Source organism: Marmota monax, unplaced genomic scaffold, assembly GCF_021218885.2.
Source record: "Marmota monax isolate L192 unplaced genomic scaffold, Marmota_monax_Labrador192_F-V1.1 WCK01_AAM20220418_F8-fsc00014, whole genome shotgun sequence".
Taxonomy (NCBI): Eukaryota; Metazoa; Chordata; class Mammalia; order Rodentia; family Sciuridae; genus Marmota; species Marmota monax.
Window position 1 is genome coordinate 31123082 of NW_026695222.1, and position 141774 is coordinate 31264855.

General features: G+C 50.4%; 5 protein-coding genes across 8 annotated transcripts in view; 3 read left to right on the forward strand and 2 right to left on the reverse strand.

The window, feature by feature from the left end:
• The window catches only part of Kcng1 (potassium voltage-gated channel modifier subfamily G member 1), an 18757-nt gene extending 16551 nt beyond the window's left edge, over positions 1–2206 (forward strand). Inside the window, exon 3 of the mRNA XM_046433567.2 lies at positions 1–2206. This exon is cut by the window's left edge and continues 1417 nt beyond it. The gene's annotated coding sequence lies outside the window, so the exon portion shown is untranslated.
• A 29550-nt stretch (positions 2207–31756) lies between these two features.
• Positions 31757–33905, reverse strand: Mocs3 (molybdenum cofactor synthesis 3). The gene has a single exon (XM_046433410.2). The coding sequence runs from the start codon at positions 33593–33595 to the stop codon at positions 32213–32215; it is 1383 nt and encodes a 460-aa protein (XP_046289366.1). The 5' UTR covers positions 33596–33905; the 3' UTR covers positions 31757–32212.
• On the forward strand, positions 33885–51609 carry Dpm1 (dolichyl-phosphate mannosyltransferase subunit 1, catalytic). Its single transcript, XM_046433411.2, has 9 exons — positions 33885–34062; positions 36629–36728; positions 39932–39965; positions 41731–41807; positions 41892–41917; positions 44121–44216; positions 47110–47178; positions 50437–50551; positions 51321–51609. Exons 1-9 carry the CDS (start codon positions 33902–33904, stop codon positions 51423–51425), a joined length of 783 nt encoding a protein of 260 aa, XP_046289367.1. The 5' UTR covers positions 33885–33901; the 3' UTR covers positions 51426–51609.
• Positions 51610–55219: 3610 nt separating this feature from the next.
• On the forward strand, positions 55220–84635 carry Adnp (activity dependent neuroprotector homeobox). 4 transcript variants are annotated; one of them, XM_058575635.1, is made up of 5 exons: positions 55220–55305; positions 57291–57465; positions 76375–76487; positions 78252–78344; positions 80457–84635. In XM_058575635.1, exons 3-5 carry the CDS (start codon positions 76380–76382, stop codon positions 83565–83567), a joined length of 3312 nt encoding a protein of 1103 aa, XP_058431618.1. In that variant the 5' UTR covers positions 55220–55305; positions 57291–57465; positions 76375–76379; the 3' UTR covers positions 83568–84635. The 4 variants fall into 4 exon arrangements, with proteins under 4 accessions (XP_058431618.1, XP_046289413.1, XP_046289414.1 ...); XM_046433457.1 differs by lacking the exon at positions 57291–57465 and having other exon boundaries at positions 55226–55305; XM_046433456.2 differs by lacking the exon at positions 55220–55305 and having other exon boundaries at positions 55729–57465.
• A 5243-nt stretch (positions 84636–89878) lies between these two features.
• The window catches only part of Bcas4 (breast carcinoma amplified sequence 4), a 51914-nt gene continuing 18 nt past the window's right edge, over positions 89879–141774 (reverse strand). Inside the window, 5 exon segments of the mRNA XM_046433459.2 lie at positions 89879–92179; positions 112457–112591; positions 119913–120014; positions 127120–127191; positions 141643–141774. The exon segment at positions 141643–141774 is cut by the window's right edge and continues 18 nt beyond it. Of these exon segments, the coding sequence (XP_046289415.1) occupies positions 92075–92179; positions 112457–112591; positions 119913–120014; positions 127120–127191; positions 141643–141732 (504 nt within the window). The 5' untranslated portion in view covers positions 141733–141774 and the 3' untranslated portion in view covers positions 89879–92074.

Consider the following 141774-nt stretch of genomic DNA (forward strand, 5'->3'; position numbering starts at 1 on the left):
CTGACCCCAGAGGGGAAGTGGCTTCATTCCCTCTCTAACCCGTAGTGTGGTCTTTTCACTCCTCGTGTGTGTTAGTATCATGAAAAATAAATGCCTGATGCCACCTGGATCCTCACAAACATGAGGCGGGTGGGTGTTTTGGGCTGGTGGCCCACGGCTCTGGGCAGCCTGAGAAGCACACTGAAGCCCCCAAAGGCCCTCGTGTGGCCCCAGAGCCCTCCAGAGCACCCGCCTGAACCAGACGGCTCCCTGAGCTCAGGTTGTGTAGATGACGCACACAGAGAGGGCACGAGGCCCGCCTAGAAGGTTCCCTGCAGCTCCAGGACCCGAGCCGTGGCGCCTCATGGGCATCTGGAAGGAGCTTCACACCCACGTCACACTCCCAAACTGCCCCCTCGCGGGTACAGCAGCATCACCTTCTTCTCCATCCTACACGCCAGAGGCCCTGCCACCGTCCCCACCCCAGCCCAGCAGCAGGAAGCACACTCGGGAAACGAGCCTGGTGGTGAGGCCGCCCTGCCCACGCCCCGGGCGACTGTCCATTGCACAAGGATAAAGCCAGCGCCCTGGGCCCCTGGCCCTGTCCTCTCGGGATCCTCCCCGACCTCCTCCTGCGTGGCTCTTTCCACCGGCCTCTCGGGTCTGCTCTTCAGACACACCCAGCCGTCCCCTCGGCCCTCAACCTGCAGGCCCCGCTGACAGGAGCGCCCTTCCTGCCACCTCCCAGGGAGGCTTCCCTGACCCGACTGTCCCCAGAACCCAGGCCAGCGCCCCCCACTCCCCTGGTCCTGCTACTTAGCCATGGTCTGGCTCGGCACGAGCTGGTCACTGCCAACGGGCAGGGACTCGGCAACATGGCTCGGCCTGGTCCTGGCGCCTCTGCAGGCGGGGGCTGACCGGGGCTCGTACCCATTTGTCGTAACAGTGAAGGGAACAGAGGAGAGGCCCAAAGCCCGGAGAGGCACTTGGTTCCAGCACTTGTTTTTAATGTTGGAGGTTGCTCCTCGGAGCGTCTCTCTCCATGCCTTTCCCAGTGTCTCCTCTGCTCCCTCTCTCTCTCCCTCCCTCCCTCCCTCTCTCCCACCCCCCAGAGCCCCACTATCTCAGCACGGTGCCCCCGTGGTGAGGCAGAGTGGAAATACCATCCGAGTCACGAGAGCCTCGTTAATGGCTCTCCTGACACCTGCTTCCAGTGACTCATGTCGCAAAGTAAGTTTTTTAACTAATTAGCTCTACCTTCCCAGGCCCGGGGGATGTCACCATGATCAGCCGCTGCCATCCCCAGGATAGCACCTCAGATTTATGGGATGACCTTTTTTCCCCCTTGAATGTACCAGTGAGGTACAGAGGCCATTGGAAATGCCAAGCAGATGGTATCAGAGGGAGCCCTGCGCCAGCAGCCAGGAGGACACGCGCATGGGTGCAGGAGGGAGCCCTAAAGGGAGCAATGCTGGGAGGGAGGGCTCATGTCCCCCAAGAGCCCAGAGCTGGGGGTTTGGAGAAGAGACTGGGGTCACAGTGGTCAGGATTTCTGACCTCATCTTGTAGATTCTGCTCTGTCCTCATGACCAAGGCCAAGGTGTGGATCAGCCGCCATTCCAGACCTCAGCTCGAGCAGACGGGCTCTCAGCCCCAACCCTCCCGTGAAGTGGGCTCCTGGGCCCTGGACCCTAATTAGGAGAAAGCGAACTCAGGAAGCCTAGCCCGCTGCTTCGGGTTCAGTTGAGAAGCTTCAAGCTTTCCTGCCATTTTCTAGCAGGGGACCATGTTTCCTGGAGAAGCTGTGCACAGCCCCGTTGTAGGTCAGTCTGAAGCAGAGAAGGGCGGGGTTCGGGGTTCCCTCCCCTCTCCCGGGGCCTCCCCGTGACCGGGGCTCAGACAAGGAACGCTCTGGGCTCCGCGTAGAGATCTCTGCTCTGGGCAGAGCGGCACCCCAGGTGCCATTTTCTGGGTCACGTGGTCATCTCTGATCTGTGACCTAGCTGGGCCTTCTCTAGACCCGTGCTGGGCCACCGGGAAGGCTGGTGACAGTGCAGATTCCCAGGCTCCCTCTGAGCAGGACCAGGACCAGGGTGGGGCCAGCCGGGCACTTGCCTCTGGCACAGAATTTAAGGGGCAGCCAGAAAACTCAGCCATCAGGATGAGCGGTATTTTAATGCACTATTCCCAAGGATTCAAACAGTGCCCCGGATCACAATGAATAAAGTACGAGATTCTAAATGAAAACAGGGTCTGTCTGCGTCTTTCCTGCCTCGGCCTCACCTGCCTCACTCCGTCCAGTTCCCCCCCCCCAACCATCGTGCGTCCTAGCAAGACGGCCCTGCTCGAGGAGGACAGGTCTCCAAGGAAGCGTGGGTGCCGCTGACCACCTAACCCCGCGGCCACTGCAGGCCCATGGCCACCCCACCAAGGGCATCGGCATGGGCCCAGCACCCCTCCTGCTGCAGCGAGCCTCTGGGGCCAGGCCCCTGTCTGCGGGGACCAAACAGTGATGGGGAGAGAGAGAGAGAGAGAGAGAGAGAGAAAGAGAGAGAGAGCACGTGGTTGAAGAGAACAATCTGTGATGGGCACTCGGGTGACCTGGCGGAGAGTGACCAGGGCCACAGGAGGTGGAGGAGAGCCTCCTGAGCCGGTGGGGTCAGGGAAGGACTTGCCCAGAGGTGACATTTAACGGGGACCTGGAGGAGGGGGAGGGGTGCAATGCAGCAGCGGGGACAGCAGAGCCAAGAGCCGCATCCCACCAGCACTGGAGGGGGCCAGGGCCAGAGAATCGTCCCCTGCTGGGACCCCTACCGGGGATGGAGCCAGGCCCTGAGGTCGCAGCAGGGGCAAAGCAAACAACCCAAAAGCAGAGCTGGCCTCGCCACTGCCCTACAGCTGCTGGCAATTTGTGAAAAAAGGAATAAAATGTTCCCACACGGGCAGGTGACAGGGGACGCAGAGATCATTTTTACTCACTTTACCGTTTGCTGAAATGGCCTCACGTCTGTTTTCCTCCTGAGAAGAGACACAGTCTTCCTCCCGACAGGGTCACCTTGCCTCGCTGGCCTCCCTCCCCTCTCCCCGACCGGCCTCGTTGGTGGGATGTGACTGTGGCTGGCCCTCAGGTCTGCCCGTCCTCTCCCTCGGGTCATGGCAGGAGGTCCTCCCCAGCACTGCCCCGCCACCCCCCGCCCCCGCAGCCTGTTCACCCCGCCGCCCGCCGAGGGACCAGTCTCCAGAACAGCAACGGTCTGTGTCCACTCTATTCTGAAGCCTGGAGAGGTGGACCTTGGTGACCCTGCAGGGACTGTCCTCCCAGGGCACAGGAAACGACTCACCTGGAGTGTGCCTGTCACATGCCAACCCCCCATCCAGAGCCACATCCCACCACCTCCTGTATCACCCATGAAGCCCTGGTCATCCCAGAGCCAGGTACCAAGAAGCTAGAGACCATCCCTGTGCCCAGGCCCCCGAGATTGTCCAGGCCAGCGGGTCCTCGGCCTGGTGGCCCCCTTGCCACGCCCTCCACAGTGAAGGCTCCTAGCCGGGTCCCCAGCCCCTCCCCTCTGCTAACTGACCCTGGTGTCTCCCTGTGTGTCCCCTCCCTCTTGGGAACTCGGTGGCTAGCTGCCCGCTCCCTGGAGCTCGTCTCCTGACCTGCTGGGCTTGCCATCCTTGAAGAGCAGCTCAACCTGTCTTCACCCTTCTCTGAAACCCCTGCTGCCCAGTGACACATGATCTCTGTCCCCACTCAGGGTCAGCTTCATGTGGGCAGGGACCCTCCCAGCAGTGCCCCACCACAGTGCCAGCGTGGCACCATGCACATAGTAGATGCTCAGTGAAAATCTGCTGGACAAATGGGTCAGTGAGTCCCTCACTTCTGTACCAAGCCCTGCAACACACACTCACACTCACACACACACATTCACACACACACTCACACACTCACATTCACACTCACACACACACATTCACACACACTCACTCACACACACACTCACACACACTCACACTCACACACTCACATTCACACTCACACACACACACTCACACACACACACACTCACACACACACTCACACACTCACACACACACACTCACACACACACTCACACACTCACATTCACACACACTCACACTCACACACACACTCACATTCACACACACTCACATTCACACACACACTCACACTCACACACACACTCACACACACACTCACACTCACACACACACCATATTGACACCACAGTCGTGCTGCGCAGCCAGCCCCCACCAAGTCACCCAATAATTTCTGCTTGGAAACAACCTCCATCGTGAGCGGTTGGCCTCGTCCACAGCTTGCCATTCCAAGTTGAAGGGCTGGAAGGGTGCTGTGGAGCGGCGCTTGCAGCCGTAAAACAGCCCGAAGCTTTGGGTTTGGGTCTTTTTTTCCATTTTCTTTTCAGAAAAGTACAGACTGTTTACCCAGATGACCTGTAAACACCAGCTCACTTTGCTGAAATAGATTTAAGCCACCGACTCTCCTTGCTTTAAAAAGAAAAAAATGACAGGACTATGCTCTGGGCCTAGGCTCCGTCACGATAGGTCCCTGGGATCCAAAAAGGAAGTACTCAGACTCATTCTTAAAAATGAGTCCTTCTAACAGGTGACCAGACGGCTGCTGCAGGGACAGCTGTGCACTGTCCCAGAAGAGGATTAGAAGTTCAAGGGTCTATTGCAATTGGCATGACAACTGAGCTGCAGGGACAGTCCCCCAAGGCACCTGGGGACTGGGGACGGTCACGGGGACGAGGGGGCTCTGCTTGGGAGCCGCCCCCAGCAGCCCCACCCCCGCTGCACTGAATCCTGTCCCACTGGGTTGCTGGGGGGTGTTTTGCTCTCTTCAGGGGACGGATTGGGAGCCCCCACTGAAAGGAGATGAGCAAAGATCTGTGGCCAGGAGTGACAGGGGTGTGCCCCTCAGTCCCCTGCTACCCGAGGCCTGGGCAGCATTGTCCAGAACCACAGGCAGGGCTGGGGCAGTGGGGGCTCCCGAGCAGGGCCAGTGTCCCCTCACAGAGCTCCAAGGCACTGCTGCACACGCCTGGTGCTTGGGGACGGAGAGGCTGGTTGCCAGATGAAGGCTGCTCCTCTTCGTCCCCACCCACAGGGTCCCTGCTGGCCCAGGTTTCAAGGTGCCCGGTCTCAGGGTTGGCACCAACGGCGGTAACCCAATGCCCTTTGCCAGGGAGCCCTGGGGAGGGCGCACGACCCTGTCCAGGCCGGTGAGCTCCCTGGGGGGCTGGGGACCCCTGGAGGAGGAGCCCTTCCCCTGATGGCCCTGCAGGCACCGAGGGAGGACGCGGGCAGAGGGTGCTGTGGCGTCCTGCCTGGTGGCCCTGCCCAGCCACCTCGTCCTCACAGCAGCGGAGGTGCCTGAGGTGACATGGTGACAGGGTGACACGGTGGCCCACAGCTGGCTGGTGGGGAGAGGCCTGAGCAGGCCGCTCCACTCGGGTTTCTGCTGAGCACGTCCTCAGCAAATAGCCCACCTGAGCCCACGTCAGCCACGGCCCCGGGGGCCAGGCTGCGAAGAGGGGCCCTGGAGCCCGGGGGACGCATAGTGACCCAGGATGGATGGCGGATCTGAAAGACGCAAGGCCTGCCGTGCTGCTGAGCCCACCAGGGGCTGTCCCCTGCAGACGGCAGCCATCTCTGAGTTCAGTCACTGCTTTTAGGGTGACCTCCACCCGCCCGCCCAGCACGGGAGGGCTCCCGGGGGTCTCCAGGTAGCATCCAGCGCTAAGCTAAGCCATGCCCGGAAAACCAGGAAGAGGTGGCCACGCTGCCCCGAGCCGGTCTCCTCTGCTCACAGCCAGACCTTGCTGGGGCTGGGCTTCCCACCCCCAGGTCACGGGTGGGGAAACTGAGGCACAAGAGGCAGCTGGGGTGTGCAGCCACAGCTTTCAGCCTCCAATCCGAGCACTGTTTGCAAGACCCATGTCACAGAGGAGGAGCCACCTGGCCACCCGGGCACAACACCAACGCCCTAGGCTTCCCAGCTCCAGGATCCGTGCTGGCCCACGGGGACAGAAATCCAGGGGCCCACCAACCACCCACCTTACCCACGCCTCAGCTTTGTCCAGGCCCTGAACACAGACTGATTTCTCAGCCTCCTATGCAGCAAGATGCAACAAGATGAGTACATTTTGACCAGAAAGATGTAAGCAAAGCCTTGTAGGGGATTTCGAGAAGGCTCCTTTAAAAGGGAGAAAATGACCCATCTCTTCTTGTTGTTACTGGAACCTAGATGTGATTGCTGGATCTCTAACATCCCTATTGGACCATGAGGTGACCATAAGGACAAAAGCCAAGGGCTGAGGGTAGTAGAACAGGAACAGAGAGGCCCAAGTCTTAGAGCTGCCACATCCCTGGATTCCTTCCTTGGAATGCATGCTGGGATTTTTATAGAACCAATCAGCAAAATCACCCTTCCTCTCTCTCAGGATATAAATTCAAGTGGTGTGGAGATGGGAGTCTGAAAATAGAGCTAACATGGAGGAAACACTCAAGGGACAGAGAGAGAAAAGCCAGGTTATAATGAAAAAAGCACCTAGATCCAGCATTGCCTGAAATCGTCCCCTTCCCTGGACTTCTCATTCATGTGATCAAAAAAAAATCATCTTTTCACTTAAATGAGTAGGGGCTGAGTTTCTGCTATTTTTGCTGACTGATGCACACTTGTGCCTGAACTAGAAGTCCAGGAAGGGCCCTGTGAACTTCAGCGTCTGTCTTTTGGCCTATCAGAAGCCCTTAACGATATTTATCTTTAGAAGGGTCGATCCTCAATCCCTTCTCGCACCACACTGAACAGGCACGCGCTGTCGTGAGCAACACAACCTGGAGAAGGCGCAGAGAGTGTTGCACGTTCCAGGACAAACAGGAGGCACCTGGGCTTTGGAGCCAGAGAATCTGCGGTTTGATTCCCCGACAACTCACTGCCCTGGCAGCAAGTCACTGAGCCTCCCTGAACTTCGGGCTCTTCCTCTGTAGGAAAGGAACACTGATGCCCACCCCACCAGGTGCCAGGAAGGTGAAAAGCAATGAGAGGATGAACACAAAGACAGACTCCGGTCTCTAGTAGGTGCTCAATAAAGGGCACTGCGGTTACCCTGGCTAATTATTCCACAGGACTCAGCAGCAACCACGGAAGGGGTTGGACCAAGTAACAGCATACACAGAAGAATGGGGCCCGCTTCAGCCTTGTTTTTCTTGCACTTCAAGGGACCTTCACACGGTCCTCGCCGCCTGCCTGGCTGCTGCTAATTACAAATGCATTTTCGCACTTGGTCACAACAGACTTGGCAGGACTGCGGCTGGAGATCTGTTCATTAGCAGTTAGATAATGAACACGGGGACGGCGTCACTGTACGACTGCTTGGCCTCCCCCACGGTGCAGCCAGACCCTGAGGCCCAGGGGCACTGCCCACTGAGATGCACAGCCCTGGCCACTGGAGAAGGTGGACGACGGGCTTCCACTCTGCTGCAGGTCAGGCGGGGAGGTGTGAAGGGCTGGAGCTCGGGCCAGGGTGCCCCCTCCACCACTCACTAGCTGGGTGGCCTCGGGCTGGTTACTTGACTTCTCTGAGCACTGTTCTTCTCAGCTGGAAAATGGAGCTAATGAGGGCACTTGCCTCCAAGGGCTGTTGGGGATGGAATGGGGACCAAATGAGGCAAAGCAGTCAAAGCCTGGAAAAGAAGTATGTTCTTCCTTAAGCCATTGCATTAGGTAGAACCACTGTGTTCCCAGATCAGAAAACCCAACTCAAACTGACTTGTGGGGAAAGAACACTGTGGTGAGGGAGATGGTTGGGAGACAGGATATTTAGAGGTTCTCAGGCTGAAAGGCCAAGGTCATGCCAGCGTCAGCTGCAGGTGTTGGGGAGGGTCAGTGCCTCTGTCTCTCACAAGTTCCACTCTGTCATCTCCAGGTTTGTGTTCCCTGTGGCAAATCCTAGCAGCTCAAGACTCTCTCCTCAGGGTGACAACATGGCTGCAGCAGCCCCAGCTCTCATCTTTTAAAGTTCAAATTCACAGGAAAGATGATAATAACTTTTGCACAGCTTCTACCTAGTCCTGAGATTTGCTCTGACATGAGCAGTTTAGACCATGTGCCTGTCCCTGAGCCAACCAGTGAGGCCATGAGGAGGAAGTGCTCTCTGATTGGCCAGACCCTGCAGATATGGTCTGAAAGTGGGTGAGAAGCAGAGGGCCAGCCGTGTCCCTCCACTGTCCCTGCGTAGAAGGCACGACATTCTGCTCACCATAAAGGAAAGACGCTTAAAGGAACTCTCCGTCATTGCAGAGGAGATGCTGAAGGGTGACTGTGAATCTGAGAGGCAACAGATTAGTAAGTCCAGGGGATCGGCCTGCCAGGAGCCACAGTCAGGGAGACCCTCCCGCCTGCAGCCCAGAGCCGGAGGGAGAGATGATAAATCCCCCGATATCCATCTTTGGCCGGTACCTCCCTTTGCACACCCAATCAGAAGCCAGAAGGCAATCTCTCAGGGAAGAGGGTGGGTCCGGGGGACACACAGGGGACACCTGTGCTGTGGCTGGTGTGGTGTGTCTCCCAAGGTTCACATGTTGGAGGCTTGGTCCTCAGTGTGGCCTTGGGGAGCTGGTGGAACCTTGCCCAGTGGCAGATGGTAGTGGTAGGAGTCTGCCCTCTGAAGTGGGTAAGGGGATCTCCTGAGCCCCAGTCAGTTACCATGAGAGGGACTTGTTACCGAGAATGAGCCCGGCCCCTCCCCCCTCTGGTTTCACGTCTCAATGTGAAGCCCCTCTCCCTCTTACGTGTGCTCCCACCAAGATACCCTCTGCCATGGTGTGCTGTAGCCAAGAGGGCCCTCACCAGAGCCCAGCAGATGTTTGGTTTTTTTGTTTTGGGGTCATTTTTGGTTTTGGTTTTTTTTGCTGTGCTCTTGAACCTCCAAAATTGTGAGCTAAATAAATTTGTTTTCTTTATAAAATATCCAGCCTCAGGGACTTTGTTATAGCATCGGAAATAGACTAACGCACCCAGCTCTGCAGGTGGAGTCATCCTCCCTAGTTTACAGAGGACTCCCAGAGCAGTGAGTAATTTGCCGATGCTTCCCATAGCCCAGGCCCACGGTGCCGCGCTGCCCAGTCCCATGTGATCCTACTAAAGCAGCAACAAAAGGGAGCAGAGACGAGGGGTTCTAGAACAGACGCCTGCTCCCCAGAAAGTCATTCCTAGAAGCTCCGATGCCAATGTTGTCACTTCCAGAAACTTCGACAAGCTTGCCTCTACTTGCCGGGAGAGGGCGGGAAGGGGATCTTCATTTCAGTCTTTTTTCCTGCAGATCTCCAGCAAGCGCTCTCATCCTCCCAGACGGTCTCTCATTTACACACCGACCCGGCTGCTGGGAGGCGGGAAGCAGGGGAGATAAAAGGAGACGCCAGAAAATGCAAACGCACCCCCGCTGCGCCCCAGCAGGAGGGACCAAATAATCCAAAAGCAAACTGGATACACAGTGCCCAGGAGGAGGGCTGTCTGCAGGCGGGTGTGGGGGTCCCAACAAAAATGCAGTCAGGGGCCAGCTTCCACAGCGAGCCCAAGGCCCCAGTCGTGTTCGCCCTGGGAAACGCGGTGGGTGCTGTGGGTGGCCACGGCTCCTCTCCCCCCGATCGGGGCCAGAGGTGGCTGGTTTGCAGTGAGCCTGAGGAACTCCCAGGCACCACGGCTCCAAGTGTGGCTCTGGACCAGTGACCCCGGCCCACCAGGAAGCTTGTTGGAAATGCCGACCCTCCATGCCCAACCCAGACCCAGGGGGCCAGAGTCTGACTTCAGTAAGAGTCCCGGAGGTCAGCTGCACAGGGGGTCAGCTGCACAGGGGACTCTGGGAAGCGTTGGGAGAGGCAGGAGCAGGCGGGTCAGGGTGAGGGGCTTACTTCTAGGAGGGTGACCGACCCTCCTGGTTTGCCAAGGTCCCTCCTAGGTGCAGCCCTCAAAGTCCAGTGCAAACAAGGACCGTCGATCAGCCCAGCTCCTGCCACCTCTGCCAGCTTCTGGGTCTGGCTGCTAAAGTCCCAGAGAGAGGCCCCTGCCTGCCCCGTGTCCTGGGCATCCTCCGTGGCCTGGCCCCTCCGGGCCTCCCCTTCTGGTTCCTCCGTCCTCCTCAGAAGCCCTGAGCATGCAGGGGGTCCTGCCACGCTCAGCCTGCCTCGGGCCAGCCAGGGACAGTGGCACTTCCTATCATTTAGAGGAGGGTGGCCCCACGGCTGGCAGAGGCCGGCATTCCTTCTACATTCACTGTGTCCTGTGGCAAGCACCAGGGACACATCAGGGACTAAAACAGGCAAAAGTCCTGACCTGGTGGAGCTTTGCCTTTCATCCAGGGAAGTCAGACAACAGACAGAACAAACATGGTACCTATGATGTTAGTGATAAGCACCAGAGAGAGAAATAAATTATGGGAGGGGGGGCGTGTGCACACTTCGGGAAGCGGGATCTGGGGAGTCCTCCCTATTAAACACAGAACTGCACAAGGAGAGAGCTTTGGCCTCCTCCCTCCCTCCCTTCCTGTTTTGGATGCTGTCCTGAGAGGACATGATGCCTGGAGATGCAGCAGCCATCTTGTGACTCTGAGGCACAAACCAAGGGTGAGAGCCAACACACCAAGAAATGGAGAAAGAAAGCACCTGGGTCCTGGGCGATAGCCATGAACTACAGAGCAGCCCTGGACCCTCTGCCCACAGCTTCCTGTAAGTCACAGACCACCCACTGATGGAGGGCTCCCCGCTGACTGATAACTCAGCAATCGCACCCCAGTCTGTTCACACAACTGCTCCTTCCTGTCGCCACCTTCTGATTGGTTACTGCGGAATCCGTTACAAAAAGTGCAGCTTTTCCTCTCGCGCCCGGCAGGTTTCCGTCTCAACTGAGCCCCGAGAGGACACTCCGTGGCCTCAGAGGTCATACTGCATAAAAAGCTCACATCTCTTCTTAATGCTCAGATTATACAGTCTGTAACGAGAATTCAGTGAACAAACCAGAGCTCACGTCTCTGAAGGCAGAAGCACAGTCGACAGGAGGAGATGTGACCACCCCAGGCCCAGGAGCCTGCCCTATGCCTCCCCCACCCACCCCAGCTGTCCAGTTGACTCAAGGAGCTACACGTGTCCACGTGACTATTGAGGAGGCCTAGAACGTGGGCCACCGTCCAGAGTACTTAGTGTCTCTGTGCCGCAGTTCCCTCGTCCTTGATCCCCTGCATGCCCAAAGTGTGGCCCCAGGACCTGCAGCCGCGGCATCTCCCGGGAGCAGACCTCGGGCTCCAGACCTGCGGCCTCAGAGCTCTTTCCATCAGACCCAGTGATGTGCACCAGCAAACCTGGAGCCACTGCCGACACCAGACGACGGCATGGGGTAAAATGGGCCCCGTCTGTGGAGACCCTAGGACACAGCCAGGCACGAAGCTGTGTCCCCACAGGAGAGCCGAGGGAGCGGGCTCCCGAGTCTGATCTACCCTCATGCCCAAGGGCTTCCTTTTTTTGAACTCAAGTATGCCTCACACGAGGTTCACCTTAGCGACTTTAGAGCTCAGCGGGTCTGTGCGACCGTTGGTGCCAGGCTCTAGGACCTTGTCATCGCCCCAGGCAGGAGCCCTGACCCATCACCACCCTGTCCCCACTTCCCCCTCCCCTGCCCCTGGAAACCACTAATCTGCTCTCCGCCTTTCCTGATTTGCTTCCTCTTGCTGTTTCTCAACCTGGTTCATCCGTGTTGTGCCGTCACCGCTGTCCACTGTGGACAGAACACATTCGGCGTATTCGTTCATCAGGTGAGGGATGTTTGGGTTGCCTTCATCTTTTGGTCACTGTGAAGAGGGCCGAAGCTTCCCAACTCCTGGTCATTGGCTTCTGAAGGAAGCATGTGGTCTAGCCTCAGCTCCTACTTTGCTCTTATTAGTTGAGCAACTCCAGGGAAGCCCCTTGACCCTGAGAACCCAGACTCCCCAGAATGGCTGGTCACATGGTGGGCAATGGGCAGATAAGGTACAGTCTCCTCCCAGGCGCCACGCCACACACTCTGGGGACTTGAGTGCAATCCAGGCGACATGGATAACTCTTCCCAGCGATGGAAAACTGGCATCAGGGAGACTTGCATCCAGTCCCTCAAAGCACCACAGACTGTATTGTGAGCACCACATTTTAAAACCTGGAGTTTTTATATGAAAATCTGGATTTCTGATCTCTTGACAGCTCCAAGTGGCCACTGGTGCAGGTGCATTATTAGCGCACTGAGCCTGTCACTTCCTGCCATCCATCCAGGGTCTGCTGCAGCAGCTTCTCAGGGCTGCAGTCTTTCTTGGAGTAGAGAAATACTCCTTTGAATTCTCAGCCTGAAGCGCAATGAATGGTCCTAATCATGTTGCCTGTTCCTTGTCCTTCACCCCCACCTACTGGTAGTTTTGAGAATTACAACCTGGGACCAAGGTAAAGCTCTCCCTCTAACGTTGCTGGTAAATAAATTCTCAGGATTGTACATTTGCAAAAGAAGTAGGAAGATTGCCCAACCTATGGACCTGGAAGAAGTTCTCTGCAAGGCCCTCCTAAATTTCCTGTGTTATTTTGGGCCCTCCCACATAGGCAAGAGCAAGCCATTCTGTCCCATGAACCTTTCAATGTCTTCTTCGAGCTCTTGGTGGATTTTCTTCATAATTGCTTCATGGCTCCAACTTCAAGGCAAAAGTCAACCCCAACCTAGGATGACGTAAGTATGAGAAGAGTGGGATCTTCTCCCAGATCTGCACATGCCTGGCTAGTCCTCGGTCTTTAGTGCTTTACTGAATGCCACCTCCTCTGTCTTGGGACGTTGGCCACCTATACAAGAAGGCAACAGCCCTACTCACCCCCTTCCCACCTGTCAGTCTCCAGGAAGGACTTCCTGTACACCCAAAGTGTTTATTGCTTACGTGTTTTCTACCTGTTTACCATCCATTGACCCCCAACAGAAAGTAAGCACCCTTCTGTTTTGGTCTAACCTGATCCTCACTGCCATTCTTCAGGACTATATTATCTTTACAAATATCCTTTTCTAATAAGACAAGTTTTCTTATAGCAGAAAATTGAGAACTACATTATATTATTACTATTGTTGTTGTTGTTGTTATTTGGTACTGGGGATTGAATCTGGGGCACTTTACCACTGAACTGCATCCCTGCCCTTCTTATATTTTGTTTTGAAACAGGGCCTCACTAAGTTGCTGAGACTGGCCTCAAACTTGGTGATCCTCCTGCCTCAGCCTCCAATAGCTGGAATTACAGGCACGTACCACCACACCTAGCATGAAAAATTTTTTATATATTTTTTAGTTGAAGATGAACACAATACTTTTATTTTGTTTTTATTTTTATGTGGTACTGGTGATGGAAACCCAGTGCCTTACACACGCTAGGCAAGTGCTCTACCACTGAGCCACAACCCAAGCCCATGAAAATATTTTTAAGAGGAAATGCAAAATAACCTGTAATCTCACCACCAAGACATCACACTTATCCATGGGGAGGCTTTGAAACTGATAAAACATTACTTTCTATTTTTAATTTTGGAGGAAGTGCTGTTTTCCACAGCAGTTGGACCATTTTACTTTTCCCCAGCAATCTCAGGGCTCTCGCGCCCTACGGGACTCTCTTTATCATCTGGTTTTTTATAATAACCATCTCAGTGGGTTGATCCTGTCTACCTTTGACAGATCAGGATGTCCTACATCTCAGAGCCCGAGGCAGCCAACATAGATGAATCTGGAGACGGTATCAATAATCCAGACTCCCCTGAGAGAAGGGAGTCTCTTGTGAGGATGATTCCAAAATAACGTCAAAGTTGGGAAAGAACTTGAAGGCCTCGGAGCCAAGCCCTTCGTTCTACAGATGCGGAAACTGAGGCCAGCGAGGAGGGACGTTTAGCTGAGAACAGAGCGGAGCTCACAGCTCAGGTTCAAGGTGAATCTGCCTGGTCACAGGAGCAGGGTGGCTCTTCTTCTGACCCAAGGCGCAGTAAGACGCAGCTGACCCTCCGGTTGGGCGCCGCAGCCTTTCCGGGGGGGTTTCCTCCCCTCCCTGGTGACACTCAAGGCTGGGCTCTTGCTCACCCGGGTCTCTGGCTGGCGAGGTCGTGGAGGGAAAGCCGGCGGTACACTCAGAGCCCTGATAAGGACCGATTCCCGAGCACCTCCCGGCCGGCGCGCTGCAGGGGAGCGGACCCGACACCACCCCTCCCCGCTGCAGGGGGAGGCACCGGGCGCATCTAAGAATCCGGCTCCTCTCCGCACCCCCAGCCCTGGCTCCAAGCTCTACACGTGACAGCACCTGAGAGACGTCAGGCGCACACCTGGGAGTCACGTGCACACCTGGGAGTCACAAAACCCACTCTGCTTCTCCAGCTTCCTGGAGGCAGCAGAGCTCCAATTCCACCTCCAACGGCTGCCCCAGCGCCACCCGGGCCAAGCTGCTCACCTCCGCCGGGTCCCTTCATCCATGCCCAGGGCCTAGCCCTGCGCTCCCAGGGCCGGGGTGCGGAGCCGGGATGTCTAAAGCGCTTCCAAAGCGTTGCTGTCGTCGCCATGGTTGTGATGTGTTTATTTTAATATATTAGGGGGAATTCATGCAGAAGTTATACGAACTCATAGACATTGTTGCTAAAATGAGACTCAAGTATGTTTTTGACTTTTTTTTTTTTTAAGCTGATTTAAAGAACCACCGTCTGGAAGGGCCCGGTGCGCCCACCGCACAGCTTTTGACGCCACCTCGCGCCCCCTGCTGGCCGCGCCGCAGCTGCCCGGTGAGGCTCGGTCCCGAAGCCGACCCCAAGTCTCAGGCCGACGTCGTGGGCGCCGGGCTCAGTTCTCCCCGCAGGAAGCGCGCGGTTGCCCCACGTCAGGACGAGGTGCTCCGAATGGCGCGTCCTGAGAATGCGGCGCCGTGGGGTTGAAGGGGCTCCCCGGCGATCGGTGATAAGAGCTGCAGATCCTGGGGCACCCTCCAGGCTCCCGCTGTGGTGCCCAGCGTGGCCCTGCCCTGGGACACCCCGGCTTCTCCTGTGGACGTCCTCTGCAGGAGGAAGCTCCAGGGACCAGCCCACGGGGGAGGCCTTGCTGCCCCGCCGGGCCCCTGCTGGGGCCTCCTGCCCAGGCGGGGAGGAAGAGCGCCTTCCCGCAGGTCTCTCCTCTGGGCCACTGTCCTGTATTTATCCTTCATGACGACCTCGGTACGGCAGTCCTGGCCTTTACTTACGTCTGTCCCCGTTTATCATCTATGTTCCCACCACCTGTGAGCGACAAGGGAAGAGGTGCCTCACGTGGCCGGCTCCACACCTCTGGCCCCTGTGAAGCCTTCCCTAAGCCTCTTCGGAATGGAGTCCCTAGTCCCCAGCTCTGCCCACAAGCAAGCTCAGAGAGTGCCCGACTTGCCTAAGTCCACACAGTTAGAAGTGTCCTAAATGTCACACCTTCTGGGCTATGCCACACTGCCCTGGGTCAGGCATGCCACATTGAAGTCACTTTTCCCTTTGGGGTTGGGGGTTGCCCCTGGTCCATGAATCCTTCCACATCCCTGCCTCTGGTGACATTGTGGGGGGAGACTGAGTCATCTGGTCTGCTCATGTGGGCCAGCCCCATGCGGCAATCCCTTGGCCCGTGACTCATTCCCAATGACATTTCCAAAGAGAATGTATCAATGGAGCTTTTCACTCACAGGGAAGAGCCAGGGGTTACTCATCCCTTCAGCCTCCAAACTGGCCAGAGAAATTTCACTGCCTTTGAGACCTGTGGACAAAGGGGAGACCTATTCTAGATGTGCAGCTAGGCGTAGACGCCCAAACCCAGTCTCATCAGGCAGATGTTTTAGAAGAGTCATCGAATAGTCTGAATCCTTATTCGTATGGTTGCCATAGTGACAAAATCAATCAGTCACTCCACAAATAAACAAGGATATGACCTTCCTAGGTCAGAGGACAAAAACCCTGAGGATCAAAACAGCAAATCCCGAGAGAAAGTGTGGTTGGTCATTGTGTGGTTGGTTGTAAATTTCTTAAATTAAGTACTAAGGGAAGGCCTCCTTGGGAAGTGACATTCAGGCAAAGCAGAAGGAACAGCAAAGGCCCCGGGGGGAACATGGGGTCTGAGGCAGAGCACTGAGGCTGTGGTGCTGGGCAGAACCAGGGGCCCATCAGAGTTCTCCTGGCCACCAGGCTTTCACTGTGGGTGAGACGGGCGCAGTCATGGCAAGTCTCCCCTGGGTGTGAAGAGTTCCCCCCGGCTGCTGTGGAGAATAAACTGGAGAAATGGGAGCAGGCAGCACCCCGGGAGGAGGTGACTGTGCACTGAGGGACCAGGGAGGGAGCAGAAGCCGGCAGACTCCGTTGTACTTTGAAGGTGGAGCCGTGGGGTTTGATGGCAGGTGGAATGTGCACTTAAAAGAGAGAGAGAGTTCCAGAAGGAATCCAGGAGGTGGCCTCCACCCCTGGAAGGACAGCTGTGTGCTGTCAGAGAGGGGACAGCTGTAGGAGGAGCAAAGTTGGGAAGGACCTCAGGGGAAGACCCACACATCAAACCAAACTTCTTTGGATGCATAAAGACCTAGGTGACCCCAAAATGATCACTCACAAAAATCCAAACATGGGGCAGATGCCAGGGTAACACGGGGGGCCTGCAGGCTATAAGCAGCAGGGCAACATAAGGCAGGGGCAGAGCCTTGTCCCTGCTAGAGGACACAGGCTGGGGCCCGGGACATGCTCGTCCACTGCAGGAAAGCACGACAAGTCCGCTCAGAACCAGGAGCCAGGCGCGAACCCCCTGACAGGCCCTCCCACCGACACCCCCACCTCAAAGCCACACGGAGAGCTGCCTCATCTGCAGAGCTGCACTCCTGGCTCCCTGGGGAAGGAGCTCCATAAACAGGAATAGAGGAACAAAAAGGGCCGAGTCCCCGAGACACCAGCGTGGCTCAAAGCCCGACAGTCTTCTAGGCAGAAATTGTCCACGGCAGCTGCCCTGAATGAGCGTCTCTCACGGCCAATGCGGCGCTCCAGGGTGACTAGCGTCCTGTTAACGCCTGGAGACAAACTTTTCATGTTGTTCAGATCACCTCCTGCTCCCAGCAACAGCAGGCCCCGTTTCTGGACAGTTTTAAATAAAGCGAGAGGGCCTGGTGCCAGGGGAAGTGACAACCAGTCACCCTCCACTGCCAGCTCTTGCTGACAGTGATGTGCAATGAATGGCGGTGGCAGATGCTGCCCCTCAGACCCTGCGACCCGAGCAGAGAAGCCCCGAGGAGACCCAGATATTTTGTCAGTGTGCGACTCACCAGGAGGCAGGTGGGTCCCTGTCACAAGCCATGCATGGGCTGTGTGAGTGAGCTATGCTCATTTGAGCGTGTGAGGGGACTGGCCTGAGGTTGCCTGATTGGGCTGGGCGACGTCCCTGTGCCTTTCCTCTTGCTCTGCCTGTGATCCCACACAGCACCTGAGATGGGTGTGGCTTCCCAAGATGTCAGTCAATCTGCTGACCACAAGACACCACCAAGCAAGACTCCACCCTTCGAAACCCAATCCCTTGCCTTATTATTTGGGTGGAACTTTCTCGAATGTCTTTTCCCCAATAAATAGAAGATTTCGGGTGTGCTCACCCTCTCTTGCTCCTTCCAACGCTGGAGCTGACCCTTGGGGTCACCGAGCTGAGCTGTCCCATGTTAGAAACTTATGTTCACGGGCTGCAGGGTTTCTTCGCCGTTTTCTTGGTTATTAATACAGCCAGCTCCTTTGAACCCAGCTCACATTGCCAGCCCAGCCAGCTGGAGATAGGCCCCCCAAGTCTCAGGAAGATGGGCCTTCTGTGAGCAGGGGAGCGGGTAAAATCTGGTGATGTAAATGGGGTCCTGATTTGGGTCAGGAGTTGCTGGGATTCATTTCTGTAGGGGGTAGCTTTGATTTCTGCCTTCTCAGCACGTGTCTCATTTTCATTTGTAAAACTGTGCTCATTGTGTCTTTTTATTACGTATTTTTGATGCTCGGGCATCTTGGGACCTCGCTGACCCTGGAGGGCCTACTCCCCATGCCCAGGGTCAGCCAGTTTCTAGGAACTGAAACCAAGTCACCTGGAGCCCCACTTTCATGTGCCAACCAACCACCCAGAGCCCACAGTCCAACTCCCTCCTTTATGGGGCTCCCACTATCCACCCGCCCTAAGGCCACTAGTGGTTGAGAAGGCAAGTGTCCCCCAAGGCTTAGAGAGCTAGGCCACTCGGGAGAGAGAGACTATTACAGTAAGACAATCAAAATTATTATTGGGTGACTTTCAAAGAGACGGTTCCCCAGGGCAGGCGTGACAACATTTTGTGATCGCTGCTCTACAGGTAGATCCAGCAAAGACAGGACAAATGACACTGGAACCTCAGGCCGAGGCCAAGCCTGGCTCAGTGCTGGCCAAACAGATGAGAATCCCCCAGGGGAGAGAGACAAAGTCAAGAAGGAAAGTGGGGAACACGCATCCTCAGGGGTGCTCTCTGCAGACCCAGGATGCGCTGAGTTCATGCATCTCACAGGAGAGACCTCACAAAGACAGGAGCTAAAACAATGTGAATGACAGGTAGGGTCAGAAGGCAGAGGGAGAGTAAGCAAGCCACCAGCAAGACCAGCAAGCAGCACTGGCCTGCTGCATGACAGGAAGGGAACAAGCCAGCCCAAGGGACAACATCACAGAGGGAGGCCGCAACACTGCAGTCCAGGGCCAAATTAGCACCAGAGCTGATTTTGGTATGGCCTGCAAACTGAGAATCATTTTTACATTTTTAACTGGGTGGGAAAAAAATAAAAAGGAGAAGAATATTTCATGTTGTGTAAAAATGGTTTTAAAAAAAAAAAAGATGGAAATTCAAATCCCAGCATCCACTGCTAAAGCATTATGAGGATGCAGACACAGACTCAGTTCTGTTGAAGGCCGCAGAGGTGAGCCCATGGCACCAAGACAGCTCGCCTGCAAAGCCTGAGGTGCTGGCTGTCTGGAACCTCACAGGGGGCTTGTTGATCCCGGTGCTAGATCACTAAATGCCAGCCGGCCTTCCCCAGAAGAAACCAGAAGAGAAACGTGAAATGAATTCCTAGTCCTTCACATAGGTCCAGAGACTTCCAGAAGTGTCTACAGATATCTATGAACTTGGACGGAGAGGAAAAATACATCTTTATTTTCACTTATAATATACACTGTGCATTTTGGCATCAGCATATTAGTAGTCCCTATGATTTGGTCACCAATAAAAATCGGATATTTTAATAATTCATTAGAGTCGTTGCAAGTATCTCAAAATTCTGTTTGTGCTCGAATACACGGTTGTCGACCTGCCTTCCAGGCCCGTTACTCAAGGGATCAATAACACAATAACTGGGAGCTGGGGTGGTGACTCAGTGGTAGAGCACTTGCCTAGCATGTGTGAGGCCCTGGATTCGCGTCTTAGCACAAACTGCATGGATTCAGAACCTGTCTCCACCACTTTCCAGCAGTGTAGACTCAGGCGAGCTGCGTAACAACCCTGGGCCTCCGTTTCCTTATGGGAAGTAATGGGAGCATCTGCCTACTAAGTTCTCCTGCAAGTCAGAGCGACTGAGTATTGAGTACTCAGGACAGTTCAGCACGCAGTCCACAGAGGGGGACCTGAATGTGCAGTGATTCTTATTCTGAGTAGGAAGGAAAGGACCTCAAATAAACCCTCACAGGTCCACACGGACAGAGGATAGGAACAGCCGAGATGCTGCTCCCGGGGAAGGAGACGTGCACACCACTGGCTTTTTTCCTGAGCCGCTGGGAATGTCTCATGCTAAATGCAACCTCTTGGTGGCAGGTTTCTCCAGCTGGGGTCAGCTACTCACAGCCCACCTCCACCTTTCCTGAAAAGAAAGTTTTACTGGTGCCTGGTCCTGCCTGATTGTCTAAGGATTAGCAAGGGGACTGTTGGGTAGCTGTGATAGAGACTCTGTGGCTCACAAAGCCCAAATATTTACTTTCTGGACCTTTAAAGAAGTTTGCTGCCTCTGTTCCACCTGGATTTACATCTCGAGTTGGGCACAGGTGACCCTGCCCAGGCAGCCTGCTGGAGCTGGGCCAGGTTGTTCTCCACTGTTGTCTTTAACAGTAATGATGTGGGCCTGGAGCCCACAGGCAGGGGTCCAGGGAGCATCCCTTGCTTGGGGGCTGCTTGGCTGGCTTCCTTAGAAAATGGAGGGCGTGGGGCTGGCCCAGCTGCCTCCTTGACACGTGGCCACTCAAAAGAGGAGGGCCCAGGGGGATCATTCCTCCTCTGAGCTCCCAAGGGAGCTGCCCTTGTTCAAGGAGCAGCCAGGATGCAGTGGCTAAAGGATGTCCCTCCTCCAGCCAGTGCCATGGCACCTCTCCTGGCGAAGCCTGAGCAGAGTAAGAAACTGGAGATGAACTTGGACTCTGATTGCTTTTTTCTTCCAAGAGGACTCGGGTTCAGCCTCTAATTCCTTGGAACTTGAATTTTCTTGCACTTTTGGTGACAAGGAATCTTGGGACCTTAATTTATCCCAAGGAATGTCATAAAGAATTCATATTCAAATGCGAATGTTCCACTGGCTTCTATTATAGGAGTGTATTTAATCTCACAAGCAAAGCTCTGATGAGCCACCCCGGAAAACAAAGCTGGACAGAAAGTGAGGTGACAGAAGCACTGGAGAATTCCTTTTCACTGAGCACTGAGTAGCCTTCATCTTGACTCACTGAGCGTGCTCCTCCCTGGCAGATGCGGGATTCGAGAAGGCAGGGACAGCCCAGAGGTTCAGGAGGTCGAGCAGGAGGACCCCACGTTTCAGGCCAGCCTCAGCAATTTGAGGTGGCCCTCAGCAACTTTGAGACAGGGTCTCAAAATATTTTCAAAGTTTTTCAAGAGCTGGGGAGGTAGCTCAGCAGTAAAGGACCCCTGGGTTCAACTCCCAGTACCCAAAAATAAAAAAGCCAGGACTAGTTGAAGACAGCTCGAGAGGAGGGAGATTTAAAAATATACCTGCCTGACCTGCGGCTCTGGCTCACTGGGCTGGAAGCGCCTGGCACAGCTTTGTTAAGCCCCAGGCTCTCTTCCTGGCAGCCAAGGTGGAGAAGGCTGCCCTGGGACACCCCGCCACCGTCTGGTGTCCCTCCAGGCAGCACGGCTGACGACTGACCTCGGCAGCCTGCCGCCCCCTCCCTCTTTCTGCCCTGGTCCTGCGGGAGGGGAGGTGTTCTGGAGCAGCAGGGCAGCTTTGTCCCTCTGGTGGGCTTGCAGCCCAGGACAGGCGTGGGGAAGCAGGGGACAGCATGTCTGCAAGATGGGCCAGACCTGAGCATGACCCCAAATAACGCTTGGGTGGAATTTTCATCCTGGTCGACCTAACTCAAGAGTCTCTTTCTCACTTGGTTTCAAACCTCAGAAAAGAATAGAAGGATGTTAAGGATCGGTCCCCTAAGACCCCTTGTCTGCACCTCCCTCGCTGGGCTGATGCACATGCTTTGCTCCTGTCCCTGTTCTCTTCTCCAAGAAGCCTTCTCCAGATGAAGACAAGTCCCCTGGCTGTGTGCCTGCATAAGACCCTCTCAACAACTCCCCACCTTTTTTTTGGGGGGGGGGACCAGGTATTGAATACAGGGGCACTTAACCACTGAGCCACATCCCCAGCTCTTTTTTTTTTTAAAGGGGCTCTGCCTAGGGGCTCGCTACATTGCTGAGGCTGGCTTTGAACTCACGATCCTCCTGCCTCAGCCTCCGGAGCCGCTGGGATTACAGGTCCCCCTTTCTTATATCAAAAAAACTGAAATTAACAGAATTCCTCATCCTCAGCTGGCATGCGGGGGCCAGATCTTTCTTTGTAGCTGAGCCATCCTGGGCACCGAGGGCTGTTTGCCAGCATCCCTGGCCTCCGTCCACTAGATGCCAGCAGACCTTCCCCTCTCCCAGTTGTGACAAAGCATTTGCAGACATTGCCCAATGTCCAGGCCAGCTTCACAAGCGTGCAACCCCCCCGCAGTCACAGGGCCTCGGCGCAGAAGGGCCTGTGCTGGGTTGGACGCTCTGCTGAAGCTGTCGTGAGGCTCTTCTTCCCATGGGTGCAACCTCACGGTGAGCAGCACAGCGTATCCCCTTCCGTTCTGCAGCGAGTCATTAGCTGGTGATGGAAATGCTGAGTAGCCTTTGAACATGGGCCCTGCAGATTATGTTGCTGGAATTAATTGTGTTCCTCCATTTTCAAGCCTTCTGTCCTCCAACAATGGGAGCTCTGGGACTACGGGACACGACCTGCCTCTGTCACTCCTGTGTCCCCAGTGTTGGCAAACAAAGTGTTCAAAAATACTTGAGGAGGCCGAGCACATGGGAGAAGCTGGATCTGGGCCCTGTGGCCACCCTCCCTGCCCCCGGCTGAGGGGCTGGAGGGAGGAATGTCCTCAGCCCCCACCCCCACCCCGTGTCAGGGGTGAGTGGCTCTGGTCATCAGCCGTGCTGCCCCCTCCCCACGGCTGGGGGAACATTCTTCCAAACTCCTCATGCGTATGGAACGGCAAGGGTGGCTTTGCGGTCTCGGGGCCTCTCCTGCAGCCCTCCATATGCTGTGGCAGCTGGACGGGCGGCGGTGCCCAGATGTCCTAAGATGAGGCTGGCCCCGCGGGGTGAGGGACTGCTGCATTTCTGAGCCCGGCGGCTGGACCCAGACCTTCCCCTGGCGTTACTTCCGGCCAGTTCAGCTGCCCTCCCGTGGGACCCTGGCAGGGGGCCAGCTGTGGCTCTCAGCGTCTGGCCAGCCAGCAGCTCAGGAAGCCCGTGAGCACCCGGAAAAGGTCACTGGGACAAAAGCACTTGAAGTGGGACCCAAATTTCAGAGAGACCGGGAACTGGGGCTTCATCTTAGAAAATGAAAGTCAAACTGATAAGGATGAGCTTATTTCTTCCCCCATCACGGCCGGTGGCGCCCCTTCCCAGTGGAGGGCAGCTCCTGGGCTCCCTCACATTGTGCCGCTTGGTCTGGATGGGAGCTGGTGACAGGGTGGGTCCCGTTGGTGGAACCCACCAGGCGGTGCAGCCAGGACTGGTGCGCGTCTCTGTGGAATCTCTAGAATCCCTAATTTCAGGAACCATGAATCGTCCCACAGGTCGCTGTCGGCAGCCCTGAGCTTACTAGGGGCTTCAGCGCGAGGAGCGGTGTCCCCACTGCTGGGCTGGTTGGCCCCGGGAGGAGGGTCCGTGATCCTCCAGAGAGGACAGGCATGGCACGTCACAGGCGGTGCTTCCCCTGGGACGTGGTTTTATCAGCAACATGAAGCACGTGGAAGGGCAAGGACACGGCGCATGGTCCAGGTGCCCAAACCAAAGCTCGAGCTGCCCGCGCTGCCGCCCCTCCCGGGCCATCCAGAGCCCCCTCCGAGACTCAGCTCCCCTCAGTCTGCTTCTGTCCTCCTAGCACCCCACCCGAGCAGCCCCCAAGGACAACCTGTCCAAACCTCCAGAGCTTTGGACACAGTCCCCTACCTGGCAAAGGGGACCCTGCAGGTGTGGTTAACCATCTTGAGGTGGGAAGGGTGTACCCCAGGAGAGGAGGGAGGAGGGTCAGAGAGACGATGGGGGAGGAGGGGAAAGAAGAGCCGGAGGGGCTGGCACGGAGGGAACCTGGGTCACCCAGCCCCTGAAATTGTTAGGCGGTTGGTGGTGGTGACGAAGCGGCAGCCAAGAGCAAGGAATGCAGGCCACTTCCAGACGCAGGGAAAGACGGAGATGGACCGTCCCTGAGCCTCCAGGGAAAACACAGCCTTGATGACCGTGACTTTGAGACCTCTGACTCCCGGGACTGAAAGAGCTTATGGTTGTCGTAGGCGCTGCATTGGTTACAGCAACGATCGATCGGAAACAGCAGCCAGAGGACATTTCCTCTCCCCCGTGGGCCTGAAGGGCCCGCCTGGCTGGCTTGCCCCACAGTCCTCCACAGAGAAGCCAGAGGCGGTGCGTGAAGAACCACCGGGGTCAGCGCTCCTTCCTTCTGCAGCCCTCCCCAGCCCTTCAGATATGGTCTGTCTCCTGAGGGCTTATGTGGGAAGCTGGGTCCCCAGGCTGGTGATGTTAGGTGGTGACAGGATCCTCTCTAGTCCCACCAAGTGATCTCTCCTTCTCAAAAGCAATGCTGCCATTATGATGCCACCCACTGTGAGGTCCTCACCGGAACTAAGAGCTAAGGAAGCCTTTTTTTTAAAAAATAAAGTATTAAGCCTAAGGTATTTTGTTATAATAAAGACTAATGCAGACTAATAGACCTTCTCATGGTTTTCCGTTGCCTTGGACTAAGATCCGGACTCCTCATCAAGGCTCATGACGCTTTGCCTGACCTGGCCTGGCCTTCCTCTCTTCTCTGCTCCTGCCCAACTTGGCTCCCCTTGCATGTTCCAACTCAGGATGTTCTCTCCAGCCTCAGGGCCTTTGCACTTGCTGTCCCCACTGCCTAGGATGCTCTTTTCCCAACTCATCTCATGGCTCTCTTCCTCAGAGATCCTGTGGCTACCACCCCAGCCATAATTCCTTTTTGAATATTGGGTATAGAACACGTTCTCATTGCTAGTCCTGCATGAGCTACAGTCTACCACTCAACAAAAGTCAGGACTTTAGCAATCGTGGGCTCCTCACCCCATGGTCCTCTTCCCTGTCCCGTCCCTCCTCTCTTCCAAGGGAACTGTGTTCTGGGTGCTCTACTCAACCCTCCCTTACTTTCCTTTTATGTAGTTTTATCACACATGGGGGTGTAGGTTCTGTGACCAAAACTTCAAAATCGTCTCGCACCTGGGAAGGTATGAATCGCTTCGGTCACTCATTACCCCAGAAATTCAACCAAGACCACCAGCCCCCATCACGTGCTTGCTTTTAAACCTAGAAACTCAAGTGTGACACCACGCCTCAAATCCTTGTCTGTGTGTGTGCACGTGATCATGAGTACACAGAAAACCTCAAAACACTCATGGGGAATTCACAATGTGTGCCAGAAACATCCACAGCTAGTTAACGACTTGGTTATTCTGTACCTGACTCCTCCATGTATTCAAAAAAGACCAAAAACCCTGCACTGAAGTGGTTGAGACCTCATTAGGAGACCGTGGGCACTGCACAGGCCGACACTAGCCTTGTTCTGGGGTAGCTGATTGGCTCACAATATCCCACCATGCTCCAAAAGGTGGGGAGGGTCTGAGGATGATTAGGTGCATAAAATACTTGGGAACAGCCGGAAAAAGCACCCAGAACACAAAGGAATGTCTCCTAAAATGCCCTGGAGGCACAAGAGAGCCTACACTCCTTAGCGGCAGGATCCACTTTGAGGAGAGACCCCCTGCCAGCTCGGTTATTTCAGGGGAATCTATTGTCGGCAAGGACACATCAGGGGACCTGTGAACAGGAGATGGCTCCTGGCATCTCACTCAGTTTTCAAAAGATTAAATGAAATCACCTAGGTGGGGAAGGACTTCCTGAGTGCCACAAAGCCAAAAGTGAGCTGTGAACACCGGAAGGCAGCCAGCCCCCAATGTCACGTTTGCTCGGAACCCAATCAGCACTCAGCACGAAGCAGTCTTTCAATAAATGTCTAAAGCCCCTTGCCTAAGTGGTCTTAGTCATATGTAACATACATTCATACACATGTCCATATATACGAACATACGACAGTGGATCATACACATATGTACATATAATATATATATATACATACATGATCAAGGACATACAACTTGGGGGAAATACTACCAAGAACAAGTAGTATTTTTTAATGAAAAGGCTTTAAATGTGTGAAAAGCCGCTTAAGCTTGATCACAATAAACATACAAATTAACCATCAGATTGGCAACGCCTAAAGTCTGAATGACTGTGTTGGCGAGGCGCAGGAAACAGCCCTGTCTAGTGTTGTAGACATTAATACTTTCTCTTCAGAAGGGGGTTTTGCGCTGCCAAAATCAATTCAAAATCAGAACCAGGCATGCTCTCGCAGAGTAAGCACTTTATCGCTTGTTAAATGCATTTGTACACAGACATAAAAATTAAGATATATAATTTAATTTAATTTAGTTGATATTGGGGATTGGACACAGAGGTGCTCTACTTTTGAGCTACACCACCAGTCCTTTTTGTATTTTTTTTATTTCATTGAGACAGGGTCTCACTAATTTGCTGAAGCTGATCTCAAACTTGCAATCCTCCTGCCTCAGTCTCCCAAATCACTGGGATTAGAGGCATGTGCCCACTGCACCCAGCAACTTGAAGATATTATTTCAGGGCTCGGGTTGTGGCTCAGTGGTTGAGCACTTGCCTCACATGCGTGAGGCACTGGGTTTGATGCTCAGCACCACATAAAAAAACTAATAAATAAAATATATTGTGTCCATCTACTTTTTAAAAAGATATTATTTAAATGATATAAGAAAAAATGTTCAACATCTCTAGCAACTAGGGAAATGCAAATAAAAATCACATTGAAATTTCATCTCTAGTCATAATGGCAATTATCAATATAAACAATAAAAAGTATTTGGTGAGGATGTGGGGAAAAGGGTACACTCATACGTTGTTGGTGGGACTGCAAATTGGTGCAACCACTCTGGAAGGCAGTATGGAGATTCCTCAGAAAACTAGGAATGGAACCACCTTATGACCCAGCTATTCCACTCCTTGCTATATATCCCTAAGATCTAAAATTAGAATACTGTAGGAATGCAGTCACATCAATGTTTATATCAGCACAATTCACAATAACCAGACTATGGAACCTATCTAGGTGCCCTTCAACAGATGGATAAAGAAAAATGTGATACATATACACAATGGAGTATTACTCTATGAAAAAGAATGAAATTATGTCGTTTCAGCAAATGGTAAATGGAAGGAACTGGAGACTAGACTACTAAGTAAAATAAGTCAGATTCAGAAAGTCAAGGGTTGAATGTTTTCTCTGATATGCAGAAGCTAATGTAAAGTTGGAGGGAAGAGAGAAAATAAAAGGGGGGCAATGTCATAAGAGAAAGATCAGAGGAATAGAAAAAGGGGATTGATGGGGAAAGAAGAGGGACGGGATAAGGGGAAACATGGAATGAGTCTGACCTAACTTTCCCATGTACATATATGAATATACGACAGTGAATCCCACCACTTTTTAAATCCACAGACATCAATTCTTAAAAAAAAAAAAAGGTAAGTAAATAGATCAGCAGAGGAAAGGCAACAGGGAAGGAGGAGGGGATGGGTAAATACTGGGAACTTAATTGGAGCAAACTATACTGCATGCATTTATGATTATGTCAAAATAAATCTGCCGCAGTCTGGCTGGGCACACAATCACGAGCCACCACACAGCTTGTAGATTCAAACAGCAACTCTTTATTCCCGAACTCACACCAGCCGTCTACAATCACGTTCTGGGGAAATCCACGTTCTCTGCCCAAATCCACGTTCTCTGCCCAAATCCACCTCCACTGGGCTTCTATCTCCAAAATATACAGTCTGAATCCCGTGAGAACTCAAGGGGAACTCAGGCAGCAGGATATGCCCTATTCCCAGCAGGAATAATCTTAAACCTTAAACCTGGAACCTAAACTGGAAACGCCCTAAACACGATTATCTTAAAACCGGGAACACCCTAATCTGCCTTGGTCCTTGAGCAAGGTCACCTACATTCAATGTCACTGCAACATGTCAGCAACATGGGGTACGCTGGCAAGGAAATTGTCATACCTACTTGGCTAATGGCTCCCAGCATAAATCCTAATGTATAACTTATGAACCAATTTTTAAAAAATTTTTTTAAAATGTTATTTGAAGCATTGCTACTAATAGCAGAAATACTAAGTATTCAAAGTGTCCATTAATGAGGATCTGATTAAAGAAATTGTAGAGCATGTATTCTTGGCATTAAAAAGGAGGTTGGTCTACAGGAACTAAGAACAATTGGAACCAAAAAGTGAGCCTCGGGAACAACGTGAACAGAATGTTACTATTTGCATTTTAAATAGAACATGTAGGACAGGCAGCAATCTGGGAAAGCTGAGGCAGGAAGATCACAAGTTCTAGGCCAGCCTGAGAAAATTAGTTAGAGCTTGTCTCAAAAAATAAAGATGGGGGCACTGGGGTAGTTGCTCAGTGGTTAGGGCGCTTGTCTAGCACGTGTGAGGCACTGGGTTCGATCCTCAGCACCACATAAAAATAAATAAAATAAAGGTATTGGTCTAACTACAACTAAAATATATAATATATGTAAAGATGGGGAATGTAGCAGTAGGCCCTGGATCCATTCCAGCAATGCAAAAATAAACATTAATAAATGGTATATGTCACTGGACTTGGGCATAAAAGCCTGTACATCCAACTACTCAGAGCTTGAAGCTGGGGACCACCTGAGTCAGGAATCACTGCCATCTAGGCAATGTAGCATGACCCTGTCTCAAGAACATAAAAAGGCGTATGTGCAAATATGCTTGTATACGAACTTATTAAGACTGATTACAGGGATTGTCTGAAGAAGGACCTTGAAAGACTAAGGGTTATGAGAGAGAAGACTTCCACATTTTGTATATATTATTTTTCACTTTAAAACTTCTTATTTTGAAATAATTTTGAGTTTCCAAGATAAAGTTCCCATATACCCTTGACCCAGTTTAACATCTTGTAAATCCATGATAACGTCTGTAAGAACCAAGAAATGAACACTGGTACAATATTATAAATGAAACTACAGACTTGACTCAGTTGAGGGATGTTCCTATGGATCTTGTGCCCCAGGATATAGCCTGGATGTCTCAGAGCACTTACTGAACATACTTTCCAACTGCTTAAATTTTATCCTGAGCATGAAAATCTAATCATTTTTCCTGAGCATGAGTTACTTTTAAAAGCCTAAACATTTTTTAAAAACTAAATGTGCATGGGTGCACTGGAGGATCCCTGTAAGCCCAGCAGCTCAGGAGGCTGAGGCATAAAGATCATATGCTGAGAGCCATAGCCACGAGTCCGAATGATGCATGGCATTTTTGCCAGAACGGAGTGGTTGAGAGGTGACGCCAGCAAGCCATTGAGATGATAATGGTTATGTTAAGCTGTGTATATTAGACCCCTGCTGTCCGCCTAGGCCGCTACTTTGGAGTTCTCCCGAGGATTCCCGGAGAGTTCCCATTGGTTGGGGAAGGGCCCGGAGAGGGATTTCCGGTTGGTGTGTGGGGGTGTCCCGAGAGAAGGCCTCGTGGGTGGTGTTTGCAGGAGTGTGGAGAATAAAGGAGTTCCTGTTTTGAACCTACAAGGCTGTGTGGCACCTTGGTTATTTTGTGCCCAGCCAGACTGTGGCAGTCATAAGTTATTTTGACATAGAGTCTAAGTTGCTGAGGGTCTTGCTGTTGAGCTGACCTTGAACTTGTGATCCTCCTGCCTCAACCCCCCAATTCAATGGAATTGTAGATGTGTGCCATTGCACCTGGTTCATATCTCCTAGTTTTTAAAGGCCAAAAACAAATGAAACAGCCATAGGCTGGAAGAAACACTTAGGCTTAAATAGAAAAACAAACAAACATAAGGCAAAATGAAACCACCACAAACTATGATTTAGGTCTTTTTTATTTGGGTGGCCCTGGAGCGTCAGGGGGAGGTCTAAAGCTGCTTCAACAATTTAACACGTGCATCTTGTGTTTTCCATTTTTAATTAATCTATATATTTTTTGCCTTTCGTAGTATTTTGATGAATTGGTGATTACATGTAATTTCTTGGAGTGTACCTTCATGATAATCAGAATGAAGATGGGAGTGGGTAAAAGAAACAAGCTTACAAATGGTTACTTTTGGAAATTTGTACCTGTAGTGTTTCAGGCTGAATTAAACCCATAAATTAACCCTTAACAACAGCGGGGGTAGGAGGGAGTGGATTAAATTTAAAAAAAAATACTAAAAGATGACTCATGGACCAGAATTGTGGCTCAGTGGTAGAGCGCTTGCCTAGCATGCATGAGGCAGCAGGTTCGATCCCTGGAACCACATAAAAATACAGAAATAAAATGAAAGTATCATAAGTATCGTGTCCATCTACAACTAAATATATATATTCATGATTATCTTTAAAAATAATTTTATCCTTTTAAACATTTATTTCTAACAAAATGTTGTCAAAGTATCCATATTATATGAACATTATGATCATACAAATGGGCTTTTGTTTTGTACCATGAGCTGAACCCGGGGGGTGTCTTACCACTGAGCCACATTTCCAACTCTTTCTTAAATATTGAGACAGGGTCTCACTAGGTTGCTTAGGGCATCACTGTTGCTGAGGCTGAACCTGAACTTGTGATCCTCCTGCCTCAGCCTCCTGAGTGGCAGGGATTATAGGTGCGCCTCTGCACCCTGCTTGTCCCAGTCTTCACAGAGCATCTGTTTGAAAAGCCTCCCACTCTTTGGGAAAACGGCACATCAGGAGCTCTGCCCTCCCCACTGTAGACATCGGGGCTCAACCCAGCTGGGATTAGGAATGTGACTTGGCTCTGCTGACCAGGTAAACACGGAGCAACTCTCATCGAAAAGGTCTGTGGCAGAAAGATGCTGAGTCTTCTAAGAGAGGAGGGGCTGGTTCAAGGAAGATTAACGATGGCATGGACGCAGTTTCCTCTAGTGCTCGATGGGGCAGTGCAGTTTGTTCTTCTGGGCCCAGTTCTACACATGGTTTTGGATCATCATTCCTGGAAGTACAGCTTCAAGTCTGTTCCCAAAAGTCTCAAGAGCACCTCCCAACACTTTTAAAAACCCTTTCCCCACTTAATTAGCTTAACAGTCAGCTTCTGTTGCCTGGGCCCACTGACAATCAGGTTTGCAGGAACAGCCACAACAGACAGGAGTTAGGACAGGAATCTGTTTCCAGATCTGCATTAGTCGGCTTCCCCTGAACAACAGGTAAGAGGCAAAAGCTGGCCACCTTTGTGCTCCACTCTAGGTCTCAGGCACTCAGTGAGGCCTCCAGAGGAGCAGTCAAAAGTGACCTGTTCCATGGGCTGGGGATATGGCTCAAGCGGTAGCGTGCATGCGTGCGGCCCAGGTTCCATCCTCAGCACCACATACAAATATTAAAATTCTCTTTAAAAAAAAAAAAAAAGTGACCTGTTCCAACCTCTTGACAAAGACTATACCTGTTCAAAGAATGAGTTACAATGTTCCACGGTTAAAGTGATGACTATTCTAATTCTGAATGTGATTCTTAAACAATATCACCCTTTCATAATAACAAGACTCTGTACCAGCAGTTGCAAATTGGTGTATAAACCTGGCCTGTGTTAAGTGTGTAAGACTTTTGCCCTGCAACAATGTTTTTAAACTTTTTTTTAAAAAAGTATATTTATTGCCAGACACAGAGAGTTCACATTACATCTGTGATTTCTGCTCTTAAAACAAACAAAAAAATCTGATTATGGCCTGCCTTCAACAAGCAGATGGAGGGTTGAAGCCCCCCTTTGACAGGCCATGTGTTCTTCAGCTGGCCACTGATATACAAGAGTATACCAAATTTTTACTTTTAATTTTGTTGTATACATTGTAAGCTGGGTATGATCTGCCTTTCATTAAAAATAATTTTAATAAGTAAACAAACATAAAACACCTACATTGTACACTGTTACAAAATACTAGAATAAATCAAAACAGAAAAGGCAGATAGAGGAGGAGGGGTGAAAAGAGGGCCTGGATTAGAAGATTTCAAAGCAAACCAAACAATAATACAGTTTTATTAAACATTTATTTCTGTAGGATATATTCTATTATTTGAAGTAGAAATAAGACCCAAATAATATCTTATTAACAATAAACCGACACCAAATATATCATCTGTGATCAACTCAGTAAGACTAAGTATACATCTTAATTCTAGATGTATGATTTAGAGTTTTGATTTAAAGAGGTGGAAAAATGCAAGTGAGGCAAAAGTAAAACACAAAATCCTATCACATTATATCTGATGTTCAAGGCACCCTCTAAATGCTGAAAACTCAAGAAGGTTCTCAGAGAGGGTATTATAATCCATTAATATTACATTACAACCAAAAAGCTCCTTATAAAAAGGAGGTTATGTAGTCAGATAAATACTGGATTCTTCTCTATATTATGGGAAGGATGTAAATAAATATATCTTTGAGGTATGACAACAGTCACTTCAGTACTGTGGAAATGACCCATCGATTTTGGCAGCCCAGGCCATGAGTCCCCCCACCACATCCTGAACCATTAAAGAGTCTAACTCTTGGGCTGCTGTTAAGGACTGCAGGATCCTCACAGCTTTCTGGGAGTCATTTCCTAGTTTGCAAATCACATAAATGGAGAGTGCAGCCCCTTCTTGAATACGCTGCTTCCCTTCCTGGATTGCTTCTCCCAGGAGTTTCAGGCTTTCCGCATCCCTCCGTTCTAAATGTTTCAAAGGGATGTGAAGGGCGTGAGGCAAACGACAGATGTCCACCTCCACTTTAGGCCTGACATCCAGCAATAAATGGGGTTTCCCAGAATCCAGAAGTCGCTTATAGTCAGTGACAGAAACACGCTCCTCTGGGCTCAGAACCCGCAGGGAACGGCACTTATCGGTAGCTGAAGAGCCACAGAAGGCCTCATAGTCCTGCAGGTCGGTAACAGTGGGACGCTCCCCGCAAGCTGCACAGTCGGGCCTGCGCCTCCGCAGCCGAATACAGCGGAAATGCCCTCCGAGAGCGTCAAAGAGCAACAGACTGCCACTGTAGGAGGGACCCAGGTCTGCAGCGATCTTCAGCACCTCCAGCGCCTGCAGGCAGCCCAGGACCCCAGTTACCACACCGAGCACCCCACCATCTGCACAGTTGGTCACCGTCTCTGCTGGGGGTGGCTGGGGGAACACGCAGCGATAGCAAGGCCCACCGTCATAGTGGTAAACTGTGATTTGACCCTCGAAGCGCAGGGCGCTGGCCGACACAAGAGGACGGCCGGCCAGCACGCAGGCGTCATTAACCAGATAACGAGTGGGCACGTTGTCGGAGCAGTCGGCCACCACGTCGTACCGGCGGACCAGGTCTAGCGCCGTGGCTGGGGTAAGCGCTTGAGCATAGGGCACGCACTCCACCGCCGAATTGAGGCGGCGCAGCGAGGCGGCAGCAGAAAAGGCTTTGGCCTGTCCGGCCAGTGCCTCGCCATGCAGCACTTGGCGGGCTAGGTTGCTCATCTCTACCACGTCGTAGTCCACCAGGCCAAGGCGGCCCACGCCGGCTGCGGCCAGGTACTGCGCCAGCGGGCAGCCGAGTCCACCGCAGCCCACGATGAGCACCGACGCGGCAGCCAGGCGCAGCTGTCCGTGCACGCCCAGCTCTGGCAGTACTAGCTGCCGGCTATAGCGCAGAATCTCTTCTCGGGACAGGGCGGCCTTGGGCGGCAGCGGCGACACCGGAACCAGCCGTTCTGGCTCAGGTTCTTGTTCTGCCAAAAGAGCTGCCGCCAGCCGCTGCTTCAGAGAACTCAGCTCCTCCTCACGCCGGGCAACTTCAGCCTGTAAGGCGAGCACCTGCTCAGGAGCAGCCATGGCGACCTCCTCCGGATATGGTCCTGAGAAGCACTTCCGTATCCGGCTTACTGTCTCCTAGCGACTGGAATAAACTAAAACAACTTCATAAACTTGAGTAAAGGCGACAAATAGGTAGGCATTTCCTGAAGAAGTCTTCCGACTCAATTTAAAAGGTTCACAAATCCTGCCTACTTCCAACTGAACCACGCACAAGGCCTGGAAGAAGTGCAATTCAGTCACACAGGCCACACCCCTCTTCCGGGATTTGGTACGTTCCGCGCCGCGTGACGTAATTCCGCCTCCGGCGTCCTGCGCTGCTACGCCATGGCCTCCGTGGAGTCGCGTCGGAGTCCTGCCAGCTCTCGGCAGGAGCCGGAGGGGCGCTCCCGATGCCAGGACAAGTACTCGGTGCTCTTACCCACCTACAACGAGCGCGAGAACCTGCCGCTCATCGTGTGGCTGCTGGTGAAGAGCTTCTCCGAGAGGTAGCGCGCCCGACCTTCCTCCCCGAGGAACGGGATGAGCTGGCTCCGCCGGCCTGGGTGGCGGCGGTTGGCTGCGCGAGGCGGCCCTGCCAGCCTTCCCCGGGCTCACGCAGGCAGCCTCGAGGAGGAGGCCACCCCGCGAGGAAGGAAAGACGGACACTTGCCGAGTGTTCTCGTGTCCTGGTTCTCGGTCCAGCTCCCGGGTGTTGTGAGACGCTCGCGGTCCTGGTGACGAACGCCTTCTGCCTCCGCTCGCCGCTTTTTTCTTAAAAGGCTGACCCCCCACTTTTACCTGGGGCGCAGCTGAAAGCCTGAGCCGCCCCCTCGGTGGTCATGGCCGCCGCCGGAGCCGGGGCCCGAGCGGGCGCGCTCCTCCCCGCCCCGGCGCCGAGGGCTTATGTAAGCGTGAGGTTGGGCCCGTGGGGTAGGGAACCGCCGCGGGCGGGATCGCCTTTCCGCAGAGGAGCGAGCAGGGCGGCCTCGGCGAGCCCTGTGGGGTGTTTGGTGGGGTTTCTAGAAAGGAGAATTTTGGAGTTTGAATTTCGAAGTGTTGTGCGATTAAAAAAAAAAAGAGAGAGAGAGAGAATCTTGGCGGCTCAGAGTAATTTGTATGACGGTTAGACAAATGCGATCATGCTGCGAAAATCTGTAAACGTTTTTCCATAGCAACACGTACAATCGTAGCAAATTATTTTTGAAAAGTTAGGCGATAGCACTATGGCTATGTTATCATTTATTTACCCGGGTCATGTCAGTAACCAAATTATTTCCAGAGGTTTGGTTTTTGTTTTGGCTTTTGCTTTACAATCAGCCAACCTGAGCATTACCAGATTTACGTTGTTGTAAACCCTTGGTGGAAACCATTGCTGATTTGATCGTATTTCTTGGAATAACTATCTGCACGTTTAAGGCTCCTCAAAATTTAACTCGTATCTCTTTTCCACTTTAGATGTATGTGTTTTTAATTCTATTCTGACGCTCTTTCCAAATTAAAAATTAATCATGTAGCCAATCTTGTTCTAGGTTTATAGTCTGATTTTCATCACACATACAGGTATATGTGCATACATGTCAGTGGGTATATTATGAAGTTCAATTTATTCTAATTTTTTTTTAAATGGGAGTGCTGGGAATTGAACTCAGGAACACTCCACTACTGAGCCACATCGCCAGCCTTATATTGTATTTTATAGGGCTCATTGAGTTGCTTAGCACCTTGCTTTTGCTGAGGCTGGCTTGGAACTGGCGATCCTCCTGCCTCAGCCTCCCCAGCAGAGCAGTTGAGATTACTGTCGCCCCTACACAGTTTATTTATTATAATTTTTGTAATGGTTTCTGGGCATGCTTTTAAAAATCAAAATGTAGTTTAGTGAAGGAAACCATTTTGTAGGTGCAGATTACGTTGTCACCTCAGCTTTATTTACGCTGCCTCACCTTAAGGTGACTTGGCTGATTTGAACACGGAGAATTTTGCTTATGAATAACTCCATTTTGTTTGAGAGATATACTTCTTTTAGCATTCTACTAGAATGCTCATCTTACTGTTTGGGGTGTTAAAAGTTGTTCCCAAAGTTAAGAGCTCAGTGGGAAAGCGAAGTAGCCATACCTATAGGGGAATAGATTGGCTGTTTTATATTTTAAGTTTGCTGGGGCTGGCTTTTTTAGGCCTTTAGCAGTGGGATGTGTTGTCTGTTTCATTTCTTTGCATATATTGCTTACAGCAAAATCAAGAGGTAGCAGTGTTGTGTTCTTCCTTTCCCCTTTAACTTTGCAATGTCTTTATTAAAGGGGAAGGTGGAGATAGAGGGAAGCAGGGTGGTGATTAAGTATGCATTCACAAAGTATTTATTCACCAAATAAATACTTTGTGTTGGCTCGTTTTTTAAATAGAAAAGAAACTATCATGTGAAGTTAATAGAAAGTAACAGATATTAATGTTGAAGCACAGTAAAATCTCTTATAAATCTACTGTGCTTTTGTTTTTTTTTTTATTTTGTAGTGTGAGTTAATGGGTCCTACTGTTTGAAACAGGCATTTAAAAGATTGTGAACACTATTCTAAACATTTTTTAAGAGTGAAATTAAGTCAGATTTATTCCTGATATTTAAATCTGCTTGTATTAAACTAAAAAGCATAATCTCAAAATACTCAATTTGTTTTGAGTTGCCACTTAAAGTACTTTTGAAATATTTTACATACCTAAGATTTGATATTAAGATTCCAAGTTTTCACTTGGAAAGTAGGTAAATAAAATTTCATAGGATATCATATGTGATATGTATGTATGATACATGTATATAAGATTTTCTAACTAAAGTGTATTTTTTTTGTGTAAGAATTTTTTGGTATCTTGGGTCATCCTAATAGCATTTTCCAGCAATTTACTAGGTTTGGAGGTGAAGTATTAAATGTTTGGCATTTATTTAATTTGATACTTGAAGTTTTCTTTAGTGACTAATATGGCAGTAAGTCTTCACTTATACTAGTGAGAAATCAATTATTAAATTATTTTTAAATTTGAAAAATTCTCCAAACATTAATACAAATTCAAATTTTTAAATTTTAGTGGAATCAACTATGAAATTATAATCATAGATGATGGAAGTCCAGATGGAACAAAGGATGTTGCTGAACAGTTGGAAAAGATCTATGGATCCGACAAAATTGTAAGTTACATGAGCATTTTTATGTCATATGAATTATGTTTGTATATGGAAAAGATGACAAATGAACAATGCTCAAATATAATCTATTTGCCTAGAAGTGAAAAGAAAAAGAACAACTTATGCCCTTGAGAATGAAATGCTTTTTCATTCTGCTTAAAATTTTACATATCATTGCTGTGTTGCGTTAGTGATAATTTTATAGCAAAAGAGTGAGCTTTAGGATGAATACTTTTTTTCATCTTTTTAATAGTTGTAGATGAACAGAATGCCTTTATTTTATTTATTCATTCATTCATTCATTCATTCATTTTTTATGTGCCTCACATATGGTAGGCAAGTGCTCTACCACTGAGCTACAGCCCCAGCCCCTGAATGAATGCTGTTTTTGTGACTGATTACTGCAGTGAGTTTTCTTTGGCAAAATTAAAACATGTTGTTGAATTGACAAGTAATATCAAAGAATCAAGTTGCAATTTGTGTGAGTCTTTCTTTGCCCTTTCTCTGGGTACTCATTCTTTAGTAGAGAATACTATTTGCAGGTAGGTGATTATAGGTTAGAAAGGTGACTATTTATATGTGGAACATAAATAACTTCAGAACACTTAGCATTTTAATTTTTATATTTTAACATATTTTGTAATTTTGTATTTTTAGAAAATGTTCTGATAATAAAATGTAATATATTTGTTATTTTAAGACATCGGTTATATTTTAAAACATCAAATAACTATACATTCAAGAGATTTGGTTACTTTAAAATAATTAAACTTTATCCTCAAATACAAAAATATTATATTTAACAAGATTAGTACCCTAACCAAATAATTACCTAACCAGATAATTCATAAAATAAGAGCTATAAATGACCAGTCAATGTGGGGGAAAAAAATGAGCCTCACTAAGAATTGCACAATAGAAGAGTATAATTAGCCTTTCTTAGTGGAAGGTTTCTTTTCTATTTTTTTTTTTTAAACTAGTGTTTTTTGTGTTTTGTTTTAGTTGTGGATAGACCTTTATTTTATTTATTTATATGTGGTGCTCAGAATCGAACCCAGTGCTTCACACATGCCAGGCAAGTACACTATCGCTGAGCCCCAGCCCCAGCCCTTAAACCAGTGTTTTTGAAAGTATGGTAAATGGTTGGATTCAAATCTATTGATCCTAGAATAGGTTGACATAGTTTTCTGAAATCTCAGCTGGCAATAATGTCATAACCCTCAAAATATTCATACTTTACTTTTGATGGTATTAAAGTGTACAGTGGGTTTTAAAACTGCATGTGTTTTTAAATACAGTCACATGGCTTACTTGGAATATTTTTTACTAATTATCTTTTTTTTTTTCCAAGATTTCCTCATAAGAATATCTTGCAAAGGTTTCTTGTTGCTCAAATTATAGTATTTCATGAAGTATTTTATTTTATTTAGAAGTAGTTGGACACAGTATCTGTACTTTATTCATTTATTTTTATGTGGTGCTGAGGATCAAACCCAGGGCTTCACACGTGCTAGACGAGTGCGCTACCGCTGAGCCACAACCCCAGCCCCTCATGAAGTATTTTATAAGTAAGCATATTTCACAGAATATGTCCCTGGCACTCTTGCAAGCATTTTACAGGAATTCACTGCTTATTCCTCATTCCAGCCCCGTGATAGAGTTTCGTCGTGCCACTATATGTGTCCAGGATCATGGCTAGTGAGCAGTGTAGCTGAGATTCAAATCAAAGTCTCATGGCTCAAGAGTCTAGGTCCTATCTGCCACTCTATTCTGCCCTACATAAAAAGGAGCTGTCAGATTGACATGAGGAGGCAGAAAAGGATCCGGAGAGTGTGGAGAGGTAGGGTTGGTTAAGGGTTGAAAGTAAAGCACACTAGGTGGAAACAATTTGAGCTTAAACATATTATAAAATGTAAATATTACCTGTAAAATTGAAGTTGCCTTTGATAAGCATTTTTTAATGTGCATTCCAGTCTCTTCCCCCAGAAAAGACTCAGGTCAACAGTTTGTATTTTTGTGCATATGCCTGTAGAACTAGGTAGTGAGTTTTCTTTTATGAACACAAATATAATCATTAGTACTTCTAATGATATCTTGAAGAGGTTACTATATTCCCACATTACCTTTAACTATTTCATAATATTGTTTTAGTAATGGATATAATAAACCTTTGAGCATTCTAAAAATTATAAGTAATAAAGTGATCTTTTTTAAAAAGAATTTCCAGCTGACACAAGGTTATAGAAAATGTCGTGAGCTTTAAAAGTTTTGCTTATTTAGAGCAGGTACTCGTATTTTGTCAGTAACTATGAATCACAGAATCAAAATTTGAGATCTGACATGTCTTGTCTGATTCTGTCCAATGACTTGTGGGTGTCTATTTCTCCTCCCTGTAAGCTCTTATTGGACAAGAATAATTGTATCCATCTTTGTTCTTCCCCAAGACCTTTGCATGTTGTCAAAAAGAAAAGACATCTGTCCTGCTTGAATTGAACTGGGAAGGCTTTGTTAGAGATTTGGCAGTCTGCGGTGACCTGCTCATTCACAGCCAAATTCAGAAGGGGACAAGATATGCTCACTAGTTTCCAGCCAGAGGAAAATGCTAAACAACGAAATCAGGGGCCAGATATGAAGCAAAAAGTTTACAAGACTAAGTAATTGGAAAACTGTTAAGGAGGAAAACTTCACCTCTTGTTAGGAACATAATTTGTTATTGGAGCAGTAGAGAATGAGATGAAGTCATCCAAGTGTGAAGTTAAGATTAAGTTCATGGAGGAAGGGTGATGTCAGCATTGAAAATCACAGGGAATCAGGAGAGTAACGTGGCTATCAGCTATTCTGAAAAGGTATGGAACAATGAGTTATAGCATCAATTTTGTAGGAAGGCGTCAAAAGGCATCATTGTTTTAAATGACAGATGTAGTAATAGATGTAAAATTAATATTGTTTAAAATATGGTGGATAGTGCCAGAAAAAAATGCTTTGCCTGTAGGGTTGGGGATAAAGAATGTTGCTTTTTCTAAAAAGCTGTGTTAATGTATTTGGTTTGTTACCACCTTTTTTTTTTTACTTTGGCAAAAAATGTTAAGCATACTTTAAGGCTAATAAATGCATTGTTTCTGTTAAAATGAACATGCACTTACAGGAAGGGGTAAGATAAAATTTAGTCAAATTTTTTATTGAAGTATTGCTTCTTTTTCCTACAGCTTCTAAGACCACGGGAGAAAAAACTGGGATTAGGTAAGTAGACCCTCTAACCCCCTCATACCTGCAACTTGCCTTGGTAAAATCATCCAGTGTGTAATTTCCCAGTTTGGAACAGGACCAGATATAGCAACGTGGTGGATTTTAATGTGATCTTTATGACATTTAAGTAGTTTAACTTGGGTTACCTTTGTCAGTCAGGACCCACTCAGAAAAACAAACTGCTCTTTGAGTATAGGGAATTTAATGTAAAGAATTTGGTTGCACAGATGAAGGAATTGCTGAGAAGCCAAAGGGAACAGTGAGGTTCCTAAGAAGTCAATAACAACTGGAGGCTCCTTACTGCTGCCCCTGTAGATGGAGCAATGAAGGGGTGTGGGGGCAGGTTAGAGCCCAAAACCTGGTCTGCCCAGAGGGAGCTAGAATGATGAGGTGGTCCTGCCAAATAACCTGTCAATGGAGGACACGTAGACTGTCCTTCTCCCTCCTAACTGTCTGCATCTGTACCTCACTAATTGTCTGTAAGCAGATGATAAGGGAACCTGGAAAATGTGGTTTTTACAATATAGCGTAGAGAAGGGCCAGAAAATGAGTCTGGGAACACATCATGGACCAGCATATTGCTTTAGCTGCACCTTTGGGCATAAGTTTAAAAGTTATTTTTTATTTCTAAAATAGAAAGATTTTCCAGTTAAATATAGGGCATTATAGAATATCTCAAATGAGCTCAATAATTGAGATGAAACCCTGAATGCCTTTATTTCTGCCACTGCCCGCAGTTGCTCATGTTGAGAATTGGTATACATAATGAAAAATCAGGGAATTATGGAGAAAACAGTTCTTACGAGCTAAAGCTACCGTTCAGAAGACCTTTTGTTCCCTGGCATCATCAAACATTCTCAGTATTGGGCTGGGATTGTGGCTCAGTGGTGCAGCACTTGCCTGCACATGTGAAAGTCTGGTTTCTATTCTCAGCACCACATAAAAAAATAAAGTTATTGTGTCCATCTACAATTAAAAATATTTTTCAAAACATACTCTCAACATTTTGGGGATTGAAATAATCTGGAAACTTCCATGAAAGCTGCCACAAAACTACTGACCATAGTCGCTTCTTCCCACTTTGTGAAAATGGACTTGGACTGCTGGGAAGAGCAGAAGCAGAGAAGCACGTTAGGTAGTAGTAACCCAGGCATCAGAAGGTAGTGCATGGAAAGAAGGGAATTGAGAAAGAGTTTGGCTATAGAATCATTAGGACTTAACAATAGTTTAGAAATTAAAGTTTTGGGTAAGGTAGGGAATCAAAGATCACCCCTAGACCTGTGGGTGGAACACTCAAATAGTTGGTAATTTCCTGAAAGGTGGCCAATTAAAGTGGTGGGTATTTAGGGGTGATTTTGGAATGTTACATGTAAGATTTCTTAATATGCAAGTGGAGATAGCAAATAGGCTGCTCTATGAATATGGAGCTCTGAGAAGTATCTGGCCTTGTCAGTGTCTTGGAAGTATCAACATAAATATGACTTTTAAACCATGAGAATATGATAATTTTTATATATTCTGGGACTATCTTACTATTTCTTTGCTAAACTAAAATATAGATGGGATCTAGTAAATTGACATCTGAATATGGAGTAGATACTCAGCTATATACTTAAGATGGAAACTGACCAACTTTTAGTAATACTTTTAAAAAACTGATACTGCTTTTCAAGTGCTAAGCAATTTCCTCCCTATTCAAAAGTATACCAATGCGTGTCTACTGATATTCTTTAATGGATATAAATGCTTTCATTTTTAGGAACTGCATATATTCATGGAATGGAACATGCCACAGGAAACTACATAGTTATTATGGATGCTGATCTCTCACACCATGTAAGGGGCATATTTCTTTATTAGCTGTTTATGATACTTTCAGCCTATTTTACTGACTTACTGTTTATTTTTTCTAAATTTCAGCCAAAATTTATTCCTGAATTCATTAGGTAGGTACTGTTTCTAATATGTGAAAAGAGTTACGATTGAAATCATTTTTCTTACATTGATTTTGGACTTTTTTTCATGAATTTAAAATGTACATGTTATTTTAACTTTTCTTTTAAAATATAACCAACATATAGATTTGAGACTCACAAATGTAGGTAGATGTGTGACTGATATAAATTAGGAGCCCTGAGAAATGAATGAACAGATCATTCCTGTGTTATCTAAATTCTTTTAGAGCACAGAGAAAGATTAAAGGAAGCCTTGAATCATTAGAGTAAGACACTATCAGCAAATAGGGTTTACTCTAGGAGTATAAATCATTCCTCATGTTAACAGAGAAAGTAGCATGATTGTGTATAGATACTAAAAGGTATTTTTTGTTTGTATTATTTGTTACATTTTCTAATAAGAACTGAAATAGAAGGAAACTACTTAAGCATGATTAAAATGACTTAGTCCTAACATAAATGTTATGCCCAATACTGAAATTATCAATCATTTCCAATAAGTTTATTAAAATAGGTAGGCCAGTTCACATTAAACATGGATTTAGGTAATACAGTAAGATAAGAATTTAGTTAGATATTGGTAAAGGATACAAAATTGTATTTGCTTGCAGGTGATATAATCTTAAAAAACCCAAGAGATGACAAAACCTCTGTGAATAAACTTCTGGCATGACAATCAGATCATATCACTCCCTGTTTAGAATACTTCACAGAGTTAACCCTCAACACCTGAGGGAAAAAATCCAAACTCCCTCATCCTTCCAACTCCTATATAAGTGGCTCCTGCCTCTTTCTGACCTGATCTTGTGCCACTACCCCATGCTCTCAGACCTTGGGCATAGTCCTCTTGTTTCTCAATATACACAGAGCTGAAAAGGTGTCTTCACTACACCTTAATGGCCAACTACTGCTCATCCTTTGATCTCTACATAAAATTGCTTAGATCTTTTCTGCTTATCTCTCTAACACTCAAAGCCACCTTTGACCTAATAAGGAAATGGAACCCTGGGAATAGATTTTCTATTGTATTTTGGACTCAACTGGCCACATGTAGAAGAAATTCAGATGGCTAATAAACTTTTTTTTGGGGGGGTGGGGTACTGGGGATTGAACTCAGGGGCACTCGACCACTGAGCCACATCCCCAGCCCTATTTTGTATTTTATTTAGAGGCAGCGTCTCACTGATAGTGCCTCGCCGTTGCTGAGGCTGGCTTTGAACTCGACATCCTCCCATCTCAGCCTCCAAGCCGCTAGGATTACAAGTGTGTGCCACTGCGCCTGGCAGCTAATAAACTTAAGAGAAAATATTCACCATAGGATGCAAAGAAATGCAAAATAAAGTAACTATTATCCATTAGTTTCTCAAAATTTAAAACTTTTAGAGCAGTTACATCTAGTACTAATAGGTTTTAAAAAAAATGGGCACATTCAAATATTGCTGAATAAAGTTATGAGTTGTAACTTTTGGAAAATGATTTCTGCAGTATCAGAAATATGAATAAGCTTTTGTTTGGTAATTCTAGTATATTCCATTTTGGGGGAATCTTAAGCATCATGGTAAATGTTTTTAAGAATGATTATTGTGGCATTGTTCATTATGGGGTTTTTTGGTCACTGGGGGTAGGGAACCCACCGTGAAAACAATCACAGATGTCTGACTTGAATGATTGGAACTATTTTTGTGGCTTTTAAAAAGAGGGGAGTTTTCTGTTGACCTGTGGAGGTATCTGTGATTCTGCGATATATATTATTAGCTGACAAAAAGCAAGTCAGAAGGTGGACTTTTTTGGATTTCATCTTTGTAAATGTGACCAAAAACTTTGAGGCACCCCTTTGATTAAATTTTTATATGTAAAGAGAAAGATCTAGAAGGAACAGACTTTTGTAGCATTGTGTTCACTTTTGGTGGTAGAAGGACTAGTTTATAATTTTACTAACACTTTTAAGGATAGTTTTACATGGTATAGTCAGCAAATAGTACTATGTTATAGTTTTTCCTTCATTTATTTAAGATAAATAAAAGAAAAACAGGGTTGAATTTCTCATTCTGGAAGGTCTTTCGGTAAATAATTCATCTGTTTCCTTAGCATTGTTTTTTTCTCTTTTTCTGTTAAAAGTTCAGTTTGTGTAGTTTATGGAAATACCTACTGAGCTCAGTAGCTTTTTCTCATTGACATGTTTTTCCCCCTGTAGGAAGCAAAAAGAGGGTAATTTTGATATTGTCTCTGGAACTCGCTACAAAGGAAATGGTGGTGTATATGGCTGGGATTTGAAAAGAAAAATAATCAGGTATATATGTGTACTATAATTTCTCTCAATGTAACTACTGGAAATATATTATTTTGATGAAATTACATGCTGCCTTCATTTGTGCCTATAAATATTCCCAGGTGTAGCTTCTTACCTACACTTTTTCCTTTGCTCAGTGTGTTTTATTTTGGACAATTATCAAAAACTTACGAAATTTTGGTAGAAATGGTCTGGTTCAGTAAAAGTTACTCTACTGGACCTCAGTTTTGATTTGATTGAGTTATTCATCTATATTTTGAGGCTGGATAGGTAGGATCCCTCCCCCCATGTTTATATTTTTATTACTTTAAGTAAAAAAAATATGCCAACTTTTACTAAGCAACATAAACTAGTATATTCTATTTGGGGGGAATATAGGGCCCTGGAGTCAGATATGCCTGGGATATCCTCTTTGTCATTTGCTTCCAATTTTACTTTTTCTGACCTTTACCTTCCTCATCTTAAGATGGAAACAAAACCTGTTCCAAATTTCTATTACTGTCTTAACAAACCATCCCAAAGTTCAATGTCAAAATATCCATCATTTCTCACAACTCTGTGGATTGGCTGTTGGCGTCTCGGCAGGCTTCTGTTGGGGTTTTTGCAACATTTGGCAGTTGTTGCTGTTCTCAGTTCTCTGCAGGGCTCTCATCTCCAGAAAGCTGGAGCAGCTTCTTTGCCAGGCGCCTTCAGGGAACATCCAAGAGTACAGCAGTGGAAGCTGCAAGACCACTTGAATTCTAGGCTCCTGGGGGTTCACACAGGGTCAGTTTTTTTTTGTCAAACCATTTCATGAACAAGAGATGGGGGTGGGAGAATTCCCTTTTTGATGGGAAGACCACAAAAAAAATATTTTTCATATTTTACCTAACGTACTTTTTTCAGGGTAGCAGGAAGATGAGATATATTTCTTGTCACTGATATCTTTTACCACCCATTTCACTCCTATTAAAGATTCATTTAAGTTCATCTCAGTTTTGCCTCTACTAGAACCCCATGTAGAACATTTAAGAATCTTATCTTCTGTAGCATGGAGTTGGATAAAGCAGTGCTTTTCAGTCCTGCTAAATATTAGAATCATGTAGAGAGAAAATCTCATACAACTACACCTATTTGTCATCCTTTCCTCACACACACTGCAGACCATTTGAGAATCTCCAAAAGTGGGCCAAAGGCTTCAGCGTTTTTCACAGATTTCCTAGATGAATGTTGTGAGCCAGTGTTGAAAACAAGTGAACTTGATCTCTAAAGGCACTCGGGTCATTTACCTATTATTTAAAATTAAGGACTCCCAATCACAGATACATTACACCTTTTAGTTGTACCTGTTAGTAGCTGTTAATATCATCTGCAGTGTCCTAGAGTATAAACTTTAGTTCTTATCAGTATGATTCAAATCTAGAATTCAAACCCAAAGCTGACAGATTATATTGTTACATTGTGTGCATTTATGAACATTATGTATAACTATAATGCACCAATAAAAAATGTGAGGAAAAAACCCCTCAAGATTGAGTGGCTCTTACAACATTTTAATTAATTAAAAGACCCCAGTTTTAAAATAACATATTTCCCAGCATGGTGGGACACACCTGTATTCATGGCTACTTGGGAGCTAAGGTAAGAGGATTGTTTGAGTTCAGCCTGGGCAACATACAAGACCCTCTCAAAAATAAATATACTATCTTGTGTAGATGTACAAAAGTATACACATACATACACATATTCCTTTGTTTATACCCATTTGTGATAAAGGGATAAACTATATAATATTTTTATAGGTATTAGAAGCAAATTGAAGGGAAAATGTTTTTGTTAGCCATCATCCCTTATACCCTAATCTTGGTGGTTTGCATACAGTCTTAGCTAGGGAGGCTTGGGCTTAGGAAGAAAGCCACTCACTTCAGATTGTCCCAGAAAACTTTCTGAATCTACACATGCTAAAATAGGTGCAATACAAAAGTCACTTTCTTTCGACACTTGGCATCTTTTTGAAAGATTAATAATAGCTATTAATCACTACTATCTTATAATTGATGATACTCTTGTGTTTGAAGTCATTGTTGTTGACTTGAGTGTGTTTTACCAAAGTTCTTGTTTGAATCCAGAATCCTCAATACATTGGTATTTGGAGAAAAAGCTTTTAGGAAGTAATTAGTTTGGGAGGTATCTAGAGGATAAGCTCCATGGTAGGACTGGTGCCTTCATAAGAAGAGGCTAGAGAACTTACTCTCCTTCCCTTTGTGTGAGAATACAGAAAGCCAACATCTTGATCTAGGATTTCCCAGCCTCTAAAACTGAGAAATAAATTTCTGTTGTTTAAGCAACCTAGTATAAGGCCTTTGTTAAAGTGGCAAAGCAGATTTAAGGCTAAAAAAGTGAATCAATTTCCAGAGATCATTAAAAGCCAACATCCTCTTCTACCTGCATACCATTATAAAAGTACCATTTTTATACATTCCCAACAAAAATTCAATCTCTGTGCAGATTAGAATCTGAAAAGGAAACCCCTTACCAGATCCCTGTCTTTTTCCATCTGTTAAATTCTTTATCCAATCCCTGATCTCTTTTTCTTACTGACATTTATAATTCTAAGTGATAACCATTGGTAAATATCAGTTCTATTTTCTGTTTTTGTTCTTAGCTAAAGTTTAAAAGGATGATTGCTTTATGGGTCTTAAGTTCACTTTCAAAGAACAAGAGTCCCTATTTTCTGAAAAATGGGTGTCAGGTTTCATTTCACTAAAAATTTCTCTTTGTTGTAGAGAATTAACATTTTTGTGTAATTAATGCTGCATTTATGAAATTAGCACTTTTAGCATTGTGCTCTTGGAAATGTTTCTCTTGTATATCAGTTGTATTTAATTAAGAAAATGATTGTTTTATTTGGCAGCCGTGGGGCCAATTTTATAACTCAGGTTTTGCTGAGACCAGGCGCATCTGATTTAACAGGAAGTTTCAGGTACAGTGAAAATTTCTACTATTTATAACTTCCTGCCTAAATTTCTTATGTTACAATAGCTATTTTAAAGAAATGCTTTATATTCTACCCTGTTTCTGTCCTGGAATGCTAGAAGGACAGAAGTTGCTTATGTAGCCTAAATGTCTCTGAAGGAGAAATATCGTACTTTTTCTTTAAAAGTTGAGAGCAGGAGTTAGGTCAGTGTGGTGCTTACCTTAGTATTGGGCTCAATTGCTCACGTAGAACATTGCTGTTAAGTGACTGGGAATATGCTCCTGAGAACAACAACACATAGTCCAGTAATTTTCTATAGTTTTATGAGTACTTACAGCATTACCTACAGGAAAAAAAAACTTAGAATCTTTACTATTTAGGTAGAGTTTTTAGTTACTTTGTTCTCCATGTAAATTTAGGGGGGGAATGTGGTGTCAGTGCTGGTGATCGAACCCAGGGCCTCAGGCAGGCTAGGCAAGTGATCTACACTGAGCTACTCTCCAGACATATACACACACATGCGTGCATGCACGCGTAATCTATACACATAACGTGGTTTTTTTTAGTTTGGCTGTGTGTGTGTGTGTGTGTACACACACGTTAGGAATTTTGAACCCAGGGCCTCAAATGTGCAAGGCAAGCACTTACCACCAAGCCCTGTGCCCAGCCGTGTGAATTGCTTTGTATGACTGGGCCAAATTACAATTAAAGATTGCCAGATTTTTTTCCCCAGTTTCTGAAACTAGAAAATGCCTGCTCTTTTATCTTAAGGTCCCAAACCCCATGCATTACTTAATTTATATTACTTGTTTATTGTTTTCTATTAAATAATGTTAGGTTCTACTTTAATGGAAAAATCTAGGTTGTTTGTCAGAATTCATTGTTAGTTGCTGACTGTTGAAGGGAAATAAAAAGAAAAAATAAACCTCTATAGCTGAAAAGTAAGTTGATTAGAAACTAGACATTGGGCCAGGCATGTTAGTGCATATCTATAATCAATCCCAGCAATTTGGGAGGCTGAAGTAGGAAAATCCCAAGTGTGAAGCCAGCAACTTAGGGAGAGACCCTGTCTCAAAATTATTTAAAAAAAAAAAAAAAAAAAAACTTGGTATATAAAAGAAAGGAGTTCTATAAATATATCCTTTCAATTCCAAATTTAAAGCAAAGGAATCTTGGGTGTGATCTGATTAAGATCTCTGGTTGCCGTGTAGCAGTAATACAAAGAATAGTGGCACTCACAAAATCTCTGTACAGAACTTCCCTCTCTGGATTTCACAGGCCACAATTTTGATGGTTTTGAGAGAAGTCCCGGGGTAGCTCCTGAGTCATGGAGATAGAGGTTGGGAAGAAAAACAGCAATGACATGAGGCTTCCTCACTACCTCAGAGCAAATGGGGCTTAAGCTAAAGAATGGCCTAGGAGTTCTGGATCTACACAGTCAGAGCGATGATGGGGCACGTTTATCATTCAATGGGGTTCTTTGTCTTTAGGTCCCTAGAATTAGAAGAAAAAGGAATACAAATATTTTTAGAAAAAGGAATCTCAGAAAGCTGCAATCTGACATAAAGCCATTTAATAGCAAAGACCAGCTGGATGCTGATCATACGTATGGGAACAAAGTCTTACATTTGTGTCCTTTTAATTTATTAGCCATATGTTTGAAGATACCATGGGAGGGGGCAATGGGGAAGATGAAGGTAGTACTGAAAAGAAGTATCTTAGAAAATGATTCTTAAAGAGCCAAGCGTGGTGGCACATGCCAGTAATCCCAGCATCTTGGAAGGCTGAGGCAGGAGGATTGCAAGTTCAAAGCCAGCCTCACCACTTAGTGAGGCCCTAAGCAACTCAGTGAGACCCTGTCTATAAATAAAAGACTAAAGAGGCTGGGGTTATGGCTCAGTGGTTAAGTGCCCCTGGGTTTAATCCCCAGTACCAATAGAAAGAAAGAAAATGAAAATGATTCTTAAAGGGAAAGAAATCGTAGCCCACTCTACTTGTAAAGGCAATGCTGGAATAGTCCCATCACTGTCAGTCCTTCCCATCCCATCATCCTAATATCCTCCCTCCCTCACTTAACATCATGTGACATTATATATCCTTAGTTTTTAGTTCACTCCTAAAACATAGTAAGACATATTGCTAATTGTGTTAATGAGTATTACTACCATCATATTTTCACTCTTCATATTTATTTCAAATTTCTTTGAATTCATTCAGGACCTTTGTGGGAAAGGAGTGCACACACTAAACTCTCTTCTTACATTCTTCCAAGGGCTCTGCTGTCTGTCTATTGTGTCATACACACTTAAAAGCCAAAAGGTAATGATAACCTTAGAAAATCCTGGAGTAAAATCTGGATTCCAGGTAACAATAGACATTGTAGGTCCAGGTGGTCTTAACTTGGTGAGAAATAAAGTTATGCCAAACTGCCTCTCCTAGTAAAGGTAGGAATTTCTGGCATCTTACTCATTGATACAAACAAACAAAATCTCTTTGGAAATAACTCCCTGCTATTCATAGTTACTGAAGAAAGTGATTTGGTTTACCCACAGGACTTCGCAGTTCCTCTCTTTGGCTTTGTAAATCTGTTGAGCTCTGTGTGTGACCTGCAGTCCATCTAAAGGTTAGGCTGTATATCAGCCCACTATAAATGTCTGTGACCTCACTCGTAATAGATAAATCCTACCAGGATCCCCTCTTTCCTGTAATGCCTCAGTACCTGTCCTAATGTAGATGCACTGCTTATCCTAGTGGGAATCATATTATCCTAGGAAATGTCTTAAGTAAATCTCGGGAAATAGACATGTATGCTGAAGTTCCAATCAGTTATGTATTCTTTCTTGTCTTATATATATATTGTAAATGTCAATTCTGTTTTTCCAATATTTGGAATAGTTTTTTCCCCTTTCAACATTAAATGTAAACTTTTAGGAAATTTAAGAATAGGTGGTTCTGTATCAAATGCTTCATTTTACCATATTTTAACAATTCCCAGTAGTTAGTGTCTGATAGGAAGATGATTCTCTGAAAAGTACTGAGAATTCGTTTTTCCGGATTATTCCAGACTACGTGGTACATATTTCATGGCCTTTCTTGGTTGGGACCAGAAGTATCAGAGTCATCAAGTATGAGAATTTTTCTTTGTGCCAGTGGCTAGTGAAAGTCAGGCTGTATAAATACCAGTGAACTCTTGGAAAACTCAAGATATACATGTAGGCAAGTGATATTTATCCAGATGTTCATGTACATTTTGATTTTTTACAGATTATACCGAAAGGAAGTTCTACAGAAATTAATAGAAAAATGTGTTTCTAAGGGCTATGTCTTCCAGATGGAGATGATTGTTCGGGCAAGACAGATGAATTATACTATTGGTGAGGTATGTAACTGATGTAGTAATGTCATATTCCTCATAAAGGAACAGTACAGTGTGGACATGTTGTAATAAAAAGTTTAACTTTGATAACTACTAAATTAATGTTGTGGGTTTCCAGTTGTTTAGAATGTCTCTGCACTAAAGGGTGAATCCCTTTCATATGTAATACACGTGACCTACTGAAAATTAAAGTCACTGGTACCTCCTTCATCTGAAGCCTTTATTTTGACCAGTCAGCCTCATTTTGAGTGCCTTAGCTGCTTTTCCTCTTAGAGCCAGCAACCACCATACTTTGTCATGAATAATGAATCCCATGTGCCCATTTCCTGTGAACAAGTGGAAGTGGCCAGAGTAAGAGTCCTGTGATATTTTAGGGTAACAGTGAGCTCTTAGGGAAGCTCTGCACTACACTAGAATGCCACTTGTTTAAGTTATAAGGTTTCCAGCTTAATGCCAAACAGTGGCAGCTAAACTGGACATACTGAAGCAGCTCAGTGAAGGGCCATTATACATTTAAAGTGTACTTTTTCCTTGAAATTTAGCTTTTCTAACAGTTGTAGATTTGATTCTTGTGACTTATTTTTAGATGATAAAAGTGTGTTCAATTTAAAGGCTTGGCAGTACATGCAATTACTTCCTGAGTCCCTTACTTCTGAACTCAGTTAAAGGACTTATTGTGGGACTGAATTTTTCTGTTCCATTAATAACAGTTGAATACCTACTGGTCCCTAATTTTTTGAAAACTGATTTTAATGTACATTTTTTCAACCAGGTTCCAATATCATTTGTGGATCGTGTTTATGGTGAATCCAAGTTGGGAGGAAATGAAATAGTCTCTTTCTTGAAAGGATTGTTGACTCTTTTTGCTACTACATAAAAGAAAGTTACTCATTTATGCTTACCATGGTCATTTCAATGTAAACATAAAAGAAGCCTGGTTACTGATTTTTGTAAAACGTACTCTTAAAGCATAAACCATGAGGTAAGGAAATTTTCATGCAAATCTTTTTTTCTGGAGAAACTCCCATTTTATATTTCATATTAAATAATTATAAAAGTTATTGGTTCAATGAGCAGTGTTTCAATTTTCATTTATATTTTGCTGTATTAAGATCTATGAATAAATGTATACTTTTTTTGCACAAAATGTTGCTGCTTTCATTACAGTATGTGAATGCAGAGTTTCTGACATGAAACAGAATCTCAAGTATTTGTCATGAAAACTAGATTCCTAGCTCTTTATACCTAGGAGATGTCAGAAGTAAGGGGAAAGTTAACTGTATTTATGAGATAAGTAAAGCTGTTTCCATTACCAGTTGAAGAAGTATAAGTCTCTGCCCTTTCTTCAAAAAGTCTCAAATTTCTTAAGCTAGATAATATACTTAGAGCATTTGGGTTGAATTGAAGAAGCATTTTGTCTACTTAGAGCAAGTGTATTTGAAGTACATATTGTGAATTGGAAAACAATTGGCAGCAGTTGATTGCATAGCTGTTTTTTGTTTTTCTCTTTTAAGTAATAACCCTGTCAGTATGGAAAAACATTTTGCCTCGCTTTATCTCAAAATCTTTGTTTACATTTTATTTCAAACCCCTGAACAAAGCTCATGTCTTTTTATTAATGTGGCAAAAATCTCTTCCCTGTAGCTCTGTGGCAGATCACCAGGAAAGTGTTCTGCCAGTTAAAATGAAGGATAAGTTGTATTGTAAAGCCAGGGCAAATATTCCGTTTACCTACCTTGTCTATCATAGGTGATTTAATTGTATCATAGCTTTTGGGTCATACAGTATCTTAACATTTGAGTAAGGGCATACTTTGAGCAAATAAGCTTAATATCTAGTTGACTTTCTTTTGCAAATAAAAGGAAGAGGAGGCGTACTTAATTGTATCTAGTGAATAGTATTGACTGACTTAATTTAACTGTGCTAAAGAAACTGAAAGTCTGATTTTTCATTTGCCTTACTCTCAGATCCTACCAAAAACGAATACTAGACTAAAACCTTTGGTGTCATTTTGAACGTTAGTCTCTCCCCAACTCCCATAGTTGAACCTAAAACTACACACTCCACTGGGAACTACTGCTGTTAATTCTTCTGCCCAAAGCTGTTTGGTTAGCCCACCAGGGACCAACTTTCCTTAGGAAATAACTTCTCTCATCATTAAGAACGAGAACTTCAACAGTTCTTGATTTAAAAAAAAAAAAAATTGTTTTAAGCTGTAATACAATTGTGATATTCTCAGAAGTTTTTTTTTTTTTTTTTTTTCTTCCTGTGTTGTTTTTCTTGGAGAGTTAAGAATCTATTCTCTTTAAATGGAGTTTCCAGCATCAAGTACATGGAACAGAAATTAAGTAACAATCTCAGAGAACCTACTATAGAGATAGTGTTGCCTTCTCATGCCTCACAAGAGTAGAAATCTTCAATTCTTGTTCTCACAATCATTATAGCACTATCAATTGGAATTTACCAAGAATGGTTGAGCAGTGAACATTCTTTCACCATTTGGATATCATTTAGAAAAGAATTTGAACTATTTAGATGATTTTTGTAGTAAATCTGGTGACTTAAACACTGAAATAATTTTAAACATTTACATCTGAATCTAGCATCCCTTTTTGCTTCATAAATGAAACCAAGGATGAAATCCAGATGTTCTTCCTTTGTGTTTGTTTTATCCCTGTATGAAATCTAAGCATATCTAAGGAAAACTAAAGATAAGTTTATTTTGCTTATTTCGTATTAGTATTTGTCTTATGCGATGTGTAATTGGATTCTTTATCTCTAGTCCTCTCAATCACGTGCTTCCTTCCCACACCTTTTATTAACAAAATTTTCCAGCTGTTGTTTTCCATTCAAATACTGATTTCACTTTTAAAGATGTATTTTATCACAATTGCAGAAATTAATGGAAGACCATGTTAAATGAAGGTTTGTTAAACTTGCTTACCAGTCTTAGGCATCATACTTCTTTAAGTCAGATTCTTTGGGCATGGTAAGTATGACTGGAAACTCTCTGAGCTTGTAACGTTACAGTATTTACAGACCACATATTGGAAAACAATGGGCTTGGTATCTTTAAAATTGATACTTATTACTTTTAAATACTTTTAACCTATTATATATTCTCAGATGCACATAAAAGATGGGTTTTAAAATGTTGAGACAATGTATTGGTTGGGTTTGACCTACAGTTACAAACTGCATCCCTGTTGTCGTGCTGTCATGTTATGAGAGCACTAGAAGTCACTGGCTCTAGGACTTCAAGGTGTTTTTTAAGGTTCTTGAGGAAACTCGGAGGCAACATCACTTTGCATCCTTAGGCTTCACCATTGGGTGGTTTCAAAACACTAGGGATCCCACTTGTTTTCTTCAGGCCAAAGAGAAGAGTCCATCACTTTGACTTGGAAGAATGTCAAGAGCAGGCCTTCTGTAAAACTCAGCCCGGTCCACGAGTGCCCCACCCACCCACAGACGGGTCCAGACGTCCATGGGGTTGTCTCATCTCCAGTGGGTGTGCGAAGCACGAGGCCCTCACACCTCCTTAAAGGCAGGCGGCGTCAGGCGCAACTGGCAGGTATCCCTGCCCCTTCCCGCTGTGGCCCAGCCCATGAGCGCGCGCGCCTCCCAGCACGTGGAGCCGCCCCGGCTGCCCCGCACACCCCTCCCGCCAGATGTAGTCCAGGCCCAGCTGGGCCCGCGCAGGGATCCCCAGCACGGCCACCTGACTGAGTGCTGGGCGTGCTGCGGCCCGCTGCTTCTGCCTCCGCCGCCGGCGCTGCGGCCAGAGAAAGTCGCCCGCGGAGCACACGGGCCCCGAGAGCGCAGTGCGGCCATTATCCGCGGCGCCTCCTAGTGGGTCAGTGGCAAATCCTCCTGGTTCTCGCGAGAGCTCCCCCTCAGTGGGGATTATATAATTTCCCCTAGGCGGGGGTGGGGTGCTGGGGCACACTCCCTCAGGAAAAGTTGGGTGTAAGCACAGATGGGAATAGGAGAGTTGTCCCTGGGGGGCACAGGGGGAAGGGGTACTGTCCCCCACTGCCCCCCCACTTAGCTGGACAATGAGTCCTCTTATGCTAATGAGGTACTTACGTCACTTCCGCTCTTTCTCGGCCGCCATTTTGGCTAGGGCAGGTTCGGGGACTCGCTCCGAGGCGCTTGTATTGTCTGCCGAGGGGAGACGCGGGATCGGCCCCCTCCCCCGCCCGTTGCCGCCGCCGCCTCCGCCGCCCCGGTCTCCCCTCCGCCGCCCGCCGGGATCCATGAGCTGAACTCCCGCCCCCCGGCCGCCGCCATCTTGTGCCCCCTCCCCCTCCCGCAGGCAGCGCTAAGGGGGATTTTGGCGTCTCCTCAGACACAGCTCCCTCTCTCGGTCCCCGCAGCCGCGGAGCGAGAAGAGCGCGGCCGCCGCCCGCCCGCCCGCGCCGGTGAAGCCGCCGCTCCCACACCCTCCGTCTCCTCCCTCCGCCCCTCCTTTGTCTGCACCGCTCGACGACACTGCCGCCGCCGCCGTCGCCCGCGCGGGGACTGGAGGGAGCCGCTCGCGCCGCCGCCGCCGCCCGCCGCTCTGCTGCGCCCGCCGCGCCCCCCGGCAGCAGCCGCGGCCGCGGCGCGAGCCGGAGCCCGCCGAGCCAGAGCGCGACGAGGCCCGGGGCGCGCCCTCGCCGCCACCGCCGTGCCGCCGCCATCCGCCCGCCGCCGCCGCCGCCGCCGCCCGGCCCCCGAGCACGCCGGCCCCGCGCGCGCCTCGAGGCCGAGTCAAGGTAAGCCGGCGCGCGGACCCGCGGCCCTGCCCTGCCCTGCCGCCCGGCCCGGGCGCGGGGCGCATTGTGCTCGCGTTGCCACCGTCCACGCACACACACGCTCCTTTGCATACTCCGCTGCCCGCGGGGCACCAGTCCAGGCGCGAACCGCTACCCCGGCCCAGGTCGGGGGTCCAGGCGCCTCCTCCTGCAGCCCGACCCCCTTCTCCGCCCCGCGAGCCTGCCGAGGCCGGCGGCCAGCCTGGCCACCCGGGGCTTTTGCAGCTAATGGCATCTCCCCGCACCCCGCCCCCAGCCAGACCGAGCTTCTCCCATCCCTGGAACTAATCCCTTCCGCCCCTCCCCCAAACGAGCCCCCCACGCACACCCCAGTGCCTGGAACGAGCCTTCTGCCAGATCTGCCCACCCTTAGCTGGGGGAGGGGGGAGTAGGTTGGGGGGCGGGGAGCATGCACGGCATGGAGTGAAAGTCTTTGCCTCCCCAGAGCAAACCTGCCTCCCCAACATGCCAGCTTCCCTCCAGTCCTGACCACAGTCAGCCACCCCCTTTCTCAATCTCAGCTGCCTGGTCAGCACGGCCTCTTAGAAGCTTTCTGAGCCCCAACTTTGCAGTAAGATGGCAGAAAATGGAAATTCAAAAAGCTACGAAAAGATTTTTTTTTTTTTTAATGAAATGAATGGGAAGTTTTTTGAGCACCCTCTTATTCTCCTGTTTTTCTCTGGGCTACCTCCCTGCCCCCCCTCCGCCCCCCACACTAGATGTCTTGTCTGCTGGAAAAGGCGCGATTGCTGCTCTTCCTCTTCTGTCCAAGATCGGGGTCTAAAGTCTAATATCCTTTTTAGCCACATACTCACACCCACACTAAGTCTTCTTAATGTTCTTGCATTCACCAGTTCCTCTGGACAGTTCTTGCCATAACCCCATTTCACAGACAAAGGCTTAGGAGGGAAAAGAACCAAACTGTTTCCTGTGTTTGCCATTTTAATGCTGTCCATCCCCTCACACCCAGTACCCATCCCTGATGCTTCTTGTGCCAGTGTCTTGTACCTTCAAATTGGGAGGGAAGAGGGGGAAAATCTCTTGGATAGCTTGATACAGTTTCTTTATAAATCTGCATTGTTGCTTCTGGTTTATGGCCATGAAGAAAATACCAGCCCCCACCCAAAATGCACCGCAGCCAAGTCGGCTAAAGGCGATGAGTGTTGGAGTCAGTAGGGGGCGCATTCTCTGCACTGGGTAAGGCTGCAGAGGGGGGAAGGGCCCCAGAGCTAGAACAGGATGTGCTTCACAGCGCCTTCTACAGACCATGGGAAAATGGGCCCAGCAAGACACACAATTTGCACTCTTACTTGGTGAGCTGACAGCAACATGGCGAAGGATTGAGTCAAGAGCAGTGATTTTACTTCTTTTAAGAAATCCACTCTGCATTTTGAAAGTTTTCTCTTTACTTTTTCAAAACTGTTGACCCTCAGACAATCCATACTTGTTCTTGATGAATCACCTTGGCACATCCTTGGGTTATAGATTCCCTTTCTCTGGGATTCTGGAATTCTCCCTGTCAAAATATCTTTCCAGGGTCAGGTGGTAAAAGGGAAAATTTTAAATCTGAGAGGAACAGGTTTGGGGCATTGCTGATTGGTTCAAATCCTTGTAGTTCAAATCTTTTCCAACTCTTTGAGAGTTAAAAGTCATCCTTGAGGGATGTTAGGTTTTTGTGGGGTGTTAATTTTCATAAGCATGATAGATGGGTGTCACGATTTGCAAAGCTTTGTTGGTAAACATCAAGCCCATGTTGAGTTCTTCATTGTCAGACTCAACAGCTGATTGTAAAATTTTGCTTCCTTCCAACTTTGTACTTGTGCTTGCCATACGTTATGTCAGTAGCCAACCACCTTTGCAAGTGTTGACACCAGTCTTCTGTGAGCACCCACTTTCTTAGGGTGTGTTGATTTCTATAGATTTTACTCCTCTTATTATTTCCATAGGTGTGAGATGCACATTGCGAAACCTAGGCCCCAGCTTTTACACCATGATGCACAGGGTTGTACTTTTTGTACTGAACTGATAGGTGGCCTAGTGGTTATGCCCTGTACTGCCATTTTGAGGATCTGGACTTCGTTTCCTGCCTTGCTCTTTGGACTACATTGTCAATTCACACCGGTGGGTATATTCATTTTGAAGGGTGGGGACTGCAGCAACAGGGGAGCCAGAGATTTCTTCCTCCTTGGTCACCACCAAAGCCAACACTTCCAAAATTTCAGCCTAGCCACGATTCCTCAAGGAATCTGTTAGAGCTGGTTGCAGTAGTTGGGTTTTAAACACTTAATGTAAGAAATAACATATGGCTTGTTGAAGAAAATTTTAAAGTTGCTAAGATTATAATAATTGCATTATGCATTCTTATGTATAATGTTTGAGTTCTCAATTACTGCTACTTTGATAACCAATCTCAAGAGTCAATAAGCTTCTAAAAGCTGATGAGATGGGCTGGGGTGTGTAGAAAGTTGAGAATATGCCTTTCTGTGAACTCCTCCTTTCTACAAAAGATTGATGGTGGTTGTTGATACTTATGGATCCTTTAAGGCTTTGTTACAAGTATCTTAAATAGATATGCCAAGACACATTTATGGGAAACCAGTGGATGTTTTTGATACATAGTTCATCAGTTGGGTTTTAAAGTGAAATTTTCTTTGGACTATTGCTACCAAGTAACGTTTTGGTGAGTGAACAGGAGATAGCTTGGTTCATGTATTTCTCTAGAAACTACATTGCTTTTGTAAATTTTTAGTAATTACAGAATCTAATACTTAATATAAATAGTATTATTTGTAGTGTAAGAGCAGTTAGTATTTGTTAAACAGACATAATTTTGACCTGAATTTAATGTTTGATATACGGTTAACATAAATTCTTGAAATAAGTAATTTGAAGACACCTTGTTAGAGGTGAAGTTTGTGAAGATATTTTTGTTTGATTTAGCAAATTATAAATAAGATACAGTTGGTAAGTGATATCCTTGGTGGTAATAGCTATTTTACCCTTCAGGAAAATTTGTTGTGAGGTTTGGCATGTATTCTACCAATTTTAAAGGTATCCTGGTATTTAAGCTCATAAATAAAACAGTAAAACAACTGGGCTTGAAGGCTGGAATTTACATTAGGTAAACTGAAAATTCATTAAAGTGTAGTACATAACCTCAGTTAACTAGAAAATGGAAATTGTATGTAATCGAACTTTAAGTCAAAATTTCTTCTTTATCTTGACCCATACTGAAAAATTTCCTGACTCCTGACTGTAGAGTCTGCTGTATATTAAAACTAACCAAGTCTTTGGCTTTTAGGTTTTATGGCCCCTATAATAGGACATACAGTGAGTTGGGCTATGAATCTCTGATGACTTCTGGTCTTGTCGATCCTGGAAGTCTTTGATTTTTAAACATATCCACTATGAATTGCTTTGTTTAAATTTCTTTACCTCTTTAAGCCAGAATGCAAGAAAATTTCTGGTACTATTTACATTAACTAAAACTTCACAGTGTCGAATGGATTATTTCAGTGCCATTTCCAAGTCATCAACCAGTGGGCTTTTATCAAGTGAAAATAGCTGTTTGATTTTTATTGTAATGAACTTATATTTATTATTTATATTCGATTACTAAAAGCCTAGGTATGTAAGGTATACTACATATGATATTGTTGCTGCCTTTAGAGCTCACAAATTTTGAAAATATATTAAAAATAATTATTTGTATTTAGAAAATCAAAACATTCAGAAATATGTTGGTTCATTATTGACTGATATGTACTGATTACATATTTAGTTGTCAAAATTGTGATTTAATAGGGAAGACAGGGCTGTTTTAAAGGAGAAAGCAGGGACTAATTTTGGTAGAAAAGGGAGGATGATAGAGTGAAACACTTGGGAATTTATTTTTCTGAGAATCATGAGTAACAAAATAGCATGAGAGAGCCTGGAAGGGTGAGTCCATTAATTGAGGGAATTGTGTGCGCATACAGACATGTAAAAAATATAGTTGGGATTTAGAGTTAGAAGTGATTGTCATTTTATTATATACAACTTAAACGTTAGGGAAGGTCATTTGGGGATAATACATGTAGGGGTGAAATGTTATAATTAAACTTGATAGATTTTTCTTAGATTTTTAAATTAACTATTGAAATCTTAGTGGAATAAGCATTTGTAAATGATATGATCATGAACAAGAGTTAAATTTTTATTTTTTAACATTAGAATCTAATTTGTGGTTTTCAACAAAGTGCCCATGACTGTTGTGCAATAAGCCACAAGTTCAACCTGAACTTGCAGAGAACTTTAAAGGAATGTCATAAAGCCTGTTATGTCTTACAGAAGGAGTAAAATACCTCAGTGAGAGTTATACTTTCATATACTTACCTGAGAGGCACATACGTTAGGGCACACACACCTATGGATATGATTTAACTAGATTCAGAACGCTCAACGTGTTATTGGTGCCACATAAATTTACAAAGTTTTCTTCCTCTAGTTTTGTGAGAACTGTGGTGTCACTCTGGAGCTGTTGCCGTGCTTTGCTGAGGCGTATTGCTGTCAGTTACACTTTTTGTGGTGTTTGAAAGCAAAGCTCAAGCCCCACACTGAATTGATGAACTGAATTGATATTTGAATGTGAAGGCGTTTTTATATATGAGTAACAAAATAGCATGAGAGGGCCTGGTAGGAGAAGTGTATGTATATATATCTATCTCTATCCCATAATTGGCCCTTTCCATCCTGATCCTTGAGACACTTTGTATGATAAGCCGTCCTGTTGTGCCCAGCCTGTGCTGCCTTTGTGACCTCATGGTTTTTGTTGTTTGCCTGTCCTGTTAATTAGATAGTGAGGGGAGGATGGTTGTGTTCCCAGTTTCTCAGTGTCTTAGTACTCATTACACCTGCTTTTTGTGGTGGTTGACCTTTGCTGTCAGCCAGTTTAAGACTGGCTCAAGTGAGAATCCATATTCCGCTTCACTGGAAGGAAAAGGCTCTTCTCACATATTATCCTGTTTCTCAAACTGGGAATATATGTATCAGATTATACAGGGATATAAACATTCAGAGTGACAATTTGAGAATGCGCACAGTTTTATTCTTTTCAGTGGAAAATGAAAAACTACTACTAATTTTTCAGTTCTGAGTTCCCTCATCTCAGTGTATGAATTCACTGTTCTCTCTTGAGTTCTTGAGAGGTAGCCCCTAGCTTCTTTGGGATTATTGACTTCTGCCTTAGTTCCTGGACAGCTGCTAGAGAAGTCCTGGAACCTATCAAGAATTTCAGCAGCATTTCAGAAATAAGGTTTGGAAAATAAGAGAGCATGGAAGATAGTTTTCAAAAGGGAAGACTTTCCTGAACAAATAACAACTGTTAAGGTTTAAAATTCAGCTTGAAAAGAATCATACATTATTTGATCAGCCTTTAGAATGAAAAATAAACCTCTGCACATTCTAATACTTTTCTCCAGGAAGGGTATAGATTTGTAATTGATCACTTAGCTGTGGGTTGTTTGTTTATGTGTCATTTCTCACGTGCATCTAATAAGCATGAGTCTGTTAAGTGTAAAGGCCCATTGCTGGCTGGCTTTTATGGTATTATAAAACAACATTGGTGGTTTGCCAGTTTTACTTTCTAAGTACTTTTTAAACCATTCTCAATTCTCTCGGTACTGTCCTTGTTTGACAAGTAGGGAAATCGAGGCACCATCCCACAATGAACTGAGCCACAGAATATGTCTGGGCTGGTTCCCAGGCCTGTTCTTGGAATATAGGCCTTTATACTGTTCCTCTGAGCTATTTGGCTAATGAGGACTCAGACAAATGCTTCATATTTTTGTAATGCCGTTTTTTGTTTATATATCAGCTTACACTCAAGGATTCCAAGTAGGCTCTGCAGTTAAAGAAGTTGGTTGCCCCCAAAGGGAAGTATGGGTGTAGAGTGTGCAGTGGCATTTAGTTGAAATAGCATGTCTGGTTTGACGTTAGCCTGTGTGTGGGTGTAAAAAGAAACCTAATGAAGGGCCTCTTGCTTCCTCAGTGTTTTGGTTTAGGACACTCTTATTCCTTCTCTCCTCGGAACAGTTATTTTTGCTTATATGAACCAGTCAATCTCTCTCTCTCCCACTCTCTCTCTTTCTCTCTCACTCTCTCTCAACTCTCTGTGCTCCATTTGAGAAACTTGTTCTTCCCTTTAAAATCTATAAACCTCTCCCTTTTTGGTGAGAGCTGGTAACTTAGTTGAGACCCTTGGAAGTGGCCTCTTTCTTAAAACCTGTCATATCTTCTTAATGAAGAAACTGTCTACTGGAAACAGGGCAGAATTAAAATATTAAATTGGAATTGTAAATTTATGTTGACAAAATTCTTGTTCTTATGAAGCGGTGAACTGATCCTGAGAGGTCCCAGTGCAAAGAATACTCAACATTTTGGTTCAAGGTCAGTTATACTTAAAAATGACAATAAGAAAAATACTTATCCAGGGAACGAATGAAGATTGAGTCACGAAGTGGCAAAGCCTGCTTCAAAAATAATATTTGCCGGTAAATGGATGGATCTGGAGACTATCATGCTAAGTGAAATAAGCCAATCCCCCCCCCAAAAAAAAAATCAAATGTTGAATGTTTTCACTGATATGTGGAAGCTAATCCCCAGTAATGGGTTGGGTAGAAGTTCAGTGGCAATGGGGATTGAAAGGAAGGGAGGCGGGATGGGAAAAAGAAAGAGGGTAGAATGAATCTCACATAACTTTCCTGTGTATATACATGAATATGCCACAGTGAACCTTTCCATTGAGTACATCAACAGAAATGATTTTTTTTAATATAATTATTTGATTTTTACGTGGTGCTGAGAATCGAACCCAGTGCCTCACGCGTCCTAGGTGAATGCTCTACCACTTGAGCCACAACCCCAGCCCCAGAAATGAATTTTTTAAAAAACTATAGGTAAATGGCTGGTCAATAGAGGGAAGGGAGTAGAGATGGAAAAGAAAAAAGAGAGGTACTGGGATCTGAACTAGATGATATGTTCCATGCTTAATTATTATATCCAAATGGATTCTGCTGTCATGTATAAGTAGGAGAACCAATTTAAAAAATTACAGATTAGCCAAAACAAGAAACTAAAAATAACTTGAAATCCCATCACAAAATTTTTTTATTCCCTAGGAATAAACACTTATTTATTCACTTATTATTAAAATGTACTTGTTGGTTGTATTCTTTGGTAACCTGTTTTGTTACTTAACACCATATGAGTACAACTATTCTTCCAATTTTAAAAAATGCTTTTGAAAAACTGCTTTTGGTTAAGCCTAGACTCTGGGATATAGTTTAGAAATGAGAGCATGGTTTATAAAAATTACTCTGATTCAAGAATGATGAAAAATTCATTTCCCATTAATTTGAGGAGATTATTTCTCAGTGAGTAACTTTTTGTCTTATACCATTTAGATGCAAAAATGTGGCATGTTTCTATAGTGATTAGTGATTATAAATGGGCATATCTGCTTGTCCTCTTAAGCCCACTTGTGAGTTATTTCCCTTTTTCACATTTCTCTTAAGCCTGTGAAATTCTTTCTTAAGTAGCAGAGTGCTGAAGTCACTCTTGATGATGTATCCCTGCCTTGCTGCAATGCCTGTTTAAAAGTGAAATGAGAAGTGTTCCCCATCTCACACACTCCCCAAATCTAGATTGGAGTATTAGAAATTGTGTTCAGTCTTATCCAGGCATGTGAGTAACACCTGTAGTCCCAGTAACTCGGGAGGCTGAGGCAGGAGATTGGCAAGTTTGAGGCCAAACTCAGTAACTTAGCGACGTTCTATCTCAGAAACGGATGTGACTCAGTTGTTAAGTGCCCCTGGGTTCATTCCCCAGTGCCCAAAACAAAGAAAAAAGAAAGTGTCTTCAGTCTTTTTTTTTTTTTTTTTTCCTGTAAGCAGTAAGGCATCTCTTCTCCCCACGCCCACACATACCCTTTTTATATAAAATTGTATGTGAACTCAAACTGATGAAGGTTTAAGGAGTCAGACTAGAGGTTGCTCAGCTTTCACCTTCTCCTTCAGGGGGTCGTCTTCCCCTCCATCAGTATGTACATGTTACATTTCCTCGTGAGAATGACCTGAAAACCACAAGTTCCGTCAGTGTACTAGAAATTCCTGGTGATCATGGTTAGGCTTGTTGTCTGAAATCTAATCAAAGTAGCAGGAGAAGCAGCGGTACAATAGCAGTTTCCAGTTATTGGCACTGGTCTTTTGGTATGAATGTCTTAAAAAGGGAGTAACCCAGGGCTGGGGTTGTGGCTTAGCACTCAGCGGTAGAGCACTTGCTTAGCATATGTGAGGCACTGAGTTTGACTCTCAGCACCACGTAAAAATTAATAAAGGAGTAGTAACCCGTGTGTTTAAAAAAATAATAATTTGCAAAATCTTGATCACACCTTGAGGTTTCTACATAACTGCAAGTCACTAGGTTTATGTACAGCAGTTGCTGGTGTTCTAATGCATAAGCATATTAAATACCACTGAGCTTGTTAAAGTTAAGAATATGCTAAAATAACTTGAATGCCTCATAGGGGTGCATTTAAAACACTGCAGAAAAGCACTGCTTTGTGTACATACAAATGTACATTTTAATGTATACAGGAACAGATGTTATGGTGACCACATCTGCTTCTCAGGAAAAATAATAGTCCGAGTTTATACCCTCGTGTTTTACTCAGAATACTAAGAATTTTCAAAGTGATTATTTTAGAATCTGATCTGGTTTAAGGTAATAATGGTTATTGCTTTAAGCATTAACTTGCAGCATCTCATTTAATCTTTCTGACATTGGAACAGTGGAGTAGTGTCCTTCTGGTTTTACATAAGGAAGCAGACCTCTAGGCTTTTGGATCACAAAGCTAATAAGTCTCAGAGCATAAACACATCTGTCCAGTTCTAGGGTAGATTTTTCATCGTCATATCTTAGCATCATTTCTAGCAAAAAACAGTGTTATGTGCCATGTTACCCTAAGTCATCTTAAACAAGTTAGACTGTGAGGTGAAAGAAATTTTACACGGGGCTCATAGGTCAAATAAATTTTTGTCCATGAAAACAGGAATCTTCTAGGAGAACACAAACTTTAATTTAGGCTATAAAGGTATCCTTGAAAAGGTTCTTTTTTCCTTTCTCTCTGACCTCTGTGTCATTCCTAAGACAGTGATGGTTTCATGGACCTTCCAGATTGAGTAAGTTTAGAGTGGGTATAGGCTCCCTCGGTTGACTCTGGCTAAGTGTGGTGTCCACTCCAGCCTTTCTTAATGGAACCTGCTGATCACAACCAGAGTCATCCTCTGAAGGTACCATTAAAGTCATATCACTTCTTGGGGCTGGGAATGTAGCTCGGTCGTAGAGCCCTTGTCTAGCATTCCTGAGTTCAGTTCCCAGCACCACTACCAGAAAATGTCCTGTCACAGCACTTCTCTATTTCAGTACCTGCAGCCTCTCAGATGCCTTGCAGACATGCAGTGAACTGCAGCTCCTTATTCAAGTCCTTCTAACTTGAGCTGGTCTTTCCAACCTTGTCATGATCACTCAGAAGCTTGACCAGCAGTAGTTCCTAGAACTTTTCTGATTTCCTCCCTGTGGCACTGTGCCAGTTTTTTGCAATAATATTGAACAGATACTCAACCTAGCTTAGCAACCTCAACTCAGTAACTACTTCCACTCTCTCTGTTGAGGAAGAACTTTCCCTCCTCTGAAGCTTCCTAGTACTTAGTTGGTGATGCATTACTGTATTTATGGAGCATTACATCTGCATGCCTTTTCTAGGAAAGAACTCCTCATTCATGTGGGTTCTAGAGATGGAGCTAAAAAACCAAGCAGTGTCTTTGTTTTGTTCTGTCATGAGGATTGAACCCAGCAGTGTTTTACCGTTGAGCTACATTACCAGCCCTTTTTATTTTTTGAGACAGGGTCTTGCTAAGTAGCTTAGGACTTCTCACTAAATTGAGGAAGTTGGCCTCAAATTTGGGATCCTCTTGCCTCAGCCTCCCAGGTAGCTGGGATTACAGATAGATGCCTCCACACTTGATTATCAGTATATTTTTAATGGACTTTCTTAAATAGTGGGATGGCAACCTTGTCCTGCATATAAGAGTTCTATTTAGTCCATCAATTGAGATCATGAAAATTAATCTGCTGAAAAAACATACATTGTAATTATATTATACAGGCATGAGTACCTCTTTACTAACTGTATAATTTATAGTTTTAAGTCATTTTTTCTAAATCTCTGTGATTAGCATTTAAAATAAAGCTTTTAGATCCCAGTATGATTATAAGTTTAATGACTGATAACGTTATGAACCATGCTATTATTTACCATTCTATTGTTGGTGTATTAATAAACTACACCAACATGAAGAAAAACAAACCTTGCTTAAAGAACCATTAATTTTTTTTTTCATTCTGCTACCTTTCATAAGGATTCCTGTTTCACCCTCCCCCAGGACCTTTACCCTTTTATAATTCTACTCTTGTAACCAAAAGAAACTTTAAATTATCTTATTTATTTATTTATTGCTACAGCAGATTGAACCCAGGGGCTCCTAACGACTGAGCTACATCTCCAGGGCATCTCCCCCCGCCCCCCCTGGTTTTTTGGTTTTCTTTTTTTTGGTTTTTGAGACAAAGTCTCAGGCCTTCAGTCGGCCAGGCTGCTGAAATCACAGACATGTGCCACCACACCTGGCTTATTTCTTTCTTTCTTTCTTTATTTACTTTTGATTGAACAAGGAGCTTCTCTGAAAAGTGCTTTTCTGTGATGCCACACACGGCTGAAAAGCATTGAGCTTCTCATTGAAGTGCCTCCAGCTGTATTAGACCTATTAGTCAAGGCAAAGCCAATCAGGACCTTTGTTGCCAAGAGTGATGTGTTACACGGCCTCTTGACGAGGAGCATGTTTACCAAGATAGTGAGCTCTGGCTGGTTGGTCGGTCGGTCGGTCAGTCAGTCAGTCAGTCAGTCAGTCTTAGTACTTAGTTTTGGGGCCACCCAGATTCCATAGAATCACTCATTTAACAATATCCAAAATGGTCTGGACATTTGTAAAGGCCTCAGTTCTATCCTACATCCAGGGACTTGCTCTAGACAATCTATCATGTTCCAGGGAATCTTAACAAATGCATAGTAGTCATAGCTTTGACACATCCCCATCAATGATAAATGCCTCTGGTTTTGAACACAAGCTGCTCTGCTGCTATTAAAATTGAAGCATACCTTATCTGCTTTCATAGTCATTGCTATTTCCTTAAATTTTTTAACAGCTACATTTTAAAAAGTTGTCTTTAATTTTATTTATTTATTTTTAATATTTTTTAGATGTTGATGGACCTTTATTTTATTTATTTATTTTTATATGGTGCTGAGAATTGAATCCAGTGCCTCATACATACTAGGCAAGCGCTCTACCACTGAGCCCATGTCTTTAATTTTAATAACAAACTTTCCTCTTAGCCACTTTTAAAGTGTACAGTATAGTGGCATTAAGTTATAGAATTTTTTATCTTGCAAAATTAAAACTACACAACCAATCTACTTTCTGTCTGTTAGATTGGACTACTCTTAAATACCTCATGAGTGGAATCATACTTTTGTGACTGGTTTATTTGACTTAGTATGATGTCTTCAAGGTTCATCAGTGTTTCTGGTAGCCACTTTTTTTAAAGTAAAAAGTGAAATGAATTTTAATAATATTTTGACCCTAATATATCTAAAGTATTATTATTTCAGCATAATCTAAAATGTTTTGACTTATCAGGTTCTTATTTTCATAATAAGTCTTAGAAATTGAGAGGGTATTTTGTATTTTAAAAGCATATCTCAGCTGGGCATGATGGTTCATGCGTATAATTCCAGTGACTCAGGAGGTTGAGGCAGGATTACAAGTTCAAAGCCAACCTCAGCAACTTATTGAGACCCTGTCTCAAAATAAAAAATAAAAATGGCTAGGGATGGATTTTAGCTCAAAGGTGAAGTAGCCCTGGGTTCAGTCCCAGTACTTTAAAAAAAAAAAAGAAGAAGAAGAAGATGATGTCAATTCAGAGTAGTCACATATCAGGTGCTTCATTAATCCTGTTATGGCTAGTGTCTTACTGAAAAGCACCGATTTTTTTAATAAAAAATAATTTACAAAATTTTCAAGCTACTTTGGTTTTCTTAAACACTAAAATACATATATTCTATTTATTTTGGAAAGGGAAAACAGAGCTGTGAGTAGTGCTCACTGTTAGAGCTGTTGCCTAGCATGTGTGAAGCTCTGTGTTCAATGTCCAGTACTAAAATAAATATATATATATATATATATATATATATGCGCGCGCATAAAAATTTGGAAGGATTAAATTATATTAACAGTTCCCTTGTATTGTTGCTTGCCTTCAGGTAAATTTGTGGAGGTTATGTTTTTTGCTTCATCTGTATTTTGCATATTTGTTTGCTTTGGTAACGGCTTTATCGAGATTCATACAGTTCAAGGGATTTAACTCAGTGGTAGACCTCCTGCCCTAGCATGTGTGAGGCCCTGGTGGGTTCAATCCCAATATTGTAAAAAGGAAAAAAAATACAAAGTGAGATTAATTTATATGATATAATTGTACCCATTTAATTCAGTGGTTTTTAGAGTATCCAGAGATGTGCAGCTAGCACCGTAATCAATTTCAGAACATTTTTATCACCCCAAAAAGAAACCTAGTAGTACCATTTAGAAAGCAATCTCCTTTCCAACTCCCTTGGCCATAATCTCCTTTCTGTGTCTGCACATGTGCCCATCCAGGACATCTTGTATAAACAACCATACAATATATGACCTTTTGTCACTGGGTTCGTTGACTTATTTGCAGGGTTCAGCTTTGCTGGAACATATATTAATACTTTATTCCTTTTGTCACTGAATCATATCCCATTATATGAATATATTCTCCATCAGTTAGTTTTTAAGTTGTTTCTGCTTTGGAGTTATTATGAATAATGTTGCTGAGAACACACATGTACAAGTTCTTGTGTGGACGCATGTTCTTGTTTTCTTATCCATTTGGAACAAAAAGAACCTTTATTTGGGAGAAGGAGGTTGGGGTAGTTGAGTGGAATAACCTCCTACTAATACCTCCTTCCAAACAAAGGAAAGGGGTGTCAGAGCCTCTGCAGCTTTCAGAAGAACATGCATACTGAGGATAAGCAATGGGAAGATAAAGGAGGAACAAGCAAGAGACATCTGCTTTTTGAAAAACTGTCGTGTCAAGGATGCCAAGGTTGTGGTTTTCCTTTTTCAAAATAGTACCATTGTGATTTGGACAGAAAAAGGTACTGCATAAGTGACTATCTAGTAGCTGTTGACATTCAAAGTGATAAGAGCATTGTAAGACAAGTGTTCACAGAGCTGAGTTGTTTCCATTCTTTTCTGGATGTGATGGGATCATCCAACTGACCTTGGATGTATATCTCATCTAATCTCTGTATCACCACTTGTGCTCTGTAGCTATTCAATACTTTAAGACCATTTCAACTTAGAGTGTTGAAGTTGTGGTACTTTCAGATGTAAGTATATAGCATGCTGTTTGTAATGAATGTTAGATATTAGAACCTAATCAGCATGGGCAGTGGGAGGAGCACCACTGCACCATGGACCTGGGTATGACCTCAAGACCCAGCACTCTCAAAGAAAAGTAGTTGATTCACCTGCTTGTGTGCTAATCTTTAAAATGAGGAAAATTCACATTAGGCAACCTTTAGGTTTCTTTTAGTGCTACTTTTTGATAACAGATTTCAATTAATATCATGAGGAAAATGAATCTTTTTGCCGCCTTTTTCATTTTAACAGAGTGCTCATGTCCCTACAGCTGAGAAACTGAAAGACTGGAGATTCTTGAAGTAAAAGTATTGAGCTGGAGTGGGGCTCATGGTAGAATGTTTTCCTGGCATGGATGAAGTCATGGATTCCATCCCCAGCTCTGCAAACTACAACAACAACAAAAAAGTATCTTTTTTTTTCCTTACTAGCTGAACAAGCTAACTGAAAAGGGCAGCTCAAGTGTTGTTGTTGTTGTTTAAAGGTTTATTTGGGGCCTGGGGATGTGGCTCAAGCGGTAACACACTCGTCTGGCATGCGCCGGGTGCTGGGTTCAATCCTCAGCACCACATAAAAATAAAGATGTTGTGTCCACCAAGAACTAAAAAATAAATAAATAAAGGTTTTAATTGGCTATAGTCATATGGGAAGTAGCCACTTGCAACACAAATGCATATTTCAGGAGCACTACTTTAAAGAATAATAAGTTGATTTAATTGTGTCATGTGCATGCACAAATGTGTCAATGAATCCCACTATTCTGTATCATTATAATGCACAATAAAAAAAAGTTTAAAAATAATAATGTCCAGAATTCGCTCTTTCATTTGTCCCATCCAGTGTAACAGTTTATGCAAGGTACAAGGAAAATCGATAAATGAGAGCCCAGCCATTGGGGGAGAATGGCCTATAAAAATCACAGGAGTGGAAAAAAAAAAAAAACATGGTTAGCTGGTAGAAGGGGGAAGAATTGGAAGGGCAGGGATAGGGGGTGTCTTAAAACTTTGAAAGGCTATCGCGTGGCTAGAGAATTATTCAACAGCTGAATTAAAAGCAATATACAGTTTATAAATTGTAAAAAGTAAACTTTTGAAATGAGCTGTTGGGTATAAGAGTATTCCCCTACAGTGACCAGCAAAGAGATGATGGCTCTGGAGCAGGGTTGTTGGTGGAAGGGGTTCAGTCACTATTACAGAAAATCACCAAAAATCCTATAAATGTTTTTGTATAGGATGCTGTGTTTAGATACATATTATCATTTTGCCTTACATAAACTTAGTCTCCCTATTCCAGAAAGAGTTATAAAAACTTAATTGTAAAGAATTAAATAATTGAGATTTAAAATGTGAAGAAAATGGTCTTGAGTGTGTGTGTGTGTGTGTGTGTGTGTGTGTGTTTGTAGGCAATTTTGTGTGGTGTTTTATTAATTGAGTATCCTTTATTACTAAACTGGGAGAAAAGTACAAGTCCAATACCATTAGTGATTTAAAAGAGAAGAAAATGGAAATTAGTAACATTTTCTGTCTGCTCTTGTCTTTAAAGACATGATTATCCTAGCAATATAATTAATGTTTACTATTCAGATTTTAGCTTTCAGTACAAACGTGTCATCATTTGCAAAGTAGTTTTTCTTAGTCCTCCTGGCTTTCCAGAAAGCCCTCTGTTTTAGTCTCAGCTCTACTGTACATCTGCTTAGCTTAAGGAAAGAGGAGACCAAACTTTATTTTCTTACTTTTTGTAGTTTTATCATTCTGCCTGTAGATAGTCAAAAAATGATCTGTTACTTAGCTTTTTAGGATTGGAAGGTGGTGAAAGGAGGAGACCCCTGAGCTACCGTTCTGTGAAGAACTGCTGGCATCTTGCAGGTCACCTTTCTGCCTGCATGCAGAAGAGTGAAAGAGGAGCTTCTGCTGCCCAGGGCTGTGTTTTAGAAAAAGATGGGATGGAGGATTGCTTTCAGGCTGGATGCAAGCTTTCAACTAGTCACTCACTGGAGGACTGTTCTAGCAAGGCTGTATAGGGTTCATTCATAAAAATGTAACTATATACATTTTTTTACTGATAGTTTAGTTTAAATGTAGCACTTAGTGACACTCTTAAAGCAAATATAGGTGTTTGTGCTTGCTGCTTCAGATGCAAGTCCCAGTAGAGTTGAGAATGATAAGGGCTTACGGGTTACCATGACCACACTTTGACTCAGTGATTTTGTTGACAGGTATTAATTATGTTGCCGTAGGAAAGAGACTGCATGAATATGGGAATTGTATTTTATTCAGCCTAAATGGTTTGTGTCATCCCTCCCCCTTTTCAGTACTGGGGATTGAGCCCAGAGGTGCTTCATTATTGTGCTTACATCCACACACACCCCTTTTTTGACGGGTCTTGCTAAGTTGCCAGAGCTGCCTTGGACTTGGTCTCAGCCTCCCGAGTAGTTGGGATTTCAAGTGTGTGCCACAAGAAGATCTGTTCTCAAGAAGAAGAAGAAAGTGTTATCATGAGCAGCAGTAAAGTAACTGATGCTTTGATTCTCCTTATAAGAATCTTATTATAAATGCCTCCCCTTAGAAGATTGCCAGCATAACTTAGCATTTTAAGTTAGCCCATTGATTTAAAGAAACTTCAAAAATCTCTGGAACCTCAATGGGGGTTATGAGATCTTTAGATAGATATTAGCTAGCATCAGCATTAATTGGAGTACTTCATTTTTAGTTCAGTATCAAGGGTCTGAGTTTCCTACATATTAATTTGGGTTGCTAATGTTATGAAAAATGACATAGTTTATATAAAGTAGTAACTTGAATGTCTTCTTAATTTTCTGTTTAGCTGCCATTTTTCTTCACTAGTAGTAAGTAGCATCATTTCCAGCCTTTAAACCCCTTCTACCACTGTATTTTTCTTTATAACTTTAATGTAGAAATATTAAAAAGACAGCATCACAGTATAAATGTATGTTCTGATCCTTTGAGCTTCCTGTGTGGACTCCTGCAACTTCATAAACTAATCAGACTAATTTTATTTATAGAGATTTTTCAGAGAACTGTTAAAATTTTGCTTTAGTAGAATTGCCCACTGGGCACCAGAGTCTGCATCTCAGTAGACTGTCCTTTGGCATAAATCTATACCACTTTCTTGATTTGACTGTTGTGTTTCAAGGAGATTGAGGCTTAGAAGCAAGATATTTTTCCCTCTCCCTTTAAAATGTAACCATCTCTCTCCACTTTTTATCTCTAATATTTCACTTAAGATTCCTTTGGAAATGAGGGTTTCAAAACTTTTAAGAAAAAAAGGTGCACTGGTGTGTAGCTTAGTAGAGCACTGTCTAACATGAATGAGGCCCTGGGTCCCTTCCCAGCACTGCAGAAAAGTCGGGGATTGAAAAACCACTGGTTTGAGGACTGGGGCTGGGTGGTGGAGCACTTGCCTTGCGCGTGCGAGGCCCTGGGTTCAATCCTCAGCACCACATTTTAAAAAAGAATATACTCTTAAAAAAAAAAAAAGAAAGAAAACCACTTATTTGGCGTAAGCAGCTTGTCTTTAGGTGTTACCAGAAATAACGAACCATCCTTGTAGTTCTCAGTGTAAGATCGGATTATACCTACAATGTATAATTGGACACATTGTCATATTCGCTGTTGTGTGTATACTGACATTAAATAAGCACCATATACTGTTAGAAATTCTGGAGGGGCGGAGTTGTGGCTCAGTGGAAGAGCACTTGCCTGGCATGTGTGAAGCCCTGGGTTTGATCCTCAGCACCGCATATAAATTAATTAACTAAAACATCCATTTTACAATTAAAAAATACTTTTTAAAAATTCTGGAAACATAAGAATGCACATTAAAATAGGAAAACATTCTAGAAAACGCTGTATAGATTTTTAATTGAAATAGCTTAATATGTACTATGGACACATTTAATTTGGAGGCTTGTTTTTGTTCCTGGATTGATTTTTCTATGCCTGGACAAGGGTTTACAGGTGGTATTGTATTGTGTCCTGCAAACTTAACCTAAGCTCCCAAATTGGCACTGTCATCTGTTGGATTTTCCTCCTTCAACCCTGAGTACGGACTGACTAGACCCAGAGCTTTTGGCAGAGTAGTTGTTTGCAATAGGTTTGTCAGTTAATGGCCTCTTTGGTGGATTATTGATGTCGGCCTACGGAGGGATTATTTCCATTGATCCAGCTCTCTTTACCTTTATTTACCTGCTTGGTGTTTAAACTAAAAAAAGTGCTTTTTGCTTTTGATATTTGGAGGGGTGGAGGGAGGTTGGAATGTGGGTATTATTTATGTGGTTTTCATTTATCCATCACCTTAGGGCCTAGGTGAATCTCCAGCCATTGACTCTTGCTTTCTAAGAAAGCACCATGAGTAGGAGGTGGCCTGGATTAATACACTTTAATGTCTGGGACCTCATCTGTAGGTTTGGGTATAATTTGCCAAGATCCATAGGAAAGAGAATGGTTAGTCCAGTCAAAAAAAATGTATTCAAATCATTCTCAAAAAACAGTGGTTTTAATCTAGTTCATCAGATGGCAGATGCTTACCAGAAAGCTACTTTCGGTCATAAATACAACATTTGCGACTGTTAACTGTTACTAGTAGGTTATTAAACTTTCCCCCACATCTTTTAGAATTTAGGAAGTGTTTTGACCCCTTCCATACCTCTCTTTGTTTTGGATTAATGAAATAGAACAAAGGCATTTTTGAGAATAACTACATCTCCTGACAAACTCTACTTCTAACTAGACCCATTCACAAGTACGACTCTTCAGTATAAAATGCCCCATTTTCCCTCTTGATTACTCCCTCTCCTATGGCACTGCCCAGTGGTTCTCCCAAGACTTAGTTGGAACAAAGCTTAAGCAGAAATGATAATGTGCTTGCTCATATATCTGAAAAGCCTGGGGGCAGGGCCACTGAGGAGTGCTGTCCTTTAGGCATCTTTTCTCCCTCTGCCTTCTTCAGGTGGTGGCAGGTCCCCACTCTCCTTTAGCATCACTGTCATGTTTGGAGCATATGTTCAACTCTGTTTTTATCAGTATCTACAGAGATTAAATACTCTTATTGGTCACCCAATAAGGAGACTTGTTGGTTATATACATTTTGCTCCAGTGGAGGGGGACCTCCTAAGCTGACAGCACATCTGTGTGGTGCAGGGTGATTCTAAGAGGAGACTCCACTGGCACAAGTGTCTGAACTCTGCTGCTTCAGGGCCTTCTGCTTGCCCCTGGGACCGTTTCCAGCAGCAGTGCATCTTTAAAGGGGCAGGCTGTGTGGCATTTACCTCTCATCCCAACAAAGTGACTGGCAAAGTGTAGGTGCTCTGAAGATGAGTGAGTGTAGCTCCATTAAATGATCCTTTTTTTTTTTTTTTTCCTTTTTTAATGCCATAAGATGAAAGAAAGCTCTTCTTGGGATTAGGATTGGGATAATAGTAAAAATGACCATCGTGATAACCAAGAAGGCTAAAGAGTGTGTGTTAGCCACCAAGGGAAAAAATACACCTATCCCTCTGAACTGCTGTCAAAAGTTCATCTCTAGGATAGAGACTGACATTATTGTAAGCCATCTTCCTTCCTAAGAGTAATGATTGTAAACATTTTGTTTTTCTTTACCTTCAAAAGTGAAGAAAGGGCCCTTGATCTCAAAGACAATTTCTTATTCTGATCCCAGCCCTCAGTCACTGAAGTATCTTAAGTTTCTAATTCAAAGGGGTTTGAGGCTTGTGGTAATTTAAACAAAAGTAAAATAACATTAATGAATCCTGAAACCAACAATTGATTTGAACTTAGATTTCTTAACAGTAATAGAATGAAAAAATATAGGACCCTTGTTCTGTATCACATGGTCCCTCATAATTCTAACATTGACTGGTAGAGTCAGGTGAGGAGTCGTTTGTGTTGTGGTAGGCATAGAAAAGACTAAGACGTTTGCATGTAGCCCTTTGTGGGAGGAGGAGCTCCTGGCTGGAGGATAATGAGAAGGGAACCGGCTTTGTTTATATTCCTGTACTGACATGGCAGAGAAAACAGGGACACCAAAGCCACTGTTTAAAGTTAGCTTGATAAGGCTGAGAAGTAGTTTCAATTAATGCTTTTCTCTTTGGGGTTCAGTTAAACTTTTAGTGCTGTGTATAGGATATTTTCAGACTTCTAAGTGTTAGTAAGATGTCCAAATTCAGAATTTCTGGGAGTTGTTTGTTTTAGTAGGTTCCACCCCTCCCTTCCATTTTTCATAGTTTAATGTTGATTTTTGGAGTAGACTAATAAATGAAGTAACATGATATTACAATTGGATTAGTTGACTTGCAGTTTACAAATGGTAGTGGTATTATAGCCTAACAGCCTTTATTAATTAGAAGGCCAGATTTGCATATATTAAATTTGAATTCCTGGTGTTTTGGCATTTGTTTTTGCTGGTTTTGCTCTTAGAGCTACTTTATTCTGAAAAATTGCTTTGGATTTGGATTATTAAATTGATGACAAATTCTTGCCAGACTTTATGAAAGTTTTATGGTCACTTTGGAAAATATACAATCTTTCAAGTGCCTAAATTTTACTAATTTTATTTTATTATTAAACACAAATCTTGGTTTTTAAGAAACTTGGGAAAATGGATCTAGATTTCTGATAAAATGTACTAGGACAAACTATTTTTCAATTCCCTTGCATACAGGCTTTTGGTTTTCTCCAAAGGATGCCCTAAGCTAGCCTACAGCCCTCATCCTTTTCTTTCCCCATCTCAACATTCATTCAGTGGCCATAGTGAGTGCCTTTGTCCAGGTGTGTTGCCAGCTCAGGAGTGAGTCACACAGCTGTTGGTGTCTTTAGTTTGGGGAATACACAGAAACTACAGGACAGTTCCCAAACCACAAAAACCTTTTTTTCATGACACAATTGTGTGGTAATCATGCTGAAATGCTGAGCACTTTCTATTTTCAGAGGTTCAACATCACAAGGAGAAAAGCACTCATACTTGATTTAAAAATAATTGGTTGGTATAATTTTCCTAATTCTCAACTTTAAGATCATCACTGGAATGGTTTTTTAAAGCCTATCAGAATTGTGCCAGATTAGACTCAGAAGTCAATCTGTAGCATAAAATATCCTGTCAAAAAATAGAAAACATCTGCCAGGTGTGGTGGCGCACACCTATGATCCCAGCTCCTTGGGAGGTTGAGGCAGGAGGAGTGTGAGTTCTGAGCCAGCCTGGGCAGCATTGCAAAGCCCCATCTCAAATTAAAAATAGGAAAAATAAGAGCTCTTATTTTTGCCTGCCTGCTTTAAGTATTCAAACAATACCAGATAAGGATATCTACTCACCTTTTTTGTGAGATGGAGCCAGGGTTTGGGAGTCTATCATCAGTGGATTAGTAAATATTACAAGTTGTACATGTTTTGACTTTGACTTAAATTTTTTTTTCCAATAGAAACTATGTTCCAACTTCCTGTCAACAATCTTGGCAGTTTAAGAAAAGCCCGGAAAACTGTGAAAAAAATACTTAGTGACATTGGGTTGGAATACTGTAAAGAACATATAGAAGTAAGTAGCATGCCGTTTTTTTAATTTTAACGTGACTCCACTTCTGATCCATTACTTTGTGTCAATGGTCAGGATCGCTAAATGTTAGGTGTGATTCTGAATTCTAACCATAGCATTAGCTTCGCCAAAACTCTAAGCATAACTTGTTCCTTTGTCCCTAAAATGGGCTCTTTGATCTTTGCATCCTGAAGCAGACACAGCTGTCATGGAGGGCTGGAGCATGTCAGACAGTTGCACTACGTACTTTAAGATTGTCTATGAATTTAGTCCTCAAAACAAACACCACCTTTGGTGGGGGGGAGCATAGGAATTCTTATCTACAGTTTGCAGTCGGAGGAGGGGAGCAGCTGAGGAAGGGGGCTGTAGACTCGAGCCTGTTCTCATTCTGATAGGCCTGAATGTTCTGGTGACCTTCTGATTGTTGAGGCATGGTTGTTTGGGTGCTTGTCGTCTCTTTCCTTAGGATTTGAGCATTTGTTGGCCCTTTTGACCCATCAGAGACTATTTTCTTCCCCTTGTTAACAGTTTGGCCTTTACAAACTGTTTTTCTAGCCTTTTTATTCTGTGAGCTTTATATAGCCCAGTGGGATACCAGTACAATGTCTCCTCCTTTTCCAGTTCTCATTGCTCCAAATCTTATGGTTAATTGGTCAGAAGCTCTGATTGAAAAGAAATGTTTCAAGCTGTTTTCCCCACTAACCTGTAAGTTTCTCCTGGCCAGGGGCCATAACCACCTTGTTTGTCGGTTTATCCCCAGCACCTACACAGTGCTTGGCATACATGAGGTGCTTGGAACATGTTTGAATAAAATTGGGAGTATAAAAGCAATTCATTCACAGAACAAGTTTTCTTTTCCTGAATCCCACTAATAATACTCCAGGGGCATATTGTGGAGACTGAAGCTTCTCAAAAGTGGGCTTCTCTAGTTGTGTGGTCCCCAGTGTGGAAGTAGCCCCTCTTCAACCGCTCAAGTTCAGGTAGATCGGCCCAGATAAAACAGTCCATTCAACTCTGCACTCCGTGGGGTCATCTTCACAGAAATAAATAATGCAAATATTAAGGTACCTTTTCTATCCTATGTTTGATTTGTTCCTCCTGTTACTGTATACATGATATACTCTGGAATTTGCATGTACTTGATTTTTCCACCCCAAACTGTGAACCATTTAGAAGCAAGGGGATTTTTATCCTAAGATTTTTTTATCTTGTGGGGGCGGGGGGTGGGGGTTGGGGGGATTTAGTTTTTTTACAGAAGACTACAAACTTAACATCACATTGCTTACTATCTTTGAATAGCTTTCTTTCCTCCTTTTTGGGTTTAAAAGTCCTGAGTTTTCTTCCTGATTGATCTCCCACTCCATCCCCCAAAATATCTTTTTTCCCCCCACAGAACCAGAATATCGCACCTGCAGAGCTATTAGTGAACATTTGTTGGCCCTTTTGACCCATCAGAGACCCCCCTCCAGTGTTACCCTTGATGAGCCATGGTGCTCTACTGGTATTGACATGTGACTGGATTTTTTACTTAAATAGAACTTCCATCAGTTTCACTGGAAGCCTGGCTGACCACTAGGGGAGTATAGCTATAAAATGTTTAATGCCATATGCTTTTCTGTAAATCATAAGAGCTTTACCATTCCTAGTTTAGGTCTTGGGGTTGGTTTTCCTGTGCTTCTCCCCAACCCTGGCTAAGAGGTAGGATTTACATGTAAATGTAAAGTTGATGCCACTATGTTTTTGTAAACTTCTTTCACTGTTTTCTAGGATTTTAAGCAGTTTGAACCTAATGACTTTTATTTGAAAAACACTACATGGGAAGATGTAGGACTGTGGGACCCTTCACTTACAAAAAACCAGGTAAGTGGCACAAAAGACTTCCCCAAATGGCAGTAATCCTCGGTACACCCCAACTTTGGCTCTAGGCCTTTCACAGTCATGCAGTGTTGATGGATAATAACCTAACATGGAAGATAGCAAAACTCTGTATTTTCCTAAGTGGTAGGGAAAAGTAAAGAACTTTTTGTCTTTTTGTCACTGTACTGAAATTCCAAGTGAAAGAACAAAAGAAGATTTTGTTTTTAAAAAGTTTGAAGGCCTGGGGTGTAGCAGACTGCCCTTTTACAAGTGCCTTGATACTTTTGTTTCTGAAATGTTTTCTCCATCAGTCTGTTTATCTTGTCTGTGTTGCCATCTTTATGTTTGCTAGAGAAGGAAGGTCATACTCTTCTATTAAGGTTTTCTTATTTGTCTGTTGGTGGCACCCAGTTTCTGAGAGGGTGGGGTAGGTGACTGTAGTATGGCAGTGACAGATATTTAACTTTTTGTAAATTGGCATTAAAAACAATAATTGTGGTGCCAACAATCACAGATAAATGAAAGAAATAAGAAAGAGGGAATTATAGACGGTGTTTGTTTATCCGTAGGAAAAAATGATTGTTAATTCAAATTAAAAGTTCTAACCCTGCACTAGTGATTGTTCATCTGTTGGAACATACTCAACAGGGAGTTCATCCTTTCAGACTCTAACACAGGTGTTTAGGTGGTTCTTTCTTACTCATATTCTAGGGAAAGTTATTAACCGGTAGTCTTCTCATGGAGAGCTTTCTAGGTGGGCACACCATACGTCAGCTTTATGAATCAGAGTTTCACAGCCTAATTCTAGAGAAGAGTTGAGTCTTGAGGAAAACCAGAGAATCTCATTTTGGTTCAAGGTGGCCTCTGAAAAAAAGCAGATTTCTAGGGAGAAACAACCTCTCCTTGAGCATGTTTCCCTGTCTCCATTTAGGAGCACTTAACTATATAATTGTTAACTGTCATAATTCTGAAGCAGTCATATGATATCAGAATTATATAATTATATGATATAGTCATATCATCATTTGATATCAGTGTGATCCATATGCATTAATGCATAACATCAGGCAACCTTCACAGTCTATAGGACATTTTTATTTGACATATTAATTTGAATTAAAGCAGCTGTCACTTCGTTACCCTTTTGAAGCTACTCCTATTTGAAAAAGAATAGCAAAACTTAAAGAAAAAAGCTGACTTTACAAATCAGTAGGTTTTTAATTAGCAGTGAAGTGTGAATACTATAGTATACTTTAAAAATGATATATCTTTATCTCTTAAAAAAGTCTGATTGCAGGGCTGGGTTGTGGCTCAGTGGTAGGGAGCTTGCCTACATGTGTGAGGCACTGGGTTCGATGATCCTCAGCACCACCTTTAAAAAAATAAATAAATAAAGATATTGTGTTCACCTACAACTAAAAATATTTTTTTGTAAATTGTCTTAATTGCATTAAATATTCTGAGCCCTGAATTTTACTATATCATAAATCTGAAGCCCTAAAAGTTCCTGATTTACAAACTGAGGATGATTTCATGGTTTGTTTTGTGTATTTGTTTATTTTGGTACTAAGAATTGAATCCTGGAGTACTTTATCACTGAGCTACATCCCTAGTCCTTTTTATTTTTTATTATGTTAAGGTAGGATCTCACTGAATTGGTTAAGACCTCATTAAGTTGCTGAGGCTGGCCTTGAACTTGGAAGTTCTCCAACCTCAGCCTCCTGAGCCTCTGGGTCTGTAACCTCTGAGATTGCAGACCTTGGATTACATGTACCACTGCACTCAACTCATGATTATTTCTAACTGTAAAATGTTTATATTGAAGCCATTTGTCTTTGTTTTGTCAGAAACCAATAAATATGACTCTAGTCTTTTCTAAACAGTGAGGAAGAACTTGGTGTTGAGTTTTTTAATTTACACGTAGGGACACAAATTAAAATATCTGGTTTAAAATAGCTTTTTTATATGAGTATCTCTTTCATAAATTTATTCTGCAAGAGGAAATCAACCATGCTGAAATCAGTGCATTAAGAGTTGTTATTCTAAAAGTAGCAAGTTGTCTTGTTTTTTGCCTACCTGAACTGGCATTCTGATTCCAGTTTCTGTTTTCTTTAGGACTATCGGACAAAACCTTTTTGCTGCAGTGCTTGTCCCTTTTCCTCAAAATTCTTTTCTGCCTACAAAAGTCATTTCCGGAATGTTCATAGTGAAGACTTTGAAAATAGAATTCTCCTTAATTGCCCCTACTGTACCTTCAATGCAGACAAAAAGACTTTGGAAACACACATTAAAATTTTTCATGCTCCAAACGCCAGCGCACCAAGTAGCAGCCTCAGCACTTTCAAAGATAAAAACAAAAACGATGGCCTTAAACCTAAGCAGGCTGACAGTGTAGAGCAAGCTGTTTATTACTGTAAGAAGTGCACTTACCGAGATCCTCTTTATGAAATAGTTAGGAAGCACATTTACAGGGAACATTTTCAGCATGTGGCAGCACCGTACATAGCAAAGGCAGGAGAAAAGTCTCTCAATGGTGCAGTCCCCTTAGGCTCAAGTGCCCGGGAAGAGTGTAGTATTCACTGCAAGCGATGCCTTTTTATGCCAAAGTCCTATGAAGCTTTGGTACAACATGTCATCGAAGACCACGAACGCATAGGCTATCAGGTCACTGCCATGATCGGACACACAAATGTGGTGGTTCCCCGATCCAAACCCTTGATGCTAATTGCTCCCAAACCTCAAGAGAAAAAGGGCATGGGACTCCCACCAAGAATTGGTGCCCTTGCTTCTGGAAATGTCCGGTCTTTACCATCACAGCAGATGGTGAATCGACTGTCAATACCAAAGCCTAACTTAAATTCCACAGGAGTCAACATGATGTCCAATGTTCACCTGCAGCAGAATAACTATGGAGTCAAGTCTGTAGGCCAGGGCTACGGCGTTGGTCAATCAATGAGACTGGGTCTAGGTGGCAATGCACCAGTTTCCATCCCTCAGCAGTCTCAGTCTGTGAAACAGTTACTCCCCAGTGGAAATGGAAGATCTTATGGCCTTGGGACAGAGCAGAGGTCCCAGGCACCAGCAAGATACTCCCTACAGGCCGCTAATGCCTCTTCTCTCTCATCAGGCCAGTTAAAGTCTCCTTCCCTCTCCCAGTCACAGGCCTCCAGAGTATTAGGTCAGTCCAGTTCCAAACCTCCTGCAGCTGCCACAGGTCCCCCCCCAGCCAATACTTCTGCAACTCAAAAGTGGAAAATTTGTACAATCTGTAATGAGCTTTTTCCTGAAAATGTCTATAGTGTGCACTTCGAAAAAGAACATAAAGCTGAGAAAGTCCCAGCAGTGGCCAATTACATTATGAAGATACACAATTTTACTAGCAAATGCCTCTACTGTAATCGCTATTTGCCCACAGACACCTTGCTCAACCATATGTTAATTCATGGTCTGTCTTGTCCATACTGCCGGTCAACTTTCAATGACGTGGAAAAGATGGCTGCACACATGCGAATGGTTCACATAGACGAAGAGATGGGACCTAAAACGGATTCTACTTTGAGTTTTGATTTGACATTGCAGCAAGGAAGTCACACTAACATCCATCTCCTGGTAACCACCTATAACCTGAGGGACGCCCCCGCTGAATCTGTTGCTTACCATGCCCAGAATAACCCTCCAGTTCCTCCAAAGCCACAACCAAAAGTTCAGGAAAAGGCAGATATCCCTGTCAAAAGTTCACCTCAAGCTGCAGTGCCCTATAAGAAAGATGTTGGAAAAACCCTTTGCCCTCTTTGCTTTTCAATCCTGAAAGGACCCATATCTGATGCACTTGCACATCATTTACGAGAGAGGCACCAGGTTATTCAGACGGTTCATCCAGTGGAGAAAAAGCTCACCTACAAATGCATCCACTGCCTGGGTGTGTATACCAGCAACATGACCGCCTCAACTATCACTCTACATCTGGTGCACTGCAGGGGTGTCGGAAAGACCCAGAACGGCCAGGATAAGACGAACGCACCCTCTCGGCTTAATCAGTCTCCAGGTCTGGCACCTGTGAAGCGCACCTATGAGCAAATGGAGTTTCCCTTGCTGAAAAAACGAAAGTTGGATGATGACAGTGATTCACCCGGCTGCTTTGAAGAGAAGCCTGAAGAGCCTGTCGTTTTAGCTTTAGACCCCAAGGGTCACGAAGATGATTCCTATGAAGCCAGAAAAAGCTTTCTAACAAAGTATTTCAACAAACAGCCCTATCCCACCAGGAGAGAAATTGAGAAGTTGGCAGCCAGCTTGTGGTTGTGGAAGAGCGACATTGCGTCCCATTTTAGTAACAAACGGAAGAAGTGTGTTCGTGATTGTGAAAAGTACAAGCCTGGTGTGTTGCTTGGATTTAACATGAAAGAATTAAATAAAGTCAAACATGAGATGGATTTTGACGCGGAGTGGCTGTTTGAAAATCACGATGAGAAGGATTCCAGAGTCAATGCTAGTAAGACTGTTGACAAAAAGCTTAACCTTGGGAAGGAGGATGACAGTTCCTCAGATAGTTTTGAAAATTTAGAAGAAGACTCCAATAGAAGTGGTAGCCCTTTTGATCCTGTTTTTGAAGTTGAGCCTAAAATCCCTAATGAGAACCCAGAGGAGCATGTACCGAAGATAATTCCTGAGGATGCTTTAGAATCTGATGAGAAGCTAGACCAAAAAGAGGAGGATGGTTCAAAATATGAAACTGTTCATTTGACTGAGGAGCCAGCCAAACTCATGCAGGACGCCTCTGACAGCGAGGTCGACCAAGACGATGTGGTTGAGTGGAAGGACGGGGCCTCGCCCTCTGAGAGTGGGCCTGGCTCCCAACAGTTGTCGGACTTCGAGGACAACACTTGTGAGGTAAAACCAGGAACCTGGTCTGATGAGTCTTCCCAGAGTGAAGATGCCAGGAGCAGTAAGCCAGCTGCCAAAAAAAAGGCTCCCGTGCAAGGTGACAGAGAGCAGTTGAAGTGGAAGAATAGTTCCTATGGAAAAGTGGAAGGGTTTTGGTCCAAGGACCAGTCACAGTGGAAGAACACACCAGACAACAGTGAGCGCTTACCTAACCCCCAGATTGAGTGGCAGAATAGCACAATTGACAGTGAGGATGGGGAGCAGTTTGACAACATGACTGATGGAGTAGCTGAGCCAATGCACGGCAGCTTAACCGGAGTTAAACTGAGCAGCCAGCAGGCGTGAGCGCCTGGGAGGCCACATTGGGGACACGCTGCAGCGGCAGGAACTCTCTTTCAGTCTGACTGCAAAGCTCTTTAACTGGTACTGCCTTGGGAGGACTGGTCAGCAGGCTGTGGGGACACATGGCCACTGCAGTCCCACTGGTCATTTCTAAGTCTATGGCACGTTTGGCTGATCTCGGCTTCAGAACCTTCTCTGACAGACACGGTAACTAAATGTGAAAAACCCTAAGCTGGTGGCTCACGAACGCACATGAGGAAAAGCAGAGGTTTCTTTTATCTGCCTTTCAATATTCCTTTCCCTCTGTACAATGTTTGGTCGGATGTTCTTGAGAAGCGTTACCTGATTCACATGGTCGTGTAGGGCCAACATACAAGCTACCAGTCTCATGTGTACAGTAGACTTGGGGAAATTGGATTTTTTTTTTTTTTCATGTATTCATTCTGAATAGTTGAAATGTATATTTGTACAGTCTTTTAGACCTATTCAAGTGATGCTTATGATATTGTTATTGTGTGCCCCATCATAGATTTGTTTCTTTTTTTTAGTGTTGCCCTTGCTGTGTAATAAATGCTGTATCTAGTTTACCTAGCAAAAGCTTGAACCTGCGCTAGTATGGACCTTTGGACAGACTTAGTTTTTGCACATAACCTTGTACAATCTTGCAATAGAGGCCAGCCACGTAAGATATATATCTGGACTCTCTTGTATTATAGAAGTTTTCTTGTTCTGAATATCCTTGACATTACAGCTGTCAAAAACAAAAACTGGTATTTCAGATCTGTTTCTGAAACCTTTTAAGCTAAAAATCACATCAAGAATTGACTTTGCAGCTACTAATTTTGACACCTTTTAGATCTGTATAAAAGTGTGTTGTGTTACAGCAGCAGACCAATGAGTGCTGCCTTTTGGATATTTAGTTTATCTTTAGTTAAGCACCACCCTGGTGCGTTCATTTATACCATCTAATATATGACACACTGTTGTAGTATGTATAATTTTGTGATCTTTTTTTCCCTTTGTATTCATTTTAAGCATCTAAATAAATTGCTGTATTGTGCTTAATGTAAATATTTGCTTTATTACCACGACAGACCTGTATGTCTATTATATATTGTGCCATTTGATGCTATGGCACTCTTTCATCAGAGACAGAAGCCACATTCACCAGGGAAACTTGTGGAAAACTGAGATCTGCCATTTACATAGAGAATGCTTTCTCTCAAGGCACTTGTTACAGATTATTTTGGTTTTGTGTTTTCAGCTGTAAAAGTATAAACACCCGTTAGTTCTTCGGTTCCCCTTTTGTTAAGGGACAAAGCCTGTGCTCACATACACACACACACACACACACACACACATGAATGTCACAAAAGGATGTAAGCAAAAATTGGCGTTGATCTGCAAGCAGAATCTTAATGCCCAATTAGTTTTTTCTTCTAAACGAATGAAGTGTTACTTTTCACCTCGTCATGGGAACAGTTGTGCTAAACAGGCCTTTGACTCTTAATAGGCTTTGGAGAGCCACATTCAGGGCCTTGAGGTGCAGAGCTGATATGTTTGCTATGCAGATTCCCCAGAGCAACTTGGGCTAAGAGCAGGACTAGTTCAGCATTTCCATCCTTGCAAAAACGATGGGATGCTCCAGTCCATATCGTGGCAAGTCAGTCACCCCTGGAGACATTGACTTAAAGAGGTCTAAAGTGGCTGACTTCCATAACTTTCTAACACTCTCTCCCAAGAAGTATTCTTGTTGCCTGAGATGCTCCCTAAAAGATTATTAATGCTTCTTAAAAACAATGCGGGCAGAAGTTTAAGAGTGAACTAAACATGTAGGGTTTGTGGGGCCAGCACAGAATTTCTAGATCTGTTTTACCGCCTATGTTACAAAATTGTGTGCAGCCAACATTGAGGGCAGGGTAGCCCCAAATTTAAGGTGCTTTAGATTACCAAGTCAGAAATAGCAGGTGAATTGAAGCCATCTCATGTTTGTGGGAATTAACTCTGCCTGATTTAAACGTGGGAAGAACTGAGCCTGGGTGGGTGTCCTGCATGCAGAACTAGACACTTGGCTCAGTAGCATGGGTGTGAGTGGCCCAGGGTCTCTGCTGGTTGGACATTGAGCAGATGAGGCTGCCTCTTTGCTTTGGTGGTGGAAGGGTCTTCTGCCATTGAGAGAATGGTTTCAGCCACTTAAAAAGTTGAAAATAAACAGACTCCTAACTGGAATTGTTGCAGAAGACCTAAAAGTTGTCTCAATAAAAGCCATTTAAAAGAATGTTTGTTGCGGCTGTTTGCTTTTGGAATAAACTGGTGATCATTTAAAACCACCTTGCAATTAGAATGCCTAGAACTGTAGGCAGAACAATTCTGCAGATTTCTAATAAAGAAACCTAATTACTCATCCCAGAGAGCTTTGCTTTTTTGCACTTCAAATTTTCTTGTAGCAATGAGTCCCAGAGTCAGACTCAGGACTAAGGTTTCCCTCCCTCTTCAGCACAAACCAGTTTATTTAAAATCCCATCTTTGGTTCTTTGTCATTGGGCCGGTATGGGGAGGAGTGTATCCAACAGCTTTAGGTCCCCTCTTAAGATCTGAGTAGAAATGGACTTGTCCCTCTTACTGCCTGTGGCTGTGTCTATGTGATCCAAACGCCTGCCCATTTACTAAGGTGCCCATTTCAGAAATGGACCAAATAAGGGTCTGCTTTTCAAAACCCCTCTGTTAAAGACTGAAATTCCTCATCTAAAACACTTGACTAATTGTCACCAACTGCTGCTTGCCAGGTGATGGCTGCAGTGCTGAGGAGTCTTCCTATACTTGTATCTCAAACTGCCAGCTCTGACCCCTCAAGATAGGGCCCAAGGTCATTTCCATGTGACTGTGCCTCTTAGCCTGCGTGATGGAAAATCTGTACCTAATGAAATTAAATAGAACGCACTGTGTCAGCTTTATAAAGCAAAGTGAGGCACTGGGTTTTCTACCTGCTGTGCCCCATGTTTCTTAACCACCCCGCGGCTCACCAAGATGGTAAGGGTTGGTTGCAAGATTGGCTCACCTAAATATTGACAAGGACATCTCACCCGGACAGATCTCAAAAAAGACCACAGGAAGGAAAAGTCTGCTCTCATTATCCTGAGGTGATATTTCCAACATGACAATCACCAACTGGTCACCAGGAGAGTCCAGAGAAAAGACATTGCAGCCCATACCCTGGGTGGATCCAGCAGTCTGCTGGGAGGTTGGCTCAAAATCAAATCCAAACCTGTGGCACAGGACAGCCACTCTGTGGTGATTGTCTGCATGCTGCTACTGCACCATCAGCTTGCTCCAGCCTGAATACTGAGCACCCAGTGGGACTTGAATGTGCTCGAAATCCCACGACTTAGGTGGGCTTGTGCTTAGAAGTCAATGTCAGAGGTGAAAGTTGCATGTAGTCAAAATTACCACCTGAAAATCCTCAAGTCCTGATTTCAAATGCCCTGTCCAAGACGAGGACCCAGCAGAAAGGTCCATGGTCCGTGCCAGAACAGAGGCGCTGAATGGAATCGGGCAGAATTCCCCACTGTTGTAGTTTCCTCGTGTGTTTGTGTTGTGTTCAGAATACAATGTTCCTGTCCTTCCCCACTCCAGGCCACCATCTGGCCTTAAGGCCTAAGGCCATGTAAACCTCAACTGGTTTTTTGCAATAAAAGTCTTGCTGTACCTTTAGTCTTGTTACTGTAAGTGAAATGGACCTCCTGACGGCAGACTGGAGCCCTTTTAAAGGAGACTGATAAAGCAGCTGGAAACAAACGGCTTTCCCAGTGTGCAGGCTGGGACCGCGGTGTGCGCCAGGCAGCGTCTGGGAGCAAGAAGAGGACAGCTGCGGACCTGCCTGGCGACGCTCTGTGGTAGGCGAAGCTGTGTTGGCGTCTCCAGGAGGAGAGCACCTGTTGCTGGGGAGGGCCTCTGAGCAAGGGCTGGACCACCTCCTGCCAGGGCAGGTGGCTCCTAGACCCACCAGAATCCATGTGTACTGAACACGTCTTCAGAACCCCACAGCAGCCATGCCTGGGACTCGCTGGGCACTGGAACAGCCTGCCTTGCCCAGCCCTCACAGAAGACGGCGACCCTGCGGAGGAATTAACCCCTCAGGGTTCAGGTGCTGACCTGAAGGCTTGGGGAAGGTGCCACCTGGTGCCGTCTGGGACCAGGATCCCCAAGGCCACAGCCAGCATTGTCATTTCTGCCACATCAGTTCAGCAGCTGCTCTGTGTTCCTGGTGGGCTTCATCCCCGCTTTTTAAATGATGGAAACTCACTACAAAAGAGGAGAGCCAGCACAGTTTGCCATTAATGAAGATAAAACTAAGGACAGTCTCAGCTGTAGGCTGAGACTTGCTGTTTGTTGAGGGAAACTCAGAGCGGGATCCTGGGCACAGCGCCACGTGAGACTGAATCAGCAGCTTGGTCTTGGTGTGACTCTTGCTGGGGGCACTGACCTGAGGGTTGAGAGACAGTTCCTGACCCAGCCTGGGCTCAGGCGCCAGGTGCTTTTCCAGGGACATCTGCTTTCTTTAGCAGAGGTTACCTGCTCACTTCACCAGCTCCTTGGCCAGGCACAAGGCTGCTCTGACACCCAGCAGCTGAGATGGATCCCCTCAACCCAAACCAGAAACCAGTTCAAATCCAACTTCCTGCTGCACTCAAGAAGGCATGGGAGGGATGGTGAGGACAGGACACTTCTTAAAGGGAACCTGTGTCCCAGGTGAACCAGAGGGGAAGGGGGCCTGGTCATGGGAAATCTCTCCACTGGTATCCCTGAAAATGGACCCAGCCCCAGCTGCAGCTTGAAGTCACCTAGGGGGCTGTAGAGCTGCTCAGGGTCCCTCCAGAGGTCTGACATAATTGGTCTGGGGTGCTGCCCAGCTGATTCCAAAGCACAGGGCCACGTGACGGCACTGGCCCTGGTGCTTCTGTGTAGAACACATTGTTGGCTGTGCCTGGATGCTCTGGCCTACCCCAAGAACTGCCCCTGGAGGTCACTGCTACAGCAGCCGTGGGCTCCTGGGAACACCACCATGCTCCTGGGCCACTCTTCCACCTCTGCTCTTGGGCCCCTGACCTGGCTCCAGGAAGATGACTTCCTGTAAAATCCATAGCAGAGAGTCTTCTAGAAGAATTGGCAAGATCCTCCCGGTGGGCAAGGTGAGACAGGCTTTGCTGGTTCGGTTCTTCAGAGGAACCATGTGTTCATCCTGACAAATACATGTCCCCTACTTCCTGTGGGGGAGGAGTTTTCCCTAACTCCTCCCCCACAGGAAGCCACCAGACTCACCCTGCACCAGAAGTCCCAGCAAACCTAGGAGACCCACAGACCCACTGCCTCCACCCATCAGTTGGCAATTGCCCGTCCAACTCTCAGTGCTTTCCCAGGGAGGTTCTGTGACAGCTGCCTGCAATCAAAACTCCCTGAGGTCCCCCAGCCCAGGCTGCCTGCGTGCCTGACCAGGCCAAGGGCTGCTGCTGCAGATGGGTAGGGAGAGGCCTGGAGCTGCGTGGGCCCACAAAACATGTCCAGGGGTCTGTGGAACCCTGTAACAGAACGGGGAAAGGTGTCTGCCCAGACCGTAACCCCTTTCCCTGAGCCCGTTTCACCCCAAGCAGGAGAGCTTTCTCAGGACTAGAGACCAGATCCTGGTCAGCTTTTATGCTCATCCACTGAGATGATCAAGGGCTCTGTCCTTTATTAACATTGTCTGTTATACTAATTTTTCAAATGTTAAACCAGCCAACCTTGCATTCCTGGGAGAAATCTGCTTGGTCAGGTGTGTGGTCCTTTTCTGGGTTGCTGCCTCTGCGGCTGTGTGGTTTGCCTCCGGGTCTTGAGGGCTGTTGCTGTGGAGCCCTCCTGTAGGTCTGGTTTGTTTCCCATCCCTCAGAGCAAGAGCCTTGACAGCAGGCACCTCTATGATGGGACCCACCTACCCCTGGGGATCTGGGAGCTGGGGCACAGAGGTGGCCTAGACTGCCAATGGCTGGAGCTGCAGTGCAGCTGCCATCCCCCGCCATGGACATGCCACCCGCTGGCATCTCCTCACCCCATATCCTTGGAAGTCCCCAAGCCCTGGGTCTCTGGCTCTCAGGGTCTCAGCCCCTCAGAGGCTCCAGCTCCTTGCTGCCACATGAGCCCAGGGTTGCCAGATGCCCCAGGTGTCAGAAGAGGAGGAGCCGCTTATTTCCATGGCTGTCCTGATTTCCAGCGGCTGGCGATAGGTCTTCAGGGGATTTTCTCAATAGGTAAACACCAAAACACCAAAAAGGAAAAAGAAGTACAGTGGAAAGGACGCTCTCGCCCCACACGCCCTGTTCTCCAGTTTTTATTTATCCTGAGAATTTTCATGCCTCTCATTTTTGCACAGATGGTAGCATATTATGGACATTTCTCTGCATTTGGCTTTCATATCTTGGCGACGTCTCCATGCCGACTCACAGGAACTCCCAATCAATCCATCTTTACAACCTGCTCCTGTTCCACAGTGGGGACATGCAAAGCCAACGCCTGAGGAATGCTCGAGTTCTGCCCAGTTGTGTGCTATTTCAATGAAGAGGCCATCGTCGTGCTTTATCATGTCTTTCTCGTGTAGAATCTGGGTTCTGAGAGCTGCAGGACTGGGTCTGAGCACACATCTTATTTTGATAGCATTGAGGCCTAAGAAAGCATTTTGTCTACGAGTTTTCCAGCAGTGTCATTAAAGATTCTAATGCAACCTGATATGTGCATTATGATGCACCGGGAGAACTGGTGCATCTTAGCACCTCACCCTTCCACGACTTGTTCTGTGACCTTTAAGGGCAGTCCCTAAGCCACTCGCTGTTGAGACCCTTGGGTGCCACTGCTCACCTGAGAAACAGCACACAGTCCTCCCTGTTGAGCCCACTGACCACAACATAGCCATCCTTGCTGGCGCTGGGTAAGCACACACCACAGCCAGCGGGCAGGAGCCATTATCATAGGTCTTCCTGAAGAGGAGGCTGTGGCCAGGAAGCAGCGAGGCTCGGCCCAACAGCTGAGCTGCGCACAGAGCAAGGCGCCGCCCGCAGGATCCCCTCCTGCCAGGCCCTGCCATTCTCTGTTTTAGGACCTTCTACTGCTATGGCTCGGTCACATGGCATCCTTTCCAGCCCTCCCTGGTCCCTGGGTCAGGCCCTGGAAGGGGAAAGAAGGCTGGTGTCTATACTTAGCCTTCGAGAGTGGTGTCTAACTGCTTGTCTGAAACATTAGCTTCCCATCCAATCCACTGTCCCTGGGCAGACGGGGGTGCGGAGAGTGCGAGGCTTTCTTCATTAAAAGCAGCCTCAATCCATACAACATGGCCACTGCAGCTACCCGGGGGCAGTAGGGACACTCCTGCAGATCCAGGTCCAGTGACAAAGCCAACATGCTGGGTGCATGTGCCCTGCAGCCTCCAGGCCAGCACAGGAGGACACCCAGCCTGCAGGGAGCACTGTCAGGAAGGGGCCTCAGGGGGCTCTGGGTGCTGGCAGCGTTGGTCGGGCTGCGCAAATGTGTTCCACGTGTGGGCAGCTAGTGCTCCACACTAAGGTGCCTTGTTCTTTTTTCTCGTGTGTGTGTGTGTGTGTGTGTGTGTAACCCAGAGCCACATCCCCAGCCCTTTTTATTTTTTGTTTAGAGACTGGGTCTTGATAATTTGCTGAGGCTGGCCTTGAACTTGTGATCCTCCTGCCTCAGCCTCGCAAGTCGCTGAGAGTACAGCCCTGCACCACAGTGCCTGGCACAGGGGCCCCTTTCTATAATGTGTGTTATACTTCCATAAAGGTGGCCCCAAGAGAAAAATGTTGACTCTTCCTGAAACACAGGACCCACCTCTATCTTTTAATTCCAGAGATTTCCCAAACATTAGCACCACCCAACTGTCCAGGGCCATCTTGTCAGATTCACGCTTCCTTGACATTCTGACCCTGAACTGCAGTGTGAGGGGTGCCGTGTCTGCTGGGCCCTGAGGATTTCAGAACCTGGAGAACTCAGACAACACCAGGAAGCTGTCTTTTGAAGAAAGGAAAAGAAACGCACCTTCAGGGGCCTGGCTGTCCCCTGGCCTCTGGTTCTGCAGCCTCCCCTCAGCCAGGGGCTTAGAGCAAGCCGACTGCAAAGAGGCAGCTTCCAAGAAAATTCAGAGGGGCGAAAAAGAAACTGACATCCCCACTGTCCTCCCAGCTGACCACAAGTGAGCGCCCACACCTTTCTGGGATGTCGGGCAGGGCTGGGGACATGGGGTCTGCAGGCCACATGCCCGCACTGCAGCCCACGATTCCCGGCACAGCCTGCCCCACTCAGCACCTCATCCCTTAAAATAGCAGGCAGCAGGCGGCACCCTTGCCACCGGATCCGAGACATGGCTGCCCCAGGCCCCTCAGGGAGAAATGCAAAAAATCAATAACAACAAAAGCAGAGGAAATCCAAATGCTGGGACCCAGCCTCACCCCCTCGAGGGGATTGTGACAGGCTCAGCGGGATTGGCGCTCCCCCTCCCGGGCGTCCACGGGAACAAAGTCCTCAGTCCTGTAGAGCACGGGCAGCTCAGACGCACGGGGTCCTGGTGCGGGTGGTGCCTGCAATGACAAAACGCAGAGGCTCTGTCGCGCCTGGCAGCCATCCCTGGAGACCAGGGAACTCCAGTCACCCCCCAGGGGAGCCTCCCATGGCCAGGCGTCCCTGCACTCTGGCAGCACTGCCTGTGACAGCCAAAGCCACCACCTGAAGGGGACCCAGTCCGCCAGGGGGGCACCGTCTCCACAGCAGAGGCCGCTGAGGTCCTGAGATCAGGCTCAGGAGACCCTACAGGGAAGACCCTCGAAAGCAAGCTGGCGGCCATGGGCCAGCGCTGCCGTGGTGACCACGGGACCACAGCTCCACGGGGCCTGCCCAGAGCCCACGCAGCGTGACCAGTGGAGACGGGCTGCTCGCCAGCCCCTTGCCTATCCACGCCACCTGGACCTTGTGCCGACACGCCAGCGCCTCTCACGAGCTCACGGCCTGGTTCCTGGGGGGCACTTGCGCGGAGCCAAGGCTGGGAAGGGAGGGTCCCCTTGAGCAACTTGCCCCAGCCGGCTGGAGGGACCCAGGGAAAGCCAGGATCGGGCAGGACCACCCCCAACCGGGGTCAGGCTCGGCCAGACACTGGACTCTCCCGGAGTTTTATGAAGTCCTGGGGCCTGGGCTCCACACCCGAGCCTGGGATCACTGATCTGGGTGAGGCCTGGCCTTGGGGTGTCCGAGGCTCCTGTGATTCTCATGAAGAATGAGGCTGACCCCAATGACTGAGGCTTGCCAGGAAGGAAAGGAGCGTCTTCATGGGACCAGGCTCTGCTCCCTGGGGCCCCGGCAGATGGGCAGGCATGTAAGGTCAAGGGGGACAGAGGCAGCAGACCCCTTCGCCACCCTCTCCCTTCCCCAAAGCTCCGGGCCATTCCAGCTCCTGGTCACCTCTGCACCCTCCAGCCTGCAGCTGCAGCCAGAGATGCCAGGCAAAGACGCAGCCAGCCCACAGTGACCGATGGCTGTGCCCTCACTGTGTCCCACACAGACAGCAGGACAGCAGGCAAACCCAGACTCAAGATGACCCAAGTCATCCTCTCATCCAGGCCCATCCCCTCCCCCATCTCACGAGTACATGACAAGGCACAAAGGCCTGGGGACCAGGAAAGGGGCCAGTTCTCCCTGGAGGGGCTGGGGGTGCCCGAGGCTGAGTCATGTAGGATGACAGCAGCAGAAATGCACCGGGAATTAGAGGAAGGGAGCAGGAGCGGTGGGTGGTCCACTCCAGGCTGGAGAACAGCACGCGCCAAGGGGGGCATGGAGGTGGCTGGGGAGGTGGCCCCTCTGGCTAGAGTGGGCCGTGTGAGTGCAGGCAGATCACACGGGCTCCTGGCGGCCACGCAGAGAACTTGACCCACGAGCCCCAGGGAGACTTCGCAAGGACTACACGAGGGCTGGGATATAACTCAGCGGTGGAAGCTACCAAGCAAGATGGGGTCTGTGTGTGTGTGTGTCTGTGCGTAGGTGTGTGTCTGTGTGTACACTTAGGTATGTTTTTCAAAGAGCAGAAAGAGAACAGGCAGCAGGGGAGAGAGGAGGCTGTCAAAGGTGTCCCGTCAGGTGAGTGTGATCAGGTTCTGCCTCTAACCCACCCCAGCCAAGGCCCGCCCCCGCCCACAATGATTGGGCCAGGCCCATGCATGTGACCCATCCAAGGATTCTAAAGAAGGAAGAACATACCCTGGTGTCTAGGGACCTCACATCTGCCTGTGTCAACACCTTGACCTCTGAAACACCAGGACAAACCATCCACCTTGGCCAAGGGTCAGCCTCACAGGAGGCAAAAAGAACAGTCCGTTCAGCCAATCCTCAGTCAGCCATTCGTGGGCTGCTTGTGGGTAGGAGGGCAGGGCCCATCTCCACCTGCCCCTCTTCTCCCAGAAACTTCCCTGGCTACTTCCTGCCCTGGTGAATCAGTGGACACAGGTATCCCTGCAGCACCTGGGGAGTGAGCCCTCAAGGACCATGTGCAGCCCAAGTGGGGCAGCAGTGGGGACCCGAGTTTGAGGGTGTCTGCAACTCTTCCTCCTGGCCCTGGACCTGGCCCTGGCCCTGGCGGAAGGTTCTGGGAAATGTAACTGGTATGTCAGTCTTCACCCAGGTGTAGAACTTGAGCCAACAGCATTCTGCAATCCTGAAAAGACATGGCCTATCTCCTCCTGACCTCTAGGACCCAGGCATGGCAAAGAGTCCACAAAGGGTCAGTGTCCAGGCCAGGCCTGAGCCAATGTCTCAGCCCTACCAAGTGGCCTCTGCAGGAAACCCCCTGTTCCTTTGGAAATGGATCTACTAAAGGAGATGGCTTTCAAAACAGGAGGAAAATCCATATGATTATGAAGGAGCCAAGGGGAAGGGGAGGCCCTGGTAGCTTAGGATGCAATCCTAGGCCCTGAGACCTGGTGCAGGAGAGTCCCCGGGCATCTCTCCTGGAGAAGGAGGGGAGCCAGGAAAGGGGGACGCTGGGGAGGTGAGCACGGTGCCAGCACCGGTCGGACAGGTCATGACAGAGCCCCTTCTCTGGTGTGACCTCGAGGCACCCACAGGGCCTCCAGGAGAGAAGCCACTCCAGACAAGCTGGGTCTCTTTTTTCGAACAGGTCGCCGCCTGGAACATTCAAGAAAGGCCCCGGAGGCCGGCACCGCTCCCTTCAACCCAGGACCAAGCCCTGACATCTAGGGGAGGCTCTGGGAGGGGGAGCCTTGCGGAGGCGGCGGCCTCGGCCGCGCGGTGTGGGGAGGGAAGGCCGGCCCGACGCGGGGGTCCGCCTGGGTGGGGGCCATTTCGGCCTGTCCACTCCCCTTCCGGTGTTGGCATCCCCATTTCCCTGAGGGATGCCAGGTGCCCCGCTACCGGGCCAGCAGCAGGACCCACCCAGCCAAGGCCCGCCCCCCGCCCACAACGATTGGGCCAGGCCCACGCACGTGACCCAAGCAGCCAATGAGAACCGCCCCTGGGAGTCTCAGCGGCGGTGGAAGTCACTCTCCGCCCGGTTCCTGCGAAGGGCCGCGAACCTGCCCCGAGGCCTGTTCCTGCCCCCGCCCTGGGCCCCGGCTGTGCGCGAAGCCCACACCGGGCGATGGGGCACCCGTGCTGCCTGAGGCTGAAATAACCCGGGGCTTCTGCTCAGGAGCCAGGGCATCTTCTTCCTCGCTTCGGCCCTGTTGACCAGGTTGCCGTCACTGAAACCTCGAATCCTGCCACAACAATAGCCATCCCTAACGATGCCCGCCGGGGACCTAGGGCAGCCTCCCGAGTCTGCAGGTGGGGCAGGGCTGTGAGGCTGAAAGTCAGGCAGACCCCTCTGAAGCTGCGGAGGTGCACACAGCTTCCCGGGATGGGGAGCAAGACCCCAGTCACTCGCACACCAGATGCCACCGGAAACCACGCCCGTTTGCTCTTGGATACCATGGCAACCTGCAAGACAAGGTCTCTCCGTGTCTCAGAGGTCCCAGGAGCAAAGGGACTAGGCAGCTGGGGCCCAGCTCCAGGCCAAGCCTCTGCCCATCAACCCACAGGCTGTTGAGGACAGAGCAGCACACTCAGCCCCAAACAGTCTTGCCTGCACTTTGCACCCCTGAGAACCTCAGAGGAACCCTCAGAGTCCTCCAAGGGGTCACTAGGCCCCCTGAGGTCAGCCAGGTAAGCAGAGGTATCCCACGATCTGGCTCCCCACCCCCACCTCCCAGCCTGCAGGCAGGGATGCTCCGCTGCTCAGGGATGGAGATCAAGACAGGAAGCCTGAGCCCTGCTCCCTGACCTCCTCCCCAGCCTGCACCAGGCCCAGAGCCCCTCCTGTCCTCTGTTTGGGGCCTGAAGCCCGCCTGCAGTCTTCTGCAAGAGGCTCGCTGGACCCTCTGCCATTCCCATGTCACTTCCCCCTCGGCCCTGGAAACCCCAGCTCCCAATCTGCAGCCGCAAGCCAGGGGCACGCATGCTGTCTGCTTGGTGATCTAGTCAAACCAGTTGCCAACTGTAAAAAAACTGTAAAAAAATCAGATTTTCCATGAAAACCAGACTGCAGATTTCTCCTGGAAAATCATGTGGCAGCTCGGGACCCATAGTCCCTGGTGGCCCAAGGTCGCTGAGGAACAGCTGCCCTGAGATCTTCCCCATGTCTGTAACCTGCTGCTTTTGGCAGATGTCCGAGCCCCTCCTCCCTCTCCCCTGGCAGTCTGCACCACCAAGCAGCTTCTTTCTGACAAAGACCCCTAATGGCTGTCACAGCACGTCACAAGGTGAAACCTCACGCCCCAGCTGGGCTAGAGCCCCTCTTCTGAAGCCCCTGTTAGACCACCATCTGCCCTGAAGCCAAGCCCACCGACATCAGGGGCCTGGATTGCCCTGTGCCGCGCCCACACCTGCTTCCAGAAGCCCTTCACGGCCCTTCGCAAGTCCTGTCCCTTCCCTGGATCTACCCGCAGCAAAGCCTGCGTGCGCATCCCAGCCCTGGACTGGTGCAGGCCAGGGTCAGTAACTTCTCTGTAAAGAACCAGACTGTCGATATTCTAGGCTGTGGCCCCCACGGCCTGCTGCGACTACCCTGCTCTGCTCTGTGGCACAAGAGCAGCCTGAACAATAGATGGACCGAGGACACGTGCCATTCAGATAAAACTATCCACAAAAATAATGGCAGCCAGATCTGATCCCAAACTTCTGAACTAAATCTGTCCTCCCAAACAGAAGTGACAAACTCTTGCCCACATTTCCCATGCAGAGGACACTGCATAGCTGGCCACCAGCCCTAGGCTGCCAGGTGTGTGGCCGGGTCTGCCTTGCTGAGTGTCCTTGGGCCTGAATTTCATTTGGCTGGTGGCTCTTGGGTCACCATTGTGAGCCCAGCCTGTCAGGGCTCACTCCGAGCAGACAGGAGGTGCACACTGCAGGCCACTGGCCCCAGCACCCTCTGCCCCAAAGGAAGCAGACTGCACTGCAGCCCAAAGGCCTGCTCCTGAGGGTCCCAGGTCATCCCTGACCACCCACAGCCTCCCAGCCCCAAGAGGCGGAAGTCCTTAATCCCATCTTGCAAAAGAGAAAACTGAGACAGAGTCACTTGGTCACAAACCGCCCCCCTAAGAATTGGCAGAGCTGGGATTTGAATCCCAGGCCCACCCAGCTCCAGCATCTGTGCAGCCCAGCACCGAGCCTAGTGCTGAGCAGGACTGGGTGAGCCCTTGGCAGGGCCCAAGTTCCCTTCAGCCTGGTGACCCTGGTCAGCAGCTGACTGCACACACATTTAAAACTGAGTTCATTGCCAACACTAAGAACTGGGGCATTTCAGATAGATATAAAGTGCTCATTTCTCTTAAAGAAAAAAAAAATGAGCTGTTCAGCTACGGTAGGCCCACGTTCCTGCAGGGTGGCGAGAGATGGCCCTTGGATAGAACATGCACCATCCAGTGAGCTACGTTCCCCCCTGCCTGGCTCTCTCACCCACAGGCCCTGCGGACCCTGAGCACTGGGCTGGGGGTGGCTGCAGGCCCATGGTGCTCCCTCAGGCCTAGAGGATGCAGGACATGCAAGGCCTTTGCTTCCAAGGCTGAATCCTGGGCCCTGTGAGCAGCTGGGGGCCACCACCAACCACCACACCAAGTGACTGCTGCCCTTTACCCCAATGTGTCCTCTGGTGCTCACAGGAGCCCAGGAGCAACAGGCTGTGACAACGCCCCCTTCATGGAGAGCAGGCGTGGAGGGGCCAGGGTCACTCAGCCGGTAATGGCTGGGCTGGGACTCAAACCAGCTCCTCTGAGGCTTGGCTGCAGCCACTGCCCTGGCCAGTGCACAGGGCTTGCCCCGGGGCTGGCCTCACTTCTCCATCCTGGCTCAGGGCTCTCTGTACCTCGGGCGCTGCCCGCCTGTCCTGCCTGCAGTGTCCCCGCCAGGGCCCACCTCTTCCAGCTCGCTGACAGCTGTGAGCAGATCCCTCCCCTTTCTCCCTAAGCGGCCCCAGCGTGTCCAATCCTGCCCCAGGGCTGGGCTGGCCAGCTTCCCAGAGCCAGCCCCCTTCCGCCCGAGCCCTCTTGCCCAGCCTGGCCTGACCCAGTGACCACAGCAGCGAGTGGAAGTGGAGCCACAGAGACCCTAGTGACGGAAGCACGGGGCTGGGGGCTCCCAGAGTGGCAGCGGGTGGCAGGTGGCCCCGCAGTCAGGATGAGCTGGGCAGCCTTGCAAAGGCAATGCCAGCCCTTGGCAACAGATCTGGAAGGTTCCTGGATCCCCACGGACCCTGCTTTCAGCTGGAGGGAAGGAGCGTCAACATGGAAACCAGCGGAGGAGGATCGGAGGAAGTTCTGCCAGGACGCTGGCCGCCAATCCAGCTCCCACAGAGACAGCCTGCGGGGAGGCGGGGTCACAGGCCCCCAGTACCCAGGACCAGGGCTCCCTGGGGCACCCGCTCTGACCCAGAGCCTGACCTAGGTTGAGGGACGGTGCTGTCTGTGCTTGATCCCCACCCCGCACCCGCTCCTGGATTCTCACCCCTCCTGCAGCTGATGGTTTGTGTCACCCCGTGGGGCCTCAAGATGCCTGGATGTCACTCACCTCTCACCATCGGGCCCAGACTGTAACTGTGTGATCCCGTGTCATTACATGCCTCGATTTTTTGTGGAGCACCCTGTTCCAAAGACCCAGATCTGCAGGTGTCACAGAGCCTTTTACAAATGAGGAAGCGAAGACTCTGCAGACCCGGCCACTGTCACGTTTTACTTCCTGAGCAGAACCTCTGTGTACCCAGATGGTCCCGACCAGCCATTGAGGCCAGCCTCAACTCCCCTCACCCCTCGCACCCCATATATTTGGCTCCACCTGCCCTTTTTATCTTTTGAGACAGGGTCTCACTGAGTTGCTTAGAGCCTTGCTAAGTTGCTGAGGCTGCCTTGAACTTTCGATCCTCCTGCCTCAGCCTCCCGAGCTATGGGGTTTTCAGGTGTGTGCCACCACGCCACTGTGCTCCATGTCCCTTTTTAAAATGGATTCCAAGCTTCTCTAAAAGCAATGGGAAGATGTGGTGCTGTGGATAGTGCTGATGTGCCACCTCCGCTCTGCAGGGGACGCGTGCCCTCCTCTGCAGCCGTCTCCCGGCCCACCTCACTCGCTTCTGCCATCCGCCTGGTGCCTCAGAGCCGGGGTTGCTGACCCCAGACCACACAAGCTGGTCTGTCTCCTGTTCCCTGGCCCAAGGCTGCCTACCCTGCGCTGCCTCTGCTCCAGGCCCAGCCGGGGTCTGGGGTCTGTCCTGACTCAGGTCCCTGTGCCTGCTGTTGCCTCGACCTTCCCGACCTCAGGTGCTGCCCTCCTGTGCCACGGCATTCCCTCGCCTCGGTTGTGCCTGCCCACCTCCCACCAGACTCTGCACCCAGGGGACCCTGGGGCAGCGAGTGGCATGAACAGACCCAGAAGCAGATGGGCCCCCGGGGCAGGGCGGAGGGCTGGGGGCTGGCCCTGCCACATCAGGGCTCAGAGGCCCAGCAGTGACCAGGGCGATCGTCATCTCCACACGAGGACACCCGCCGGGGCCCGACCCATGCTGCTGGGTGGTTAGAGCTGGGGTCCCTGCCATGGCCGGATCTGAGACGGGAAAATCTGGTGAAACCCAAGTACAGTCTAGAATGCAGTCCTGACCCAGGGTTTGGTTTTGACAGCTGTCCCAGGATCTAAGATGACGACAACAGGGAAACTGGACCTGGGGGACCACGCGTGGAACCCTCTGTGGTGTCTCTGCGAGTCTCTGTAAATCCGAAGTTATGCAAGTAAAAACGCCATTTTAAAATAAATGACGTGCACACCCCGGTGGCCTATGCAACGTGCCAAGGAAACAGTGGTCACACGCGCTATTGATACCAGCCACATCGCGCCCAGAGTCAAGCCTGGCGCTGGCCACTGCTGCCACCGCTGACCCCGTTTGCAGGTGTGGGAACTCAGGCGGGTGCAGGGCCTCCCTCAAGCAGGTTCGTGGTCTCCGGGGTGGGTCGCAAGGTGGGCCCCAGGACTGCGGGCTGTGCAGTCACATGGGCCTGGTCCCTGGTCTGGGCAGTGCCGGCACTGTCTTGACATTCTGTGACCAAGGGACCATGTACTGTCATTTGCACTGGGCCCCAGAAATTCCTTAGCCAGTCTCGGTGACAGAACTGAACTGTAAACCAGGATCTGTGTCCTTGGGGTCTTCACCCCGCACCATCACTCCAGAGGCCTCCTCTGGAGGGCTCAGTGGACAACACGTGGCCTGGAGCGAGCGCCATTAGGGGACCAGCGTTTCTGGCTGAGACAAGTCCCTGGGCCAAAGGGTGAGGCCAAAATGGTGGTGGGATTTGGGGGCACATTGTAGGGGATCTGGCCGGAGCCGGGGTGACCCACCACCCTCCACACGTGGAGAAGAGTCCTCGTATCTCTCTGGCACTGGGGGTTGAGGCTGGGCGCTCTACCACTAAGCCACGTCCCCAGCCCTTTTTATTCTGAGAGAGTCTCGCTAAGTGGCCCAGGCTGACCTCAGACTTGCCATCCTCCTTCCTCAGCCTCCCGAGTGGCCAGGATCTCAGCTGGCTGGAGGTCCTTCCTAGCTCAGGTGACAGGGTGGCCATGCCCACGGGCCTCACTCTTTCAGTGGCCTCCCTGACAAAGTGAGATCTGCCACCATCCCAGAGGACAGCCTTACACCCAGGTGCAGCCAGTGCCCAGCTCCCACATCACTGTCCTGAGTCCACAGCCACCTTTGGCCGAGGCCTGGCAACTGGCTACTGTCACCTCAGAGCCCTTCGGTTGGCACTTCCGTGCTGAGTTATCCACGGGTGCTTGCTGGCCTGGCAGGTGGCCTGGGAAGCGTCAGGATACAGTGCTCCGGAAGCAAGGGCCATTAGGAGACCATTAGGTGCCCCAAGGCCACGCAGAGGAGCCACCAGTGCCCTACGTGGGCAGTTGTTGGCCATTTTGTTCCAGCAAAGCCAGAGGGGCCCAGCAGCCCTGCCCCGCCTGGAGACGCCCCCTCCCCCAGCCTGCCCAGTGTAGCAGCAGGACCCCCTCTCCCCACTCCAGGCCCCTGGGGCCTCTGCTCCACCCCCCTCTCTCCCCAGAAGCTTGTGCCCTGCGGGGCTGGTCTGCCTCTGGCCCCAGGCCCGTCCTGCTCCCACCTGGGCCCGGGGCCTTTGGCTCTGCGGCCTCACCCTTCACCAGAGACGCCAGGCTCCGGCCTCTAGGGCCCTGTCACAAGATCTTGAGGTCCTAGGCTGCCCCAGTCTGGGCCACCAAGAATGCAAAGGGACAGTTTTCAAGGTTGGGGGTTAACATTTGAGAGGGAGAAAGGGACGGAGACCTGAAGAGAATCAGGAGGAAATAGGAGGACAGAGTGGGAGGGAGGGAGAGGGAGGGGGATGGAGGGAGGGAGAGGGAGGGGGAGAGAGAGAGGAGAGGGAGGGAGAGCCCAAAGCAGGAGGAGGGGTCCAGGATGGAAACAGTGGAGAGGTGGACACAGTGAAGAGAGGTGGGAACCAGCACACAGCCCCTGGCCACCACAGGGACCCTGCCCGCCTAGCCCCCCACTGCCGCAAGCCCTGCTTAGAGGTGATGACCCAGTGCCTGGTCAGTCCCCAGGCTTCTAGCCCCGCCCCTTCCCTCGCTCCACCCCTGGTGCCTGGTGGCTGGATGCCTCTGGCCCTGCATTCCACCCTCTGATCTCCACCTACTGCCTGCTCCTCCCCCAGGCCCTGTTGGCTCCACCTGCAGAAGCATCCAGACTCCTGTTCACGCAGCAGCTTGGATCAATCTCCAGGGAGTTACACGGAGTGAAAAAATCCAATCCCGAAAGGTTACGGGCTCTTAGGATTCCATTTATAGAACATTTTTGAAATGGCGACATTTGAGAAGCGGAGGGCAGGTTCGGCTTTCCAGGGGCTGCGCAGGGAGGGGAAGGGGACAGGGGAAGCCCACAGAGCTGGGGCTGCCCAGCCACGTGACTGGGGTGGCAGAGACCTGAACCCCGTGAGGAAGAGCGGGAGGCAAAGCACAGGGAGCTGGGCGAAGGCAGGGGAGGGACCCCCAGGAGACCCCCACATCAATCTGGGGAGGTGGGGTGAGGTCAGTGTCCTGGCTGGCCATCCTGCAGGGTTCACGCCCATTACCACTGGGGACAGGCCGAGCGCACCGCACGGCTCTGCTTTGAGGACTCCTTCCTCTGAGTGCTGGGGTGGAACCCAGGGCCCCGTGCTGCTGAGCAGATGCTCCACCCCAGCCACACGGTCAGTCACACGTCACCTCCACCGAGTCCAGCCCACGGCCTCCCTCCCTGGCGCACCTGGCGTCTGGGCAGCTGCAGCCCAGGCCCCCAGCACGCGTACCCTGCCAGAGCCATCTGGTGAGACTGAGGGCAGACTGTGCTCCGGAGCCTCCAGGGCCGAGTCCTCACACTGACCCGGACTCTGCTCCTTTGGCTGCCAGAGCCCGGTGCCCAGGCCTCTGCAGCCCACTTCAGGCCTCGGCCACCAACCTCCCGGGAAGGTTCCTCCCCCCATCTCCCGGCTGCCCATAACCCTCTCCTCCCCCTCTCCCCCAGTGCGTGGCACCAGGAGCAGGAGCCCAGCTCTGCTGTCCCGCGTCCCAAGGGCCTGAAGCAGCCTGGCTCCTGCAGGTGGTTCAGAGATGAAAGGCGGTGGAGGAAGGAGTTAAGCCTGGCCCCAGGGCTGGGGAGGCCCCGGTGAGGGGTGAGGGAGCAGCCTGAGAGGCCTGGAGAAGCATGTGGGGGGAGGGGCGGGCCAGGGGCAGAGGGAGAAACCCTGCTCTGAGCTCCCCAGATGCTCTCAGTAGAGCCAGAAGTGAAGTTTGGGGGGCAATTGAGGACCCTGGGGCCAAGCCTCAGGGACACTCCCCCCCCATCTGCCCATCCCCTGACAGATGACGGTGGGAGCAGAAGTGGGATCTCGGATTTGCACTTGGACATTCCCTCAAAAGCCCCACACAGAGCTGCCAACATGACAGCAGAGTCCCTTCCTCCAGTGCAAGGAACTGTGTCCCAGACCCTCACATGGCAAAGTCTCCCTTGCTAGCTGTGTGACTTTGGCCAGGTTACCAACCTCTCCGTGTCTCTGTTTTCCCATCTGGAAATCAGGGTGGGATAGCTCTTGCCCTCACAGAGCTGCAAGGCGCTTGGCGGATAGAGTGCTCAGTGAAGACTGGCTGGTGTCATTATCACTGCTCCTGAGTCCACGTTCCCTTAACTGTCCTCATTAGCCCGTGAGCGCCGTGCACTGGTGTAAAACTGTCCTTTGGGTGTTAAATGCACTCAGCTCTTACGTGGGTCACCTGAACTCCACGGTCACCACAGGAGTCAGCTCAAGCACCACTGCAATTCTAACTTGGACCCTCAAAAATTAAAAGCTCCAGGATTACTTAGCTACTAAGAGGTGTGGCTCATCTGTCAATCAGAAGGCCTGGCTCCTGGGTGCTCCAGAGGCACGGGAGCACAAACATGGCTACTGCCAGCCCTACAAGCAGGGTCCTGGCTGCACGCTGGCATTTCTCTCCCCCACCCATTTTTTTTGGTACTGAGGATTGAACCCAGGACCCAGGATGCTTAACAACCAAGCTACATCCCCAGCCCTTTCTATTTTTTATTTAGAGACAGGGTCTCGCTAAGTTGCTCAGGTCCTTGCTAAATTGCTGAGGCTGGCCTCTGACTTGCAATCCTCCTGCCTCAGCCTCCTGAGCTGCTGGGATTACAGGTGTGGGCCACAGCGCCCAGCTTCCATCTCTCTTGAAGTACTGAACACTCACCTACTGTCATCTGAACCCCTCCTGCCTGCCTCCACATGCACTGCAAGGGGCACTGTCTGGGGGCTCTGGGACCAGCTCCATCCCAGGCAAGAGCTGCCAGACAGAAGGGGCAAAGAGGCCAGGGGCCGAGATCCCCACTCTGGGCCAAGGAGAGCCCCCATAGCTGGTGCTCTGTGATGCTAGGCCTGAGCCTGCACTCCCTGCTCCGAATCTCACTCCATTTAAAACCAGCATCTCCCCCTCTGCCTGAGGCTCTCGGGTTAATCATTAGGGCTCCCCAAGTAGCAGGAACTTTGACCTTGACTTTGTGGGCCTGGCAATGTGACAAGGTGTGACAGTATCTGCCAGAACAGGTACCTGGAAGTGTTCACCGCTTAAGGAGATGTGGTTCCTTTCCCCACGGAGACTGGACTGTGAGCAGAGCAAGGTCAAGTGCTTCTTGGGCACCAGAGGGGCTGTTCCAGCTGAGCGTCGTGGGCATCTGCCCCTCTGTGCCTGAACCCAGGACCTGCTGCTGCTGTCCACATGGCCCAGCCCCCGCCCAGCCTGACCCCCCCCCACATCCCGGCCGCTCGCTCCCGGGGTCTTTTCCTCACCTATCCCTGGGCCTCCCCGACCTCACTGCTCTGTCAGGCACAGGAGGCAGCCCACTTCGTCACTGTCCCCAAGAGTCCTGCCTGTGTTTGTTGGTATTCTGGGGTGCCGGGGATGGAGCCCAGCGTCTCCCGCAGGCAAGAGTGTGACCACGGAGTTGCGCCCAGCCCCCTTTCTTTAAACTCATAGATAAAAACGGGGTCCCGTGGTGTCCTGAAGTGTGGACACACTGTGCGTCAGCCAGGCTCAACTCCTGGAGGCAGGACAGCAGTCACTACAGGGAGGGGCCCGTCCGTGGGCACTTAGGGCAGGAGCCCTGGTGTGGTACTACACCGTGGGGTGACAGCAGATAGGGACGGTCCTGTAAAGCTCAGAAGTCTTGTTTTCAGGGTGGACCTTGAGCCCAGCAGGGACTGACCCATCATTTCTTCTTAGGTGCAGACTCAGAGCATGACTACGACACTCCCGTGTGTCCTGAGGGGCCCCCTGTGGGGCACTTGGTCCTGGTGAGGACACAGGCTCAGAGGGCAGCGGTACCCAGCACTGCCCAGGGGCTGGCGGCAGAACCGCCTCAGCCCGCACTGCTCCTTCTGCCATGAGGGAGGCCACCGGGTCACCCTGTCTCCTTCCTCCCAGGTCTTGGCGAGGCCCCGGAGGAGCTGAGATGGGGGTGGGGACAAAGAGAGCGCCTATGCGCGGCATGTGTGTACAGACACAGGAAGACGGGGAAGAGACGGCCAAGAGACAGGGACAGGCAGAGACAAGCAAACACAGTGATGGAGAGACGGACCTGGGCAGAGGCACGGTGACGGTGACAGAGACAGACAGGGGACAGGACAGCAGGGAAGACACCGGTGTGCGGCGACGGCAGAGGCAGAGGTCTCCACGCAGCAGGAGCCAGGGCCTGGGGTGGAGGCCTGGTGGCCAGGTGGGCAGGGTGAAGGTGGCCCCTGACGGCCGTGCCCAGGTGTGTGACTCTATCTCCTAGTGTCCCAGGACACACCCCCAGGCGGGGCCACGAGGAGGCCTGCCTCCGCCACCACCTTGGCCAGGCTGGCTGTGTGGGAGCAGGACAGGCTGATCCAGGGGACAGTGGCTGGTGGGGGACAGCTGCCCTGTCCCCTCCTGCTGGTGGGACCTGGTGGCCTCTGCGGCTCCTGCGGGGGCTCACTCTGGGGGAATTCTGACATGGGAACTGTCCACAACAACAGGCCCAGCAGCAGGTCCTTACTGAGCACCTACTATGTGCTGGGACACCTCGGCCCCTGCTGTTACCTCTGCCAGCTGACCAGGGGCACATGGGCCCGCCTCAGTGACACTTCAGTGGCCAATGATGGCAACCCGATTCCCTCCAGGATCGAGGGAGCAATGGTGGGGAAGGGGCCCGGGGCACCCAGCACCGCGTAAGGACGCACAGTGAATCCCGTTTCCCGTCTCCAGGCCGCGGCCCAGCGCGCTGCCCAGGGGAGGGCAGAAGTCTGCCAACCGGACAGCGAGGCCTGTGCCTGGGTTCTCAGCGGCCCCACCAGACCGGGGAGCTGAGACCCTGGTCCTAGACCCTGGGCGGCAGGCGGCAGGGTCACACGCAGGCCCGGCCCTGGGCGCCCGCACTCAGGCTGCGGTGCAGCTTAGAGCTGTTCATTTTGGGAATTTCCCACACCCACAGGAACACGCAAAGGCTACGGGGACTAACACGTGTCCCAACACGTGTCCCCACGAACCTTCACTGCCGCCTGGGCCAGCGGTGTCCAACACGAGGCCATTGCCTCCAGGGACATGTGGCGGCTTCTGGGCACCTTTTGGTTGTCACAGTGGGGGCTGGAGGCCGCACCTGGACTGGAGTCCAGTGGGTAAGGCGGGAATGCTGCCCGCTCCCTCACAGGGCACAGCGCCACGGGCCCGGCCGTCATCGGGGCCAGGCTGCTGGCCAGGCTGAGTGGGCGCCCCCAACGGGGAAGTGACGCTGCTTCCAGGTAGGCCTCCATTAACAGCCCCCCAAAAACTCCTCACTGTCAGAAGGAACCTCCCCCTCCCCCCCCCCCAGACCTCGACAAGAGTGCTGCGCGGGAAAACGCAAGGTTCAGAACCAGAGAGCCAGCCAGGCACCCTGACCCCCAGCACATGCTCCCCGACCCCCAGCACACACCCCAGATATCTGTGATGGGGCGAGGCCATTGCGCAGAGTAGAGCCGCCTGGCAGAGGGTGGCAGGTGGGGCGCTCTGCCCCCCACGGTCCTGTTAATTTCTGCCACCTGCTCAAGTTGCACAGTGTGCAGGGAGAAGGCGCCTGGAGATCCTGGGTCTGGTGGGGGCGGGGATGCTCCCTCCCGCCACCAGCCAACCAGCCAGGCTCCTCAGCATCCTGCAGAGGGGAGGTGACCCTAGAGGCAAAGCCCCCTTGCTCCAGGCTGGATGGGGCAGGGAGGGGACCGAACTGGGGGCCACAGGGGTGGAAGGGGAGGGACACCAGACTTGGTACCCACCAACAACTCCTAGGCACCTCTGCCCAGACCACCTGGGCCTCCGTCCCAACCCATGATGATGCTGCTGGCTCTCTACTGCCTGGAGATGTCCCCAGAGAAGTCTGAAGCCAGGAGGACTCAGGGGCCTCTGAACAGCCACTGAATGCCCTCACCGAGCACCTGCTGGGCTAAATGCTGGCGAGGGAATGAGCAGACCCAGCAGCACCTGCCTCATCCCAGCTACCAGGGAGGCCGGGACAGGAGGATCCTAAATTCTAGGCCAGCCTCAGTAACTTAGCAAGGCCCTGTCTCAAAGGAATATAAAAAGGGCTGGGATGTGGCTCAGAAGTAAAGCACCTCTGGGCTCAATCCCCAGTCCCAATAAACAAAAAAATACTGGCAGTTAATTAAAATTAAAGACATCCATATATTAAGCAGGCCAAGAACATGTGTGGTTGGAGCCAATTTGGCCTGAGAATCTCTAATTTGCAACCCCAGGCATCAGGGCTGCAGCCCGCCCAGGGGAAGAGGACAGGTTGGAAGAAACACAGAGAACAAGCTCAAGGCTGGGTCAGATCCAGGCTCTGTAACCTGCACTGTGTGGCCCTGGGCAAGTGGACAACACTCTCTGATACTCAGGTCCCTTTCTTATAAACTGGAACACGATGTCCACTTTGGGGGTTATCATAGGACATTGAGGCCAGGCACAGGAAGCCCTTCTTGGGTAGTAGAAGCTCAATGAAACTGCTGGCTGCCAGGCGGCTCTTAGTTTGGCTCCTGCTAAAGGCTGCAGGGCCCCGCTGCAGCTGGTGCATTGCCCTCCCACACCTCCCTGGTCTCAGAGGCCTCCAAATGGGTGGGGCCTGAGGGGGACAGGTCGCCCACCTAAAATGCAAAGCTGGGGAAGGTGCTGAGTAAGACCATGTCTACGACAGATTTTCCCCATGATGTTTAGCATTTAGAAAAATTGGTTGCTGACTTTAAGACACTGGAAGAGTCATATCAACCCCAAATGTCCAGCTCTCTCCCGCAAATAGGAAAATCTAGCCACCTTTGGTCCCCAATTACACAAGGCTGGTGCCAAGCAATTTGTACCCCTTAGATGAGGGGTGCAATTTGCCACGGCCCCAGTACTCCCTCCTGCCCTGCGCTGGAGACACTCATTTCTGTGACCCGATGGCCCCCTGGGCACCTGTGGGTAAATCTCCTGCGGTTCCTCCCTGCCCTGCCTGGGGGCCCAGCTCCTTCTCCCTCCAGCTCCTCTGAATGCCTGTCCTGGGCAGGTCTGAGCCGCCCCCCCGCCTCCCCGGGCCCCTGCTGGCCCTGCTGGGGGAGGGGTGAGCAGGTGGGCCAGGCATGGAGGCCAGGACGCCATCCATCTGCCCAGCAGGATGGAGGGACGCAGCCTCACTTGGTTCCGCTATTAGCCCAAGAGCCTCCCTGGAAAGCACCACATTCCTCTCCATCGGGAAACTCCATCCCGATGACGCCTCGTGGACACTTTGGCCCGCAGAAAACAAACAGTGGTCCGCGGCAGATTAGCCAGGTTGCCCTGCGCCTCCGGGCGCGTGTGCCACGGGAGGGCTGGGCCCTGGCTGGGACAGGCCTGGGGCATCTGCTGAGGCTTCCCTTAGGGTTCAGAGTCTCCCATGGTCCCCTCTGCACAGGTCTGGAGCCACCTCCAGATGGGGGCTTGGTGTGCGGGGCCAGGCCGCAGCTTCCCTCGGGACAGCGCCCGGGACACTGGTGCTTGATTGGAGCCCCCCCCAGGGCTCTTTTCTCCCTCTGGTGGGAAGAGGGTCCCAGACCCCCTGGGGTGAGGCTCTCACGGAGCTCAAGGCCCAGCAGGGACCCTTCAGGCTGAGGAAACTCCCCAGGACAGCACCCCACGGCTCGGCCGGCGCCACTCAGCGTCCACATCTGAGGCTCACGGGACAGTGACGTCCGCTGCCCCCTTGGCTCAGCAAGCAGAGCCGACCAAGCCACCCTGCTACACACCCTCCCCAGGCCCCTGCGGACAGTGCTAGACTCCTCTCTGTGGCCTTAGACCTGTAGGATCTGGCGCCTGCCACCTCCCTGACCCGCTGCCCCCAGGCCAGCCTGCGGGGACTTCCTGCTATTGCACAAGCGCCAAGCCCCGTGGCCCCAGAGCCCCTGCAGGTCCCTCTGCCAGGAGCACCCCTCTCCTGGCCCCAGACGGCGTGTCCTCCTCATCCAGCTCCTGGCCTCCAGGGCCCCTCCCCAGGGCTCTCCAACCTCTCAACCAGCAAGCCAGGGCCCCCGGGGGCAGCTGGCCACCGGATGTTCTTAGGATTCGGTCAGCGTCTACATTCTCCCCCCAGACACGCTGTCCTCCAAGGTGACAGGCTGACAGCTAAGCCCTCGGGCCCAGGAGATAACGCTGGCGGAGACCGGAGATCAGAGATGTCGCAGATCTCGCGGATGGAGGCCGGGGTGGACAGGGAGGTCAGTCCTGGCTGGAGGCTCGCACACTGAGGGGCCGTGCGGATGCATCATTGAAAACTGGACCTTGACATGGGGCAGCAGGAGGACACGGGCTGCTGACCAGGAGAGCATGTCCACTGTGCAGTGGGGACGGCCCCTTCCTGTGCCTCAGTGCCACGTGCCAGGCCACTGGACCCTGCGTGTCTCCCTCAGGCTCAAAGGCAGAGGGAAGCGCAGGCTTCAGCAGGGGACCTCCCTAGGGAACCCTGGCCATCACACCCCTCGGGGCCGCCCAGGCCTCTCCCAGCCCCAGATCATACCATGGTGGTGGGGGGCCGGGACCCCTGTGCTGGGATGGCGGGGGACGGCTTCCGTGCTCTGTGCCTGGGGCGCTGGGGGACCCGGGCCTCCCCGCTGCAACTGCAGAGGGAGGGAGGGGAGGGAAGGAGGGGCTGGGAACCAGCGCCGGGGTCGGAAAGAACTAGACCAGTTTTCCCTGGTCCCCGGTCCCCGACCCCCAACTCCCCTTCCAGCTGATGAAAGAGCAGGAAAGGCGGACACCCCCAAGAGGCCCGCAGGCTCCAGGGTGAAGGCTGAGGCCTCTCCCTCCGGGCTGCAGGAGGGTCCCCACACCTGCTGGGGGAGGGCTGTGGGGAAGGGGAGCGCAGGGAGGGGCGCAGGGCAAGACCTGCCTCCAGGGTGGGGAGGTGGGGGGCAGGAGCTAAGCCCTGGGGGACAGTTGAGCCCCAGGGAAATGACCCAGGGGACCCAACCCTGCCTGGGCCCCTCAGGCTGCCTGGGTGTGAATCCCGCCCAGCAGAAGGCACTGCGGACAGACCCCAGACCCGGACAGATCCCAGACGCGGAATCCTGGCTTTGGGAATAAGGACAGACGGAGGGACGGAAGAGCCATCCGGAGGTTCTGCTCCTCTCTGGTGGCAAGTTCAGCACTGGGAGCAGAGCTGGGCCCTGGGTCCCTGCACCTCGTTCCTGCCTGGGCCACAAGACCCTCCGGCCTCGTTCCCCCACCTTTGAGGCAGCAGCAATGAGCAGACCTACTTAAAGAGGGGGTGGGGGGCCCCTGCAGCCTGCTCCCGGGGAACCCTCGGCCCACACACTTCCCCACCCCTCCCCCAGAGGAGCCTGGTGGGGCCAAGTTCAGCCCCGGTTGCTGAATGACTCACCTCCTGGGGACGAGCTTCCTGGAACAAGTCACCACAGGTAGGCCTGCCTGGGCCCCTGCTCCAGCGCTGCAGTCTGGTGGAGGTGAGCGGGAACAGGTCCCAGCCCGTCCAGACACCATGGACCCTGCAGCAGCAGCAGCTGGGGCACCCAAAGGCCTGGCTTCCCAGCCCAGCACTGACCTCCCCCTGCAGCCTTGGCCCGTCCGTCTGTCCATGGAAGGCCGGTGAAACCTTGCAGACCACGGACTAGAGGGGAGGGGAAGGGCAGAGCCAAGAGCCCCCACTCGGTACCTGCTGTCAAGAGGGCTGCAGGAGGCCATGCCAAGGTCACCATCCTCTCCCCATGGTGTGCCTCTAAAGCAGTCAGTGGGCAGGCTGGGCTCCTGGTCACCTAGGAACGTTCGCTGTGACTCAAGGAAGGCAGGACAAAAGCAGCCCATGACTTCATTGTCATCAGAAGGTAGAAGGCGGGAGTTGGAGAGAGGCAGGAAGTGGTGTGAACTCCGTCTCAGAGGGATCCAGAGGGGACCCTGGACCTTGCAATCCATGAGGCCACTGTGCAGCCCTCTCTGAGCTCTGGAGGCAGCCAGGTGAGGGCAGGTGTCCCTGGCGGGTGCCAGACGACAGGAAGCTGAGCTGGGAGCCGGGGCCCGGGCCCGGAGCATGGCTACCGGGGGACAGCTCAGGCCTCACAGTCACTGCAGCCTGGCCCCCGGGAGCCTACAAAGGCCCAATTCTGTGCCAGGGCTGCTGAGGGGCTCCGCTCCCCTGTGGGGTGGGTGACACTCACCACAGCTGGGCAGGGGCGCGAGGTGCACACTGGGTGCCCGCAGGGCCTGGCGCGCTGTAGACAGAGGGCGACAGGCAGCTGGTGGGGCAGGTGCCTGTCCCCAGGGGCAAGGCTGGGAAAGGTCAACCAGGCCCCAGCCACTACAGCTAGTGTCCTCAGGCAAGCCCTCCGTCCCTGGGTCTTAGTGGGTCTCCCCAACTGTAGGACAGGTGTGACAACAAAGGGCCCTTTCTCAAAGGCCGCTGAGAGAAGCCAGTGCCCCAGGAAGCGGCACAGGACACACCGACATGAGCCCTAAGCGGCGCACAGACCAGCTCACCCCAGGGCGCTCGGCACCCTGACAGTGGGGCGGGAGTCTGCTGCGCATTGAGGGGTGTTGATCAGCACCCGGGGACTCCACGGCACATGGCTAAAGCACCCCGGCCATAATGTACTGACCGACTGTCTCCAGTGGTGGACGAATGTCCCCTGGGCCTGAGGGTCAGTAGGTGGTATGTGTGATGGTGAAGTCTTCATTGTAGGTTCCATCTGGCCTCCATTTTTGCATCAGAAAAAGGGACACAACGATCCTTCCATCCTCAGGGGGTCGTAGGGAGACTCCAGGTCAGAACAGGATGTGGAACCTCTGCACACGGCCACCTTCCGGGCTCCTCCGCCTGCTTCAGGCTGACTCACGCAGTCTCACGAGGCCCATCCTGGCCTCGTCCTGGATGTGGCCCTTGTCATCGTCCTTAGTTTATATGGACAGAGTGGGGGGTGCTACTTCTGCTTCCCGTGGTAATCCCAGGTGGGGCACAGAATTTGGCAAACAGTAGGCGCTTAATAAATTTTGGGGGCTTTGTGTGAGCAGGCACAGCACTGCAGCTGAGGTGCAGGGCACAGAGAGGCCCGTGCCTAAGGGAGGCCAGGTGAGCGCCCACAGCCCTGGGGCCAGGCAGACCACTTCCTGTCTGCTGAAGGGAAACTGCCCTTTGAACTCTACTTCCTGAGCCTTCTCCCCCGCTCGGGGGTCTGGGAGGAAGCAGGGAGAAGCCCTCCTCACTTTGGGGGGCAGATACTCACATTCCTGAAGGAGGGGAACCCGGCGGAGCCCAGCCACCTCCGCAGGGCCTGCGGGAAGGCCCCGTGGTCCCGCTCGGCCTGACGCACGTGGGCTTCCAGGAGGGCAGCGTGGTGCCCAACCATCCTGACGAAGGCCTGGCAGAGAGACAGAGAGTCCATGAAGCCACGTCTGCAGCGGCCTGGGGCACATTCCTGGTCGAGCTCCCTCAGCTGGCAGGGCCACCAGGCCCTTGACCACTGGCCCCGGCCTCCCTCCTCCAGGCCCCGCGGCCTCCCTGCAGGGCCTGGCAAAGCCTGCTCGGTGGGGAGACGCTTGCAGATGCCCGAACAGTAACGGTGGCAGCTTCTGCCAGATCTGCCTGGTCCTGCTGGTGTCCTGTGGCTTTCTCCCACAGGAACCCTCTCTTTAGCCTCCATTTTACAGAGGAGAACAACTGAGGCACAGGGAGTTTGGGTCACCTGCCCAACCAAAGTCACATAGCCAGGAAGCAGTAGAGAAGACACTCAAAGCACGTCTGTCATATTTCAAAGCCTTTTTAAAAAAATGATCATTAAGAACGGAATTTCTTAGCCAGGCATGGTGGCGCACACCGGTAATCCCAGCAACTCGGATGACTGAGGCAGGAGGATCTCAAGTTCTCAAGGCCAGGCTCAGCAACTCAGCAAGACCCTCAGCAACTTAGTGAGACCCTGTCTCAAAATCCAAAGGGCTGGGCATGTGGCTCAGTGGTTGAGTGCCCTGGCTTCAATCCCCAGGGCAAAAAATATACACATTTGGGGCTGGGGATGTGGCTCAAGCGGTAGCGCGCTCACCTGGCATGCATGCGGCCTGGGTTTGATCCTCAGCACCACATACAAACAAAAGATGTTATGTCCACCAAAAACTAAGAAATAAATATTTTAAAAATTCTCTCTCTCTCTCTCTTCTCTCTCTCTTTAAAAAAAAAAAAATATATATATATATATATACACACACACACACACACACACACACATTTTTTGGAATGGCCCCAAGGCTCACTTTGATAGTTGATGAACACTGGGATTCGGAAGGCTCCAGGGGCCAGGCAGGTGCAGAGGACCAGGTGGAGACCGAGGAATGCTGGGTCCAGACCCACGGGGACCAACCAGCCCAAGGCCTCAAGTGCAGAGGTTCCAACTGAAAAAGCTGTCCGGAGTCAGACTCTGGTTAGAATCCAAGTCCCCCTCTCCCCAGCCAGGTGCCTTTCCCCAAGTTGCTTAATTCCTATTAGCCTCAACTTTCTCATCTGTAAAACGGACAACAGCTCCTTATTAAAGAAGCTGAATGCTTAGCTCATATTACGAGCTCACTGGGGTGTGGCTCAGAGACAGAGCGCTTGCCAGGCACGTGCAAGGCCCTGGGTGCCATCTCCAGCACTGAAGGAAAGAGAGGGAGAGGGAGAGGGAGCTCATTAAATGTTAGACGTTATTATTTTTTAAAAAGACATTCCAATTTTATGCAAAGGCTGTGGTTTTATTCATGCCAGCAATAAACCCGCACTTTAAAAAATGCTACGTAGGCCTCGGAGAGCCCGGCACGACCCTCTGTGACCTCTGGTGCCCTTTCACACTTTTCTCTATCAGCGCGTGTGTGCACGTGTTCATGTGTGTGCACGTGTTCATGCGTGTTCACTCGAGGTGGCCGCTGCAGTGCCATCTCAGACAAGCACCGCCTCCCTGGGCTCCCTCGCTTGTTCCGATCGTGAAATGGAAACAACCCTGCACCAGGTCCGGCACCGGGTGTCCTGCACTGCCACCTCCACCCAGCCCTCCCCGCTGCCCCCATCCCACAGCCATCCTCCATCCCCTGGGTTCCTCCACAGTGGCCAGGTCACTCTGTTTCCATGGGGCCAGTGCCTGGCACCCCCTGCTTGGGTGGCCCTGCCTGTCTCTCAGGCCTGAATTAACCGTGTGCTCTCAGAGGTCCGCCCTGACCACCTGTCCTCACAGTGCCCCTGAGCCGCTGTGGAGTCACCCGTCTCCAGCATGTGGCACTGCGAGGGGAGGTGCTGAGCCAGCATCCACTGGGCACTGCTGCCTGGTTCTGGCTGCGACTGGGCCAAGGGGCTGAGGAGCCACCTGGCATGTGCGTGCGGGGTGTGCATGTGTGCGCGTGAGCCTGTGTGTGTGTGTGTAGGCATGAGGGAGCATGTGCACATGAGCATGTGTGTGAGTGTATTTGTGTATGTGTGAGGATGTGTGTGTGCACATGTGTAAGTGTGAGCGAGTTTGTGTATGTGCTGTGTGTGAGCATGTGAGTGCTGTGTATGTGTGGCTATGCGTGAGTGTATGTGTGCATGAGTGTGTACACGAGTGTGCGTGTCAATGTGAGCGTACATGTGGGGGCACGTGTATGTGTATGTGGGAGTGTGTGAGGGAGTGTGAGGTCTCTGGATGGCCAGAGTGTGAGTGGGGGGCATTGTGAGCATGTGTATGTGAGTGCATGTGTGTGCCTGTGAGTGTGTTTGAGAGTGTATGTGTGTGTGCATGTGGAGGGCATTGTGAGTGTGTGCAGTGTATGTGTAGTATGTGTACATGTATATATGCATGAGTGTGTGAGTGTGTATGGGCATGTGTGAGCAGTGTGTGAGCATGTGTGTGAGCATATGTGTGCGTGTGTGTGAGGTCCCAGGGCGGGGAAGCTGTCCTGACTGGCCGCAGCAGTCCCTGGCCAGCACATCTGGAGGTGACCTGGGAGCGGGTCCCCTTCCTCTAGCCGACTCTGACTTCACCCTCCATGAGCCGAGGCGGGAGGAGCCCTGGCCCTGGCCTGGCCGTGGCTCCGGCTGTGGCTCCGGCCCTGGTTCCAGCCGTGGCTCCGCCGCCGCCCGCCAGGGCAGCAGGGCCAAGCTGCCACAGGAGACTGGCGCTGGCCGGGCCTGCAGACCTGACTTGGGATGAAGCCGGCCCGTGTGTCCTCAGGCCAGGGTGTAGTGGCAGAGGGGACAGAGGGAACAGCTGGACGGCTGGGGCCTAGGGGGTCCCCTGCCCTTCTCTGGGGAGAAGGCCGCTGGGAGGCGGCAGGAGGGCGGCCGGGCTTAGGCGCGGGTTGACAGAGGAGCGGAGCCTCTGGCCCAGCCGCAGGGCGGGTGCCGTCCAGGCAGGGCCACTCCGCGCTCCGGGACAGACCTCGCAGCCCCCACTGGCAAGTCCCTCCTCGGGGCCTTGGGCCAGTCCCTGCTCGCGGGGCCTCCACCTTTCTTCCGTGGAGGGGGGCTGGCCCCGGGCCGCGGCCGTGGAGGCCAGTCTCATGCCCGCAGAGCCCACAGCAGGCGCCCAGGAAGGTCGGTTTCTACTGGTGCAACTGACAGGGGACCAAGTGCCGCCGGAGAGTCCCCACCGGGTGGGTCACACAGATTCTGAAAGCAGGGTGGTCTCAGGGTGAATGCCACTGACTCGCCAGTCACCCGGGGCCCCCAGCTGGCAGGCAGAGCGTGGCCGTCACTCCAGACGAGGCTGCTTCTCTCAGTGACAACAGCTGCCACCTCGTCACTGCCTGTCCTGACGCCCGCGTGGTGCCAGGCAGGGCTTCCGGCTCACTGCACCCTTGACCTCGTGAGGGGCGAGGGCACGTCCCCAGCTGGCCGGCGAGGACACGGGCTCTGGGAGGCTGCGGTCTCTGGATGGCCAGACCCGAGCCCCGGCTGCCTGGCTCTGCACCGGCCCCTGGGACCGCGGGGTTCTCACGGCTCCTGTTTCCCTGTCCCACGTTTCCTGTCGGCCGGCGGCAAATGCGAGCTCTGCTACAGGAGTCGTGCCCTCTTGGAGCCTTGGGGACCCGGTCACAGAGAACTTTCTGAGCAACGCCGGGAAGCGCCCCTCAGGCTCAATGTTGGGGAGACTCTAGGGCAGCCCAGAGAGTCCCACCCCGCGGAAGGTGACAGTTACCGCGCAACCCCAGCTGTTCCCAGCAGGGAATGGGGGTGGCCTTCCAGCACCAGGCCCCGCAGCAGCGCCGGCTCCTGTTCACAATCTCCACCAAGACTTTTGGGACCGGCCGCTGGAGTAACAGGGCAGCCACTTTGGGACACAGCTGGGAGGTGCTAGGAGTCCCCGTAGCCACAGCTCCTCCACCCAGCCCTGACTCCACGCCAAACAAGACCCACACGAACGCCCACCCACAGATGTCCAGCAGCATTGTTCCTCACAGCCAAGTCCAAGCCACCCAACGTCCATCAACTGATGATGGACAGTGGACCCAGGCTCGCCCACAGGCTGGGGTAGGGCTCAGCCAGGACACAGAAGGAAGTCGTGACCCCACCGTGAGGCGGGCGTCGGGTGACTGAGGGAAAGCAGACGCTGAAGGCCACTGCGGTTCGGCCCCCCTGGAGGGGAGTCCAGGGCAGGCAGGCCGCAGAGGGACGCTGGACCTGCGGGCCCAGGGCTGCTGAGGGGTTTCCTGAGAAGGTGGCCTGCAGTGAGACAGCAGCGTGCCCTGGACACAGGACCCCCCACAGGGGCTGCACTCCTGGGGACCCGCGGGGGGCGCTCTGTTTTCTCCTGTCCTCGCTTAACAATAAACTTGACACCTTGGCCCAGCCAGAGACGCCAACCGCTCATAGCAAACGGAGCAATTCTAACAATGTCTGGCAGTAAAATGACTGTGAGTGTCACACTGTCCTGGAGCACAAGCCTGCGAGGGGCCAGTCGGGACTGCCACGTCACCAGAGGTGGGAATCCTGTACAGCAGGGTGCCCTGGACGAGGGGGTGGCACGTGGCCTGGGTAGACAGCATGAGTTTTTATCACCCAGCTCAGGCTGGCACAAGAGGTAAAACTTATGAAGTATTTGCTTCTAGAACGTTCTACATGATATTTTTGGACTGAGGTTGACCACAGGTAACTGAAGCCATGGAAAGTGAGACACAGATAAAGGGGTGCTACTGTGATCAATTTGCACTTTCTCAGGGGCAAAGGGACAGTAGCCCCTTTGATGGTCCTGTGCCATCCCTAACCTGGAACTCTACAGCCAAGGGCTTTGCTCTTTCCTGCCCCCGGGCCTTTGCACGGGCTGTTCCCAGCCTGGGTTCTCCAGGGCGTGCTGCAGACCTTAGCAGAAAGGCCATCCTAGGGAAGACCTGCGTTCTGGCTCTGCTCGGCCCCCTGGGCTGCTCCCAAAGCTCCCTGTCAGACCCATCCTGCGTCCCTGTCTGGTGCTCCTCCAGCAGATAGCAGGAGACCAAGGGTCCCACCTCAGGTGTCCCAGCACCGTGTCAGGGGGGGTGTCAACAGACGCTCGTTGAACACAGGAGCATGTGGGCCTGACACCATCCCGTGCAGCAATTCTCCTTTTGCAGGGAAATGGGGGCTCACACACTGGCTCACAGAAAGCCAGGAGTCACCCCCCAGGGGACCTCTGGCGACATCTGGAGACATATTTGTTTTCCACAACGGGAGGGTGGGAGGGAGGGTGCCAGTGGCTTCTCATGGGCGGAGCCGTCTGCAGGACGGCCACGGCAGAGCTTGCTGGCCCCGTGGGTCAAGGCCCAGGCCCTGGACGCCCTCCCTGGACCTGCACACCAGCCACGGGCTGTGCTCTCCCTCTTCCACCTTCCCTTGGGGGACAAAGGCCTCGGCTGGCAAGGTCTGGGCAGCCTGGCTCCTGTGCCCATGTCCCCAGCCCTGCTCCATCACATGGCCCTGGGCCCCGGGACTCTTTCAGAGCCACAGCCTCCTTCCTGCCCGGGCCTCTGCCTGAGCTGTGCCGGCCCTGCCCTCCCGCCCGCGGCTGCTCCCCCCCAGGGGCCTGCAGACCCTCCCCGGCCTCCCCTCCCTGCACAGCAGCAGCCTGGCCGGGTGTGTGGTCAGCAGTGTGCGGTGGCCCCCAAGACACTCTGTCCCAGACCCCGGAACGGGCTACGCTACTGGCAAGACAGACCAGGCAGGTGGCTTAGCCAAGGCTGCCGGCCTGGACCATCACCGTGCGCCACCAGGGTCCCACATCCCCAGGAGGGTCCTCCCCCGAGGGAGTGGGGGGCAGAGTGGGAGAGGCTGGGAGATGGAGGAGGAGAAAAGACTCCCTGGAGCCCCAGAAAGAACACACCTGCACCTGCCCAGCCCTGGGGCACTCTGGGCTTCTGGCCTCCAGGCTGAAGGTGGCACTGGGGCCGGAAGCCACCCAGCCTTCGGTCACTGGCTACAGCAGCAAGGGAGCCATCAGGGACATGCTGGCCCTGCGCCTTCCTCTGCAGGACGGGTCTGTGCTCCTGGCTGTGCTGTGACCGCCCCCTGGGGGCACTCAGTAGCCTGAACGTCCAGGAGGGAGTGGCCGCCAGCCGGGCGGCCAGCGAGAGCCTCAGCACAGACCTTCTCAGTTCCTTTTCCTCTCTCAAACGCGTGGAATGAGATGTGAATGAATCAGCCTTCCAAGGGCATCGCTTTAACTGTACCCCTGCTCCTTCTCTGCTGACAAGAATGTTAAGTCTCTGCTAAGTCAGTACTGACCGCCTCGCTGCCTCCCTCTGCTGCTCTGAGGGCCCAGCCCTCCAGCCAGGTGACCCCTGGGCCACTGAGAGCCCTGTCTCCTGGTCCTTTGCTGAGCAAGGGGCCAGGGCCCAGGCTGAGGACCACACGTGGACGGACGAGGGGTGAGGCTCCGGCCTCACATGACCAGTGGTGGGCTCCAGGGAACGGGCTCACCCCTCCCCTGGGAGACAGGGACAGGGAGGGAACCAGCCTGGCCGAGCAGCAGCAGCGGGGGGAATGAGATGCTGAGCCTCTGAGGGGACGCGGAGGGACGCGGAGCCAAGTACCAGACGGGGAGAGGAGTCAGTGGGGGGCAACAGGGCGTGGTGGGGACTGTGGCAAAGGGAGCACCTATGCAAGAATGCAGCCTGATGAGATTGCAACGACTCAGGAGGCTGAGGCAGGGGGATCACGAGTTTGAGGCGAGCCTCAGCAAGTTGGTGAGACCCTCAGCAACTTAGGGGGATTCTGTCACAAAACCAAAAAACAAACAAAAAGGATGGGGGATGGAGCTCGGTGGTAAAGTGCCCCACGTTCAATACCCAGGAGAGAGAGAGAGGGGGAGACAGAGAGCGAGAGCGGGGGGGGGGGGGGGGGGGGGCCCAGGGCCTGCAGATGCTCGGTCTCATCTGGGTCACCTTCATGTGGGACTGACACATGAAAATCCACCGAATTGTCCTTAGGCTGTGCCCATCCAGTGTGTTTATGCTTTGAAAAATAAGGAGATTAAAGTACTTAAAGAAATGTGGACCCCAGTTTGTCAGTGCTTCTGGATTTTCAGAAGAAGCTTCAAATTCAGATTTTTATATAAAGTAGCTCAATTTTTAAATGTTGGAAGCAAACTCTTGTCGTTTAAAAAAAAAACCACGAAGCACTCCCCCTTCACCCCCAGCTCCCCGCCGGTCTGATGCCGACACTCTCAAGGTCAGACCAGCCTGCGGTCACAGGGAACCCCCTTATCCTGGACATACCTCCAGCCGGTCCACTTTGGCATAGATGCCACGCATTTCTGTCACTTTGGCCTTAAGGACTGGGACATTTTCCTCCAAGATCTGTGAAGTGTCACTCCTGATCTGAAAAAGAAAGCGGCTTGTGAGGCCACGTCACTGCACCCTCCTTACGGCCTCGGGGCCACAGGGGTCCACACAGGCCCCACTGATGGCCACGATGCCACGTAGCATCCAGTCGAGGACAACGTGGAGTTCCAGACGGGGACCAACCTCACCCCCAGGACCCCCACTCACCCAGGGATTATTCACTGAACCGAAAATCAAGCCCAGGGCCGTGAGCCCAGGCTGGACATCTTCATGTGCAAACCACGGACCTCGAGCACACGGAAGATTCGGAATCACCTCTCTAAGCCAGAGCAGAGGCGAGTCCAGTTTTCATTGCGCTGGAATTAACCAACTAGTGGGTTGATGACTGTCACTAATATCCATTAATGACGTCACACAAGCCAGGAAGCTCGCCGGTGAGGCGCCCGCTACGCGTGGGTGTTGGCTGTTCTTTCTTGAACCATCTCATTTAACCTTCAGTTTCTTCAGCCTGAAAGGACCGGAGACGGGACCGGGAACTTTGAGCAGCCACATCCTCCCGTCATCGCCGGAGGGACACCGAAGCCTCCGTTTTGTTTCAGAGCCAAGGCCAAGCCACCTTCTGCATGTGCGTGAGAGAGTCTGCCTTCCTGCGGTCGCATCCCCACGGCTCTCCAACACTGGGGATCCACTGGGGGAGGACTGTCACACGCTGTCCCCATGCCCCCTGCAGCCTGCTCTGCGGGGCGGAATCCCTTCAGCCAAGGCTCCTCGGACACCGGAGTCAGGTTCTGGGGCCCGCGGTCCGAGGAACACCAGTGGACACAGTAGGAGCTGGACTTGGGGCTCAGGACGATGTTTGAATTCAGCTCTGGTCATGGTGCCACCATCTCCTGGGCACCTGGCTCCGAGCCCAGCACTCTCGGGGACGCCTCTTTCTCATGCCGATTCCACGGAGCCAAAGATCAGTCCTGAGGGTGCATGTGGCAGCAGGCTGTGGCCTCGGGCCTACCCCCGCCTTCTCCAGGACCCCAGGCCAGTCCCTGCCCGCCCCAGCCTCAGTTTGCTCATCTGTAAGATGAGGATGTGAACAGGGCTTCTCCCGCAGACCCCTGGGGTACACGGGACCACCAGTGAGTGAACGTGGCCCTCCAAGGCACCCACCCGGCCCAAGGGTTCTGGTATTAAGTTTCCAACTTTAGCATTGAGCAGAGACATGGGTGGTCCCAGGGCTGGACAGGGAACATGTAAGATGAGCCTGGGGCACCTCCGTACCACAGTCGGGAACAAGGCCGGGGACATGTCAAAGGGCACAGGGGCCAGCCTGGGAGAGCAACAGCCAGGCGGGAACACTCTAGTGACAAATGATAACGTGTCACTGGATCCTAACCCAAAGCCGATAATGCAGGCGCCCTCCACACCCGTGGCCACACATCTGGTGTCCATCAACCACCCGTCAAAATACTAAGACAAAACCTGTCTGTGCCCAGCGCGAACGATGTCCTCCTCGCTCTCTAGACAGGAGGGCACAGGCACCGCCGTGGCTCGGGCACCGCATTAGGCATCAGAGTCACCGAGGGACGATCTGAAGTAACCGGAGGGCTGCGTGGGGCTCGGAGGTACAGGCTCAGGTCCCAACCCAGCTCTGCATTAAAAAAATAAAGTCCCCGGAGGGTGGGGACAGGCCACGTGCAAGTGCTAAGCCACTTGACATCAGGGATGCGAGCCTCCTGGAACCAGTCCCCAAGGACACCGAGGAACCCGGGCAGGCTCGAGGGAGAGAGGCACCCAGGGACAGGACACGGAAACGGGGGGAGCAGGGAGTTTCCAGGAGGGGAACCTGCAGTGTCCCCTCAGACGGGCAGCCGAGGCCATACCAGCACGATGCCGCGTGGGCCCCCGGCAGAGTGAGGAGAAGGCCCCTCCCCGTGGTGCTCTGAACCAAACCCCGGTCCCACCACGGGAAACCCAAATCAGGGACCATCTACCGGACACCTGACCGCTCCGTCACCACACTGTGGAACCAGGAGGAGCAAGAGAGAGACCAACACTGCCCCAGCCGGAGGGACCCAGGGGACACGCCACTGTGCCCTGGGGCACCGGAGGCTGGCCCGGGGCAGGAGGAGGGGTCGGTGGGAGCCGAGCAGAGGCAGCACCCGCCGCTGCCCGCTCACCGGCCAGACACACACCGGGTCGGGGGAGACAGTCTGAGAGAGCTTCGAAATGTCTGTAAATAGAAAACCAGCCCAAGACAGAACGCAAGGACGGTTTGAAATCCAAGGCTCAGGTCTCATCTTCGGCCGTGAATGGCTTCGGTGCCACCAGCCAGGCTCCAGATGCAGCCTGGGCTCCGTCACAGTCCCCACCCTCCCGTGCTGTCCCTGCCCCCCTCATCTGTCACCTGGGACAGGGAAAAGCCCTCAGACCCTCCCTTTCCTCCCAAGGCCATTCCCTAGGAGCTGCTGCCCTCCACAGGGCCAGCGACGACCCCTGACCCCTGACCCCTGACGCAGCCGAGGGCAGACGACCCCTCTGTGGCAAGGTCCGGCCACAACCGCCAGGGCTTCTGTCGATTCTAAAGCGGCAGATGGGGTGGGGAGATGGGGGCTGGTCTGGGGGGGCAGTGAAGAGGATCCAGGAACCGCCCCCCCTTCCCTAAACCTGAAGGACAGAGGGGCCGTGGACTGAGCAAGAGGCCCTCAGGAGGCCGTGTCTCCTGGGCTGAGGCTGCAGGCAAGAGGGCAGGGCCTGCCGCAGTAACTTAGGGCCGGCCGGGGTCCCAGGGTGGGGGGGAGAGCCCCGAACCTATAGGGTTCCCGCGTGGGCTGGGGACATGAGAGCCCACTTCAGGGGCATTCAGTGTAGGCCAGCAGAGAGGGCACGAAACCCCCAGGCCACATCTGCACGCTGTCCATGTGCCGGGGACAGACCCTCTGAAGCAGGCACTGGTCCACCCCAGCCTCATCCTGCAGGTGACAAAACAGACCCAGAGAAACAAGGGAGCGAGGCAGTGGGGGGCCGGGACTCCAATCAGGGTGGTCCCAGGCCACGTGCCCACGGGTCTGCAGGCAGCTTCTGCGGGCCCTGTCACATCTGCCCGGTCACACCCGAAGCCAAGACCCACAGCCCAACAAGCGAGGCCAAGATCTCAGAGCCAGGCTGCTTCCCTGGGAAGCCCTGATTTCCAGTTTCTTGTCAAAAGAGCTGGTCACACTGAGCCCGCCAGTGCCCCACACAGTGACAATCCGCTGGAGCTGACAGGGGTCCCCTTGGGTTAACCACAGAGCCCACCACTCCCCAGAGTGTCCCTAACGTGGAGTCCGTGGAGTCCGTGGCTACAGGGGCACTTTCTTCTTGGAAGACAGTCAGAGGAAAGCGGCACATCTCTTTGGTCACACCCGACCCCCTTCACAGCAGCACGCGGCGGCATCTGAGTCTGCACTCTGAGGAGAGCGGAGGTGACGGAAGATCCGCGCTCTCTGGGGCTCTGCCAGGACACACACTCAGCAGGTCTGTCAGCCCGGAGGCCTGGCAGACCCTTCCCCAGCCTGTCCTCCCTCCCACGTGTCCAGCAGCAGGTGCTGATGTCATCACAGAGCAGGACCTTTCGGTGCCCCCAGGAAGGAGAGCCACGGCACGTGACCCCAGGCACATTCCTAATGCAACTGCTGGGCCTCGGCCAGCAGGGACTTTCCTGCCTGTGAGCAGGCCGTCGGCTCCCCGGGGTGGGCCTGAGGCGGCCCCCAGGGCCAGGAGCTGGAAGGCCCTTCAGATCCCGTCACTGGAGAACCTCACTGCCCGGGCCTCTCTGCCTGGGTAACAGGGACGAGCAGCAGCCGTTTATGGGTCCTGGATGTGTGGCCGACACTGTGCTCAGAAATGGTTAATTAAGTGTGGACGACATGAAGGGCCAGGTCTTCAGTGGGCGACCCGAGGATTTGAACATGTGCTCACCTCTGCGTGATCACAACCAGGGCAAGAGGCAGAACACACCCATCACCCGGGAAGTCCTCCCTGCCTCTACCCAGCCACAACCTCCCGCCCAAAGCCGAACTCCCTCGAGTGCTGACACTGTCGATCAGCATGCCTTTCTGGACTTCCCAGGAATGAGTGGCCCAGAGTGCCTCATGTCTGGCTTCCCCCTCTCAACAGCGTGCCTGCGAGACTCGTCTATGTGGCTGGGTACAGGAGCCCCCACCTTTTTCATTGCTGAGTAGTATTTCCATAAACCATCGATTCCCCACCACTTTGCTGATGGTCATTGGGGCTGCTTCTCCCAGTCTGTGGTCTTTGGAACAGGGCTGCTACAAGCATATGTGGCTGAGCCTTTGTGTGGACACTGGTTTTCATTTGTGTTTTATAATGGCCTCAGATTAGGAAGACCAGGATGTAGATGAGCGGATGTTTGACTTTATGAGATACACTTCCGAAGCAGCCCTACTGTTTTGCATGTCCGCGGGTAATGGGTGAGCTTCAGTTGTGCTTCATCCTTGTGAACACTTGCTATCTTGGTGGTTTTAAAATCTCAGCCATTCTAGTGACACGAATAAAGCGCACACCTCTGTCTCAGCTGTTCAATGCAGGTCACAGCAGACTGGGATGCCGCATTCCTCCATGAAGCGGGGGTCCACACCCTTCCACACCTTTGGTTCTTGGTGGGCTCTGTGGTTACTTTCACCAATAAAGTATGACGGAAGGGACCCTGTGTCAGTTTCCATATCCGGGCCTCATGGTACCTGACAGACTCCACTTCCTGCCTATGGTGGCCCGACGGCCATGCAGTGAGGAAGCCCAAGCAGCCACGTGGACAGGCAGCAGTGCCGTGGGGCTCTGATGAGCTGTCCCCTCTGTGCCCTGAGGTACTCCACATCTGCTGCTGTTTTATACCGCTAAGTTTCAGGCTGTGACCACAGGAGCCATCATCTCCACGTTACAGAGGAGAAAACGAGGTTCCGAGAGGTAAAGCCCGAGGTGTGCCTGGCGGCCCACAGACCCAACCTTCGTGTACCAACAGTGGGTACTAACAGAACAGGTCCCTGGACAGAGTAGTGAATTTCAGTCACAGACGGGGACCAAGGACAGGCTGGTGGACAGATTAACACATCAGAAAGGAAGCTGGGCTTCGGTCTCTGGTGGCCTGGTCTTAACAGGACGAGGCTTCTCCACAAGCCACCCAGCGCCAGCCAGGCCACTCTGGGACCTCGGGACTCATCAGTGTTTCTGAAGGCTGAGAGGAGCTGGGGACCATGAGAGGTCATGACATCACCTGCTCCCTGCAGGTCCCCACTCATCCCTACCTTAGATTTTAGAGCAGTTATAAAGAGAAGGAGGTCCCATCCTCAGGCTGACAACTGATGCCCCTCCACAGCCATGGAACCTGCTGACACAGGGCACACGCACTGGCACGCCAGGCCTGGACAGTCGGGGACATCTGTGGCACTACACAGAACACAGGTGAGGGACTGTGAACCCAAATGCCCCCAGGAGCCACAGAGGCACCGTGGGTGGACAAGCAGGCTGGGCACATCCCTTATGCAGATACCCTGAGGCAGTCTCGCTGCCACAGGGGACCCGCTCCCTCCATGTCCTGGAACGGGGACCCTGTCACAACACACAGAAGCTCAGGGTGGCCATCCCTGGGGTGGGTCACACTTGCCACCCACAGGGGCAGATGCTTGCAGGGGGTGAGGGGACAGGCCCCCCAGGGGGACCAGATCTCCATTTCTCCAAGAGAAGCCAGAAATCCAGACTTTGGGCATGAAATTCTAAAAATATCAGTAGCTGATTCCTTTTTGTCCCCAGAAACATCAACATAGCTGTTGGCAGCCCTGGGCCGGGAGTCATCTGTGCCCAACCTCCGTATTCAGGGCTTCGCTCGGGGTTGGGGGACCTCCCTGTGCTGCCTGCAGTCTCGAGGCTCCTGGCGGTACCCAGAGTTCCCACCACCCGGCCGGCTTTCCAGGACTGGGCGGTGGTGTGACCTCTGTCCACATGGACTCCCGCCCCGGCTCTCCTCATCTCTCAGGCTGCCTGGGGCCTCCTTCCACAGGAGGCCCGGGGATGGGTGGGGAGGTGAGGACGCAATGTCCTTGGTCATCAGTCTGCACCGTCTTCGGACCCACCTTCTCTGCTGTTCCTCCCCCAAGCCCCAAATCCAAGGCCGCCTGCTCTGTAAGCCTCCCGTTCCCCAGGGGGCCCTGACAGCCTCTGCTCTGGGACCCCCGGGCCTCACATCACCCTCTGGCTGGTCTGGCTGGTGGACCTCCACCTCCGTGGACAGGGCCCAGGGGCTGGGGATGGATCTGACTCTGTCCCCAGCTCATCTTGGGGCCTGGGCAGGAGAAGGGCCAACCTTGTGAGGAAGAAGGTTATTTGGCTGTAAAAAGTCCTGCTGGTCACCTTGCCGCCAGGTTGAGCCACCTCTGCATGAGAACCTGGTTCCTGGGCCGGTTCCCATCTTGTTCCCAACAGTGTCCCCAGAGGCTGGCCCAGGGTGGGCACCGAGATGCCTGTGCCTGGCACAAAGCTGGTGCTCGGTGTACGTCTGGGGCTGTGGTCACTGTCACCCCCTGGGCACCCTCTAACACCTGGCTGTGGACCCTGAGCTTCACAGGGCCCTAGGTCTCCTGGACAGGCCCAGCCTGGCAGCCTTTGTCCACTCTGGGGGAAGGGGGACCTGGCCACAAGACGGGGTGCTCTGGACCTCCCGGCAGAAGCCCCCACCCTGGGTTCCTGGTTTGCCTTCACTGAACTTGGAATCTTCTAGAAAATTCCACCATGGCCCCCCAGGGCTGCACGCCCGCTGGTGGACAGGGCTGGTCCTCGGCAACGTTTCCCTGCCCGGGCCGGGTGCAGAGGGGGGCGCACGGCAGGGCAGAGGGACAGAGGGCTCCTCCCGGCCGCCCGCTGGGCCCTCCCCTGTCCCCGTCCCCGGTCCCCGCGGGGGAGTTAATAGAGCGCTCCCCCCCCCCCCCCCGCCCGCCGCGTGGCCTCTCCAGGGCGCCACCTCGTGGCCGCGCCGCGCCTCCTGCAGGCCCCGGGGAGAGGGGTCAAGACGGCCGCCGGGCGGCACCTGGGCGGGACAGCGCTGCCCGAGCGGGTCGCCCCTGCCGCGGGCCTGGCTCCACCCGCGCCTCGCGGCCACTCACCAGGTCACCAGGCTGAAGTCCTCCAGCGCCACGAGTAGCCCCTCGATGGCCGCCTCCACCGCCCGCGCCTGGAACGAGAAGGTCCTGCGGCCAGCGGTGGTTTCCAGGGAGACGGGCACCCTTCCTCGCTGCTTCTTGCCTTTGCTTATTTATTTTTGGTTAAGCAAACTAAGCCTTAGGTCACCTGCCCTGGCCCTCCCGGACCCTTCCCTCCTCAAACCTCTGCAGGCTTGTTTCAGTAGCAATGAACTGCAGCCCTCTTGACTCCCGGCCACAGGGGACTGGCCAAGGCCAGTGGCCATCTACTCTGCACCGTTCAGTGGAGATGAGACACATAAGTACTAGCAGGAGTTAACACAGCCATCCTTGTCCTCCCTGTGGTACAGACGAGGAAACCAAGGCTCAGAGAGGTAAGGTAACCTGCCCAAGGTCCCACAGTTACCAAGAGGCTGGACCAGGGGTCTAAGGCAGGTTGGAGTCCCCCATCTCATAGCCTGCTCTGATAAGCACCTTGGCATGTCCCAGCAGCCTCAGAGAAGTGGCATAAGCTGCACAGGTGTAGCATGGGCAGTTCTGTAGAACTGTGTACAAAACCGCTCAACAGAGAAGGCCCCGGATGTGCCCATCAAGAAGTCGTTATTTACTGGAAGTTCAGGTTTAACCGGGCATCCTGAGGGTTGTCTGCACCCCTGTCACCATGCTTGCTCAGCCCTGAGGAGTGGGCCTGACAAAGGAGACCTGAAGGTCTTAGGCTCTCTGAGGGTCTGAAGCTCAACAGTTGTTGGGTCCAAGACACTGGGATGCTGAGGGAGTGGTCAGGGGTGGAGTGCAGGCTTGGCATGCACAAGGCTCTGGGTTCCAGCCCCAGAACTGAAAAGAGAAAGCGAGCGAGAGAACATACCGGCTTGGGCTCCTCTCAAAGGCGCTCACCCAGGTCTCAAGCAACTGTCAGGAAACACAGGCCGAGGTTGGCCAAGTCTCAACATCTGTCAAGAAATTCTAATGTCATAGGAAAGGTCCCAATTATTAAATATGGGCATAGGTTCAAAAAAAAAGAGTCTTTTAACACCCCACGGGCCAAACCAAACAGGAGCAGTGCCGGCCTACGAAGCCGCTGCCTACTCACCTGTGCGGCCTTCACCCCTCGAGCCTGCACTACTTTCCTGACCTATAAAGAGCCGTTTAGGGGCTGGGGATGTGGCTCAAGTGGTAGCGCACTCGCCTGGCATGCGTGCGGCCCGGGTTCGATCCTCAGCACCACATACAGAGATGTTGTGTCTGCCGAAAACTAAAAAATAAATGTTAAAATTCTCTCTCTCTCTCTCTCTCTAAAAAAAAAAAAAAGAGCCCATTTAGGCTGCAGCCGTTTAATTAGCGGGCACAGAGCAAGAAGGCTCCCCCGAACATGGGCCCTTTCTCCACTGACCACAGGGCCCTGCAGGGGACGTGTGACCAGAGGCTGCTGGGCAGGCTGGGGCCATCCCACTCCTGAAGACTGCCCGCCACCCACTTGTCCCCACCGAGGTTTGAACGGAGCCCAGCGCCTGCCTCTGGCGTGAGCCATCGCTGCCACAACAAAATAAGCCACTCGCTGCACAAAAGCCTCCTTCCGGCTGGAGTATAAATAGTACCCAGTTGCAATTTTAAACTCTGGAACCTTCATCTCACAGCTGGGAGTATTCTGGGCTGCCGCAGGGACGCTTGACAGGAGCAGGGGCCGGGGGGGCACGAAAGAAGATCCCCTGGTCCCAGAAAATAAAACTGTGGTCAGTGACGTCACCTCATCACCACGCTAGGGAGAAAGACAGGCCGAGGGCAGAAGGGGAAGGTGGGATGTTTCTTTGGATCCAAAGAGAAATGAGAGGGATGGGAGGGGGCAGGGGCTGCCGGAGAGCCCCAGGAGCCCGGATGCAAACAACCCAGACCCCAGCTGGCACACCTCGGAAGAGACCCACGGGGCCACGGAGGCCTGTAGCCACCAAAGGGAGCCTCCTTCCCAAGATGCACCCGAGCTCCCAACCTCCACAGTCCAGTTCAGAAAGGACCAGGCCTCGGGGCCAGCTGGAGCTCAGTGGTAAAGTATGTACCTAGTCTGTGCAAGACCCTGGGGGGCGGGCGTGGTGGCACACGCCTGTAATCCCAGTGGCTCGGGAGGCTGAGGCAGGAGAATCGCAAGTTCAAAGTTAGCCTCAGCAACAGCAAGGCACTAAGCAACTCAGTGAGACCCTGTCTGTAAATAAAATACAAAACAGGACTGGGGACGTGGCTCAGTGGTCAAATGCCCCTGGGGTCCCAGCACTGCAGAGAGAAGAGAGGAGAGGACAAAGACCAGACAGGGCAAGTTCAAGTCTGTCCTCTGTGCCAAGGCCGCCGCCTCCTCTGCTGGCCTGGGACCTAACCCAGTGGCCCCACTTGTGTGTTTTGGTGGCTCACCTACGACAGGAACCAGCCTACCCATACCTGAGCCACATCCCCAGTCCTGGTGGCAGGGTTGTCAGGAGGTTGACCAGATACCAAAAGTGTGACTGAATCATTCAGCAGATGCTGACACACACAGGCACAGAAGGGACAGCTGTGTTATGCTCCTCTTTCCCGAGAGATAGAAGCAATGGCTGATCACTCGGTAGAGACGACCCCACTCGATTCCCAGAAGAACCCTCTAGTTGGGTGCTATTATTTTCCCCTTTTTAATGGACTGAGGAACAGGGGATCAGAAACATTAAGTCACCTGCTCAAGGTCACACAGCTAATAAATACCAAAGCCAGAATTTGACTCTGAGCAATATGACCTAGAGCTGAAGGTCTTATGGGGCGGGGGGCGTGTTTTGTTTGTTGTCTTTGACTTTTGCAGTCCTGGGGATGGAACTCAGGGCCCCCGCTCGTGCTAAGCCAGTGCTCTAACGCTGAGCCACACCCCGGCCTTCTTATTTTTGGCAGCCTTGCTCTGTGCTGAGGCTGGCCTTGAACTCGAGTGCTCCTGCCTCAGCCTCCTGGGTAACTGTGACTGCAGGTGTGGGCCACGTGCCAGGCCACAGCTTACAGTCTGTAGCCACCGGGATGCTCTGGGGAGGGGTCGGGGGGAGACGTGTCCCTTCATTGCTGCCTGTGGGCTGTGGTCGCTCCCCCCAACCTCAGCTCCTGGGGCCCAGGGCGGTGCCCAGGAGCAGGAAGGGCCAAGAATGTCCTTGCCGCCTGTTTGGCTGGCTTCAGGAGGAACAAGCCCCAGACATTCCTGGCCCACAGAAAGGAGCTGGGATCGGCCACCCCAGCAGGCCCACAGATCACTCTTGGGACGATTTTCTCTCAAGATAATCCCCTAAGTGGCCTCAGAAATGGGTCCCACAGGCTGCGGCCCACATGCCTCTTTAACCAGCCTGAAAGCAAGACGAGTGTCCCTGCAGCTCTTGGTGACTCCTGGGACATAGACTGCTGCAGTCCCAGGGGAAGGGGCAAAGAGCTTGCTCTAAGTGACACCCGGGCATTACGGGGACGGCGAGTAGGCTTCTGTTTTGCAGTGCGGGGGACGGAGCCAGGGGCCTGTCCTGGCAAGCGCTCGGCCCCTGAGCCACACCCCAGTCCTGGTGGGCATCGTTAACACGGGTAGACGAGGCTGTGTTCCTCCACCTTCCCCAGAGGCTGATCAAGCTCCCAGCTGGGCAGGCCCAGACAGACAGGGGCTGGCCCTGCTAAACCTCCCTGCCCGCTGCCGCCCCGCCACAGGGCGCCATCTCTTGCTGGGACCCCTGCAGGAGCCTGCGCGCTGGTCCCCAGGCCTGCTCCCCTTCAGTCTCCTCCTCCGAGGGGTCCTCCCCTGCTCGGCACCCTCCCCTGGACCACCCTCCCCTGGACCACCCTGCGTCCACCCGCTGGCTGTGATCCCGGAGGTGGGGCCAGGAGCGTGGGGAGGAAGTGGAGCAGGGCACAGCCGGGTGGAAGGTGCCGCTGTGCGGTTGCTCTGGAAACCAGCCTGGAAGTTCCTCGGGAGGAAGGCGGCAGCTACCCCATGACCAAGCTCCTTCCCCAGAAGAATTGAAAACACATGCTCCTGCAAGAAGTCGCACAGACTCCAGAATAGTCAAGAAGTGGGGGTCACCTGGTGTCCCTGAGCTGGGGCGCGGGCCAACGAGGCGTGGTCGATGCATATTACAGTCTTCTGCCCGATAAAAAGGAACGGGTCGGTCCAGGCTGCAGTGGGGAGGGTCCGGAGAGCACACGCAAGTGACAGAAGCCAGCCACGGTGGCCACAGGCTTCGGATCGCATTTGTATGTCGCGCCCAGAAGGGCAGGCGAGAGGCCAGAGTGCGTTAGTGCCCTTCCCTTTGGTGGGGGCAGGGGAGGGGCGGGGATCCTTGCTAAGGGCCATGAGGTTTCCTTTCTGAGGCTGTGGGAATGTTCTGGAACGAGCCGTGGGAGCATTTGAGCCTCCCAGTGAGCACACTGAGCGTCACTCCACTGTGCACTCTGAAACCCTGACGTTTGCAGGGTGCGGGGGGCTCCCCTGGAATCCCAGCTGCTCAAGAGGCTGAGGCGGGAGGACCCCAAGCTTCAGTCCGGCCTGGCCAACTTAGGGAGACCCTGGCTCTCCCGCCACCAGATGACACGTCTAGACATCTTGGGTTTTGGTATCTTTTTTTATTCAGTTTTCTGTTACAGGTCCCGGAAGAGGGCCTGGCCCACGGTAGAGCTGGGGTTTCCAAAGATGGACCCCAGCCACCTGCCCTTTTGCCACTGTGCCCATGAGGAGGTGGCTCTGTCTGGAATGTGCCCCCCCCCATGCTGGAAGCTTAATCCCCCACGACCGTGTTGGGAGGATGCAGCAGAAAGATGCTCACAAACACGGGCCCTCCACCTTGGACTTCCAGCCTTCAGAACCGTGAGCCAAATAACCTTCTGTTCATCACAAGTAACCCCGCCAGTGCGATCTGTCACAGCGGCACAAAACAGACCAAGACAGTGACACTCTGTGACGCCTGGGCCTCAGCCTGGGCCTCGGCCTTGAGCTTGATTCGCCCTCCTGGAAGCCAGCGCTGGGAGTCAGTCCAGGCGATCTGCTGCAGAGGCCCTGGCGAGAGGCCCCGGAGGTTGGGAGGCCACGTGGAGACTGAGACGCACACCGCCAGCAGCCAGACGATGGCCAGGCCACACTGGACCTGCAGGGGCAGACAGCACAGCCGGCCACAGCCAGCAGCAGCCACCCGCCCAGGCGCCTCCAAGTCGCGGGCATGTGCTAAGCTGAGAGGGTTGAGTCGTTTGCTACCCGCAGTTGGGGATCAATACGGTGCTCGATGCTCGATGAATATTCTTTGCAGGAAAGAAAGGACGGAGGGAGGGAGGGAGGAAATCAGCAGGAGGAGGAGGACACGCACCCACAGGAGCCACTGCCTGAGGACCGCAGCCCAGAGCTGTCATCCTGACCGCACCTTCTGTGCTGTGTGGTCTCCACTCCATCTTTGACCATCCCTGTGCCTCAGTTTCCCCATTTGAAAACGGGGGTGGGGGACACTGCTCTGACCCCCTCAGGAGGGACCCGGAGGGTGCCAACCAAGCAGCTTCCCAGGGTCGCTTGCCATCCCCCTGAGCTGCAAGCCCCACGTCCATGTCTGTAACGTGGACCCAGCCGGGTCTCCAAACCTGCGTGGACACAGAAGCCAGGCAGGTGACAGTCACCTGTTGGGTCAGGAAGAGGCCAGCCTACCGATGCCTCTACCAATGGCTGGAGTTCTGCGTCCCACCTTTGTCTTAAGAAAGACAGCAGCACAAGCAAACCACACCTCAGCCGAGGCTCAGCCTCGGGGGAGGGAGTGGGGGGCTGGGGCACAGAGAGACCCTTTGCCCCATGGAAAGAGGCGGCTGCCTGGCACCAGCTAGTGCCAAGTGGGAGCTGCAGGCCCGCCTGTTCAGGACAAATGTGGTCCAGACACTTGTGCAATGCTCCCGATTGGCAGCCATCTAAAACTAACCTGGTGAATTTTTAAAAACCCGTGATGGTCAATAAGACTGTTGGGGGCTGAACACGCCTTCAGACCTGGGGTCACGCTGTGCCTTTAAGACACAAATGTGTAAAATGTCCAAAGAGGCGGGTCCGCAGGGACAGAGGAGCTGGGTGGGGTCTGGGTCTGAGAGCTGAGAGGTCAGGGTCTCCCCTGAGGGGGGAGGAAATGGCTGGGGGCTGTGACCAGGCCAGGCCATTGAACTGGTCACTTTAAATGAGTGGCTCCTATGTGCCTGGGTCATACCTTAGTAGCGCTATTTAAACACACACCACAATCTTCGTAGAAGCCACAGTGTCCACTCAACCTGGGCAGAAGAAGCAGCTCTCCTCTGGGTCCAGGATGAAAGGGGTGAAATGAGAGTTGAAAGACCCTGGCTGGGGGCACAGAGAGAGCTCCGGCTGCCTCGGGTCTGCACTGCCAGCCAGGGAGGACCTGGCAGGGTAGATAATCATCCCCTCCTCAAGGAAGAGACACCCGTCCTGGTCCCTCAGGACCCTCGGCCTTGAGGTCTGAGTGTCCAGAGGGGACCGGCCACTCTTCCACATTCATCCTGACCCCGACTTCCAAGAAGGTAATTTGGCAACAATGACTGGTGCTCAGCGTAGAGTGCTTGCCTAGGGCGTGCAAGGCCGTGGGTCGATCCTCAGCACCACATATAAATAAGTAAATAGAATAAAGATATTTTTAAAAAATGCTCATACCCTTAGACGGTCCCCTCCTCCCAGGGGTTTATCCTGATTTTGCACAAATGCACAGTGACGGGTTTCAGGTGTTCACAGCAAAAGGCTCCGCAGAACCTAAGTGACTGTCAGTGGAAGAACGGTCACCTAAATAATAAGTCACACAGACACAAATCTGTCTAGTTTTCTTAAAAAAAAAAAATCAGGCAGAGGACCAGGGACGTACCTAGAAGTGGATCATTTACCTGGTAAGGGGAAGGCCCTGGGTTTGGTCCCCAGCACTGAAAAAACATAATAAAAATTGGGCAGTTCTCTGGGCACTTGTATGGAGAGCTCTCCAAGCCACATTAAGTGAGAAGGACCCACAGGGCAGACAATGTAGGAGTGGGCAGAGGACGGTGGGGGTGGGGAAGGACCTGAGCAGCCGCCCGGAAGGGACCTGAGGATGAGGGCAGGCCTCTGCAGGCAGGAGCGGACGGCCCGCTCAACCGCCACAGTCACGGGCTCTTGGACTGGTAACGTATGTGTACTTTTTAAAATTCTTAAACAAAACTTAATTGCTAAAAACAATTGATTCCAATTTACTTTAAATGAACCACAAAGCAAAATTTCCCCACAGCCACAGCCAAGGAATAAATTCAGGTCCAGTGACTCAATCCAGGAACCGAGGCCCATTTGGACTGCGCAGGCAGTAGCTGTGTTTTGCACGACTGTGACGTCCACAGCTGGCCTGAGGTACACAGGTGCAGAGGGGACACAAGACCCCGAGCCTGCACCAGGGCATCCTGGAGAGTGGAAAATTCCTAACCTCCAGCCCCGAGGGAGGCCTGGGGTCACCTGCTTCCAGAGACGGTGCAGAACCACGGGCCACGTGGGTGAGTGGCATCACCCTCGCCACGAGCCCCTGGGAGCCCTGGGGACAGGCCTGGTGCTCTCCTCCCAGCGCCTGGCACGGTGTCTGCAGCTGGACCTGCTCAGCAAACACCTGTGCAATGGCTACCACTGTGACGAACGTCCCCAGACGGCTCACGGCAGCCCCACCCCTTGACATCTTCTGTGGACTCCTGGCCCATCCTCCAACCACCGGATATCCAGGAGATGGAGGCGCACAGAGGCCCCCGCACAGGCCCCAGCCCCTGTGCTCCCACCTCTTGGCCGTCCAGGGCCTGGGCTGAGCACGGTGTCCACACACCCATGAGACTTTTCCTCCCCCATCGGCACCAGGCACTGAGGACCCAGGGCAAGCAGGACAGTGGGTCCTGAGGCTGGGCGGGGGCACTCCTGGACTCTGGCTCCGGTCCCACTGCCACCAACAAGCCTGTGACCCCAGTCAGGTCCAGGCCAGAGCAGGCAGGTGGCCTTAAGCAGGACGACTGTCAGAATCACCAGGGGACTGTGGAGAAGTCCAGATCCCCAGCTGGGGCCCTGGGGGCACCTGTCCACACCAGCTCCACGCAGCAGTCACAGTGATGTCCCAAACAGGCAGACTGGGTCACTCCCAGGCTAATGCCCTCCTGGGGAGCTTTTCAGATCCCATTGCCCAGTGCCCCTCACCAGTTAGACCAGAACGTGGGGCCGGGAGCCACGCATCAGTACTTTTTTTTTAATATTTTTTTTAGTCATTGATGGACCTTCATTTTATTTATTTATTTAGATGTGGGGCTAAGAATCGAACCCAGTGCCTCACCCTGCCAGGCAAGTGCTCCACCACTGAGCCACGACCCAGCTCCAACGCATCAGAACTTCTTGTGAAGATTCTCCAAACATGACAATGTCCACAAAGTTTAGGAACCAGGACCTGCCCAGGGCCCTCAACCCGGCTGGACCCGCCCCCAGCGACAGGCTTCACGGAGTCTCCGCTTTACAGATGCATCGATTGTGGAATCTCTGCCTTCTGCTTGGATTTCCAGAAGGTGGTCGCACATGCACACACCGAGGTGGGCAGCGTCTCGGGGCAGCAAGGTGTCCACTGGGGACCAGCCATGCTCATGGGCATAGGGCTGTTTCCAATCTTTGGGAAGCTGTTTCTTTCTAACGCTCCTGCCTTGGGGCTGAGGGTCGCCAGCCAGGAAGAAGGTATCTTGGGGAAGGCCCTGTCAGGGGGCTAAGGACAGCTCACTGCTGGTCGTGTGGATCCCAGCTGGGAACTCCCTTTCAAGGGGGTGGGCCCTCTCCAAGCGCCCACTGTGGCCTTGGCTTCTCATGCCCCAGAAGTCTCTGAGCCAGGGGCCTGGTGGGCACTGTCCTCCTGTACCTGGGGCCTCAGCAGCCAGCTCTGGTCTCCTGGCAGCCACTCCAGCCTTGGGGGTGGTCTCGGTCGTACAGCCAGAAGTCCCAAGCCCTGACCCCGGCCTGCACCTGCTCACACCCAGCTCAGGGCTTTGATCCATGACCCAAGAGCAGAATCCACACTCCTCCCCAAGGCCCCTGGCCTGGCTGGGCCCTGCCCGCTTCCCACTGCCCCACCTGAGGTCCACCACGCAACCCTCTGGGTGTCTATCCCCCACAGCTATGTACAGGCGAGACAGTGTTTGCCATCCTCTAGACACTAGGCCTCCACCGCAGCCCTTAGGTACCTCCCGTGGGGCCTCTGTCACCATTTTGTCACAGCCCTTCCTCAGTATCTGTGAGGGAATTGGTTCCAGGACCCCTTCAGATACCAAAACCTGAGGATGCTCAGGTTGTTGCATAGAAGGGTGTAGCTCTGCACAGATCCTAGGCACATCCTCCTGTAGACATGCAGTGGCTCAAGCCTGTAACCCCAGCGATTGGGGAGGCTGAGGCAGGAGGATCTCAAGTTCAAGATCAGCCTGGGTAACTTCGCAAGATGCTGTCTCACAATATAATTTTTAAAAAGGGCTGGGGAGGGCTGAGGCTCAGTGGCAGAGCGCCTGCCTCGCACGTGTGAGGCCCTGGGTTCGATCCTCAGCACCACATATAAGTAAATAAATAAATAAATAAATAAATAAAGTCATTGTGTTCATCTACAACTAAAGAAAAAATATTAATAATAATTTTAAAAAGGGCTGGGGATGCACCTCAGTGGGAAAGCACTTGTCCAGCATGTGTGAAGGGACTGAGTTCAATCCCCTCCCTCCTGTGTATTCTGGGTCATCTCTGATGATTCATGTTGCTCAAATGCAAATTCATTGCTATGTAACTCACTGTGATGCCGTTTGCCTCTTTTGCCGCTTTAGTTTCGCTGGGGATGAACCCAGGTCTGTGTGCGCTCGGCAAGCACCTACCGCCGAGCCACATCCCCAGCCTGTACTAGGTCTTTGAATATCTGCATCATTTTTATTATTCTACTTTTTGCACATTTTCCCCCAACATTTTTGATCCCCAGGTGGCTAAACCTGCAGACGTGGAACCCACGTCTACAGCACGGCCACCGCCTTCCCTTCCATCTTTACTGTCCACGCATCTCCCAGACCACGATGCCAGTCTTGGGGACGGCACCATTGTGTGCCACTGGCTTGCCCAGAACCCAGAACACAGCAGGTTTTCTGAAAATCTGAAGCATAAATTAATACAGAACTACATCCCTGAGACAGACTGCGCCCTGTGGTCCACCCACGGACTTCTAATCTAACACCTGAGACTTGAATGTAAAGGGACGAGCAGGTCACGGGGCACACAGGGTGGTTTCACGTAGGCACACGGTGTCTGCAGGCCAGACACAGGGAATATTCTCAGATTCCACGGAAAAACAGCCTCTTCCTCGTTTTTCTTAACACACAAGGCCATTTCTGGCTAATTTGTGTTTAATTGCTTTTGCCAGATACACAGTTTCAGCCAACAATCTCTCCCTTTGCTCTTCTGACGACAGAAAAATCAAAAAGTTCCAGCACAAGGGTAAATGGTGACCGACAGCAGCTTTAGTGAGGGAGTGGCAGGGACCAGGGGGGACTGTGGCAAAGACTGTTTCATTAAAATAAATAATAATAACTAAATAAATGAGAAACACATTTTTGCCCCAAGAAAAATGTCCACTCAAGAAACCTGGGTAGCTGGGCGTTGTGTCGCACACCTGGAATCCTCAGGAGGCTGAGGCAGGAGGATCGTGAGTTCAAGGCCAGCCTTAGCAAAAGCGAGATGCTAAGCAACTCATAGGACATCCTGCAGCGCTCCTCTGTCCACTCCTGTGTCCTGAAAGGCAGTGCCAAGCTGCTGTGGCCTGAGGTGCCGCCCAGAAGCTCATGGGTGAGACTGTGAAGGACGTTTAGAGGTGAAGTTTAGGGTTAGGAGAGCCTTGTCCTAATCAGTGCGTGGGTCCCCTGACGTGGGCTGACCGGTGGTGACTCTGCGGGTGGAGACAGGTCCCTGGGGTTGGGCCTTTGGGTTTATATTTTGTCCCTAGTGGGCAGAGCTCTCTGCTTCCTGATGGCCTGTCCTGAGCTGCTTTCCCGCCCACGCCCTTCCACCGTGATGGTCGGCCCCCCTTCCAGTCGCCAGCCGTGGCCGAACCTCCGAGATGGTGAGTGCCAAGTAACTTCTCCTCCTCTAACTGTTCTCGCCAGGTCCTTTGGTCACGGCGATGAACAAGCTAAGACACAAGGGCAGGCATGGTACGGCTTCTGCCTGCTGCCTAGCCACCACGCCCTGTGCCCCCTTCTACCAGGGCTTCTCTTCACCCCCAACGACACCCTGCCCCCCCCCCCCAGCAGGCTGCAGGGCTCTTCCAACATGGATCCGCTGCCTGTGATAGTTTTCTCCTGGAGCCGGCCAACTCCTGTTCAGGCTTCAGGGCTCACCCTAACATGTCACTGCCTCAGGGAAGCCCTCCAGGACTGCAGGTAGGTACTACCCTCCTCCTCCCCTCCCGGACCTCGGGCTCCCTGGTCCCTGCACATCCCGGGGGCTACTGCCCAGACACAGCTTCTCAGAGAGGCCTTGCCCAGCCTCCACTCCAGACACACAGAGCCGCCCTCCAGCCTGGGGCGTCTCCAGGGCACTCATCACAACTAATGGGTGTTATCTGTCCCTGGCCTGCTGTCTGACCGCCAGGCGGGCAGGCCCAGGTCTGGCTGCTCTGTCCTCTCCAGCTCCAGGCCGACCTGCACAGAACAGGGCAGGCCCCATTTCACCAAGGAAGCTGGACATCCGCGGGGCTGGCACTGGCTGGATTAAGAAGCTGCTTCCTGTAAGAGCCAACGGGACCTGGGGAAAGGGCTGCCCGAGGGCCACCTGCTGCTCAGGCCCTTCCTGATGCAGACGTCCCTTTCCTGGCTCATTTGCCAGCTGCAGCTCAGGGGCCTGTAATGAATCAACGCTAAGGAGAGCCTGGCGCGGCTGCCGCGGCCTGGAATCAGCTTCTTTTGGTAAATAAACTTCAGCAGGCGCGATAAGTGGGTTTATTGCTGCACGGAGCTACAGGGAGTTGGGGTTCTCCATTATGTCCCTTACAAACGAGCCCAAGCAAAGCTGTTCTGAGTAAAGGAGCCCAGAGGAGAAAACAGCCAATACACACAGTCTCTTCAGAAGACTGTCCACAGCGGACCTGAATGGGCACAGGGACTCTCGCCGCTCACACTCAGGGCCTGGGGACATGGCTCAGTGGCAGAGGGCTTGCCTAGCACGTGTGAGGCACTGGGTGATCCCCAGCACCACATAAAAGTAAATAAATAAAACAAAGGTATTGTGTCCATCTACAGCAACAACAAAAATATTTTTAAAAGAAGAAATAAGAACCCTGAAGCCAAGGGGAAACTGCAGACACCTGTCCCTGCGCCGCCAGACCAAGATGTGATAGGGGATTGGGTCTCCTCCAGGGTCCAGTCTGGCAAAGGGCAGCAGCTTTGAGCCACTTACAGATGTTCATAAATCCTGGATCCACAAGCCGACACACATTCAGTGAAAGCCCCCGTTGCTGAGCTATGAGATCTACATAAGAACTTCGCAGCCACTAGGTCAGTCCCTGTGCAAGGGCACAACCTACAAGCGGAGCAGCACGCTGCTGGCGCGTAGTAGGTGCTCATAGAAACAATGCTTATTTCATGGTGGGATGCTAAGTCAAATAATGATGTAGACTCTCTAATGCAGAAGCCACCCACCCCAAGGGACTACTGAGCATTTAAAATGTGGCTGGCCCAGAGACAGGCTTTAAAAAGCCTGATTTCTAAAACTTGGTTAAGAGAAAAGAATGTAAAATGTCATTATTTTAATAATTCCTATTACATGTTGAAATATTTTGGATCTGCATTATTTTGGATAAATGATATTTTGGATACACTTAATATGGTGAAATGATGTCATCTGTGTTTCTGTGTGTGCTTCTTGGGGCACTTTAAATTACAAAGGTATCTCACATTTGTGGTTGGAATCATACTTCTACAGGATAGTTCTTATGGATGTGCTCATTTAACCCAGGGGCCCTGTACCACTGAGTTACCTCCCCAGTCCTTTTTATTTTATTTGGGGTCTTGCAAAGTTGGTGAGGCCAGTCTAGAATTTGCGGTCCTCCTGGCTCAGTATCCCAAGTTGCAGGGATTTCAGGCATGAACCACAGCATCTGAGTTGCATGCTACTTCTTTTATTTATTTATTTTCTTCTCTCTCTCTCTCTCTCTCTCTCATTTTTTGGTTTTGTCGTGCTTTTTTATTTTGTCTTGGCATGTTACTTCCTAAACTGAGTTATGATTCACATTCCCCCAAATTCACCTGCTTAACGTGTAGGATCCAGCAGTTTCCTTCACAAAGTTCTGCACCCATCCCTGCTAATGTCACAACACTTTCTTCACCAGGAACAGCGTCCCCTTACCTTATCCTCGCCAGCCACTCTCCACGTTTCCATCCCCTGCACTTTTTCTTTCTTTTTCTTTTTGGTACTCCGGATTGAACCTGGGGTGCTTTGGCATTGAGCTACAGCCTCAGCCCTTCGGGAAAAAAAATCTTTCTTTCTTTTTCTTTTCTTTTTTTTTTTTTTTTTTAATTTTGAGGGTCTTGCTAAGTTGCTTCCAGAAGTTGCTGAGGCTGGCCTTGAACTTGAGATCCTCCTGCCTCAGCCGCCTAAGTCGCTGGGATCACAGGCCTGCAGCTGCCTCAGCGGCTTTCTATGCCATTTTGAGTAAAGAGAAGCAAGTTGCAGAGGAGCACTGTATCATCACGTCTAATGCAGGTACGGATATATAAGTACCCACATCGCTAAAGGCGCTCTTGAGCGTTGGAATGATGCGCACCAACAGTTGGTGCTGGTTTTCTCTGCGAACTGGAACTGAAGTGGGAAAGAAAACGAGAGGGCGACGCCCGGCCTTTATTTTAAACGCTTCCGCGCTGCTTTTGTGATTTAAAAAGAGAACGGGCTGGTTTTCTGGCCCTAAATAACTGCTAGTGGACTTCGGTAACTTTCCCCAGCTCCATCAGCAGACTGCTCCAGCCGGAAGGAGGCAGGAGCCTCGTTTTAGCTGTACTTTTTATTTATGCGTTTAAAATAGAAAGTGCCGAGAGGGACGTGGTATTTTGCTCCTAGCAACCGTAGCGGACCGCGGCCTCGGGGCTTCCCGCTCCTGGGCTCTGGCACCGCTCAGAGGAGGCCGGGGCTGGACAGGGGCAGGGCCCGTCGGGCGTCCCCAGGGCCAGCCCCGGCAAAGGGCAGCAGCCCCGACCGCGCTCGACCCGGCGTCCCGGGACCCGGGCGGGGGTCCCGGGTCAGCAGCAGCGGGGACGAGCTGAGACCCGCCGGTCATCTCAGGGTCGCCCCCGGCAGCCCCCGCTCCAGAGGGCGGCGGTCCTGGCCCCCCAGCCCTCGGGCGCGCGAGGATGCTGCGAGAACCGCGGGTTCCCACCTGTTTCAGGGCCCGGGTCCCCACCCGTGACTCCCGCAGGGTCCTCCACCCCCGGTCCCCTACCTCTGCCCCGGGCTCGGGGGTCAGGAAGAGCGCGAGCTCGTGCGCCCCGCTGCGCACGGGCTCCGGACTGTCGGCGTCCACTAGCAGCATCCGGAGGGCGACGGGGTCCGGCGGGCACAGAGAGCCCGAGCG

Coding starts and splice junctions, on each gene's coding strand:
- Dpm1 (XM_046433411.2), top strand. CDS start 33,902: ATGGCCTCCGTGGAGTCGCGTCGGAGTCCTGCCAGCTCTCGGCAGGAG. Junction 47,179..50,436: donor GATTTAACAGGAAGTTTCAG/GTACAGTGAAAA, acceptor GATTTTTTACAG/ATTATACCGAAAGGAAGTTC. Junction 50,552..51,320: donor TGAATTATACTATTGGTGAG/GTATGTAACTGA, acceptor TTTTTCAACCAG/GTTCCAATATCATTTGTGGA.
- Mocs3 (XM_046433410.2), bottom strand. CDS start 33,595: ATGGCTGCTCCTGAGCAGGTGCTCGCCTTACAGGCTGAAGTTGCCCGG.
- Adnp (XM_058575635.1), top strand. CDS start 76,380: ATGTTCCAACTTCCTGTCAACAATCTTGGCAGTTTAAGAAAAGCCCGG. Junction 76,488..78,251: donor ACTGTAAAGAACATATAGAA/GTAAGTAGCATG, acceptor ACTGTTTTCTAG/GATTTTAAGCAGTTTGAACC. Junction 78,345..80,456: donor CTTCACTTACAAAAAACCAG/GTAAGTGGCACA, acceptor TGTTTTCTTTAG/GACTATCGGACAAAACCTTT.